Source organism: Chlamydotis macqueenii, chromosome 5 (genome assembly GCF_036417535.1).
Source record: "Chlamydotis macqueenii isolate bChlMac1 chromosome 5, bChlMac1.mat, whole genome shotgun sequence".
Classification (NCBI taxonomy): domain Eukaryota; kingdom Metazoa; phylum Chordata; class Aves; order Otidiformes; family Otididae; genus Chlamydotis; species Chlamydotis macqueenii.
The window spans coordinates 48,565,441-48,688,882 of NC_141560.1; the positions used below are offsets into that span (position 1 = coordinate 48,565,441).

Sequence of the window (123,442 nt, forward strand, 5' to 3'; positions counted from 1 at the left end):
CCGGGTTTCTTTATAGAGGAAGAACAGAATAGTAATAAAATTGTGAAATCCTTCAGGGGTCTGATGGCAAGAATGCATGCTTTAGAGGAAAGCAATCCCCGTGACATCTTTGCAGCCTAGCAAAAAGATTATTTTGTCATTAAGTGATTTTTCTCTGTTGTTTTAGTAACAGCAACCATCAATCACGTTCCAGGAGTATAACAGGCATTAAGAAAATTGTTTCCTTTTATACCTGTAATTGTGCTTCATTAATGAAAAATGAACAGCCTTTTCCATTTTCTCTATAATCTGTATGAATTTCAGTGACACAGAAAATTACATGGGGAAAAGTGTTGATTTGATTTAAAGGGGATTTTGGTTTAGTATTTACAGATTGTCATGGCTGATATAAAGCCAACCTTCCTGATGCTAAGTCAGACTCATAAAAAGGGATTTCAGGGTCTTGGTATTTAGTCCTAGGACCAAGGAAAAGCACATTATTCCAACTGTCTCAGAGTTTGACCTGTTATTTGCTCTGTTAGCCGATTTCAGATAGCTAGATTACAGATTTCTTGTAGCCTACCCTGCTTTTTGCAGGCAGACTGGCCATGTCAGTGTTTCTTCAGTGTCTTGCCAGCAGGTTTGGAAAGGCTTTCTGACTTCTGGTTTAGGGATGCAGGATTCAGTCCCATAGAGAGAAGCAGAAAGTGACACTCAAATGGCAACATTAACATTACAGATTTTGGGCAGGATGTTTTATTTAGCCATTTGTCATGAAGCAATTACGTGCCGATGTCAACATTTTCATCACTGAATGTCTAAGTTAGGCAGATTTTAAATTACAAATGAGTAATCTGCCTTTCAAAATCCATTCATTTGCAGTTACAGGGGCCACAGGCTATTTCTGTAAGTCTCTGCCCAGAAGCAGGCATCTAATTTTAGTCTGGTCGACAATATAGTTTAGGGGAGCTAGAACTGCTCAACACTCCAGGAAATCAGGCTGGAGATGATACTGGAACAGTTATGAGCCAAGTGGTCCATTAAGGTGGAATTCCAGAGAACACACATGGCTTTGGAGGGGTAGATCTATCAGTTCTTCAAAGGGGGAAAAAAGCTTAACCAATTAATCATGATATGAAATGTCCAACTATGAGAACATGGGTTTTCGTGACTCTCCTCCCAACTTTACCTAATTAGTGTTTTGTTTTCTCTTCTTCAGCATTTTGTTTTCCTTTAGGCCATTGCACTCAGTCACAGTATGTGGTATGTATTATTTTAGTTCTTGGACTGCTTTGAAAATCTGAGCTGCCTTATAATTATTGATTCTGAGCTTAAGAATTATTTTTCATCACACCATTGCCTATGAGACCAATTATTTAGAAACAGTGGCACTCCCTTGCAAACTCCGTATTTGTATGTTCATTAGAAAAATAGTGTGAGGTTGTTTTACTAACAAAAAAAAAAAAAGAAGTAAATATTTCTGAGCAATTTGTTAATATGCAGCCTATCAGTGAATAGTTGCCCAGAATGACTTCCTGCCACCCTGTGTGGTGGCCACTATGAAATGCATTTTGTGTTCCCAGCCTATCTCATGAAGGAAAATACTCAAATCGTAAAAATAATCCCAAGAGAAAGAAAAAAAAAATCGGTATTGCCTGGTAACATTTCTGACTCAGGTAGAAGACAGGACACACTGGAAATAGGCTTAGTCTTTTCTGAAGTGCGGTCAGCAGGGTGAGCTCATGACCATTAAGTGGGAAAAATTCAGACTGTTCAAGTACTCATGCCACATTTCTTTGGGCCATATCTGGACAAGTTAATTCTCTAGGATTGCTGCACAACAGCTTCTCCCAAACATATAAATTCACAAATTGGAAGGGAGGGGAAGTAATAAAAGATAGAAATTAACACAGCCGAAGCTGTGATTTCTCATGCAAATGATGTAGGAGTGCACATGAAGCTCAGCTTCCCCAAACCACCTGTTAACTTCCCACTGCCTTCAGCCTCTGTCTCTGTCCTTCCCTTCTGTGGCTTCAGCAAAGGGATGACTGCTTCCTGCTTTTGTGTAGATTTGCTTAGAGCCCTGTTTTGTAACTTTGGAGAAGATCAGTATCCTACTAGGAAAGAACACTAGAAAAGAGCTTGATTGGAAAGACGTCCAGGTATTTCTTAATAGACTTTTTTTCTTCACAGCGTGTTAATTCTGTGACTTCTCATTTGTGTGTGTACATAAGAGAGAAGGCAGAGGAAGTTAAATGCTGCAATATAAAAAAGGAGTTATCTGTTGATGTAGATTAATACCTTGTGTCTCATTAAGCTATTTCTACTATGCCGCTGCGACTACAAACCTATGTAAGTGAAGGCACAATGTCTAGTACAAAAATTTCCTCTGGCTTTTGCTTGCTTACACCCACGCCCCGTAACAGTCCACAAATTTGCAATGCTTCTTATACCACGGTCTTAGTGTTACTGAAGTGAATTCGTTAACATTGTTCATTGTCTTGTTTGTGAGATAAAGCCAATCAGCATGCTACTGTTAACCCAATTTATTTGCAAGAGGTATTTTCCAAGCAAGGGGAAATTACAGCAATTGTTCATCATTAATTTTGTTAATAGATGTGTGTTCTTTTGTACTACCTTGTAAACAAGGCACTGCATTATACAGTAGGCATACTGCTACATTTGGGATGCTCTTTAATGTCCTGATTTTATTCCGTGTAATCACAACATTTTCCAAGAAGCCATGACTAATAACCTTGAGGCAAGGCTCTTTGTGAATTTTGAAGAACCAAGAAGCTGAGCTTTGGAACCAGTCCTGAATATTATAAATCTTCACCTATATCAGAACCTGAGCAAATGTAAAGTGAATTATTGAGGCAACTAGCTTAGCAAGATTCTAAAAAAGGATTAGACACATATGAATATTGTAAAAAAAGCTGCTGCAGCTACAGTAGGCAGGATAAAATTATGAAGACTATCAGCCCCCATGCTTCAAGCCATAAGCTGATCACCAGCTTGAGTCAGGAAGAAATGTTCTCTCATTGGAATTATTTTTATCTATAATGCAATTATGTGCATTATAAAACACTTAAGTTCCTGGTGAACCAATCATTGAACCCCAGTGAAAGACAGCAAACTAACAAAGACTAATTGATCTGGTTTTGATATGGAAATTTCAAAGTACATAGACTTGAAGAGTAACCAACCAGCTTTTACTGAAAACTTTCAGACAGGAAACTGAAAGCACTTTATAAGGAAATAAATCAGTATCCTCATTTTATAGATTAGGAAACGAGAAAAAGAAGAGGGAAGTGACTTAACCAAAGTCACAAGTCATGCATGGTCAAAGCCAAGTGTATCCTGCAGTCTTCTGAGTCTTACACCAGTACTCATCTGGTTGGGCCTGGACTTATTGCTTGTTCAGTTCAGTTCCATTCAGTTTTGTCTTCACAAAATCATCTTAATGCAATTTCTTCATGAATCTGTTTAATTGGAAGCACTCTAAGTCGGTTTCATAGAACTGTCTTCATGTAATTCTTTTTAAGTCGTGTTTGTGTGGATCAAGCACCTATCAAGAACTAGTTAGAGATTGCTGCATGGGAAAGTAGACTTTCATCACTGTAGCAGAATAACTTCACCATTCATGCAATGCAGATTATTTTCCCCAGGGCAGACAACTTATTCTACTTATGTGATTTTGTTTCACAATTATTCCACTGTCCTCAAATAGGTGCAAAGAAATGGTGCTTGAGGCGGTGTGTCAAGGTAAGAGGTTTCTCTCTTTCTTGCATATGGAGTGGGAGAGGTTGGGCACAGTGGGCAGGAGGTGTGACCACTGGCCGTCTGATCATGTGCCCTGGGGTAACCTGTGCATAGGCACTGTTAAGTCTCATGTGCAGAGGCTGTTTCTCCTCTTGTTCACATCTATTTCTGGTCCCTCGGGACTGCTGTTCTGCAATACTGACTCTTACCATTGAAAAATAGACTTTCCCTGTGCGAAGAAGTGTGTGAAGAGGCGTATGATACACAAACACAGTGAGTAGCAGACAAAATAAACATTAATTCTGTTTCATTTTATATGTAATGAAAGGGAAGAGACTTGTTCCCTTTTAATATTGTGAAAAGGAGATGACTGGATATGGAGGGAGAAGAAAACAAGGAGAAAGGGTGAGAAGGAGAGTGTCCTGGTTTCAGCACGGATGGAGTTAATTTTCTTCTCAGTAGCCAGTGTGTTTTGGATTTTGTGTGGGAAGAATGTTGATAAAAACACTCTGATGATACAAGTTGTTGTTAATGAGACCAAGGACACTGTCTGGCTTTCCAAGTCTCGTTAAAGTCTCGTTAACATGCAGATGCAGGAAGCTGGGCGAAAGACAGACAGAATAATTGATCCAAACTGGCCAAAGAGAGTATTCCATGCCGTAAACGTCATGCTCAGTATATAAGTGGGGGTTGCCCATGGGAGGGGGCATTCTCTTCAGGCATTCTTTTCTGGCATCCATTCCATTTGGGTATCCGTTCGGGCACCCTTGGCATCCTTTTCTTCTCTCTTGCTTGCTGGCATCGTTCCCTCTACCTTGCTAGCTTGCTGTCCCCCCTTTGCTTGCTGCTCGGTGTCATTTCTGTGGTCGCTGCTCAGGACGGGCTGCGTCAGTCATTCGGACATCAGGTGGTGAGAAATTGTACATTGTTCATTTTGTATATTTTGTATATATTAATATCCTTATATTCTGTTATCTTTGTAGTTTTTAGTATTTTAGTAAACTGTTTTTATCTCAACCCACGAGTTTTCCTTTCTTCCCAAGTTCTTTCCCCGTCCTGTTGGGTAGGGGGACGGTGAGTGAGAAACTGTGTGGTGATCTGGGCTAAACCACCACAGAGAGCTACGGAATAAATGAAAAGAAGATGCAGGTCACTGGCACACATACCTGAACATCATGGGGTAGAAATCCAGTCAAAACTTCAGAAAGACCTAAGATTATTCAAAGGTCTTTGTTTTACTGGTGTCTGTTGCTGCTACTGTGAGCTGGAGTTTCTGGTTAGTTCCTCTCCCCAGATTTTCCACAGGATCGCAGAGTGACAGAAACAGGGAATCCACCCAAGGTGTAGTAGTCCCCAGTCCAAGGAAGCACTGTCCACCAATACTATTGTGGTTATGATAGGAGGTGTTCTTATAAAATGGTTGGACTCAAATTTGCTGTCTTCTCTGCAGTGCAGCAGGCCCAGCAATAGTTGTTTATACTTTTCTTTCCAGTTGAATCTGTTTTCCTCATGTCATCATGCATTTGTCATAGACTTTGCTGGGGACAAATCTGACATATCCAAATGCTGGTAGTCCCATGTTTAATTCTGCTCCTGTTGAAATGAGCATTAAAAATTCCATTGATGTCCGGAATGTGGGATTACAGTATATAGCATGGGTGAGACCATACTCCAGAGCTGGAATAGCATACCAAAACCATGGCTTTCCAAGTGCTTAGGTCATTCTCAGAGTGGCAGGTTACATTTTCAATGGCAGGTTCTTGGGCTTTTGCTGGTGTTACATCTAATAATGATCCAAGGGAAAAGCAGGCATATACATCTGATCTGGGCTCTGCAAAAAATCTGATAACTGCCAATACAACTTCCACTATGAGACCTGGTCTGTTAGGAGACCATCACACCATGACGGGACTCAGGTACAGAGTACCTCCTATGACAGGAGTTAAGAAAGTTGACTGGTCGTCTTATGGCTCAGCACTACAGAGCCCAGCTTGTGTATAGTGCTAGAGTGTAGGTGACCTCCTTTGTATTTTGAACACACTTATGTTCTCATTTCTCCTTGCTCTTGATACAGTCCTAACTGCTTCATGTGTCCTCCTGATCCCAAAGTCACTAAAGTGACACATTGTCATAAGATTAACTATCTTTCTTTTCAGCTATCCAGAGGAAAAAAATGATGACAGTGTTATATTTATTGGAACATGGATGTCAAATCAAATCAATTGTTTTGCCCAACGGTCACTAAATGTGTCATTTAGTCTTTAGGCATTGAGGGAGACAGGATGGGGAAAAAGATCAAACCAAGCCAAATTGAATGACGCCATATCAATATTAAAGTTCTAAATAAAATATATATATATATATATATTTGATTTTATGGGATTTGTAAATCATTGCATGTACTCTTTGGTATATAGTATAGGAATGAATGTAAGATAACCATTTATGAAAAAATAAAATAAGAATAGTGGATGAAAGTCTATCCAGGCATGCAAGGAGGGATGATTTACAATGTGAATAAATGAGACTACTTAATGATCTGATGGACCAAAACTAATGAATTTATAATTTTACAATTAATACCATCTGTCTAATGAGAAAATGATTTGTTCCTGCTCTTGCAATATCACCATTTACACAGTGTTCAAGGACTAGTATATTTCTTTGGAAAGTCACCTAATAGAGAACCTCTTTTCATTTGATTCTCATATTTATGATATTTGTTATCCCATTGGCAGTAGCTGTTTTGGTTTTAATATCTCATTTGAGCACAATGTCCAATATCCCAAGAGAAAACTAATTACACCATCAGTCAGTTGTCATTTCTGTGTGGTGTGGACGAAGCAAAAAACTTTCAGCTGTAACATGGCACACGTGAGGAAAAAGATTGCAGAGGATGAAATCTCTGTCAAATGTAAATCCTCAGCAGACTGTTTTTGCTGCTGTTTTCATATTCCAACAGTGTCAAGGAAATTCTATTAAGTACTCCTGACTATATTCCCCTCCTTTTTTCATGTTTCAGACAGTATCAACTTCTGTCAAAATATTTGTATTTAACAGAAATACTCAACAGGCTTAGATGAAACCCTATTACATAAAACCATTATAAATAATACATTTTCCTTTAAACATTTTTAATTTTATTAAGGATGTAAAACAAACAAATAATGCAAATGTTATTCAATAACTAGCTTATATTTGTCAGAAAATATGGAAATCAAAGGGTTCTACTTTAAAGCATTCTTGCATCATAGTTAATCAGCATTTTTAACTTGCAGATCACAAGCTGGTATATATGACTCGACTGCTGTGCTAGGACATCACATTAAAAATTCTTTTTGAATTCTAAAGCAACTTGTCAACATGCATGCTCTAGTAGTAAGTTCACACAGTCACTTCAATGCTTTCTCTGATGTTGCTCATTTCCTGTCAAACGCAAGGGTAAATTGCAGTCGTGAAATAAAACTGCTATGTTTGAAATCAGTCATGGAATCATTAAAAATAGTGGCCACTTATTCTGCTTTGCATTTCTATCGGCTCTTTCTCTCTTCAGATCTCAAAGGGTTATTTTTACAAACGTGCATTAGTTCAGCCTCACAGTATATGGTCTCTGTGGCATTGTCAGTACTGTGAAAGCCAAGTAAAGCACGGCACAGAGTGCCTGTGTGCTATAAGAATCAGAAGGGTTATTGGCTACAGCCAAGCATCACATGAATGTGACAAAAGGACAGGTTCATCAGGTGAGCTCATTCACTCGGGACAATGCTGTGCTGAGTAGCCTTACCTAGAAACAGCAGAGTTACTCACCTGCTGAATACACCGTAAATGCGCAGAGAAGCCGAGCTCTCACTTAGAACGACTTCATCCACGGTCAAATAAGGCACCTGGATGCGTGTAAGTCTGGGTCCAAGTGACTGCCAGACAAGCCACCGTGGGACAGGGAACAGACTCTCGAAGTCACAACTTGTGATGTCCTGTTTAAACAGTAGAACTACTCCAAGTCTCTAGCACCCACACTATTTTGACAAGGCACATAAACACAGAAACTCATATCTTCCCTTTGAGAAAAGATCAAGGGAATTTTAAATGGCATTTGACCAGATAATGAAGTCAGAAAGCACTGACCGTAGTTTACTGTCTCGTCTGCAGCACTGAAACTCTATGACTGTAACACTCCTGGCAATATAGAGTTTATGATTAATTTTTTTAACTGGATTCAGTTTTGCTAGCACACTCAACCAGGCCAGAAGTTAGGTGACCTTTATTTCTAAACCCTTCACCCTCCAGTTGTCATTGAATGGTACATGTTGTGATGAGTTGCTGCAGCGGGGGTGCAGCTGGTTTCTGTCAGCACACAGTCACTACTGTCTTGCTTCTGCCTAGAGGTGCTACATCCCAGCCCCTTTTGTGGGATTGGGAATGCCAGTATTACCAGGAATCTGTTGAATTTGGATGTTCTCAAAAGTCCTTTCTGAACATAACATCCCTTTCATACAAAAACAACAGGAAGCAAAGTATCCAGAAATGCAGAAGTCATGTTTTACAGAGTTATGATACTCTTGGTTGAAAAAAAAATGCCAAGAATCCGGCTGATGGCAAAAGCGCCACATTAAGGGATCTTTGGAAATCCTTTATGAGATGGGAAGGGCTACCTGGATCACTACAGAAGAGGCAGGTCTTGCCAGAATTTGTCAGGGATGTTTGTGATCTTTCGTTCCTTAAGGACTTTGCCTTATTACACCATTGCTGCTGTTGCTGGGAATGTTCAAGTTTGCCCATCAGTTTAGCAAAAGACTTAGCTTAAATTTTAGCAAGCATTTGACCGTTTGTACTGTTTAGATCCCTTGCTCAAAATATAGAAAGCATATTTCACTTTTGAAACAGAGTAATGACTATGATGGAGGTCCATAAAATCACCAATGGGAAAAAAAAAATCTCTGTTTATACACATGAGAGTTTGTGGTATCACATGGAAAGTAATATTTAATTGAAGTTGGTTTAGCATCGGGCAAGGCTTAAGTTACATGAAACCCTCTGGGAAATGATTGCTGTTGATAACTGGCCAGCTTCTGTTGTGGAACAATCTAGCTTTGAGAGATTTAATGAGTGTCCTAAAGCATTGGTAATGGTTCCTTTCTGGGAATTTATTTTCAGACACCTTGATCTCTGTCATATTTTTTTTAAATACATGTGAAAAGTAATACCAATGCTATAGGCAGAAAACAGCTGTCTCCTTACTGCAGATTATGTACAACCAGAATAATACTCATTAGAACTTTGCAAATATCAGCAAAGGTTGTCCAAGCTTGAGCACCGTGTCACCAGTTTAAAGAAGGGTTGGCTGAGTCAATGCAGCAAACTTGGCTAGAAGCTTTCTCTGGTCAGCCTGTATGTTATAAGCAACACAGTGAGGCAGCTCGCAGTTTAAGATAAAAAAATTATGCTCGAAATATTCTGTTAAAACATATTTTGTCTCTGAAATGCTGAGGTATCACTGTTGTGGAGCTATTGATCAAGTTCACGAAGAAGATCCTTCTACCGTTGTCTATGTGCTGACTATGTTGTAGAGAGGTGCCCTGCAAACCTTCTGAAGAATAAAAGCTTACCACTAAGAATTGCTGGTTGTAAAAGGTAGGTGTTCCCACTCTGGCACCTCTTCAAACATAGTTTACCAGTGAATTGGAGACTGAAGAGAGGCTAAAAAGCATACTGGAGTCAAAAAGGCATTATGAGTAGAGACAGGTTGTGATAAATGCATGCTAACTATTTCCTGATGACCCTCCCCGAGGGACTACGGACAAGTTTGCACTAAACTGCCATAAGACTGAGACCAAACACAAAGCAAGAGCCATCTTCATAGTATTCCCTTTCCCAGAACTCCCACAAGGAAATGGGAAGCAACAGAGAAGCTACATTGATGGTTTAAATGCTACCATCCATTTCTATTTGAACAGGAAAATATGCCTCAGTGTTCTGGACAGATTGGATTCGCAGGAGTTGTACTGTATAGTATCCTATCATATCATCTGACATGATCGATTATGATTGTTATGGTCAGGGCATTTTTTTTCAATAGTTTTAAAAGCAATAGAATAATAATTTGAAAAAAAACCCTCAAGATGTTCAGGAACAAAACAAGATCAATCCTCTCCATTTCATATTAGGCAATTGCGTAATAAAATTTAAATCTTTCTTTCATAATCATGAATTAGATACCTTCTGCCCATTATTCTATAAAAGCGCACACGAAATTGGTGTTAAGGGGATGATGGGACAGCATCACAGCTGCATCCTGTAATATGGTGCTTATAGCAACAAGATTCTGCTTAAAATGAATAAAGATAATTCAATGCATATGTCACTTCTGGATGTGGTAAGGGCTTGATTTGATATTTATTTGAAGAAGGGTCCTGGTGATTGTCTATTGTCATAGCATTAGATGAGAAGAGAGCAAGCGAGTGACTCTTTGAATGTGACTGCAGTAACAAGGAGAGCCTGCAGTCACGTCTTGTTAATTTACCGAGGAGAATGTCACATTTACATTTCAAATTATCCCACTGCACAGCTCCCAACTCACTAGGATTATCCTGAGTTTTAAACTATCCTGATTCAGGTTTCATTGTTTACCCAGACTACGCTAATCCTTTACTTCACCCTCCCTCCTTCCCTGCTACCCCGCCCACAGAAAAAAAAAATAAAGACAGACAGTGCTCTCCAGAAAATCTAACATTAAAGGCAGTTGCCAATCCTGCTCAGTAATTATGAGACGACAGCCCCAGAAGAGTAGGGTGAAATGTCATTTTTATTATTCTTCTACTTCCTCTCCCTCCCTTCCTCCTCCCCTCACCCACCTCTGTGCAGGCAGGCATCAGGAGTAAATTTCCAGTGTGATGTGTAGGGATTTAGCTGTGCAAATCCTATTACTGTTGTTAATTAGAACACATTAGCACAGCCAGCTAAAAACGTGCACCCTTTAATGTTTATCTGCTTGCTCTCACTTCTTATCCATGTCCTGGGCCTGATTCCGATTTCTCAAAGGTATTTACCTATGTAGTAGCAATAATCTATGGGAATTATTCCTGACTTACACTAAAGTAATAAGACCAGAATTTTTCTCAGCCTCCCATCTGTGATGTTTATGCAGATGCTGCATGATCTTCTCCATTATTCTGCTCACTTTCTTTTAGAACCTCTGAAGGTATTTTCTGCAGCGTTCATTCACCAGCAGGCACTATCAGTTCAAATTTTCACATCCATTTTCCACTGACTTCATTATACAATGATGTGTAAAAGAAACTTGGTCCTACGACTGCTGTTTTGTTGAATTATTTGAGGATAGAATTCCAGGACATGGTTTAAACGGCAAGGTGTTCACAGATTTTTCACAGGTTTTAACCCTGTGAAAATAAAGCATTGATTTTTTTTTTTTTTAATGAAAACACATCCAGTGACTTCCCACTAGAGTAGAAGAGCTTTCTGCTGCAGATGTCCCTCAGGAAATCTGTTAGATTCAAGGCTTTTTCTTACTGTCCAGGTGGATTCAGCACGTGCCCTAATTCTGCTTTTTTCTACCAATGTGACAGTTGGACCCAGCTGAAATGGAGCTGGGCCAGCACTGGATGCATGTGAAAAATCCTGTCCATCACAGGGCAGTTTCTCTGAGGCTTTGAGGGTGGCCTGGAACCCGAGTAGCACCAGCTGACAAAGGGCAATGCTCTCTATTGGCATCAGCCCTGAAGTGGGAGAAGGGTGAACATCAGCCACTGCTCTCCTTTAATCTCTGCTCAAAGGGCTTTGTACTAATTAAGCTTTACAGCACCCTTTAGAAGTGAGGGAAAGAGTGCTGTGGTTCAGCTGCAGATGTGGGGGAGAGGAGCCCAGTCAAATGACTTGGTCACAGCATCAGCCTACGGCAATTCAGGCAACAGGCCACAGCTTCAGCATCTGTCCTTTTTGTTGCTACTTAGAAATGCTTCAGTGAAAAGTAAAAAAAAAATTCTGGATACCTTTTTTACCACTTATTTGTAAAAACCTATCCTTTCCCAGCCGTGACCATTTATCTGTTCACCTTGCCTTTTTGCCAGGTCAGCGGCAAGAGAGCCAAGGTGATGCCAGCGTCTTGTGTCCAGAGCTGCCTTTGCAGTTCATTTTTGCCTGCTTTCCAGCACAGAAATTTCAACACTGTTAGGTAGCCGCTGCTAATTTTTTACCAGTCATAGATAAATACCATTTATGTTATTTTCCAAAGAAATGGCATTTTCCACCTGTTCTTCAGTGAATTGTTGTGCTTCAAAACTTCTGATCCAGTCCACAGGAGTCAGCAAGACTCTGGGGGAAGGTGTGAAGGTGAGAGCAAGAAGCAAATAAAATTTATGGTGATCTTCTTTAGCACTCCATAGAAGTATTCTTTCTCCTTGGGTCTGTGTAAGCACAAGTAGTTTTACAATGCTGCTTTTCAGCTGCCTGCTGAAATTTTATCATTTAATTTCTTTATTGCATACTCTTGCATTATCTTAGTGAGACAGAGAGCTAAATGGTGTTCAGATGTAACTGAAGGAGCCCAGGAAATTTGCAGCATTAATGACCCAAGAACGAAAATTCTTGAAAAATACCTCATTCATATGAGCCCATTCAAGCTGTTTAAATAGACAAGCCCAAGCCAAGCTAGTGATTCTGAGTGAAGAGCAAGTCTGGAAATGCCACAGTCAGAAAGGCTTGAGACTTTGGCCTGGAGTGGTTGGAACATTGTAAATGCAGCTCAAGTTTAGATATAACCTCCTGTTCTGTCCTGGGCACTTGCACCCATGTGTTGATCACACGGTAGTGGCGCCTGCAAGGCCTTGCTGGAGAGCCAAGAGTGGGGGACTCCAGGCTTTGACCCACCCTAGGCCTTTTTCCCTAGGGAGAGGATAACACAAGGCAGGAGGGGAACATGATGGTGGTTATGGACAAAGAGTCCTCTGTGGCACCCACCAACGAACCCTGCTAGAACAAAGTGAAGTTACCACAGCTTCCAGCCCTCCTCCGAGCTGCATTTAGGTAACACTATAAAAATGACAAAGAATGCAAGTCCAAGTTCCACTAGATCTCAACCCATCCCTTAGCCAGGAACACTTCATGGAGGTGAAGATAAGCATTATTATTATCCAAGTAATAATTAGCTAATTAATTAGTCTGTCTCCAGGCGTGCCTCAAGATCATATGTACAATACCTCACCAGGCCCACAGAGGATAGGTTTTCATTCAGATTAACTTTTTTGAATGTCTTCTGCAATGTACTAGGGACAAAAAAAAAAGTTTCCAGGGGATTTAGTGCATGCTTTTCAACTCCAGCCTTTCTTCTCTGCGTTTCAAAGGCTGTGCCATGCACTGCACTCCCCAGCATCCCTCCCCATTGCACCAGGGCCATGGCTGTGCTCGCCTGCGATGAGCGCGCATCTCTCCCCAGCCACCCTCAGGTTGTGGAGTTGAAGCCAGCAGCTGGGACAGTGGAGCTATGCTGTAACTGGAGAATCCTTTGAAATGAGGAATTACAGTGCAGGAGTAACCAAAGGGGGTTCATTTCTTGCTTTCATCAAGAATCAGAATATTTCCACAGATTTTTACTAGAAAATAGGCAGAAATAAACAGGTAGGCTTAGGTCCATTCTAACCAGACATATGCCAATAAAAGACAGATGTCCTCAAAATACATTGTATAATATATTTAATCTATTTATATATCTCACTGAAAGCAAAGAAGATAAAACTGCTTAATAGACATGATCGTATTCCATATGCAATGAAGGTCGCTGTAAATGACAAATTCTTCGTAAATATGCAGAGACTAAACAGGTATTGCAGCAATTTTCTTGTATTCACAGATGCTGGTTCCCAATTTCAGCTATGCATCACAGGAAATGAGAGATGTTCTTTTCAGAGTGCTTAATTTTTTCTGCAAGCATGTTTACCATGTAGGAGAAATTCAGTAGGAAAGTACAACTCCTGTTTTTTTTCTGTTCCATTTGGCTGCTTATGAGATAAATAATCAGGATACATTTATAGCTTAAGGGACCAATTTGCCTGAGATAGAATTGTTGATTGTATTATTCTAAAGAAATAATATGTAGTATCTCAAAATAATTCCAGCTTGTTGCTCTCAGCTCACTAATGCATAATGTTCCTTGCAGAAAAAAACAGCATTAGAGCAGCACCAATCTGACAGTCCATTTTTTAATGACACTTCTTTAATTTACTTTATAGAAGAGGCTTTTTTTTTCACTAAACATATCTATCTATCTATTTTTAATACAACATTATTTTTTCTGCAAATGAAATTCATGTAGTTTAGTTTATTTCTTCATATTAAATTTCAACAAATACATAACAGTGTTTCTGAGAATTCAATTTTCCTAGGCTAGCTAGTGCACAATTAAGTATTTTCTATGCTACAGTGAAAAAGAACTAGCCATACTTTTTGGAACTGTTAGATTTAATTATGTAGTTTTAGATTTTTATGATACCCACCATAATTTAAGTATCTAAGCATACTAACATGGCTGTAAAACATACCTTACCTGAGAGGTAAGAACATATTACCTGCTATAACTATGGAGAAACTAAGTAATTGATAAGTTTATGTTAATTATGCAACATCAGAAATCAAATATGTGGAAGAGCTTTCTGAGTCACAAATCGTAATTCTAGTCAATTCAGTGAAACTACTAAATGTAGTCAATGTAGCTGAAAAGAGAGGTTCAGTTTCACTGTATGTGAATTCCATGGGACTGCAATTATGAAAAATTACTGATATTACAAGAGTGGAAAACCTTCATTTTTTAAATGGAAGAGGATCATTCATGAAGTATTACATTTGTTGGTTCCTATAATAAAAGGGATAATTTAATAGCAAACTGTGGATATTACATTAAAAGGCACTGAGCTTACTGTTTTGTAATACTTACTTACACAGAAGGTCTGGAGCCCCAAATGCGTACAAAAATGGCCAAAGAGTATTAACTGTAATCAAACATAACAGACTTGTTATGGAGTTTGTCATGTGTTTCTTTTCTTTTCCAAAAGAACTCTGAATATTGTTTGAAAATCTGCCTAAAAGAGTTTTTAGAAATAATGAAAAATTAAAATAGAACAAATCTGTTCTAAAACTTCATTGATAATAAGCACAGGTGTGTCTCAATAAGAGGCACCTAATTTTTATAACTCTGCACAGCTCATGCCGGATGAGAATGCACTACTAACTTGTTACTTGTGTGTAAATGGTATTTTATTGCTGTAGTATCTTTAAGGCTGTTGAACTCTATTGTACTCTTAAACTTTATCCTTTGAAGGAAAAAATATATAAATAAAATTGACTCTAGTGTACACAACAGTTGTGTACAGCCTTACCTGGAGATGTCCAGCACTACTGAACTCTTTGACTTTACTGACTCAGTGCCTTCAAGGCAATATGCAGCTCTGCCTGAAGGCAGGCCTTTAAACCAAAATTAATTTCCTTAAATTATTCCTAGTAATGAAAGTGCTCACTAACTCTTCCCCACCTAACTCATCCTTGTTAAGAATTCCCCTTAGCCTTAAAAGAAAGTATCACTGAAATTCTATATGTGTTTTTCCAGTGGCTGGGACTAAAGTGAAGGGATGTAATTTTATATTATTTTTAAATTAGAAATACCTAGCATCAAATATTCTCTTCTACCAAACACCTCAATCACTCTGATGCACTTATTCAAGCCTGAGAGACAGAGCCCACAGTACTTGGCTATGTACCATCTTTTGCCTTCCAGTAGTATCTTTCCCAGAAATTAAATGTGAGAACCCTGGATCTTCAGTAAATGCATCATTGCCAAAATTGAAGGAGAATTCAGTCTGCTTCAAACAGATTTCTCTCTCTGTGTAGTGAGAGAAGGGAGCTTTCTGAATAGCTCCTACTACTCCAATACCAGCTTCACCTCAGCATGGGGTAAGAAGGCTGGGGGCTTTGTGGTGGCAGCCCACCAGCTGCTCCCTCCACTTGCCTTCCACAGAGCCAAGCCTGCCAGGCAGGGGGCCAGGATCCAGAGCAGGTCAGGTGCTGGGCACCCCTTGAATACCACACTGCCAGTGAAAGGTTGGTGGAAAGAGAGCAGCTGATGACCAATAAGCTTGGGCTGTGGTTCCCTAGGCATTGAATCAAGCTTTGGTACTGGATAAAAGTCACTGCCACCATATACAAAGCCATAAACCAGTACAAAGACATGCTACCAGTTCAAATGTGTGTTGTTGGCTTGTTTTGGGTTTCGGGTTTTTTTAATGTAGAGGAGTAAGTATATTTTATGCCATGTCAGTCTCTCTCCTTCTACACCTTGCTTGCTACTACCATGAATCAGAGTGCTAGCTTTGAATACTATACTTGAGCTTGGCTTTTGACAGAATTCTGTGTGTTTACAGCTGATTTGTACTAAAGATGATATAGTAAAACACACATCCAGCAGCAGCAAAAATGACACCATGGGCTAAATTTCATCTATACTGGTGGTCTGCAGGAACACATTATTCCAACATCCAAAATCCTAAACACCCATATATCCAAAAATAACCAGTGCAAAGTATTTCCTAAAGGTGATCACAGTGCTGGTAAAGAGGTTACAAAGGCAGGCAGCAGCTGCTGATCAGCACAGCCTGGGACACAGGTGTGATTTCAGCTGAAGTCTGGATGATGGGTTATGTGTAGGCTGCTTGTTGCTTTTGCAGTCTCTTTATAAGGTGAATATGACTTTAGATATCTGTTGCTTGTGAATAAAACACCCTTAAGATAATTTCCCAAACATATGCAGCGTTCATGTTTTCCTTGTGGACTAATCAACCCACTTCAAAATTCTCACAGCCCAACTCACATCTGGTGTTGTAGCTTAATGACTTCTAGAGAATAAAGCTAGCTTGCACATGAAAAAAAAACCTTGCCTCTACCCTGTTTCTCTCCACTCTCCCAAAACAGCCCCAAAACATCTAATCTGATTATTCAACAAGAGAATCAGCATTAATGCAATATGTACTGAAGTGGTCAATTTTGTGAGTTCTCAATAGGAAGCCTGGGTTGCTCAAGAGAGTGCAGATGATAGAAGAATAGAGAAGCATTTCTGGTCTCTTGGGCATCTTCAGTTGCAAGACCATATTTATTGTCTCAGGTCAGAACAGAATATTTGCGTTTTGCCAGACATAGGGGTACCAGGATTGCTTTCACACAGACTTTAAGTGGGCAGTGGTGGGGACATGGCACACCTAAGTGTTCAGCCACAATCCAGCCCTGCTCAGAGGCAATAACCTCAGTAATAATCTCAAAGTTTAATAACCATGCCAACTGGGACAGGCTGCTTTGCCCTGGAGCAAGATCTCCTTCCCAGCATTATAGATTGCTCTCCTTGTTGATTCAGATGGACTCAGGAAACAGAGGGACAAAGTTGTTTAAACTTTTTTATCTCACTGAAACTCTGTGATGATTTTTGTTTTTTTTTATCTTTGTCATTTTTTTTCCACTCATACTCTCTATGGGAAAGTACACACAGAGAAAAACACATACATTTGCAGTACAAACGTTTTTCCAGTGACAGAAGACAGCACTGCTTTCACTTTCCCTCTGGTGCTTTCAGTCACTCCCATTAGTCTATAATCTTCCACAGCACTTTTAAAAGAAGGGACCTGCACAGAAAGGAGCCTCCACAGTTTCACAAACAGCAATCAAATTTTCTGCTCTTTATGGATTTGAAAAATGACTTAATTGGTTGAAGATGTAGGCCACTGTTGGTCAAAAGCCACTTGTCCTTTTGTAGGTTTTTTCTAAAATGGCATAAAATTTCTGAATGAATGAGAGTTTTCATTAAATGATTAATTCTACCAGTGTTGACTCGAAGGTAGATTTGTAGTTTTATCCCTCGGATAAAATATGGCTCTGGCTGCCTTCATCTTCTGAGCTGCTCAGTTTTATTTAGAGTGTTACATTCTGTCTGATCATTTTCCAGAATACCTGAGGTTTTATTAGAAACAGTAAATGTGTAGGAAGTGTGAGGAGATTCCAGTTAAGAAGTCTTACGGTCTATTACTTGTATCTTAGCCAAGATGCTTCCACTGAATTCTGTTTCATATGTAGTTTTCTGTTATGTGTAATCTATTTAGTATTACAAAACAGTAGGGAAGATCGTAGTCATTATACAACAGGTCTTGCTTGAATTTGATTTAAGGCTTCAAAATCAGCTTTAACAGCTGGAGTAATTATTGACCCAAAGTTGTCAGTCTGCCAAGAAGAACCAGTTTGAGAGAATAGATACTTTTCACAGAAATAAAAAAAAAACTTTTGGCTTTTATGGATTGTCAGTTGAGTTCTTTCAGATGATTAATAATTCTCTTGTCCTCTTGAATATGTTGACATATTTGCAATAGCACAGTCTTGGCAAATACTTCGTTCTCCATCTCCCATGTTTAAACACAAAACTCAGAGAAAAGGCACAGAAAAAACCTAATAGACTAGGAAAACTAATTTTATTCTCTGGATTTTTTTTTTCTCTTTTTAGTTCAGAAAAAAAAAAGGAAAAAAAAAGTAAAGATCTGCCACTCTATGGCACTCGTGGCAGACACACAAAGTGTGAGATATCATAAACAAATATTAAACCAATAAGGAGATCCAACATTTGTCAGACAAAGGCTTTTGTCATTACCAGTACTATTGGATTTTGTATATTCCTCTATTATCCCTTATGTATCATTGTTAGAGAAGAACAAAGGATAAATTAATCTCAGAAACAAAAGTAGTCCATTTTATTGGAAAAAGCTCTGAAGCAAAGAAGAGCTTCACAGGATTATTAACCACAACTACTGATAACACAGGCTGGGTAAACCCAAAACCTTGTAGAACACCCTACAATCTATGCAGAAAATACCAGGCAAGAGCAGACTGAGTTAGTTCTTCTGGATTCTATGTTTTTCCTGTGAACACGTCCTTTAGTTAATCCATATGTTGTGTGTCCTTCAGTGAAAAATATCTGCAGTTCTAACATTTAATGGCCGAGTTGAGTACAAATGATGTTTGTCCATTGTTTTTGACCATCTATTTGCAGAAGCATAGGCAGAACTTGTTCTAATTACTCCAGAATAATTTAAACTTGTTGCTTATGCTGTTTACCCAGGTTCTACCAAAATAGAGTGCATTGTTACATCTAAGGTGATGTGAATCCATTAGCGAGTAGTGAAGATGATCGATTCTTGACTTTCCGTTTAGCTACATCTCTCATGCCCACTTTCACCTAGTCTACCTTGAAATGCCAACCAATCTCAGTTGATTTATTGCACTTCTCAGCACTTTTATTGACCTCATGTAAGAAAAAAAAAAAAAAGGTACTATTGCCCAGGCAGGGATAGCTTAACGGGATAGAGAGGTTCAGAGCCTGAAGTCAATGGAAACAGTCACCTGTAGCGGGCAATTTGGCATACTTCATGCTCTTTAAAGGCAAGTCCGATGCTGGCTGAGGTTTGTCCTATGCAAGTAGAGTATCTAAAAGATCTGAGACTGGCTTGATCTTGAATATTAGAGAATGGCTCTCCAACAATCATCTCACCACTATAGATGTTTGAAATGGTGGGTAGCTGCAAAATAAATGCATTTGTGTATATAACAGCAACAGCGAACAGACTTAAGAAACATTGAGGTTGGTTGGTTTACTAGTTGATGCCAAGAAAGCCTTTAAGATCCTTGAATGAAAGATGCTGAATAATTACAAAGTATGATTATATAAGATGAAGAAATGCTATTAGTACTATAAAAGAAAAATACGTTATTTTGCTATCTACCCTTCAGGGACAAGGTATAATGCAGAATATAAGCAATGTCTTGATCTTGAGCTAGGGCTTATACTGGAATCTCCTTGCACTGAATAGAAGATGCATTTTCTTGTGACTACTGTTGACTAATGACTAGACTAATCTTATTTTCTATAACGTTCAAGGATTCAGTAATGTCTTAGGATGCGCTGTCATTTGTTAATATCAAAAATGTTCATTGGCAAAGTTTCTGCCAGAAAATATGAGTATCTTCATGCATAATGAACAAAATTTGGGCTCATTTTCAGAGCCAGGTATGTAATATTCTTCATTAGTATTATACTAGAGCACTTTCACTCTGATGTGTGTTAGGGCAGAAGGCTGCTTTAGATATTCAAGAGCTCAGGATCCACCATTCATCATCTGTAATTATCCTGATTTTTGTTACCTTTGCAGCCAAGTGTAATATACAACCAAGTATTTCTGCATATATCTCGTTAGGAAAAAAAAGTTCCTAAAATATATTTGGTAATAACAACAACATCATGTTTAAATTATAGTGACAAGAATTACTTTGTAACACTTTAGGAACCTATAACCCACCAGGAGCTTAAAGGTCTATTATGGTTAATGAGGCTGGTAGATGTGGTACTGTAACAGGAACAAATGAACAGAAATATGAATCACAGGAACAGATTGCAGTCTTAATAATTTTTCTAATCTAAACTGAACCAGTACACCTGTATAGAACATCTATCTGAATAAAACTTAAAGTACTGGCTTAGGTGTTAAATTACAGGACAATAGCTGGACTCCTACCAAGTATTAAAGGGCAATTAACGGACTAAATCCTCCTCAGAGGTTGTTCCGATATGCCTTGAAAAGTGCTCAGTAAAAGTATTGATGATAGTTGCTTGTGGCTCCACTTTTACAACTGAAATTATAAAAAAGATTAAAATTCATTCCTTCTCCCTCTTTTTGTTCACTTGTTCGAAATGTTAATGCTGTGTGACTGAATATCTCTTCTCTATAGTATTTTGAGACTAAAATAACTTGAGTGCAGTTTAGCATATGAAACGAAATGTTGCACTCAGAATACCCCCAAAAAATAATCTCATCTTGCCTTCCTCAGGTAGGCTTTGTCCAATCAAATGAGGGACACTGGGCCATTCTACTGTCAAAGGCCAGTGTTGCCCTCCTTACAGACAGTTACCCCACCCTATGAGTGGTGCTATACAGCAGGGTCCAACCCTGCTGCTCACTGTGCCAAGAGAGCTGAATGTGGGTTGGTGTGGCTGCTGGTGCCGCATGGCCATGCATAGTTGGCACAGGGACAGTGAGTGGTCCTCTTGGAGCCAGCACAAGAGCTCTTGAATTTTTTGGGGGGTGGCGTCTTTTGCTTTTTTATATAAAGCTGAAGAAATATCAAAATTTCTCATCAGTGTAAACTGTCTCCTTCAGTTCAGAGCTGAGTAAAGCCACAGAAATGTATCAAGAATGCACACAATTTAGTATATTGTTACTTTAATTAGTGTTGTTCATGCTTATAAGAAGATTAGACCATATCTATTATCCTGCCTATCCAAGATTGTTAATGGATATTAATTAAAAATAACAATAATTGAGAGCCCACCTGGAGTACTGTGTCCAGTTCTGAAGCCCCCAACACAAGAAGGACATGGACCAGTTGGAGAGGGTCCAGAGGAGGGCCACAAAGACAATAAGAGGGCTGGAGCACATCTACTAAGAGCACAGGCTGAGAGAGCTGGGGCTGTTCAGCCTGGAGAAGAGGAGGCTCCGGGGAGACCTTGTAATGGTCTTCCAGTACCTCAAGGGGGCCTACAGAAAAGATGGGGAGAGACTGTTCAGTAGGGCCTCTTGTGACAGGACTAGGGATAATGGTTTCAAAACAGAGGGAGGTAGATTTAGATTAGATATTAGGAAAAAAAATTTTAACACTGAGGGTTGGAGTGCACTGGAACAGGTTGCCCAGAGAGGTGGTAGATACCCCATCCCTGGAAACATTTAAGGCCAGGTTGGACGAGGCTCTGAGCAACCTGATCTGGTTGGAGATGTCCCTGCTCCGTGTAGAGGGGTTGGACTAGATTACCTTTGAAGGTCCCTTCCAACCCAAACCATTCTATGATTCTGAGATTCCACCTTTGGTCATTTGGAATTGTAGACCTTCTGTTAAGACTGTAAAAGGACAACCAGATCTTTCTCTTGCATTTTCCTCTATGCCTATTGAATAATTTCGGGGGTTTATGCAATATGTTGTCTCCAAATGGGAGACAACAGGAAATTTGAAAGTAAGATCCTGGCCTTACATGCTCAATCAAGGAGCTAAAAGAGCAGGTGACAAGTATTCAATTACATTTTGTAAGTTATATGTAGTTTCCTTGTTCATGATTGAAAATAATATTGTAGAAGTACAGACAATGCAAAAAGGGCAAGAAAATGACACTGTGGAAGGATTATAGGCTAACATATAAGAGAGGGAGTGATTGAGGAAACAAAATTAATTCTCTCCGCAGAAAGAAGGACTCAGGGGAATATGAACATAGTCTATAAATATTTGCAAGGAGATAATACAAATGAAGAAGGGAATTATTAATGTTATCACAAGATGGCTGCCAAAGAAGCAATGTCTTAAGCGTAAAACAGGAAAAGTCTATAACAGCAAAGATAATAAATAATTAGGAATAGCCAATCTTTATGGGTTTTCAAACCTTTCTGGGTGATATCTTCAGTTCACAGGGTATTACAAAACTAGCTTAAGCATGTCAATGCCCACTACCTCCTACTGCCTTTTTAAATGCTATTTCACCAAGGAGACCTAAATTTTAAAAATCTCTTTCTATCTATAGGGTAGCCTATGGCTCTTGCGGAGATTGGAAGGGTGATGACCTGAACGAGGCTGACACAACTGCCCTGTGACAACTAAAGTTGCCTAAATACTTCTACAAGCAATGTTCTCCTGGCCCTCCAGACCGCAGCTGAAGGAGCACCTTCAGCACGCAGCAGCTTTTCCGGGAAGGAATCACTTCAGCTCAAAGCTTGGCACCAAGCCATGGGAGTTCCTGTAAATGCACATCTCCCATCTTCATCAGTGCTCTCCAAAACCTCAGCTGCTCACATGACTTTGGCTACCTCCTCATTTCCAGTTATTTTAGCAATATCTCCCTCGCCTGCCCCCCATTCCTGTCTCAATCAGCTCAAATACCTGTAAATTGTCTCACAAATGAGAGGACAGATATTCCCTTATGACTTCTTTTAAAACACTGTATTTATTTCCATTTCCTCCTAAAAAATAGGTCTCTTTTTGCAAGCTTTCCTTCAAATGTGTTTCAAGGGAGCCAGTGCTCTCTTTGTATTTAGCCTCTTAAATTCGTTTGTGACTTCCCCTCCAGACTGACCAGCAAAACTGACTATAAGCCATCAGAATTGGTGTCATGACATTCTGCTTTTATAGCAGTACTTTCGCTACCGTTAATTGAGAGCTAATCCTTTCTTGAAGTCTGTGAAAAAACTCCCACTGACTTCAGTGGGAGTTGCAGCCAATGAGTGGCCTTGACAGAGAGTGCAAGGACATTTACCCCACAGTCTTAGTAGCATCAAAATCTCATTTCATAAAAAGGAGAAAAAAGAAAAAAAAAAAAGCTGATTTGCGTACTTTGTGGATAAGAGTGTGTGTTTGTAGTACAGACATATTAAAAACTTAAATACCTTCTGTGAGTAAACAAATTTACTGTAGCAGAAAGGGGGGATTTGTCCTATCAAATTGCTGATTTTAAAGATAATCTGAAATCTTTAACTCTTGGAGAAAGCTGCATTGATGCTTTGTGTCCAGTATGAAAGATCTATTTCAAGAGCTACCTGACTTAAATTTTTCTAGCATCTTTTTAATAGCATTAACAGAGAAGTTCTCACTTCTTACATATCACTAACATCGGTTGGTATAAGCAATTAAATACCATTAGAACATTCTTTATTACTCTGTTCTATTAAAGGCTTTCTATCTCTTAGTGATGTTATACCTCGAGACTACAAAGATTTTGCCTCTTCTCTGAGACGTCTGTGTTTTAGTACTCACCTCCGGTCCCTCATCAACCAGCCTGCAAATGCCCAATCATTTCACCTAACTCGTGCCTTTTATTTCATACAGGCTTGTTTGGTTTTTGCAACTTATTTCAGTCTCTGGTGCTGCACTCATGTAAAGATGTCTGAAGGAGCCAGGAAGGGCTCAGGCAGTGCAGCCTCAGCACAGTGCTCCACTCACACTGCTTACAGGCTTGGTGCTCCTCAGGCTGAGAAGGGAAAAGGTGGAGGTCACCCCTGAGGTGGAGACAGCTCTCCCAGGAAACACTCCTGCCAAAAAATCATGTTCCTGAAAACTTAATCTCTATAAGGAGCAGGGAGCTGGTCTAAGGACCACAGCCTTGGACTTCAGGCACATCGATGCTACCTTATCTCTCTTTGGACATCCAGGCCTGGTCTGAGTGCAAAGCTCCAGGATGCTTGTGTTCCCCTCATGCTCAGTGAGGTTTAAATATTGAGAAATTTTGGAAATGACATTAAACCTCACTCTTACATACTTTGAAAACTTCCCTCTGTCAATGCAAAGCTCTTGTTTCACGTTCAAAAGGAAAAGAATATGTGGAGACTTTAAATGCTATCTTACAGTGTAAAGATATGCCCATGGTATCAAGAGAAAGTAGGATTGTGTGTACTTATGCCTCCAGCACACTGTATGCCTCCCATAATGTATGTTTTCATTGTTAATTGCTATTATTATTTGAAATATGTTTTGCTTAAGACAACAACATAATTGCAGGAATCTGGGAACTGAAGAAAAAAATCTGTGTGTGCATCAGTCAAGCTGGTGGAGCCGTGCTTCCTGTAGTAACTGGGTGTCAGTCAAGCTATTCCCTGCTACTTTTACTATCAGTCTCTTTATAATGACTTTTGAGTGCTAGAAGATCTACACTGTCCCTCTTCAGGGACTCAAACTTTTTCGTCATAATAAGAGAAATAAATAGTAGAGAGAGCAAAGATAAAACTGCTTAATGAGAATAAGTATGAATTTGAACTCCTATTTTTTCATTCTCTGGTCCCTAGATTTTTGTTGCTTTGTTTCTATTAAATGTTTCTACTGTGCTGTTGGGAATGAGAGTGCTTATAGATTTTATTTCTTTTAAATAATGCCTTTTAAAGAGTATCCTACATCCTCATCACATACACAATAATAATAATGCCTTGACTAGTAATTGTGCTGAGGGAGGAGAGCCTGCCAAAGGCAGATGTTAAAAAAGAGCAGCATAATTTAAAGACATGTTTAAAAAATGTCTCCTGGTTCCCAAGTTACTGTCTTTCTTTTTTGCCTTTTTCACCTGCATAAATGAGTCAATGTTAAATCCTTAGGAAGCACAGTGTATATGAAATAGCAACTACCAATAGTAACACTGATTTATTTGATGACTAATGTATTAAATATATTATTAAATAATAATAATGGAATCATAGAATCATAGAATGGTTTGGGTTGGAAGGGACCTTCAAAGGCCATCTAGTCCAACCCCTCTACACGGAGCAGGGACATCTCCAACCAGATCAGGTTGCTCAGAGCCTCGTCCAACCTGGCCTTGAATGTTTCCAGAGATGGGGCATCAACCACCTCTCTGGGCAACCTGTCCCAGTGTTCCACCACCCTCATTGTAATTTTTTTTTTCCTAATGTCCAGTCTGAATCTACCTCCTTCTATTTTAAAACCATTACCCCTTGTCCTATCACAACAGGTCCTGCTGAAGAGTTTCTCCCCATTTACCCAAATATAATAATATTTCTCCCCACTAATATCTTGCCCTGAAGTAGTGCTTATAATCCTGAAAGATACTAGGGTATTTCGCTAGCTTGATATATAAGAAATACATGTTGGTGAAGTATGACTCAAAGAGGTGATCAGCACTGGTTTGAAATGGTCGTAATACAAACATGCACCATTTCCTTCCATTGTTGTTTCACTACAACTGTTGGAAAAAGATTATTTCAGGAACACTTCAGATAATTTTAAGTAATTATATGAGAATTTTTCTAACTCATTAAGTAAAGCCAGACGTTTCGGTAATTTTGCTCAAGAAGCACAGGACTCAGCATGTGTCACAACATTCTTTCTCAAATACTTTTTTTTACCTGCACCAATGTCATGATCTTACATTTGTTGTTTCTACCCATTCCAGAGTTCAGAAGCAAGTACTAGCAAGTTGCAATTCTCCCCTTGCAAAAAGGACAAAAATCCTGCTTTCTGGCCCACCAAGGCAGCAAGATAATGGGCTTCAAAGTCATGTCATTTTTATGGTTAGGAAACCCATCGCTGGCCCTAGGCTCTGTCTGGATGGCTTGGGTAATTGTTCCCCTTTTAGGGAAGAAGAAAGACATATTTTCTATCAGAGAGATTTTAAAATAGATGCTGGGTCCTTGAAGCTGCTCAGGGGACTGGAATAGTTCATTCATTGGCATACTAATGTATTCTAGAAAGACAGAACTAAGTAAATGGAGAGATTACTTTGCCCAGCAACCATCCATGAGGTACCTGTAGTAACTGTGTTACAGTGCACAGACATATGATGCCCAGCAACTTAGGGCAAGAAGTGCAAAAGGATCCTACATCCAGCTGAAAGAAGAAAGAGGCAATTTAAGATTGTGATGCAGAGACATTTTTAATCAGCAGCTGTGATACACAGGCATGCATCTTTCCTTGCTTCTGCTCAGGTTTTAGTTACGTGGAAGGTAACTTGTCCCTTGTTGAACACATGGGATTAGGAGCCTGTTATGGTGTAGCCCCAGTCACCACACAGTTTCTCACTCACTCTCCCCCTACCCAGTGGGATGGGGGAGAGAATTGGGAAGAAAGGAAAACTCGTGGGTTGAGATGAAGACAGTTCACTAGAATAGCAAAGGAAAATGACAATAATAACAGAATATAAGGATACTAAAATACACAAAATGAACAATGCATGATTTCTCACCACCCGATGTCCCAGTGACTGATGCATCCCATCCCAAGCAGCAAGCACAGATACGAAACTGAGAAGCAAGCAAAGGAGCAAGAGGGAGCCAGCAAGGTAGAGACAGTGATGCCCCCCCCCCCCTTGGGCAATCCCCACTTGTATACTGAACATGACGTTTATGGCACGGAGTACTCTCTTTGGCCAGTTCGGGTCAATTACTCTGTCTGTATCCCTCTCAGCTTCCTGCACCCGCATGTTAGCAAGAAAACTGGAAAGCCAGAGAGTCCTTGGTCTCATTAGCAACAATGCATATCATCAGGGTGTTTATCAACATTCTTCACATACAAAATCCAAAACACACCAGCTACTGAGAAGAAAATTAACTCGATCCCTGCCAGAACCAGGACAGAGCCCCAACACATGATGGAGAATGCGATGACTAAAGTGACCATTAATTCTTGGGGTCTGATAGTTTCCCTAGCTCAGAAAGGAAGTTCAGTACTTTCAGCAGTACACCAGACTCCAATGACTATGCTGCCCTGACATGGCAAGTCTTGAATTAATTTCTTTCTGTAATAATATGCGTAGCCACATCAAATCCACAGTGGCTGCAGTTTTGGCAGTTAATGTCAAAGTACAACCACACAATACGAATACGTTTTCACAGGGTGTTATGTAGCCACAGTCTCTGAAGACCAGACTGAAGATTCACCCGTTTAATTTATCAAAGGATAAATTATCACAGATTATCAGCACCACACAGGTAGCAGCAATCTCTACGCCACTTACTTAACCAGCTGAATTCTGCTTAAAATCAGTATTATGTAGCAGCTTTACTATTACCTGAACACAAATGTGTTGCAAAATGATTTGCCAGTACTGCTTTGTGTGTGGCAGTAATGCCCATTAAGTGCAGTGTTGTGAAAATTTGTATTCGTTTCATTGATAGCAATGTGCTTTTTAGATGGTAAATTTCTGCAGTAGTTAATTACTACCCCTCTGAGGTGGTTAATAAAGGTAATCAGACAGGCTTTTCCAGCATGGTACCATCCCAGGAATGCAATAGCTGCTCAGAACTTGACCGCCTGCTGTGTACTGCTGCTTAATTAAGTATTCCTCAAGTGTTTAGTATTTAACAGCTTGTGATGTTTAAATTCAATCCGATCCATCTTCTAATGCTCATCATTCATTAAAAGAAAAAAAACAAACAAAAAACCCACACAAAACAAAACCAAAAATGCAGCCCCTTGGAGAATAACACTCAGCCTTGATCCAAACAGGAGTATCACACGTTGGGATCTTCCAAGTGGAAGACTTTGAAATTGCCATGACCAAAAAAGTGTCTGACAGCAACATTCTAGGGGCATAAATAAGTGTGAGTTAATGAAGGGAAGTACCTTTTCAAAGTCCAATACAAAGGTCTGTAAAGCTATTAAAACCCCATACATGTCATTATCAGTATGTGAAGCCTAGTTCCATAGGCATGTTTACACATAGTTTCTTATTGAAGGCTCCCAGTTGCGGCATTCTGTAGCTGTAAGCTGTATTTATGTGCAGTTCTGCCAATCCCTGGTCCCAGGGCTGCCTGAAGTCTGTAGAAACACTTTGTCTCTGTAGACAAGGCCTTGTAAATCTCTCCTTGTTGAAGGATTTAGTTCACTGGTTGTCAGCCATGAGATACTTCATAAAACAATGCACAGAAGAATATAGCTTTCTCCTTCTGCCTTTTACTGGCTAGGCTGTTACACGATATAACCTTTTAATGATTGTATTCCATTTTAACTTGACTCCAGAGACAGAGAAAAAAAAGAAGGAAAATCTCCTTCCTTAATTCTATGCATTTTTCACACAAGGTCTGCTGCAGCAAATTAGTCAAGATTGATCAGGGATGGTTTATTTGGCTAGTTGGTTTTTCAATTCTAAAATACTGTCTTCTGTGATAGAAACCAACATATAACTCCCAGAGGGAGCTGGGAGAGTTTGGGGATTGTCAGGATCATAGCTCTAGTACCCAACAATTTCTGGTTCCTCAAAACACTTTCACTCCTTAACCTAAGCAGGCCCACTTCAGAGAAAGAAACATATGCCAGGAAAATTAAAATCCGGGCACTAAGGCAGTAACTGAGCAGTTTCTTTAGCAGAAATTAGAGGCAGTCATTGCTAAAGAAGAGGCTGGAAGCAGTGAAGATTGGCTAATGTTGTGTGAGAAGGGCATTCAGCATTGCTACCTTGACCTAGAGTCTGTAATGGAGGCCAGCAAGGTCCAGACTTTTCCTGGCATTCCTGTGCATCAGACCGTGTTTTCAAGGTCTGAGACAACATCACACATTTAAGCATCACTCTTGATATTGCCAAACACCTGAAAACTTGAACTGCAGTGCTGGACTTCGTTACTTAGGCCCATCTCCAGTAAAACTGTGACACAAGAGCCATTAATGGGAGTGTCTACCTAATGATTTAAAACTGATTATTATGATGGATATGTAGGGAGTGTGTACCATGATTAACATTATATATTCACTTGGCTTAGGCGATCAGACCAACTGGATGGTGATCATTCCCCTGAAGGAGTGAATGATTCATTTGTTCTAATATGGATTAATTTATATGTAAATCACTTGGTAATACTGTGGCTTCTCCTTAAAAATCTGTCTGCATTCAAGAAAGAAAAGCACTTTCTGTGACTACAGGAAGCTTTATAGTATAAGACTATGTCACCTCTGTTCTAAAAACCTATCACAGAAGTCCAGAGGTTCCCTTTCTCTAATTCATAAGAGCAGTGATTTTCACAGTGTCTAATCTGCACCTTTCATCTGTCCCTCCTGTTTTCCCGTGAAGACAAGAATTGACAATCAATCAGCAATACACATTCTTTTATGACTTGTTGAGACTAAGTTGTTGTTTCGGGACACACTGTTGATTTTTAGCATGTAATTCACACTATGCAGTCAGGCGTCAAGGTGACATGGTAGCTTTTGGTTCTCAGAGTGGATAACTTAAGTATTATGATACATCTTTTTTCTACTTCCACTAATCACTAGAGATAGTTCTTTTGCATGCAAAAATATTAAATTTTTCTGTTCAAAATGTCAGACATTTTAGATTTGAACACTGGACTAATACTTGTGACGATAATAACATTAATTTTTGGTTTTAAAAAACTTGTATTAGATGATTCTGGATAGCTGATGAAAGGACTCTCAATTCCATCAAAATGTGTATTACCTAAGTGGAGTTTATTCACAGGAATATCACATTCTTTTTTTTTTTTTTTTTACTATTCACCAGCTTCTAGCTCTTGAGGGAAATAAAATCTTTGCTTCCAGCACCGGTTCTGAGAGTGAATTAGTGACAGTATTAAATATACCTTGCAACAATAGTCTATTTTCAACTGTAAGTGTTAAGTTTATAGGGAGATATCAGGTTTTTCCAGTTTATTTTTAGTGCCTTACAAAGTACAAAGAATTTTCAGACTGTTATAAATGGAAATTATTTGGCTAAGTCTAATGTGCTTTTAATGTAACAATTCTACTTTGCCAGAATGTGTTATTGATAGTGAATCATGTGAAGATATTATTTAAAGCATCGTGCTGAAATATTTCCTTAAAAATTTCTAGTTTAAATATTTATTTGAGATCACTGGACAAAATCATTGCTCAGGAGTCTCATTTACTCCCTAAACAAATTTCCAGTGACTATCAGGATCACTATGTAGGTATTATTCAGCACAATTAAAACAAAGAGGTCACCAGATGTAGTGGTCCACATTCAAAGTCCTACCAGTCACCAATGGTTGCCTTCTGCTAATCTCTACCAGCTGCTGAACCCTGAAACCTTTGCTTAGCAGTTTGATCTTCCAGTACACACACACAGAGGCACTACAGAGCAGAGCAAATAACCTACAACTTACTTTGAGGTTTAGGAAGGCTTTACTAACTAATCATAGCACCTTTCACAGCACTGGTAGACACATTTTTACCTGCTCTAACCGCAGGCACCTGACAAAGGTCCATGGATTGGAAGCATAAATGCCTTAAGCGTCCCTTTAGTCAACAAAAATAAATAATACATCCCCAGTGGTAACAGATGGACATAATTTCCCTTTTTCCTTGACTATACAAGATGCCTGTAACAGCTATATCCCTAACTTAAGGTACGTATGTTGTTTAAGCAAGGTGTGATGAATCCCAGCTGTTGTCCTTGCATCTTTCCTCAACATGATGAAAAAGGAAGAACTACTTTTAAAGAGACGGCTGAAGAGAACAGATTACATTCCTGAATCTGCCACAGGCTCCCCTGTGCCGAGGGAGAGTGTGTGTCCCCCCCCCATAGCAAAATGCTTGACCAGAGGACAGTTTCCCACTGACGTTAACATGGCCACGGTGCTGCCGGCACACCTCTGACTGCAGGGTAATGATGATTGTCATAATCAGAGTTCAAAACAGCTTTTCTTTCTGTTGGGCAGTGAAGTGGCATGAGAACTATGAGCTGGGGCTTGGCAATTATTTTGGGATCCAGCTTCTGGGGAAAGAGGGGAAAATACAATCTGCAATGCCATCTGCTCTTACCAGAGGGATTGAAGGTTTCAGCATCTCCCAGTCCTTTCTTATATCTTCCTCTCTGCTTCTCTTACCAAAAACTCTGAGGTAGTATACTGACAAGCAACGATTCACGTGTTTGCTGCAGGTGTTAGCTTTTACTAAATGCCAATTTATCCCACTCTTAAGTAATGAGGAAACGTTACCTGTGCCAAGAACACAGGTATCTCAAATCTGATTAGATGCATAAGTGTCTCTGTGGATTAATTACAAAAAATTTTTGTACTGGATTTGGCAGAAAGACACTCTCTGACTACAATAACCAAAAAAAAAAAAAAATTTTTTTCTTGCTAATAGTTTAACATCTCTGGAGTAATGTATTTCCTTCTCTCCCCCTCTACCCCCATCTCCATTTCTAAACCTTTTCAGTCTTACAGTGTCATTCCTTCAACGTTAAAAATGACTGGTCCTTCTGGCCAAGCTAGTCCTTAAAATTTAGAGAGGAAAAGAAGTCATACTCCCATATTTTTCACTGCTTCTTTTTGCCTAACTGTAAATTATTTCCTTTTATCTTAGTAACTGCGTAACTAAATCTCAGGATGTAGCAAAGATGACAGTTCTCTGCAGTACTGCCCTGCAAGGGCAACAAAATAGGAGGACCTGGCCTGTTTCTGTAGCTTCCATAGTCCATAGTCCTGGAAAGCCAAAATATCTGGTGATCTCCTGAGAGGTGGGGAGCTGGTGTGGGGAATGGGCCAGGCTGACAGCCCTGGAATTTGTTGTGCTTACAACTGTAAGCCTGAAGTGTCCCCTGGGCAGTCTTACTGCGTGATGGAGAACTGCTCACCTAAAAAGTTTGCAAGATCCACTTTATGGGCCTGTCTCTATGCAAAATTCTGCCTGTCCCTGTAAAACTTCGATCCATACACAAAATAAACAAATCTTGCATAAATTTGTCTATGCAGTATTGCCATATAGGCAGTAAGTTGCTATCCAGCCTTATTTTTTCCCTATAAGCCATTCATTTCTGCATTTAGGACTTTGAAATACAACTTCTGAATAGCTCTGCTGCAGAGCAGTTAATATTGGACTTTTCTGTCATTTAATTTAATGCTACCAAGTCCTTCCCATTTCTCCACATTCACCTCTCTCTCACATATCAAGTGCCTCTCTCTCGCTTCAGTCTTACAGCTTTTGAAATACACGCCATTAAATGCATACTGTCATGGGATTTACTCCTTGCAGTTTGTCCCTGAGGACTGTAGAAATGAAATTTTCACTTTTATAGCAATCAGAGTTTGGTGGGTTTTCTTGGTATCCTATGCTCTCCTTCATTTTTCAGGAGGAGAGGGGCACGTCAAGGCTTCATATCATTTTTTCCTTTTTGGGTTATTAGAAGTCCACAAAGAAGCTAAGCCACTCTAAACATCAAAGGGCCTTACATTAATGAATAAGACACAGCACATTAATAATGTAGGCTACATGGAGCAGAAATAAGGACCAGTGACAATACTGTAAACTATCTGCTAACAGCAGTGTAATAAAATGAGGCAGAAGCGAAAGGACTTCTGTGTTTTGTGTCTGATTAAATTGGCTTATGGAAAGAGAGATAAAAAATATAATGAAATCATAATTTTGTAATACACTATGACAACAAGGAACTATGCCTCTTGCAAGAAAGCCAAATGATGTGCATTTCTAAAGTGGCAAGGCATTTTGGAAGACTTTGTTTCTCAGTACTCAACATACATATGCAGAAGCGTGGGGCACTCTCCCTGTAAAAAAAGCCTTTTAAAGGTCTAACTAACCATGTAAATACAGATGCATGCAAAGTCACTAGATCAACATTTCTTATTATCAGCCACACGGTTGGACATTAGTTTTTAGGGAATGCATTCCTGACAACTCCTACTGCAGCTCTCATTTTCAGGCCCTTACCCTCAGTAGAATAAGTACTGAAATGTTATTTTCATAAAAAAATATGTATTTTTATTGTTAAAAATTAAAATCTACTCTTATAAGGAGTCAAAAAAGGCGGAATATGTTTCAAAATCTAGTGGTAGATGGTTTTGCTATGTATATCAATGCGTACTTTATAAGCGTATACCCAAGCATATGTTTTATGAAACAGTGTAGTAGCTTCAATGCAAATTTGTCTTTGTTTTTTTCTTACTCTTTCTCAAAGGCTAAAGTACACAGTTCAGTGCATGCTGAAAGCCAAGGCCGACAGTGTTTGCTTATTTACAACTTGGTGCATTTTGATGCTTTTTTATCTTTGACCCCAGGCCTTGTAAATTTGTAGGGCACCAGTTCACCCCTTTGATATGTGTCTTCATCTCCCTCAGCATCAAAGAGAAGTTGGCTGTGCAGGCAGGGGAGACAACAGGCTCTCTATTTTGGCAAATGCCTCTCTTGCACTCCCAGGGAAGAGTGCAATATATTCTGAGCCCTGTGTATGTCACGAGCTAAGCAACTCTGACAAATAAAACATAACAACAATCTGATGTGAATTTTATGAAGCCATCGGTAACATTCATCTTTCAGATTTGTGGAAAAAACACAGAAATAGAGAGCAGCTCCCATCTGTCTGCCAAGGAATAATTAATAAGCTTGAAAAAGATAAGAAGAGGAGGACAGGCTAGACTAAAGCTGTCTCTTTAAGATGCTCTGTGCCTGAGTGTCATTGTGAAGGTGGGAAATACTTTGTGTGCTCAAATAAAATAGTCCTGCTTGTAGGCAGCAAGTTTGACCTCTAAGAGCTTATAGAACAGCTCAGCTCAAAAAAAAAAAAACAGATAAAAGTGAACTCTGCCATGGGAAAGATCAAGCTCAACAAACTAACTGCTGTTATCTGGGGAGCAAATAATTGAAAAGGCATTATGCCTCTCTTCCCCAAAATTGCTCCAACTATCTACTACTGTGCTGTGAGCCTGAGAAGACCGCAAACCAAACCTGCACGTTACGGTGCTCGTTACCCAGATAGTCACAGCACACATGGTGAGGAAGATACTGCCTCTGCTTCCAGCTTCCAGGACTTCGGCCTGCTGGCAGCTCCCTGCTTTCTGCTACAAAAGCTCATTTAGCTATCTGGACATATTAATTCAGTGTGATGGCACAGAAAAGACCTAATGTTGATTCAAATCCACTGTTTCAAATCAGGCATAAGATCTTTGTAAGTGATGTTACCTCCAGGCCAGGCGTTCAACTGTCTCTTTCTGCTGTGTGAAATGTGTGTGCCTGGCCTCAACTCCAGTCGAAGCTGGGGTGGAGGGGGCAGCTCTGAGTTCCCTTGCTTTCAAGGAGAAGCTGAGCCCAGGAAACGCCTCTGACCACAGAGCTGTTGTCCAATTTGCTCTCTCTCTTCTCATCTCTTTTCTTGCCTCCTTTTCCCCTCTCCACACCCCCTTGACAAATACAAAAAGAAAATGTTTGTGGGAAGACAAGGAGAAAAAAAACTTATTGATTTTGGAATGATTGAAAACGGTCTTCCTATTCAAATTTACTATTAAAAATAAAGAAAGAAAGAAAGAAAGCCCACCTCTAGCTAATAAGGCTGTTCCAGAAGCTGTTTGATAAACATGCAGTTTGTCTATGCAGGATGACAAATCTCCCAGGAACTGATGTTGCTCTTCTAAGCACTGCATAAAAAGTTGCTTTATCTGCTGAATAATGTATCTAGGTTTAACCTCTCCTTTGCAACAGACAAAATTAAACAGAGTAAATCTGTCTTGAGATATGAGCCTATTATTAATATAGATCTTCTAACTGTATGTTAAAATATTATTGTGTTCCTTGACATATTCAGTTCTATTTGCATTATGGAAAGCTCATGCATTAACTTGGCAATAAAAATGCATGGTCTTCTGAAATGAATGTATTGGATGAATGAATTCTGCTGGTTCTACGCACAGTGTCACTGCATTGCTCACATGCCCTTGTTTTTTGCAAGGGTGAGTAACATAAATAGTCCCACGTTCAGGAGCTCATTTTGCAAGAGTCACAAAGAGTAATAAACCCATGGTGAATTTCTCATTTTACAGACACTTTCCTATGTAGAAATCCATTGTTTGGTGGGGCGGGGGGTTGTACGGCTTTCTTCCTTTTAAGGTGGCTTACAGGGTTCAGTCTGTTAAGATATCTTCACTGCTTTGCTATAAAAAAATGACAAATCTCAGAAACATCCTTAAATATGATTGTCTGTGCTTCACAAGCTCTGCCTTCACTCTACAGAAATGTTTAAGATATTTCAGCTGCTCTGATCCAAGCTGCGATTATCCAGGAAACTATAAATGAGACACATTTACTGTCTAATGTTCACTGCATCTCATCTTTTCAGATTCATTACTTCACTGCCTGTTGAGTTCTTATGTTTCAACATGTGCCCTTGAGAGCCTTTGAATGAATCAAAAACATTAACGCAGCAGGGCATACTGATGCGCAGCTACTGAAAGGGTGTTAATGGCCTTGCATGTACATCTCCATACAAAGTTCCAGCTGACCTAAACAACTCACTTGACTCTCTGGATGTCAGGGTAAACAGGTACTGAATAAAAGACCAAGCGTCTGATATTAGCCTGACCTGTAATGCTCAAACTGGTTTTAAAGGCTACGAAGTCTGGCTGTGTGAATATCACACAAAAAAAAATCTAGCCTGGTTTTACTGCAGTCCCCTTATCCTAAAGTAGCTGCTCAGGGCAAGCTGCACCCAGAATTTCCCCTTTCACGTGCACTCACTTCAAGAGACAGGCCCCCACCTGCAGCTCTGCAAAAGTGTAGCTGTGGTGTGTACACCACCAGAAGTCCTAACTTCTGGGGGTTTTTGCTAATACTAGGGCAGGTATGGGACAAAGTGGTGTGATATCTCTTATAATGCTTCTAACTGCATTTGCATCAACAGGTGTGTACTAACTCTGTAGTGAAACTCCCCAGTCAGGCACTCCCCAGAGAGGCACGAAAGCTCAATTATATGAGCACCATGAGCACCAGGAATAGCGTCTTTGCAGCAGCACTGTGCTTGCAGAGAGATGTCACATCCTTCATTAGTTTGCTCAAGGGTTGCCTTTTACTTTGATGGCTTATTTGAGCTTTGCCCTGCCAGTTCATAATTAGCGACTACTTTTCCTTTGTTTTCCTGATATTGCTTACCCAGGAGGTGTCTTTAATCCTTTACCATAGCTGCATTTTTCACTTGCTTTTCCTAAGAAGCCCTGTTAAATTAAAATGTATTAGCAAGCATTTGAAAAAAATACACCTATAATTAAAAATCATTCTCATCTCCTCCTCAACTCCATAGAAGGGGATTTTTTTTCTTTCCTATCTGTTAAAGAACAATTTGTTTCCTAGATTTTCATAGAATCATAGAATCATAGAATGGCTAGGGTTGGAAGGGACCTTCAAAGGTCATCTAGTCCAACCCCCCGGCAAGGAGCAGGGACATCTCCGACTAGATCAGGTTGCTCAGAGCCTCATCCAGCCTGGCCTTGAACATTTCCAGGGATGGGGCTTCCACCACCTCTCTGCGCAACCTGTTCCAGTGTTCTACAACTCGCATTGTAAGAAAAATTTTCCTAATATCCAATAGATTTTATAGGTGCTTCCAGTCACAGCCATGAACTGTTGATGGTAAGCATTAGGCCCAGGTATACCTCTTCTCTCCGTTTATTGCCTCAGCTTTTTTGCTCATAATACTCAGGTGGTTCCCCAGTACATTTAGTGATTTCAGACTATAGTATATGGAGGGAACCCAAATTATACCATGGCATCCAGCAACTGTATGTCTAAATAGACTCTACATGTCAATTCAGACTACTCACCTTAATCTCTCCAACTGTCATTTTAGGCAAAGGCAAGCTATCTCAAAAGCCAATAGGGTTTCATGCTGGCATGGCTCCTAGCTTTGGATGCCTCATCACTTGGAGGCAAACACAGAAGTGTGCCCGATGTTCTGCCTCCCCGGGTCATTAATCACTGTCACAACCAGTTGCTCATTTTGGGGAGCCATTCCTAATCCTCCCTCAGATCATCCTCAAAACAGACCTAGCTACCACCCTAGGATTGTTCCTCAATTATGTTATCTGAAGTACAGCCTGTTTTTATTATGTGTATACATTCAGGCAGTAACTGCACTGGAAAATATAAGGGGGACTCCTCTATGAAGACAAGTATTTAACAATAGGTTAGAAAGCATGAAAACTACCTGCTCTCTGAACAGATCTAACAGATCTAATGATTTTCCATCTCAAACATCCATGCATCCTTCTTTCCTCTCTCCCTAAATGCCTTCACTACAGCTATGCTTTCCTTAAATATTGCTGTGAAATATAGAATAAGCTGTTCTCCCTACCAGAAAGAGAACAGCTGTCTTCACAGAAGTAGGTCACGGCTTCTCTTACAAAATGGGTCTTCTTTGTTGATTAGCAATGTTTTTGAACATTTGGCTGTACCTCGGCACACAACACAGTATAAATATGGTGCCAGCACAAAGGCTGCCATCCTCCTAAGCTGGTTTTATTCTTGCAGAGCCAGATCACAGAGGAATGGGCAGAGGAACTTCACTGCCCATCTGCCTTTTGGCTACAGTGCAGCTTCCAAGGCACTCTCTTCAGCCCACACCAAGGCCTCACTCTTATTTTCCAAGCCTACCTGACAGTCTGCTAGGGTGGCACATTCACAGAATCATAGAATCATTTAGGCTGAAAAAGACCTTTAAGATCATCAAGTCCAACCATAAACCTAACACTGCCAAGTCCACCACTAAACTGTGTCCCTAAGCACCGCATCTATACAGCTTTTAAAAACCTCCAGGGATGGTGATTCAACCACTTCCCCGAGCAGCCTGTTTCAGTGCTTGACAATCCTTTCAGTGAAGAAATTTCTCTTAATATCCAATATAAATCTCCACTGACACAACATAAGGCCATTTCCTCTCATCCTATCACTTATTACTTGGAAGCAGAGACCAACACCCACCTCCCTACAACCTCCTTTCAGGTAGTTGTACAGAGCAATGAGGTCTCCCCTCAGCCTCTTTTACTCCAGACTAAACAATCCCAGTTCTCTCAACTGCTCCTTATAGGTTTTGTTCCCATATGGAGTCTGGGAGCTTAATGTTTCAGAGAAAAGCCTGTGGAAATGGGAAATTAGTCCCAGTCTTGTCAGGGGGCTGTGTGTGAATAGGAGAGACTATCCAGGACTTATTTTTATACATGGCATTGGCTGGACAGCAAGATGGGCAGGAGTGCAAAATATAATATATCAGCTGAAAACTGGATGACAAAACCACAAAACGCTCCATGTCTGGTTTTTATGCTCTTTGCATTTCCACACTAACCCTATGCATCAGGGCCATTTCTCAGTGATGCTTTTCACTTTAGTCCTCCATCTGCTCTACTCGTCCACCAACTCCATCACAGTCTTTGCACCCATCTGTCCTTACACCATTGTGTCTTTCATTGGAATGTAACTGTTTCCCAGTAAGGATTAGGACAGAATTTCAATCATCTCAATTATCAGCTTTGTGTCCATAACTAGTTACCAAAAGCTCTGTTTTCTTTTGTGAGTGTGACCTTCTTCTGATGTTAGAGCTGGATCTGAGATAATGACTGAAAAAAGTTGCTGACAGGTGCATTCTCTTCTCTTCTCTTCTCTTCTCTTCTCTTCTCTTCTCTTCTCTTCTCTTCTCTTCTCTTCTCTTCTCTTCTCTTCTCTTCTCTTCTCTTCTCTTCTCTCCTCTTCTCTTCCTCTTCTCTTTTCTCTTTTCTCTTTTATTATTTTATTTTCCTTTTCTTTTTTATTTTCTTTTCATATATTCCACAAAGTACAGCAAAAAAAATCTGGATTACACAACAGCGTACCTTTCCAAGTACCTATATCTTTGCTAGAAGTCTGTTACATTTGCTGAATAATTTGAGAAATGAACCATCTCTGATTAGTAAAATCCCATATAACATTTTTAATTCTGCTGTGATTAGTGCACAAGACCCTATGTTTTCTAAAAGGAAGGTTTGGGGCTTAATTGATCTGCATGGCTGTGTATGCAGCCCATACTCCAACTTCACGCTTTTGCTTTTGAAACAAGCTTTACTCCAAATAGTTTGTGGGTGACACACATGGTGTTCAACATACGCCTCCCATCACTGCATCCAAAAGAATGTGTCTGATAAAACAGTATTACATATGTCATGTTGCAGCCTAGCTACCCACAAAGAGGGATGTAACCATGCACACTTATCTACTGGTTTTTGTATACAACCCCTGGCTTCCTTATAGGTACGTAGGGCACAACGTGGAAGGTTGTATGGAGAGACTTGCTGGTGATTTCCAGCAATCAGTCAGTTTTGGAGGCTGAAGGAAATAGTAATCTGATACCATTGCAGCTTACAGCTGGCCTCAGCCACAGACAAATCACAAGGAATGAGAGAGAAATTTCTGATCTAACCAGTAGCCTTGTGAAAACATAATTTTAGTGGTTCTTATTTCTGTTCGTGATTTACACAGCAGTCTGTTCTATCAGTTAAACCATCACACATGAGAAAGGAAATGGAAAATTCAAAGGTCTTGGTCATGATTATTTAGCCAGAAGTTTTCCAGTAATTGTGATAACACCGTGGAAAATCACAGCATTCAAGAGCCATGACACAGACAGTTCCTTTGCACCCTTCCATGAAAGAACACTGTACTACAAAGTATTATAAAACATGTGAGAAACCAGCTGTCCTGACACCTTCTTGACCCAAATGCTATGTCTTTATTCACGACTGCCTGATTCCTTTTTAAGCCAGAAAGATTTTGCAGTGGTTTTCGTAACATTCTGTATAATGTGGCAGAGAGAGGAGAGAAATATAACAGTAGAGATATACATTAGTCTCTGAAATCTGTTTGTCTACCAGCAATCATACAGCTTCTACATGTTTTGAACACTTGTTGAAAATAGCAGCCCCTCCATGTTTGATTTTCGGAGTCCTTAAAAGCAGGCAGATTTTTAGCTAGTTGCAGATATGGCTTCACTCCAAAAAGAGGAAAGACTCCTGTGGCAAAAAAGGGTGGTGAACTGACATGTGCCACCACTCACTTGTGCAGGATAACCACAGAAATATCCTTCCCAGGGGATCTTCTGAGATTAAGATTTCTCCCCAGTGTTTCTAACTTTCTGCAATTTGAAGACTGTAGGAAAGGTCACCCTCCTCCCCTTCCTATCCGCCTTATGCCTCACCCATGCAGAAAATTTTTCCCTCTATTATCTCCACTGTCTTTCAGAAACATGACTCCCACCATCCCCTATAGTTTGCTCCAGTTTTTTTGTTTGAAGAGAAGGAAGATGATGAAAGAAGGAGCAGGGACATTTCACGTGCAGTCCAGCTATTTATGGATACCCCATTGGGGTATCTGTTGGCATCTTCAGCCATGTCAGCAGAACTATTGACAGACAGTCTAAGAGAGAGGGAGAAAAAACAAGAGCAATAAAACCAGTAAATGTCATTCATAAAATTTCCTTTTTATCTGGATGCTGCTTTATAGGATATTTCAACCCCTACAATATCAATCTGAGAACTATTCAAAATAGTAAAGGAATATGGCTCAATTTCTGGCTATAAGATAAATGATAGGAAAGAAAAGTTATGAAGCAAAGTGGAAGGAATACAGATAGTATTGGCACAAAGACTGATTTTAAGGTAATTGAAGGCATTCATCAAGTAATAAAATGTTTACCTGAAGCGGTTTTCCTTTTCCTTAGCAGACAAAATAGAGATAATTGAAATAAAAGTTCATGGAGTAAAGTTTCCTTCCATTATTTTTCACTCTCATTCCTCAAGAAATAGAAAGAGCTGGTGGATAACTGCATCTCAAAATTCAAATGAGCCATGAATTGTGGAATAAATACTATGCAGGTCTAGTGTGTAATGATGCTATTGTGGATGCTGATTCAGTTTATAAAGGACGTAGTTAAACATAATGAGATCAAAGGTTTCCACACCACAAAAGTAACAGAATTAATAAAGCTGTATCATTTATTGGTCAATTAAATTAGGATAAATCACAGTACATTTACTGAGTGGAAGATTAAAGAAACTGGCACTTTCGCTCATTGTTAACCTCACCTCTATGAATGACATCTAATTTCACAAAACATGTAAGAAGGAAATGGACACCAAAATCATGTGACTATATAACCAAACCTAGACGCTGTTCCAAAACCAACTGTGTAGAAATGCCTAATTGCTCTTTAAATTGCATCTGTTAAGCTCTGTTTTATTTCATGAATGCTGATCTCATACACAGTTGGGCTCATTTCTATGTCCCTGTAGTCTTGCTATGAGAGTAGCTACTTGATCTGGATGGCTCTCTGCCCCCTTAGCGTGCTGTGGAGATGATTCAGCATTGCGTGCCAACGGAGAGCGAAGGAAAGGACCCATCCCCTGAGGCTGAGCATAAGGCCTTTGGGTATTTGTAAGCTACTAGAAAAACTGAAAGTCATGCAAACCAAAACAGGATGGGGTTCATTCAGCAAACCTTGCCCTAGTGGTCTCAGGAGGGTTTGCCCTCCTCAGGAAGACCAAGTGGTTCCACCATGGTGATTTGGAGGAAGATACAGGAAGCACCATGCTGCAGAGTGAGTCCCCATTCCTCCTTCTGAGTCCTTGTCCCCATTCGACTCCCCTCCTTTCTTCTCTTTCCATCCTGCTTACAGCCCAATGTTATGCGTCTCCTCTTCAAAGGAGGGGCATTCCCCTGGGCGAGAGGGAGACCTGAGGCACACACACTCAGCACACCCTTGGCACCAGCCAAGGGCACTTGTCCTGCTGAACCCTCAAGGCAGAATGGTCGACACCCGCCTGAGGGCAAAGGCTCCAGCTGGGAGGCCTGCACCAGCTACTCCAGCAGTGGCAAATGCCTCCACGTAGACAAAGCAGCCAAAGGGAGAGGCTGCAGTGCAGTCCTTCGACTGCAGGAAGTGCCTGGACCTTTCGCCTGGGGCAGGGACAGGCAGCAGCCCTGCCTGCAAAAGGTGTCCCCAGGTGAAAGAGCTTCTGCAGCCAGTGGTTGAGTGGTGAGGAGGCTGTGTAGCATCAATGACCAGCTGGAGTGCATGGAGCTCCACCTGGAGATGGATAAGGAGCTGGGGTCAGGATTAAAGGGAGGGCAGGGACAGGTGACACTACAGTGTGGGTTTGCAACAGGCCACTTGGCCAGGAAGACAGAGCAGATGAGGCCCTCTATAGACAGACAGGAGCAGCCTCACAGTCACATGCCCTGGTCCTCATGGGGGACCAGGAGGAGGGTGCACAGTAAGCTCCCTACTCTGGACATCAGGAGAGCAGACTTTGGCCTCTTCAGGGACCTGCTGGGTAAAGTGCCATGGGATAAAGCCCTGGAGAGAAGAGGGGCCCAGGGAAGTTTGTTGATACTCAAGGCTCACCTCCTCCAAGTTCAGGAGTGCTGCATTCCAACAAAGAGGAAGTCGGGCAACAATGCCAGGAGGCCCCTGCATGGAAACCTGATCTAGTTGGAGGTGTCACTGCTCCTTGCAGGAGCGTTGGACTAGATGACCTTTAAAGGTCCCTTCCATCCCAAACCATTCTATGATTCTGTGATTCTATATATTTTTTCCCAGCATGAGTCAGGAGTAGATTCCTTGACCAGCTTTCTATATCCTAAATATAAACAATAATAACTGAAAAGAGTTTAAAGTGAGTTTAAGAATTATTCCAAGGAGAAGGATAAGAAAAGAATTAATGAGGTAAACAGGCTCCAGTTAAAGTTAAAATGTAAGTATTTTTTAAAGTTTTTCTTTAAGAACAATCAGGCAGCATGGCTATCATGAGGTTACCATAGGGAAAAGAAATGAATCAACAAATCTCTCCAGATTGTTGGAAGCAAACAATACTTAGCACTATTGTCAGTACAGTTTCTCCCTCGTGGCTTGAACAACACTTGAAAATTATGATTAGATACAATTGAAGCAACGAGTGTACACAACAAAAGGCGGGAGAGAACATATTGTTAAGAAAAAGCCAATTAATGGATTTTATAACAGTGAGGCAAAAGGTATCCTTCAGAGTGTATTTTAAAGGAATATGACCTATCTTTTTCTCCAATATACACAAAAACTTTTGAGATAGATTAGCTTAGTGGCAGTAAAGAGTGCAGGACATGTGGAATTCTTTAACTCATGTGGGGAGAAAAAAAACCCTGTAAATTACTTTCACTGAAAGGACTCCCCTGAATCTTGGTCCCAGAAATGGGCTGATTGTAAAATTCAGCCCCACGGTTTGACATTAGCCAAGGTGACCTTTGTTCCTGTCCATCTACGTGCAAGTCAGTTTACTCTCTACTGTTGTTCCTTACCAAAGTCATCTAGGTCTCTGAAGCCAAGACAGAGCAGAAGACATGGCTTCTTTCACATCTGTTTTTCTTATTTCTCACCATTTTTCAGTCATGTGTACACACACACAAAAAAAAGCTTTTTACTTTGTGGTTTCAAAATTAAATGCATTCTATAGACATATGCTTTGAAAGGATAAAAAAGGAACTACAATGTCTTATTTCTTTCACCATATTAACCAAGAAACTCCTCCCCCTCCTTCTTCACTGACCTTGGCGTCTGCAGCCGTTCCTCTCACAAGAAAAGTTCATCACAACAGGCTGGCAGACACCTCTCAGAATCTCTTCACATCATCCATCTCATCTCCTCTCCACTTCTTGCAGCCAGGCCGGGCCAAGTTGGGCCCAGTTGGCTGCCTGGCGAGAGGCCAGAGGGTGAGGCCTGCAAGGCCCACGAGGCCTGCGCCTCCCCCTCTGCACCTCTGCCCCCACTCAGCTTCTTCACATCTTCTCTTCTTTCTTTTTTTTTTTTTTCTGTTTTCCCCTTCTTAAATACGTTATCACAGAGGTGTTATCACGGAACATTCTGCTACCAATCGGCTCGGCCTTGGCCAGCAGCAGATCCGCCCTAGGCCCAGCCGAGTCCACTGAACAAAAGGGAGCAACTTCTAGCAGTTTCCTACAGAAGCTACCACCTTAGGCCACCCCTCACTAAACAAAACCACAACAATAAGCAAGTTAAAATGCAGACCATGCATATTTTTAGTGACTGAGAAATAAATAATCACAGTTAATGGTTTCCAAGGCATGTTTTGCTAAAAATGTACAATTTCCAGTCTATAATACACTTCTTCTATTCCATATATAACATCTCCTGTTCTGCTAGAGATGTGGGAAAATAGTTCCTGTTGTCAGCAGTTCTATTTATTGCTAGTTAAAATCAGGAATTAAAACAGGAAATGTCTCTGTTCCTTGTTGTCTTTTTTTTTTTAATTACACATACAAAAATTTAACATTGTATTTTCCTGAAACATGGATAATCACTGTATTAGTGATTGGTAAGATTTAATACTTCTACTTTTGCGTATTCAAGTTAACAGTGTCTTAATATTATCACAGCCATTGTGATAGTCTTCTTCATAAGGAGTTCTTGAGAACATTATCTGCCAAGAGAAACTGTATCTGAAAGGCTAAACACAAGATTTCACTCTAAATAGCAACTGTGGAAATAAAACTATAAGCAAAGACAAAATACCATGGGAGGAAATCTTGGTTTCTGATGGACATGCTCTGGTTACAGTTTTATGATTTCTGCTCCAAATTCCAAACAGAGAGAAGTCAGTCAAAAAAGATTATGTTATATTTGTCCTTGCCCCAAAAGTTAGGGTATGTTTTCAATATATCTGATTTATTTGAGATTAATATGAACTACAAAGGGTTTTGGAACAAGGTGTTGTGCGTTTCAGTGTAGCAGGCAGCATCTGTTCTCTCTCACGGAATGGCAACTACCTCTTCAGACTGCCAAGTCCCATAAATTTAATGGTGCAGACTACTGAAAACAGGATCCTAATGGTTATATATCTATAGACAGAGATTCATGATGCTAGAAAGGCCCATTCAATCATCTAGTTGGAGTTTCTATATATTGAGGGGCTCTTAAATTTCACACTGTAGCCCACAATGCAGGAGTAAATACATAGCTAGTCATCTTTATCACCTATGGCAATTTGTAATGAGCTTCAGAAACCATATTGGCAGAGCCTGCGGGGTACGCAGGGAGGGACTGCCACAGCTTGAAGGGCATCAGCCAGAATTGATGCTTCTCTCTAAACCTGTTTCTTCAAGCTCACTTTCTTTCATGTTTCTGCTGCTTTCATGTAAAAGCCTGGATGTCGTGGGCCTGCAACTGTGAAGTCACTGAAACACAGACTGGCTGCTTCTGCAGTCTAACAAGATGTAGCACTTGAGACCAGAAGTACTGGAGGGGAAACAGAGTCAGGCACTGTAAGAAGAGAGAGTAAGATGGCAGGTCTGCATTTCTAAAGGTGGTTTTGTTGAGATTCTGCTGGCAGGGTTTTTTTGAGATTCTGATAGCCTTCATTAAGCCTAAGGTTACTGGTGTCTGTAAAGGCTGAAATAGCATGTGCCAGTCATAGTAAATAGTAAGGTAAGTAGTGTCCACACAGAAGACTTCAGGGAGAATACCTGACTTGAAGGTCAAGAGCTTTACACTGTAAATTCTGGTGTTATCATAGAAAATATGCCAGGTTTAGAGTGTAACCAAGAAACCTAGAGTCTTCTGAAGCTGACTTTAGGATTGACCACAGAAACATATTCAAAAAATTTGCAGTCATGGTTTTACATGTGTGCCTGAGGGTATAAGCAGATCTTTCCCAAAGATCTCAACACACAGCAATTCATTAGAAACACACAAACTTGAAGACACTGAGTTGTCTTGCCTTGTCTACTAAACTGTATTGCAGAAATGGGACTTAGCAGAATAAGACATGGATATTTGCTTTAAAATGTTGTAGAAACACGATTTGACATGCTATACCTTGATGTGTGACACTGGAACAGAGTAAGATTTGCTAAACTCAGCCTCCAGCGCTCAGGTTTTGATTTTTAGGCATAAATGGCCCACTCTGAATTATATGACTGTCCCTACCAGAGACAAGTGTCTATGTACTTGAACTCAGGGATGAGTTATTAATTCATAGAGGTCCCTATATTAAATACTTATGCTATATACAGTTTTCTGTCACTAAAATGCCTTTTTATTCCTGTGTTGCATTCATTCCCCTCTTTCATTAGGTTTGCTTTCCAGATAGCTGGTTAAGTTAATGTATTTGCACTCGGCTCATGCATTAATCTCTGCAAACTCTATGACATTTTGCATACTGCACACCTTGTTGTGAATTATTGCTTACTTCATCATATGTATCTCTCTATATATCTAATCACTCTAAATAAAGGTAAAGGAATGCATCAGCTACTGGTGACTCACAAAATAACATTGACAAAAGGAAGCCATTAACAAATAGAGAAATAATGAAGATTTCTTTTCAATCTAATGGCCATTATGCAAAATTTTTTAAAGTTCAGCAAGTAGCTTGAATTTTAATATACAAGTTTACTAACACAACTCCTAGTGCTGGCCACGAATTCTAAGAAGGGTAAGAAAATGTCACTGCGCTATGAGATAAGGAGTCACCTAATCTTCCCTGTCTTCTTCCTTCCTTTGTTCAATTTTCTTTTAATAACACAAGAACAACAGGTTTCTGTAGGTCTTGAAGTATTCTCATTTATTGCCCTTTGCAATTTCTCGTTCCTTGCAATCGGTTGCTGCAATATGAAACAAAACAAGGAGCTCTTAATATATGCACTGAGGAAGATCAGATAGACTTCCCAACTCTTCAAATAGGAGTCACGGTACATCACTCCCTGGACACAAATTACCCCAGCATCACTGACCATCCCTCTGGAGTTGTGGGATCTCACAATTTGTCCTTATCGGGAAGAGAAATTTTCTAGCATTACACCGTGTTCCAACGGGAAAAATAAATACGTCAACAAAAGCCATTTTCCTGTCAGTCTGACTAATTTGACACCCTTTCATCATCAAGCAAATGGAAAATTGTATTCATCCTGATAGTCTCTTATCCAGGCACACAGTTGTAAAAGGCAAGAGTTTCAAGCAAAGATGTAAAGATTTCAGGACAGAAAAAAAAAGCTTTTTTTTCCTCATCGTAGTTACAATGAGATCTGAAATATTCCTAATGTTCAAATGACTGCTCTCCTGCCTGACTTCTTGTGTGTTATGCTTGCACTGCTGCCTGATGGTTGGTATTGCTGTTTCCCATTTTGCTGAATTCCCAGAAAAATGTTGTTAAATGAACATAGCTCTTGCAGAAATCTGCAGTTGTGAGCCCAAAGGTGCTCAGGGGGTGTCAGAGCAAATTATAAATCTTTGTTAGGAACGGTGCCCAATGCTTTAATTGTAGAATTTTCCTAGTAACAGTAACAAAAACCCCACTCAATGGATCAGGTAGTAATAGAATGTCATTTGAGACCTTCTGCTCTGCAATTTCAGGTGCAAGTTTGGTGATGTTTACTTCCGCTGTATATTTTCAAGTTGTTTTGGTTTTTTTTAATGACACCAGGCATACATCCAGATACAAGGCAGGTGTATTTAGACACATGTGACATGGAGTGGTACCAGTAAGCTTAATACTTGAGCAGTGAAAGTTTAGTCAAAAAAAATAAGTGTGAGGCTGCAAAGCTGGAGAGTGCTACTTGTCTGCTGTGACTTCCCTGATGTCTGTTCTGTATTTTCCTGCATTCTCTCTGATACATTGATCTGACACCCTGCCCAGGTGTGGGGTAAATTTGGCATGTCCTTGCTTCTCACTAGTATTGAGGCAGTGGCTTTTCTTGCACTTGCTTTCCTGAAGGAATGGCTGTCCTCAGGAAAGACCTATTTTCTCTTTTTTTTATTTCAACTTTGGAATAAAATTGGAACTTCATTTGATTCTGTCGATTCTCCCACACAGATTTTTTTTTCATCTCAGAAGACAATTACATCAGTTAATCATACAGAATCTGGCAATATTACGTGATGTATGTGTGGAGCAATATATAAATGTCAAATCTTGTTGCTGCAGGCTAGAAGGGAAATGCTGCTTATGAAATATGTTTTAGGGACTGAAAAAGCTAGAGTATTTCTAGGTTGGAGTTTACTAGCAACTTAAGTGCCCTTATCCCTGAAAGTCAGGCGACACATAAGCTGAAATCAGAGTTGTGACATTTGCAATTATTTTCAAGCAAATACATGCACCTTCAGGGATAACATTTAAAGAAAAGAAAAACTTAGACAATAGACTTTTCTTTCCCTCTGTCTTTCAAATGTTTGGAACAGCAAAAATCTTCTATTGCAAAGACACCAATCAGCCATCAATAAAGTAAATTAACAGATACAAGCTTTTATCATAAAATGGGGGGAAAAAAATACATTCATTCCTTTTTATTGTTCAAGACGTTATTTGCTAAGGAAGCCTAGATTTTAAAGGGTCAGGACAGAAGACTGGACTTGAAGCTGGGCTGGATTTCTGATATATTGGTAATGTCAAAGTTCCCTTCCCACTTTTTTTACTGGAAGTCTGGTGAGTTCCCAGGAGTACTGCTTATTGCCAAATCCCTCCTTATATGAATTTCCTTTCACTTTATATTTCTGAATTTCATCTAATTCACATTGCTTCTATTCTCAAGGGAAACCATTGCCCTTTGAGTCATGTCGCTTTCCTATATTGAAAGCACTTCCTAGCATTGCCACCAGTAATGTCATTAGCAGACACCTCCTTTTTGTACTGCAGATATTAATGAAAGAAGAAACGGGATCATCATGCAGTGGGCAAGGATTATGGCAGGGAGATCAAAACTGCTCTATTTATAGCCCACAAACTAAAACCCAATCTTTGTTTTCAGTAGCAACAACGATGTTGAACATGAGGGCAAAAGCATGCTTGCTAATGGACCTGAGGATCTCAAAAGAAGAATAATGTCTTCTGGGGAAGAAGGAAACCCGCAGTGATCTCAGTAAAGTGAATGAGATACACTTCATCTCAGAACTGCAAGAAATGCAATAGATTGAGTCATAAGCTGAGTAGTAAGGATTTTTAATAAATTTTCAATTTGGAAGATATTATATGACTGTGAACTATATGACTGTGAACTGATAATACCTTTATGGAAGGGGTAGAAATAAATGCATGCTACTGCTGATCCACTTCTCTGACCTCAATAAAGCAGTAGAACAGACATTTGAAGTAAGGAAAAGGGAGGAAAATGAGGTCTGCATTTTCTTTAATAAGAATTAACTTTCAAGACAATAGATTAATATGACTGGACAAAACACCTGTCACAGAATAGCACGGAAAATATTGGAATATATTCTAAGCATCTTGCAGGAGCTCTCTTCTACTACTGCAGACATGCAGACCACCCAAAGCAAGCGGCTTCCACTGAGATGTAATAAAGCATGAAAAGGTAGTGACCCAAAGACAATGCAACCTCAAATGGTGTTTGCTGCAAAACAGATTGCCCAGTTATCACAGGGTAGTGGAGAAGAATAAAGAGAAAGATAATCAGGATAGCAGATTCTCTCCACTAGCCATTTTCTAGCCTGTGTCACTTTCTATGAGGACAAACCAGTATTAGTTGCAAGGCATGCTTGGCAATTGTCTTTCCACTGTCTTGTCTGAACAACTCGTGCTTTATTCCATCCACACTTGCAGAAGTGAATGGGGAATCTCAGCTTCTGCCTCTAAAGGAGCTTATATTACATCTGAAACCCACCCAATAAATCCTTTCTCTGTACTTCATGAAAACAGGACTGTTAATTCAGCGTCTGTATGTGAAGTTCACACTTTTTACATGTGCTGTGCCCACGGAAGAGAGAAGATATGATGTACTATGGATTTTGCTGTTTGTTACCATGAAACCTTGTACAAGTAAAATACTGTCAGGCTAAGAGAGTAAAGGTACATCAGCTGTGAACTAGTGATGAGCATTAAATATCACAATCTCTGTAGATTTCTAGCCCTCAATCAGTACTCTACAACGTCTGCCTTTACTGTCTCTAGCTACTGTATTTCTCTTCAGTATCTTTCCCTTGCTGAAATACTTCTAGCTGCTCAGTGGAAATAAATCTGCACAACAAGGAGGCCTTGCTGGGCATCCTGGGAACTTAATGTCTCAACTACAAAAATTACAGTGGTACTGTCCTTTAAAAAAGATTGGCAGAAGATACTGCAGAAAACCATGGTGCCATTAATACAAAGTGCCAAAAGCATAATTTTTTATCCTAAGCAATAGTAGAGCAACTGATAAATGTTTGGGTTTTTAGGACTTGTTTGAGACTAGGGAACTAGTATTTTACTTATGTGAGGGGAGAAAACAAGCAAAAGCCAGCAGGATTTTTAATTTTTTTTTAAGATATGTAACTGTTTTGGAATGGATCTTCTTAATGTCCTTCTTTCTACATAAAAAAAAAACTGTTTAGCTTAGCTATTTCTCTGCACCTCACAGATGGTAATTTTTACAAAAGGTATTTATAATTTTCTTACTAGTAGTGTTTGAGTTTGCTTCTTGCCACTTCAAGCTCATGCTTAAACTAAAACCAGAAAGATGCAGGTAAACCAAATTGCTCAGGCATACAGAGTGGTGCATTTCTGCGCCTGGTGACTGTAGGCAGCTGAGCCAAGATTACTGACGAAACTCATCCAGGTTGTTGATTTCCAGCAGTGTGGCCTGTAAAGCAAAGAGTGCAGAAAATCACACAAAGTGGTACAATCCCAATGCACTATTGACAGAGGTGTTGGGCAAGTGAGGACTTGGCAGAGGCTGAACAGGGAGAAAGGAAAGGAAAAAAAGCACTGGCTGAAGGAGTATGGGAGCTATCATCGCATTTCGGAGGCAGGGAAGATGGCAAGTTGGAAGGAGCTTCACCAGCCACACAGAGAGGCTGCTCTTAGGGGGTATTAGGATTGAAAGATTTCTAACCGTGTAAGTCTGCCTGGGGGAGACAGTGGTATGGGAGGCACGTCTTCTGGCTCATGTACAGGGATTGAAGTGGAATCTCTACAGTTCCAGCTGAATTACTCAAGAACCACAAAATTTCAAGAAAATTCATTACCATGGCCACTTCTTCTTATTTCTTTCTCTTGTTAAAAACTACTGACAGTAGAAATAATGATCATAACATATGGGTTATGTTACACACGTAATAGTGATTGTAAACATATGGGCTATGTTATGCACCTAAAAAATAATTGTATGGCACCCATGTTTCCTCCTTCAGTACACTTCTGAAGGCTTCAGTCTTGGCTGTTGAACAAAGGGACAGAGAGGTAGGAACCAAGATACCGAACTCCTGACTAGCAGTTGTTGCCAAATCTCCATTTCAATTTTTCCCACTACCACTGGCACTTAGGCTACGCTTTCTGTGAATCAATAAAGAAGACATGGAACTGTAGGGCTCCTGATCTTCATCCTCAAAATGCACACCTAAATAGGACTTTAGGCATTCAAAAAAAACCACTTACATTTCCCCACTATTGCTGTATCAATTACTTAACAAATGGTTTCAGTGGTTTTAGCTAGCTTTTATTTACAGCAACCTTACCAGCAAAATGATCCAAACACTTCTTTGATTCCTAACATTTATTTTTTGCTGGCCTGTGTGAGTACGTGTTGCTCACAAAAATCAACCCATACCAATCAGTTTGAAATTACTGATCTCCCAAGCATAAATCTAAGCAGCTGGTTGACTGTGGCTTACTTGGACTGCACGTTTTTATGCTTTAGGATTTGGGGTTTTTTCATTTTCTTTTACATTTGCATCTAGTAGAATGGGGAGAAAGGAACAAAGACAGCATGGCATTGTTTGTTATCTGAAAAAAAACCTTCATTTTGCTTCTCGCACTGTAAGGGTATCTTGAGCCCTTCCAGCTTTGCTGTTCCCCTAGGCCTCTCCCACTCGGAGAGTAAGGCAGCGCTGTGGGGGGCAGCTGGGGGATACCTGCTGCGTGCATTGCTCCTGTCACCGAGATCTAGTTCAGTCCAGACTCTTAGATTAAGGATAACTGGAATAACTCAGCAGTGGCTGATAACACATCTAGGCCTAAGAAGCTGAAAAACAGAAGGAAAATACCTCATTAATTTTGTGTTGGTGAAATGGAAATCAGCTGAGCCATGAGAGCACAGAGAAGGGTTTGTCTTCTGGGGTGTAGAGGAAGAGGAAAAGAAGAGGAAAAACCAGAGAAGACCACAGCTTGGGAATCGAGCTGGTGGAGCTGCACCAGCACACCAAAAGCAGGACAAATACGAAAGACAACAACCCCAGAGACCTGAAATACTTGGCAGTCAGCGTTGTCTTTGTAGTGTAAGTTCTCTCCTGCTCAGCCTGCCTCTGAAGGGCCCTCCTGGCAGGCTGAACAAAGCAGCAAGCCACAGGTGTGTGATCCTTTGGCTGCTTTGCTGCTGTGATCACCTGAAGAGTTCAGCCAAACCACATCAGTTCCAACGGGTTTCGTGCTGAGGGCCATCCAAGGCCACTGAACCCCGGAACTTGCCCATATGTCTGCCCCAAACTTTTCCTGCTAAGTTCTTCTGCAATGCCACTATTTCTTTGTAGGCATTTAGGGAAGCTTATATTTAGGCTACAGATCTTTTGAAAGCTACCAGCGTGTTTGAACAGCAAAGCTTTTTTCAAGAGGGAGAAACCTTCACAGCTCTTGATTTCTATGTGTGTGTGATGTGTAGAGCTTTTTATTATCCTAAGTGTTCCTCTAAGGCAGGTGGATTTGGCTGTATGGAACGAAACTAATTAGTCATATTTTTTTCCAATACCAGCTACATTATTTCTGCTAAACTTAAACTGTATCAGTGCTTAAGATACATGCAAATAATACAAGCTTGGTTAGAAGAAAGGGGAAAAAGTATTTTTCCTATACCTTGCTCTCTATTTTAATAGAAAACACAATCAGTGCTACCATGTGCAAGTATAATATTCCCTGGGTAAAGAAGCACTCTACTGCATCTACCTATTTATTGCTCAGTAAATGAATATTGGCTGGGTAAGTGCTGCACAGCAGCCATTCAGCAGTGGTGCAACATTGCCACCATGTGTTCTGCACTGAGAACTGGTTTTACGGTGTCAATACGGTTACCCTCCTTTTTGTGTTATTTTAGAGAAATAAGAAAAACATTAAGGGTAACGAAGTAATTTCTCCCCAACAAACTATTTTTTTAATTGTGGAATTAAGTACTGGGAAACAGTGCCTGGAGCGTTTTGGAACTCTCACGTGATGCTCAGCAAGCCCCAATTGATCCCGCTTCCTAAACTGAATCACATATTTGCTCTCACCCCTTTAATCTTTCTTGTCCAAAAGAAAAAACTTTCTAGTTAGTGACCTTTCTTCTCTCCCTTTGTCCACTTTCCCTTAAACCCTGCCCATCATCTAGTAGTCTCTTAAGAGAGTCAGTCAGCTAGCAGCACACTTGGGAGTCTCTTACTTGTCTGTTGATCTCGTGGGGCACAACTTGAGTTAGGAATTAATGATCCCAGGTCTAAGTGGAAAATTCAATAACTGAAATAGATTAGGAGGGGTTTTTTTTCTAAAAATGCTCTCTTTCTTTAATATTTTTGATGAAACTGTCAAGCAGCATCTTTCCTAGAGTAACCCAATGGAAATCACGTTCCAGTTACAGTGATTAGCCATACATGACTGCCTTTATGCATCAGCGATATCTTCCACCATCTTTGATGTGCCCTTCCGACATGAAGAGGGGTTAGGTCTCGGCTAACCATGATGCTGATCCCAGGACTAACAGAGTTCCCAAACCATCTATCTTTGCCTTTCAACAAGATGAGAATGTATTTTTTTTCTCTTGATGAAGAAGACTAAACATTACAAATAAAACCTTAATACAGTAGTGTGAATGTGTATTATAGTTTTGCTGTTTTTCACTTGGAAGAACTGAAAAAGTACATAAATGTATGGCATCTGTAACGACAGGAAAGACAAATACTGAAAAAGGAAAAAGTGGGAGGGTTTTTTTGTGTAATCCTTATTGATGGGAAGTTATAGGGCTGCACTGGATCATTCATACCACAGATGCAAAAAGCAAATATGTGTTTGTACCAGCAGTGTGGAAAACAAATACATTTGTTTTCTCAGATGCATTTACTGACTGCACTCAATTAAACCTGATCATTACAGTCAAGGTCACTGAAGCTACAGTCCCCAGTTGGTCTAAAGACCGGCAAAAATCAGCTGGGAGCAGCGAGGGGCAGGTATTGGGTTAGCCCTTTCACCATATTGGATCCCTCAGTGAGCCACAGGCAGACCGGAAACCTATCCTCGAGAAAGTTAATCTGTACTGAATTAGGTGGTGCAAATTGCACCTCTCTACCTAATGCCAGGCAATGTCATGCAGCCATTCTGGTTACTGCCTCTGCCATGCTGATCAAGAATAAATATTATTACTGATAGACAAGCCTAGAGAGTGTATATGACAGTGCTCCTTGCATAGTGATGTTTCCCAACACAATTCCATCACAATACCAAAATGCTAGTTATTAAATCTAAGATTTCTAATTAAATTAAATCTCTAACCCATGTAGAATGCACTAGCTCAGAACACACCAGTCCTGTGGTACAGCACTCACAGCCACGATTCTGCACCTCTGAAACTCATTTCTAGCACAGATTTGCCTTCACACTGCTGCAAGAAAGCGTCCTCTCCCATTTTGAGTCTTTCCCTAAATATAGTTAACTAGCTTTCTTTTATAAATAAATCCCTCACCAGTTGGCTCTTCTCTATGGAATCAGAAAGAACAGAGTATGCAACGAGAGAGTATTGTTCTTCACTTGCACAGGTTTTTATTTGTCATTGTTTATGGCCTTCAGATACTAGAAAAATGTGTGACTATTTTATCTGAGTTTAGACAGCTATGAGTGAATGTGTAACAGAGGTTCTCTGGTGGTGGACTCTTTCCTTTATTATTCAGCTCTTGGATACTTGATTCTACAACTCACCAGGAAAGACTCAGCAGACCTCAGTGTAAAAAGCGCAATGCAGGCAAATAGATTCCCGACAGGCAAGATCCATCAAGGAAAGTAAAGTGACCCAGTTGTACCAGTCTAGCAAGACAAGAAAATGCACATTATCAAAACAGACAAATCAAGAAGATTCTTAATATTATCTTCTTTCAACAATATAATGTAACATCATTAATGATACAAGACCACACACTATTTGTAAAAAAAAAAAAAAAAAAAGAAATAGAATAAGTTGTTATATTTAGAACATTTGAATTAATAGTGTCACTTATTCTCAGCAAACACAACAAATGCCAATTGTTTTTGACTAAGAGCTTGGGGCAAAAATTGGCCAGTGCAGCAGCTACTGTAGATGCTACTACAAATTTGCTATTGATAGTTCACAGCTGCACAAGAGTTTGAGGATCATCTGTCAGTACATGACAGACAGAGAATCATTTCCACTCCTCATTGCAGTCCAGAACCAATAGAAAATAGCTCCTAAGCCTGAATATTCCCAAAGTAGGGGCTGTCTTATGGGGGGGGGGGGGTCTGGTTCAGTCCCCACTGTGAGTACAGAGTCTGAAGTTTAGCTCAGATTTCTCCAAATTTTTGACCAGAGGAGAGATTTCAGACTCCTCATTAAAATGGGCTTTTTGTTTATGCCATTTAGCCTCTCTTCTCTACAAAAGGCCCTAACAGCTTTTATGTCACATGCTCTGCAACGAACAGATAATTGCGTCAACCCAGCAAGAGCATGAGTCACTAAGTGAGCAATATCCATTTTCAACAGGGTGGAAATATCGGCGTAGGCCCACTTAATTGTTCCATGATACAATTTAGCACTGCTATAGCATGTATTAAATTAATTAAAAGGCTTTCCTTCCCGTCAAAGGTATAATCAAGGCAATTTGCTTCCAAACACAATCAAGAAACTATGCAAGGAAAGCTTAGCAATATGAGCTATTTCCTCATGTGGAAAGTTAATTGATTTTCTATCATTTTTCCCCTCTGGTATTCAAATGAAGCTTTACAAAAGTTGTTGTTCTTTTATGTGTAATTGGTCCACTTGAACTTTTACAGGTTACCTGAAACTAGGCCAGCAAAGTACTTTTTTTCTCCACTTCTTCTGAGAGATTGTATCAACCATCATTAAAAAAAAAAATGACCTAGAGGTCACAGAAAACTCCAGAGTGCTTAAAACAATTAACATTTAAAACAGAGAAACTTTACTTTGAGGTAGCAATCAGTTTCCTCTCCTACTGAATACATCAGCAAACATCTTTCTAAATGTTAATAAGATGGGGGCAGTTTGAAGAAACACACATTTTTGTTTCCTTAGTGCTTGTCACCAGAAGTAAAATTCCATCTGGAAAAGAAAGGTTAGGGAAGGTGAACCAAAAAGCAAAATTGAACACTGAGTTAAACCAACAAGTGGTAATCAGTCAAGGCATTGGTATTCTCCTTCTAGCCATTCCTTTGGGAAGGACAGGGTGAGGCAGAGTTACATGGAGGGCTGTTTTGAAACAAAAATAAATAAAAAATACATTCTCCTTTGGGGAGCCTCTCGGTAAGCTGCACCTCCTTGGAAGCATCCCAGAGAACTGGCAGCATTATACAAGAGTTCAGCTAAAAGAGAGGGCACTGAGAGTCCGCACGTTTGCTATGTTGATTCTCATAGAGCTACAGAGGAATTTATAGTCACCAAAAGACAGACTATTTGAAGTTGATTGAACTAAGTTTAGTTCCAAATTATATGAACCAGCAGCACCTCCCTGATTTGGGTAACACAAATGCTTCATAAAAATAATGGCTTAACTCAACACGCATCTATTCTAACTGACAAGTGGCCAAGCAAAGGGTTTCAACGGCCTCTTCAGCTCTCAGCAAAGAGGAGGCTCCCTTTTGCTGCTGAAAAATGTAGCAATGCCCATACCTTGGTCTTTGTATATGACATTGTATTATGTTGACTGTTGCACAGTGTGGCAGTTAAGATCAACAAAGGCAAGGAGCAAAACCAGTAAAAGCAGCATGTCCTGCAAATATAAATTTGACAGTGGTTTTGGATTCTGGGAAAAAAAAAAATAACTTCACATATTCCAAAATAAGATAAAATGTGATGTCATTTACTTAGGCAAAGAGATAAAGGCTGAGTCGTGTAGTCATGAGCCACAGATCTACATGCAGATACAGGTTTTCTTAAAGCCCTAATATGGTTCTGACCCAATATTCCACTTCAAAATTCTCAGATCTAAATTAAGCTGCTTTTTTAAAAGGAGAAAAAAAAAGTGCCATCTTCCCTATCTTACTGCATAATTGTAGTGCAACAAGACTGTTCAGAAAAGCAGAATATTTAAATAATACATAATTTCTCATTTTTGCAAATGCTGGCAGTGATGCTTTATATACGGGTCACCAGCCTGTGTACAAATCAAGAGTTTGTAGGAATGCTCTGGAACTAAAACAGTCAGACCGAGCCTGCATCACTAAACTGAACCATCCTTTTCTCCATTATCAGAATAGGAATCCCAAGATGATAACAGTCTTAACAAGTCAAATTCTTCAGACTTCAACCATTCATTCTCACATACCTTAATCTTAGAGGGAAAATATTAATGAAATCCAACTCCTGACTGATACACTATTTTGTTCCTATAGTATAATCACCAATATTTTTTTCAGGTTTCTTTTAATTCACCTTAGCAAATCAGCTCCACCAACTTCCCTTGTGGTACTTGCAGAGTCTAGTATATCTGAATTTCAGCAAGTTGTTTTTCCTAAATTTGACATCACTTAATTTTATTTCATTCTTAATTTCATCACTTCTGTTCAGAACACTCCAAGTCATGTTTTTCCAGTATCAACTTTGAAAGATGACTTTGATCTGTTGGTGCTGGAGCAGCAACTGCAAAGTATCAAAAGAATATACATTTCAAAAATTAAATTCTGGGAAGATTACAAGCAGTACCAGATAAACACTCATTTGAACATTTGTGATCAGTCTAATCCTGTCAATTAGTAAATGCTTTCAGTTCCAAGCACCTTGTGAAACACATCCCGTAACGAAAAATATTACCCTTGGAATAGCAGCCAAGTGAATTTGGATAGCTTGTTTGCCAGCACATTTATACGTGTGGGTTTGGGGAGGGGTGTTATTCAGCTAGCTCTTTTGACAACCCAGATTCTTGTACAAATATTGCAAAAGAATCAAAAGCAAGACATCAAACATCATATTCAGAGCACAGACAATATTTGGCTGCTCAGCCAACCTCTCTTCCCACTAGCTCCTTTCTTCCTGCTCTCAGCAGAAAGATATCTGCTGGGTCATTATTTTTTGTACAGTTTACTTTATTAATGTTCATGAATGTCAAATAAAACTGTGGAATTCAGGAAGTGTTTCACAACCCGAAACAAAGAGCCTTCAATGGATCAAAATTTTGTTGCAGGAAACACTATTCAGCTAGTGCAAGCTGTCAGGATTTTTGACAGCCTAGATTTTGAAATATGTTAGGTAACAGAATCCTTGATGGGCAGAGAAGCCAAAGTGCAAGCAGCTGACTTAAACAAAGGCAATTTGGAACTAAACTTTTGACCATTATTTGTATTTTCCTGATTGTTTGTTTTTGAAAGCTTTGCAAATGCTAAGCTTGTGCATGAAATGCCAAGCTTATGTATAAAATGCTAGCGGTGCTTTGATGTTTCCTGGCCCAGACATCAGCCTTCCATCTTTTTTACTTTAAAATTTTATCCAGCAGGGAAGTAGCACATCAGATTAATGTAGTGTCTTGTCAAGTTTAGGAAAGCTAGTTGCGAATCTGACATAGGAAAGACAAAAACAAAAATAAGAGGAAAAAATGCATTTCAACATTTTTCTCTCAAAGAAAAATTTGCAATCTGCAGGAAATCTAAATGGCACAGTCAACACTTCCAAGTAATTGGTAGAATTTGTCCTCTAGCTAAGTTATTCTGAGGAGCACAAGCAACAGAATAAATGACATGCCTCTTTCTAAGAATTATGCATACCATATTGCATATTACAAGGTTTTATGCGTATGGACAGAAAAAGAGATGGATTCAAGAAAACTTATTAAACTTAAGGCTTATTTGCTACAAGTACACACCTGCACTCCAGAAACTGTGCCACCAGAGTCCTCAGCCACAACAGCCACAACAGAGCAAACTCTGCTGCAACATACGATAGAAGGCGGCTACAGCTTTAATTTATGGTGTTAGCACTGCCACAAAATACACTGAAGAATCCCACACCATTTTTAATCTCATTTTAGTGGCTCAAGAGATAACTGCGCTGTGAATCCACATGAATTACAAAATGATTACACTAATTTTTCAGTTGGGCATTCAAAGGTTCTCAAGAATTGTATCAAGTCAACAGAATATTTTAGTATGCTTCACTCTCTAGAAAAAAAATATAATTTTTCATTTAATTCAACTATCTTTAGAGTCCTTTTATAAAATACAACTACCTTCCTATAAAGTGCAGTTATTCCAATGGTTACATTCCATAGGTTCTTTCTATATAGGCAGGTCCCTGACTGCTTTGCATTTTGTAATCCAGACAGGTACTAAGTTGTTGCTTGAGAAATGTTTGGTTAGAGATTTTTAAAGTAGAGTATCTACTTCCCCAAAGTTTGGGAATATTCAGGTCAAAGAGGGCTTTGGATATATGTAGGGAGTTTCTACAACTTGAAATTCAGGGTGAAGTTAGATGTAGGGATTTTGTTCAGATCTAACTTTGCTTATTATTTTGAAACGTTTATGTGGATAGACGTACTGAACAAGACACTACAGAGAACATAAAATTACAGACCTTTAATCCAGGGAATTTTATTATCTGTTCTTTTTGGAAGTGCCATAAATGAGACAAATATTTCTGCATTTTCATAAGGCATTAAAATTGATTTCCATTTTAACTGTGGGGCACTGCAATTGCAGATAAAGTAGCCTGTCTATAAAAGTGACAGTACCCTTTAATGCTTCTTTTTCTTCTTGCAAACTTGTCATAAACAAGCACTAAAACTTCTCCAGCCTAAGTCCATGGCATTTCACAGCTCTTACACCTGCAATGTTGGCTTACAGTACCTCGCCCGCAAAACACAAGGTGACACCTCCAACAGCCAGCAATCATAAATTTACCAAACTCATCATTTTTTGAGATGTTCTACACCGTAATACCATTTCAGAGAAAACTGTCTGTCTTGTTTTCCCAAGGGATGGGCAGACATTTAGCACCTGGGAGAACTGCATGTGCCCAAGATGGGCAAAGACAGCCGCTCTTCAGTGAGACAGCGCATCCCTCCACAGGGAGCACAGGACACGTGGTACCTCACACCCACCTGTGCTAACTGACGCCTCGCCACAAGAAAGCACACCGCGGTGGGAATGCCCCTCGCTATCACAAGCGCTCGGCTCTGCGCTGGCTCCTGAGGCCAGTGACAATCCTTATCACAGGTTTCTTCACTTTACTGGGTGGCTTGAACACACTGAGGCTGAACTGCAGCCTGTGAAGGAGGGTAGTAAGCCTCAGCACAGCCCTAGTGAGTGAACAGGACCTAATGAAACTCTGCCCCGACCCTTGTCGGTCATCACTTTTCCATTGCATGTCTTCAGGAGTATCACGTTCATGATGGTTCTAACACAAATCTCTACTGAACAGAGGTGAATAGCTACACTCAGCTAAATTATTCAGCAAGTTGGAGTATACATGGAGCCCCAGCACAAGACTGCTGGTTCAGTTTCTTTGGTCAGCGTAACTGAACTGTCTTGCAGTCTCTTTGCATGGCTGTGGTAGGACCAAGCTACTGCTTAGACTCCTTATACCGTAAACTGAAGGTATAGGACAATGGGATACAGATCAGCCTGCTATCCAAGCAGACACTTTGATACCAAGTGGCTGTTTAGCCACACCATGATGTACATGAAGTTACTGAATAACTAGGAATTTGGTCCTATTTTTATTTCTGCATTTAGTGTTGCATCATTAACTGAGTCTGCCTTTATAAGAAAGTATATTCTTTTAAAAGGGTGCCAGATTTTTAAAAACCATTCCAAGATAAAGCAAAATCCATTTTCAATCCTTGTCAAGATGTAGAGGGAAAAAGAAAAACTTTAAAGGTAGGAATCTTTAGTAGTCATGTAGGTAATAAAGTTTCATGATTTGAACAGGATTTGAAAATCTATGTGCTATTTTTGTTAATGCAAAAAGCAATGCTCTAAGCACACATCAATACAGAAATTCCATAATGACCTGTGTAAAATTAGTAATTGAACAGTTAAAGATATGTTTTTCACATTTCATTTGCATTGGCTCTGTATCTAAATATTTTCCTGTAATTATAATGGGTCATATACATAGCTTTATATTCAGTAAAGTTGAATCAGGAATTGATTTGGCTCTGTATTCTTTCAGCTAAGACTGTAAATACCAGGGTCCTGTCTGCTCTGCATGAATATAAATGGCCTCAGTGGAGTTCTGCCAGTTTATAGCAGCAGAAAATCAAGGCGAGAGGATCAAAGGGTCTCTTCCATAAGAGCAGGGATTTGTTTCCATGCCATCTTCTTCAAAAGGTTCTGAATTATCTGGTGAGTACTCTCCATACTAAAATTATTTTCTTTCAGTGGCACTGCATGTATACAAGCGTATATAATGATACCTTTGTGCATTAATAGAAATATATTTAGAACCATAATAATGTCTGAGTCAGACAAATTTGTCTTCGTGTCTTTTCATTTCTTCAGTTTTTGTCTTACTCTTTCACAACCATTATCTCAGCAAATAATTACTCTTCCTTTTACACCCACAAGGAGTAACTCTGAGCATTAAAAATATCCGAGCTTGCACCACAGCCAGCCAAGGAAATAACCCTTCAGATTCCTGCTTCAGTGGAAGGACTATTACAGTTCCCATGAAACTCAAGGAGTTCCTCCTCGTAAGTCAGGATCCATCAAGACTGTGGAAAGAAACAGTTAGTATCCTTCTGGTAACACCCAAGTAAGCAAGAAGTTTAATACAGACAAGCTCTCTGACTGATATGGATGTATATCTACATTGCACTCTAGATGTCAATGAAGTCATGAATACAAGAGACGCATCACAAAGCCTTCACTTCCAAGTGGTTCACCCAATGTCAGAGATTTTGCAGTTCAAAATCTTTGCCAGTGTGGTAGGGAGAAAATCCTGTTCTCTACTGCAGCAGCCCTTAACTCGATTCCAAGTAGCACTTGAACTTTCCTGTTCCATGCGTGAGTTTTGCCTCCAATTCTCTTGAAAAACAGGAAAAATGTATAGAAAAGACCCTAAATAGAAAGCGAGAATGCCCTTCACAAACCCCTGCTGAAAATATTAAATATTAAAGAGAACACAAGCTACAAGAGGAAAAGATATATATTCTTCAGACTCCAAACCACCTCACAAACACTGAAACAATTCCAGGTAACTAACTCCATGTACATGTATAAAATTTAACATGCACATAAAGTATGTTCTTAAAAATGACAACCTGGTAACGGAGAAGAGGAAAATATGCTTCCTCTGTGAAGGATAATGAAATGAAAGGTACAAGCCAAAAACAACCACAGGTGCAGGCCAAGGAAATGTCATGTTCAGAAAATGTAGCCTACATTGCCTTATCTCCACTGTGAGATTCATCTCTGTTAACACAGAGAAAAAATCTAACTCATGAGTGGTGTAAATGTAAGTGAATTATCCGCATTTCTCTGCCTAAGATGGATGTCACTAAAGAGTTCCAATTTTGTTGGGTATTCTGCAGCAAAGCATTTCTTTATATCAAATGGAACCATGTAATGCCTGTACTGAATGACACTTACGGAGCATAATAGGTACTCTGAACATTTGGTAAGAGAATCATCTGCCTGTGAGAGAAGGAACTGAATGGCTGGATGTATCCCTAATGTACAAGGAAAAACTGATAATGAAATGAATAGAAAATGCATGTAAGAGATTCCAGAGCTGATTTGGTCTGAAGATCATTATGAATCCCCAGACCAGTTTTCTCATTGGCTTTACTCGCAATACCATTCCAACAGGACTGGTCTAGTTTCTATGTCTCATACCTTTCTAAAAAAAACACACCAAAAAAGTGCCGAATTCATCATTCCACAAACTCACAATAGTCCACCTTTATTTATGGTTGATTCTTTGTCTGCAGGATAGCAAACTCTGCACACAGAGGTCTCTGAGACTAAAGTCCTTACTTTATCTTTGGTATACAGAGGTTAATGAGGGTGTCTCCCTGTCATGGTTTAGCTACAGTCAGCAATCGAGAACCACACAGCTGCTCAATCACCACCCCCCCCCCCCCGTCCCCAGGGGATGGGGGAGAGAATAGGGAAGAACAGAAAAGTCGTGGGTTGAGACAAAGACAGTTTACTAGGATAGCAAAGGAAAAGACAACTTTTTATATATATAACAATAATAATAGAAAACCAATAATACTAATTTTAAAATAAAGAAACAAAACATAAAAAAACCTCCAAATGATACACAATTTTTCACCACCCCATGACCCAATGACCAATACAGCTGGTGCCAAGCAGCAATCACAGAACAAAGAAAACAAAGGAATCCCAGAACAATTAAAAAAAAAAAAAGGAGAGAAAGAGATAGCTCACTGGCCCAGCCCCCACTTAAGTACTGAGCATGTTGTTTATGGCACGGAACACTCTCTTTGGCCAGTTCGGGTCAACTGTTCTGGCTGTATCCCTCCCAGGTTCCTGCACCTGCACATTAGCAAAACCTGGGAAGCCAGACAGAGTCCTTGGTCTCTTTAGCATCAACTCATAACATCACTGTGTTTATCAACATTCTTCACATACAAAATACAAAACACATCAGCTACTGAGAGGAAAATTAACTCCATCCCAGCTGAAACCAGGACACTCCCTTATTTTTCTGCTGAAGCTTTTAAAGGCTGACCTTGTGTCATAGTTCAGCCCCGATCAGAACCAGACTACGCAGTCTCTCTCCCCGGGAGAACAGGGGGAGATAATATAGAATCATGGAATCATAGAATCATAGAATGGTTAGAGTTGGAAGAGACCTTCAAAGGTCATCTAGTCCAACCCCCCTGCAAGAAGCAGGGACATCCCCCACTAGATCAGGTTGCACAGAGCCTCATCCAACCTGACCTTGAATGTTTCCAGGGATGGGGCTTCCACCACCTCTCTGGGCAACCTGCTCCAGTGTTCTACAACTCGCATTGTAAAAATTTTTTTCCCAATATCCAATCTAAATCTACCTCCGTCTACCTTAAAACCATTACCCCTCGTCCTATCGCAACAGGCCCTACTGAACAGCCTCTCCCTATCTTTTTTATAAGTCCCCTTGAGGTACTGGAAGACCGCTATAAGGTCTCCCTGGAGCCTCCTCTTCTCCAGGCTGAACAGCCCCAACTCTCTCAGCCTGTCCTCATAGGAAAGGTGCTCCAGCCCTCTTATCATCTTCGTGGGCCTCCTCTGGACCTTCTCCAACTGGTCCATGTCCTTCTTGTGCTGGGGGCTCCAGAACTGGACACAGTACTCCAGGTGGGGTCTCACCAGGGCAGAGTAGAGGGGGAGAATCACCTCCCTCGACCTGCTGGCCACGCTTCTCTTGATGCAGCCCAGGATGCGGTTGGCCTTCTGGGCCGCAAGGGCGCATTGCCTGCTCATGTTAAGCTTCTCGTCCACCAGCACTCCCAAGTCCTTCTCCTCAGGGCTGCTCTCAATCCATTCCCCGCCCAGCCTGTATTTGTGCCTGGGATTGCCATGATCCAGGTGCAGGACCTTGCACTTGGCCTGGTTGAACTTCATGAGGTTGGCACAGGCCCACCTCTCCAGCCTGTCAAGGTCCCTCTGGATGGCATCCCTCCCTTCCAGCGTGTCGACGGCACCACACAACTTGGTGTCGTCGGCGAACTTGCTGAGGGTGCACTCTATCCCACTGTCCATGTTGCCGACAAAGATGTTGAACAGGGCCGGGCCCAGCACAGACCCCTGAGGGACGCCACTCGTGACCGGTCTCCACCTGGACATCGAGCCGTTGACCACCACCCTCTGAGTGCGGCTATCCAGCCAACTCCTTATCCACCGAGTGGTCCGTCCATCAAACCCATGTCTCTCTAGTTTACAGAGAAGGATGTCGTGCTGGACAGTGTCAAAAGCTTTGCACAAGTCCAGGTAGATGATGTCAGTTGCTCGTCCCTTGTCCACCGATGCCGTCACCCCGTCATAAAAGGCCACCAAATTGGTCAGGCACAATCTGCCCTTGGTGAAGCCATGTTGGCTGTCACCAACCACCTCCTTGCTCTCCATGTGCCTTAGCATGGTTTCCAGGAGAATCTGCTCCATGACCTTGCCAGGCACAGAGGTGAGACTGACCGGCCTGTAGTTACCCTCTTCACTTTCAGCTGGTCCAGGAGCTCCTTGCTCATCCACGCAGGCCTCCTGGCCTTTTTGCCCGACTTGTTCTTCATCAGGATGCACCTCTGCTGAGCTTGGAGGAGGTGCTCCTTGAATATAGACCAACTTTCCTGGGCTCCTCTTCCCTCCAGGGCCGCCTCCCATGGCACTTGGCCCATCAGGTCCCTGAAGAGGCCAAAGTCTGCCCTCTTGAAATCTAGGGCGGAGAGCTTGCCATGTAGTTTCCTCAGTGCCCCGTGGATCTTGAACTCCACCGTGTCGTGGTCGCTGCAGCCAAGGCTGTCCTTTAGTTTCACACCCCCCACCAGTCCCTCCCTGTTGGTGAGCACAAGGTCGAGCACGGCACCCCTCCTTGTCAGCTCCTCTATCGCCTGCAGGAGGAAGTTGTCATCCACGCATTTGAGGAACGTCCTGGACTGCCTGTCCCCTGCCATGTTGTCTCTCCAACAGATGTCAGGGTGGTTGAAGTCCCCCATGAGGACCAGGGCTTGTGACCGTGAGGCTGCTCCTATCTGCCTATAGAACGCTTCGTCTGCTCTGTCTTCCTGGCCAGGCGACCTGTAACAGACCCCCACCATAACATCCCCTGTCCGTCCCCATCCTCTAATCTTGACCCATAAGCTCTCTGTCAGCTCCTCCTCCATCCCCAGGCGGAGCTCCACACACTCCAGCCAGTTGCTGATGTAGAGAGCGACACTCCCTCCTCATCTCCCTTTCCTGTCCTTTCTAAAAAGCCTATACCCCTCCGTGTTGACGCTCCAGTCGTATGTGTCATCCCACCACGTCTCCATGATGCCAACAAGGTCGTACCCCTGCTTGTGTGCACACATATAAAGAATAATATAAGGAAAAAGGCTCGAGTTTTGAGATAAGGACAGGGAGAAAATCCTTAAAGTTACCATTACGGGCAAAACAGACTCAACTTGGGGAAAATTATTCATTTATTACTAAAAACAGCAGGATAATGAGACAGAGAACAAGATAACCTCCCTCCACCCCTCCCTCTTCCCAAGCTTAACATTATCTCTACTACCTTACCCCCTCCCCACTGAGCGGCACAGGGAGGAAGAGGGAATGGGGATCACCGTCAGTTCATCACACTTTGTTTTACGCCACTGCTTCATCGTTAGGGAAAGAACTCCTTGCATTCCTCCCCTGCTCTGTCGTGGGGTCCCACCCATACGCCACAGTCCTTCATGAAACTCCTCCATCGTGGGTCATCTCTTCCACGGGGTGCAGTCCCTACAGAACGGCTGTCCCAGCAGGCCCTCCATGGGCCACAGCCACCTTCAGGCATCTGCCTGCCCCAGTGCGGGGTCCTTCACAGGCTCCAGGTGGATCTCTGCTCCTCCATGGACCTCCATGGGCTGCAGGGGGACAACCTGCTCCACCATGGTCATCACCACAGGCTGCAGAGGAATCTTGGCCAGGAGCTGCATTACTCCTCCCCCTCCTTCTCCACTGACCTTGGCATCTGCAGCTGTTCCTCTCACAAGAAAAATTCTTCACAACAGGCTGGCAGGCACCTCTCAGAATCTCTTCACATCATCCATCTCATCTCCTCTCCACTTCTTGCAGCCAGGCCGGGCCAAGTTGGGCCCAGTTGGCTGCCTGGCAAGAGGCCAGAGGGTGAGGCCTGCAAGGCCCACGAGGCCTGTGCGTCCCCTTCTCTGGCCCCGCTCAGCTGCTTCACATCTTCTCTTCTCCTTTTTTTTCTGCTTTCCCCTTCAGGTTGCAGGGGGACAACCTGCTCCACCATGGAGGTCCACGGAGGAGCAGAGATTGTTATCTTTGTACAGCAGTCCTCAATTTCTTCCTCCCAGATTTTCCTGTGGAGCTCTTGTAGAACTTCTTATCCCTCCCATTTATACACATTATCTGTGTCTTCCAGAAGCAGATGAATTAATAAATATATCTGCTCACGAATTTTACCTGAATGTTTCACTGGAAAATTCTAGTTGGATCTGAAGCACTTAACTCAAAATATCGGGTTCAACAAAACACTTCATTGAACTCAAATGAATTCACATTTAGATAAAAAAATGTTTCCCAAACAACCGTAGAATCTGCTATATAGCTAACTGCATCAAAACTGTTTTAACTACAGCATAGGTATCGAGTGCCGATGTTAAAAATAAATTTCTCATTACCTTCTGCCAGCAAGGTCCTGTACAGACCAGTTTTTCTATACAACATACTTGTAATTTTATATCACCCTCTTTAAACATCTTGTGAGTGACCACTTCCTTTTCTGGTTTTTGTTAATCTCATTCTTAAATTATATCCCCCTAATTGAGGTAAACACTACCCACATTTCAGTGGTCTGTGATTATGGTCTGAAAAATGACTGATCCAGAAAATTTCCTTTGGAGCATCAAAGCACCTTTTTTTTTGCTTTTATAAGTTGCTGACAATGGAGCAGCCAACGAGCCAGAGGGATTTCATCCAGAGGCTTTAGACAACTTGTAGTTTGGTCTCTCGTCCTTCTGCTCAGGCATTCTTCCCATATTCATCACGTTAATCATCCACTTCAGAAATAATGGATGTAAGCCAAGGACAAAATGTTGGTCATTAAACTTTAGCTAATGCATTTATACCAGAAAAAGACCAATAACACAATTCAAGTGTTGTGACGTTAAACCACGCGTCAATAGTAAAGCTTCTACAGTAAGCCGGAAACAAATTAATTCTAAACACCTCATAGCAAGAGGTGTTGGGCACCGTGTGTCAGAGATGCACATCTTTTCTCCCACCCATACTACCTGACCTTTAGTCAACTCCAGAGTTTGCTGTATTTCAGTGATGCTGAGCAGAACCCATAAGCTGCTATTTGGAATCATCGCCCATAAAAAAATGTAAAATTTGACAGCCTTTCAATGTCAACTCGTTTAATGAATGAGATCACTATTTTAAACTCTGTACAGAAGACTTTTTGTAGCAGTTCATATTTTAATTGTTAGGAGTTGCACCATGTCAATTTTGATCAACTCAAAAAGTCTATTGGAAACAGGAATACGTATTTTTCTGCAGAACTGATGTAACACAAAACACAGAGAAAGAAAACCAGCAGACCCAGATTTATTCACTCATATAACTCTGTATATTTAATAAGTCTTACAAGAATAGGGAAAGAGTTTATAGACTAATTTGTCAGCTGCAATTCTTATTTGCACTACTGAAAGAACGAGGTAAAAGAGAGCTTTAGGACTAGCTTTGCGCTAGTCAGAAACAGAGTCAGTACCAAATATAAGCCGGCGTAGCCGTAGTGCTATTCTGAATTCCACCAGCTTGTTTTGGTCCTATGGAGCAATTACTCCAGCATACCTAGCCTGAGTCAATACAGGATTCACTCCACCTAAGGATTTTTCCCACTCAGGGGAATTTATGGCTGTCATTTGAGACATCCTTCCAACTGCCTTGTACCACCTTGAAAACAACAAAGTAGTTGAGCACTGGGGTCTAAAAATATTAAAGGATCTACACAAAAATTCCATTTGGTTTAGGGTCAAATACAGACCTCCTTAGCCAACCTGAATGTCTAAGCAAATCAGTGTACAGGCATATAAAAAGGATGGAAATACTTCCTCTCTGGCTGAAGGGCTGCTACACAAGCAACTCTGGGCAAGCATCATCTTCCTATTCTGTGTTTTCACTAAGACTAGGAGGAGATACAGAGAAATGCAACCTCAGGCTCCAAGGCACCTTGGCAGAACAAACAAAAAAATCTCAAGGATGTAATTTACTGGCCATATAGATAAAAATACAAAATAAGGGTACAATGAAGAGCTAGATTTACCCCCTAAAAATGTTATTTCAACAGCACTGCACAGAATGCCTTTGACTCAGTCTTCAGCTCATGCTGACTTAACATCTGTCCCCGTTTTCTTCTCTTCAGATAACTCTACCATGGCCTTCAGCTCAGCTTCAGAGAACTTAGGGGTCAGTGCCACATTGTCATAATCAAATTCTTCATCAAGTGAGAATGGCTGAACATCATCCCCCAGTAGCTGTAATGAGGAAAAAAAGATACATAAATAATATTGCTGCAAGTGATGATAAAAAAGCTCAAAATATAAACTTCTAATTAATATTTAATTAAACTATTTTTTCTCACTCTAGCCCTCTCAGCTGATTAAGCTCTTTTTAAGTAAAAGAATAAATTCAATTATTCAATTTGACCTAATTTAAGCCATTTAATGTGCCCCATTTGTACTGTACCGTATCTGAATGAATATCATTAGCTAATTTCGCTCAAGGCAAGGAATCTATAAACCTCCCTTGCACACATCTATTACATTCCTGTCACTTGTAGTGGCAGGGCCGTGGGGATATGGACAAGTTATGTACAGCTATGTTATATTTCAAGGACAGATTCCATACCTTAAAATTTGGACTAGTATCACAGAAAGCTTCAGTGTACATGCACCTGATACTAATGTAACATACTTCCCAGAACACAGTTTCAGCAAAGAAAATGCATAGAACGAGCAAAATGACACATAATCTATTTTCAGACTCTAATAATTTCTTTTCACCATCTCAGAGGTATGCAACTGGTTGGAGTTATTGCATGATGAACATAAAGTCTTCCTGCATTTGGCAATATTTGCTTTGTTGACATACTGTATAGCATTTCTGTATTGCTTCTCATTGAAATATCTTAGAATAAACACTCTTCCTATAAAATGAAATAATGAAAACAAATAACTATGGCAGGCTGCATGCTGGTAAGGAACTGCAGGGGGTCATGACACAAAAGGTTTATGATAAGCAGTTATATGCAATTAATTCCACTGCTACACAGGAGACACGTCCTTACTGCCCAAACTGTTCAGAAATGCTCCACAGCCTTTGAGAAGTTAATATAAAATGTCTAGAAATATCAACCATGACAAACAGTACAACTCCTCCAGGACTCTGTATTTCAAAGGTTTAAGTAATTCCGTACCAAATCAGCAAAATATTTAAACACATGCTTATTTTTTCAAACTTCTGATGAATCCTCAATTAAGCTGACAACTACTGATGTATTTGAAGTTAAGAATACACTTAGTTCTTTTGCTAAAAGGGAGGAAGAACACTCAGCATCTTATGGTCACTGCTCAGTTTATAAGACATAGTATCCCACACAATTTCTGGCAACATTTTTTAAGAAGCTGTACTGAAGTAGTTAATGCCATGTAATAAGTCAGAAAAGCAGTAGCTGGATTCCTCTCTGGTGGCCAGGCACTTGACAGACATGGCAGCAAGCACCTTGCAAGTACCTACATCCTTTATTAATAAACTGTAATATTGCCTGATTGATCAGGAAATATTTTTTCTGGTTTTGTATAATTTTATTAATCATCTGTACTGCTTAATGTTCTAAGGACCTGGATTACATTGGCTTCAACAGATGCTGGAGCATATAAATCATCCTAGATGCGCAGATCTGTAGACCACAGGCATTTATAAATGAGAAAAACAACCTTTGTAGATAGAGTTGGTCTAGAAAACATTCTGCATGCAAAGATTATCCTGCTTACGTCCAAAGGCTATCTCAGGTAAACCATTATTAACTTTTATAAATAGCACATTCAAGAAATGTTTACATGAGATAAAGCCTGCACACAAGCTCTCTTTCCCATTAAGGCTAAGGTCAACTAAGGTCAGCCTGGAGAAGAGAAGGCTCCGGGGAGACCTGATAGCGGTCTTCCAGTACCTCAAGGGGGCCTACAAGAAAGATGGGGAGAGGCTGTTCAGCAGGGCCTGTTGCAATAGGACAAGGAGTAATGGTTTTAAAATAGAGGGAGGTAGATTTAGATTGGATATTGGGAAAAAATTTTTTACAATGCGAGTTGTAGAGCACTGGAACAGGTTGCCCAGAGAGGTGGTGGAAGCCCCATCCCTGGAAACGTTCAAGGCCAGGCTGGATGAGGCTCTGAGCAACCTGATCTGGTTGGAGATGTCCCTGCTCCTTGCAGGGGGGTTGGACTAGATGACCTTTGAAGGTCCCTTCCAACCCTAACTATTCTGTGATTCTAACTCCTTGACCTCCTCAGCGTATTCATGTCCAGTTTCATCTTTTCCACAGGCAAAGCCTCCTGAAATTCCATGCCGGTAAGGGTACCAGCAACTGGGTAACAATTGGAACCACAAATGGGGGTTCATTACTACCTGCCTTTCCTCTGCAGAAATACAACACACTCTTGTAAAAGACGATTAACACTGCAAATATTTTTCAGTTATTTTGGTTGTAACAATATTCGTTACTACATCTATAGGTAACTAAGCTAAGGAAGAGCTTAAATTACAGTAAGCCTTCAAAAGGATTCTACAAAAACACATCTATTCTTCCTCTGGCAATATAGTTATGGAAAGTATACACACATCCACTATGTCCTTGTGTTGACCTTCATGTACTTCCAGAAACTTTTTAAGAATACACAGAGAAATCCTGGAAAAACTTTTGTTTAAAAAACTCGACCCCAAAACACTAACTGAAATTAGATGCCAAAGTAGAACATATCCAACTTCACTGTTAACAATTTTTCTGTTACCCACTCATTGTGCATTTGAAAAGTTTATTCACATTGCATATTTATCAGTGTGCTTCACCTTTCAAATGAGTATTCAAAGCGCTAGGGATTTTTCTTTTGCTTCTTCTCCCAAAAAACCATTCACTTCAATCTTCCATGCAGACAAGCAATCTAAAATTTTTATACTGCAAACTGCAATTTTGATCTATTTCAAAAGGAGGACATTTTGCAATAGAACACTGAATCCTCTGAGCTGATCAAGTTAATATCTTGTTATTTTTGCCTAAGGAGCTGAAAGAAATATGCGAATTTCAGGTGTCTAATTTAACATCTAATTGAAATTTTTTTGAGAGCTCTCTGGGAGTAGAATTTTGCTCTATCAGAAAACTGCCAGTTTGCTTAAGATTGCTCCTGTGATTTATTCTCTGAAGAAAAAAATCATTTTCATTTACAGTTCCTGCATATCCAAATTAAAGGGGAAACAAATGTAATGTTCATATTAATAACTGAAGTATTTTGCTAGAGGCTGTTTTACAAAGTAATGTTGTAAATAAAATACTTTAAAGTTGACACTTTCAGAAGTCTATTAATAATCGGCAACTCAGTTCTTTTTACTAATCTGTGTGGAGTTACAGTTAACTGAACAGCTTGTCTCTGTCCTAAAACTTTTATTTCTATGTAATTATAGCACTCTGTGATTCACTTCTTCAAATTATGTAAAGGATGCACATACACTCACAAATTATTTCATTGTATTCTCAAGGGAAAACTTACTAGTTCAATAACAATAAGTAAAACAAAAAAAGAGAGGGGAAGGCATGTATGCTATTATCTCATATAAGCTTAATATATACCAGGGTACTTGGAAGGAAAATAAAAGTTTGTCTTGAGCTTGGGGCACTGGACTGGGAGTCAATAAATCTTGACCCATTTTCCACTTCTGCTTCATCATTCTGGACAAGTCACTCAATACTGGCCTCCGAGAAGATGTAACTCTTCCATCTTCTTCCACTTAGTCAATCCTGTCTTTAAGTTCCTCCTTGCTGTTGCATTTATGCATAGCACTTAGCAGAAACAAAGCTCAGCTGAGGCCTATCAGTAAAACCTTAAACCAAAGGAGCTCAGTGGAAGCTGTATTTTAAGTTATTTTAGTCACCAGTTAGATTCTGCCATTCCACAGATAAAGATAAAATGATAGGCATGGTAAATACTTTTTTGAGTGCTCAAACTAAAGAAAAACAATGGAGAAGAGAAGGATAGAATTCATCTTTCCTATTCCTAGCCATGTAAAAATTAGGCTTCTAGATTAAGGTAGTCAATTAGCCAAAAAAGACCTAGCCTAAGAGTCAGCCTGTGGATGAAGATATCTTAGGACAAATGCCTACAGCAAGTGGGATGAATTACTTTCTAGAGGTGTTTATCTCCCCATCTTGATGACAGAAGGAGTAAATTAGACTAAATTTAAAGCTGAAGTTAGATGAGACGAGCTGAAAGACAAGCCTGCAGGGAAGACTAGCCTGGCTGAGCAGAGAGCTTTGGCTGGAACTCAGGAAAAAAAAAAAAGAGTTTATGACCTTTGGAAGAAGGGGCAGGCAACTCAAGAGGACCAAAGGTACTGAGGGAGCTGGCAGAAGTGCTCACCAAGCCACTTTCAATCATTTATCAGCAGTCCTGGCTAACTGGGGAGGTCCCAGTTGACTGGAGGATAGTAAATATGACGGCCATTTACAAGAATAGCCAGAAGGAGGATCTGGGGAACTACAGGCCTGTCAGTCTGACCTTGCTGCCAGAGAATATTATGGAGCAGATCATCTTGAGTGCCATCACGTGGCACAGGACAACCAGGTGATTCAGGTGCAGTCAGCATAGGTTTATGAAAGGCAGGTCCTTCTTGACTAACCTGATCTCCTTCTATAACAAGGTGACCGACCCACTTAGTGGATAAGGGAAAGCCTGGGAATGTTGTCTACCTAGACTTTAGTGAAGCCTTTGACACCATTTCCCACGGCATTCTCCTGGAGAAACTGGCTGCTCATGGCTTGGACAGGCATACTTTTCGCTGGGTAAAAAACTGACTGGATGGCCAGGCCCAAAGAGTTGTGGTGAATGGAGTTAAATCCAGTTTGCGGCTAGTGACAAGTGGTGTTCCCCAGAGCTCAGTATGGGAGCCAGTTTTGTTTCATATCTTTATCAATGATCTGGATGAGGGGATCAAGTGCACCCTCAGTACGCTTGCAGATGACACCAAGTTGGGCAGGAGTGTTGATCTGTGGAAGGGCAGCAAGGCTCCACAGGGGAATCTGGACAGGCTGGATCAACAGGCCAAGACCAATTGTATGAGATACAAGAAGGCTAAGTGCCAGGTCCTGCACTTGGGTCACAACAACCCCATACAACACTACAGGCTTGGGGAAGAGTGCCTGGAAAGCTGCCCAGCAGAAAAAGACCTGGGGGTGTTGGTCCACAGACAGCTGAACGTGAGCCAGCAGTGTGCCCAGGTGGCCAAGAAGGCCAATAGCTTCGTGGCTTGTATCAGGAACAGTGTGGCCAGCAGGAGTAGGGAAGTGACTGTCCCACTGTACTCTGCACTGGTGAGGCCACACCTCAAATACTGTTTTCACTTATGGCCCCCTCACTACAAGAAAGACATTGAGGTGCTGGAGTGCATCCAAAGAAGAGCAACAAAGCTGCTGAAGGGTCTAGAGCACAAGTCTTATGAGGAGAGGCTGAGGGAACTGGGGTTGTTTTGTCTGGAGAAAAGGAGACTGAGGGGAAACCTGAAAGGAGGCTGTAATGAGGTGGATGTTGGTCTCTTTTCCCAAGTAACAAGTTACAGGACAAGAAGAAATGGCCTTAAGTTATCCCAGTGGAGGTTTGTATTGGATATTAGGAAAAATTTCTTCACTGAAAGGGTCATCAGGCATTGGAACAGGCTGCCCAGGGAAGTGGTTGAGTCACCATCCCTGGAGGTATTTAAAAGCCATGTAGATGTGGTGCTTAGGGACATGGTTTAGTGGTGGACTTGGCAGTGTTAAGTTTATGGTTTCACTTAATGATCTTACAGGTCTTCTCCAACCTAAATGATTCTATGACTCTGTTCCAGGGAAAATATTTTTCTCTTTCTAAACAAGTCCTGCCATAAGCAATGCAAGACTTAATTTTCAAGGCAACAATTTGAAGCACTGAGGGATTTTAAAGTAGACCTGTTCAGTCCTGACAGTTCTAAAAATCAGGCCACAGTTATATTATCTAAGTGAAGGCACAAATATGTGTATAATTCAGGGGAAAGGCTGCCTTCATCTTGAGTAGCTTGGCACCAATCAAATGGTTGTGACAATCCTAAGTCTTTTTTCTTGAAAAATGCAGCAACCCTTAACCAACGTAATAATACCCAGTTTCTCTTTCATAACCTAACTTTTCTTCAAATGGAAATGAATTTTGCATGCAGTGGGATCTTTATCTATTTTTCATGAATTATAGTTTAAAGACTCATACGCAATCCTTTATGAACACTGCAGGCTGCTACAATCTTCCTTCTTCTTGGTTTTATACAGAAGCTATTAAATGAGAAAACTATAAAACCTCATTCTAGGTGGTTTTTTGTCTGCCAATGGATATTTCTCAAGGCAAAAACTTTGAACTATGTCAATCCTTAGGGAAAAGAGTGAGTATTTTTATTCACAGAACGGTGGGTATTAAAGCCTGAAAGGTCATTTCAGAGCATTTACTTTTCCCAAAGCAGACTTGTTCCTTATAGTAGAGAGTTTATTGCAAAGAACTAAACACAATTGAGCTCAGGGAAGGAGGTACCATATGCATTGCTATAACACCAACACCAATCCTTCACCAGTCACGCGTCATTTATAAACTTGATTTTAGCCTCATGGGACATCAATAAGCATATGAACTATCAAAATTGGCCCATTTTAGCCAGAAGCTAACTTCAGCTTCTATTACAGCAAGGGAAAAGAGTGGTGAAGAATTCTCTGCAATAGAAACATCCTCAAAAATTAATGCTCACACTGACTATTTGGATAGGAAGCTTAATGTCTTAAAATAAGCCTGTGAGCAATGCACACCTTCTGTTCCAGTTTGAAAAGAACTGAAATTCTGGGGGAAAATTACAATTCTCAATTAAAGCTTGTATTGATTACGTCTGACTAAAAGACTCAGACTCCATAATGCAAACCTCTCCACACTAGACCTAAACAACATAGATCCTCAGCAGCATCTTGCTACTACTCATTTCCAAGAGGACAAACCCCAATTCTGATCACAATATATTCTAAAATATTTGTTGTTCTTTTAAATGTCACATTAAAGGGATCATCCACTACCTCCTTGCTGCAGAAGATAGTTCCCATATTCAGCCCAATGAGAACTGCAGGATGCTGTAAGATCATGAGATCACTGCAAAATTAAATGGCCCATCATTCTATGTAAGTAATGATTTGGTAAAAGGTCAGGAAGTGCAAGAGTTTACTTGAATATTCTGTGAGTCACACCAATTAAATATTTAAAAGCCCAGATACAGTTTGAAGTACTGAAGTACACATTTTGAAAATGCAGCATTACACAGTAGCAGTGTGCAAGATAAAACAGTACCCTTCTATTACAGTGTTTATCTCTCTTCTTAATGTATTTAGGAATACATTAATAATTTCAAAGTAACTTAAAAATTACGTGAATTGTTAACTCACAGCAGTTCCACACACTCCATCTATATCTCGCTGTTCTTTTGGAAATAACATTGGAAGTCAATAGGTAAAAAACCCCACCCCAAGCCTGCAATGTTTCAGTAAATAAATTTGATCTCATACCTCTTGGGCTTTGCTGTCCGATGGCTGTGGAACTGGCAAAGTTCTGAAGTTCAGCTGAATAGGTTTATCAAAACAGGGTGTACAGCAAGTCACTGTCTGCTCCACCTCTCCTGGGAGAACTAATGACCCTGTTGAATAAAAAACGGTCAACTTTACCCTTCCATTCAAAGTATAAATTAGCAAAAGCCTGTGTAAAATCCTGTAGTGCTCAGACACAGGCAGAAGCTTGTTAGTCAAAGTGTGCTGTACTTATCGTTGCACAATATATCATATAGGTAGCTACCTTTAAAACAGATCCATGCAGTCCTGAGCTAAAATCTAAATAAAATATAGGATACTAAGGAAAAATCAAACTTGGTTGAAAATAGACAAGTAGCTCTTCTTTCTTGAGGACACTGAAATAAAAATATGGATGTAGACGCTCCTGAACTCAGAGAACGCCTGGGATTAAATTCATCTCTTTCATAACAAAGAAAGAAGGTCCAGAGCAGAGATGTCTGCAGTAAGAGTTACAAAATACCAGACTGAACCCTGGTCTTGCCATTGATTGGGGGGGGCAGTCTCATTCAATTCTCTTTTGCTAGAGTTTCACCACCAGTACATTAGGCATAAAGAACCTTTGCAAAGCATCTTAACATCACTCTCCCAAAACACTAAGTAAAAACACCTGTTAGAAGTACTAATATTCCCCACTACAGTGCCAGATTACTCTCTTGTCCAAGGATATTTCATGGATGTTTGTTCCTCCCTGCGCTTTCCAAAAAGAGGTACCTGAGAGAACTTCTCTGTATCTGGGACACAGGGACACGTAACCTTTCCACACAAGTAGGATTTGGTTCACAGCTCACAAATGCACAGACTTTCAGAATCACTTTTCCTCTACATACTTAAGCAAAATGTTCATACTAGGAACAGTGGGTTTGCTTTCTGTGACAGCACAGAAGAATACGCCTTAGGTTTAGAAATACCTTTTAACGTGAATCAATCTCAGCTCTGCTACAGCACAGATGTGTCCATCTTGTCTCAGTAACGTTTTCATAAATGACCTTCAGGGAACTGTATGTCTTGCAACTTAGTTAAAGCATTATGTAAATCTACGTACTGTTTTTTTCTGACTGATACACAAGTTTCTTTACAGCTTTACACTACATTTTAGTAGATTGATTTCATCTTGGAATCTCAGAATAAATTTTCAAAGTGTTGCTTAAATGTTAGTTTATGGAACCAACACGAGAGTAGACAGATCCACAGCGAAAAGAAAGATGTGGCAATGTATCTCTACTGCATGCTTTACCACAACAGTGGAGTTACAGACTTCTTATTCTCCTGTAAATCTGCATTTGAAAATAATTACTTCCTACCTAGGCCTGTGTTAAAAAAAAAAAAAAAAAAAAACCATTACAGAATTCTTCATTTAGTTTTCTTCTGGGAATTGTGTAATATTTCAAAGGCAGCAGGGCTTTGGACTTGTAAAGTAGAACGTTCTTTAAAAAAGAGCTGAATTAATTCCCTTGGCTATCTCATTCCTGGATTTTTGCCTTTTAGTTCATGATTCATGTATAAATGGTTTCCACTTTTCATCCCTATTCTCTTGGTTGCTTATATCTATCTCTAGTCATCTATGTGCTTTCAGTAATTCTTCTCAGCATAGCATCTGATCTTATTCTGCATTAGTTATATGAGAAAGTTTTCTGAAAAGAACAGTGCAGTCCACAGATATATGTGCTATGTCTTCACATGCTTGGCAACTCCTTTTTTCAGTCTTTCATAACTTGGGTCAAAACTATTTGTAAGACAGAAAGAAGATGTGAATGCTCATTTAAAGGCAACAGCATTTTCCCCTATGGTTTCAAACTTGCACCCTAAATATACACCCTCTCTGAAGGAAGGAAAGCCTGGACATCAGGAGGGTTGTATCACCTCCCGATATAAACACTGATTACTTCCATACTAAGAGCTTACCCCCCTGCCCCCAACAGACCAATCTGCCAAGAGGAGGAGAAAGCACTGTTACGCAACAGTCTGGCAATGGCTTGGAAAGACAACTCATAAGAATTAGGACAACAGAAGGAAATATATTTTTGCTTTCAGCAAGAAGTGCTTGTCGTACTCAGAATGTCAATTCCACTATTTTAAGGCTCATTAGTCATGCAAACAATGTTTCAAATTCCCTTCAATCACCCCATAAGAATGTGGTAATCAACTTTTGTTTGCCAGTAGACATGCCAGAAATGAGCTCTCTATCCTGGCTGCATGACAGCATATGAAAGTCTACTCGGTAAATGCTGTTTTGCCTGATAATGTTTAATCAAGAAACTCCTTCAGAGAGAAAAATTAGGGAGTTTTGACAGTTGTCCTCAGTGGGAGCTCCCAAAGGAACCGTGGTCTATTGTAAGTTCTAGTCAGTACCTCACAGCTGGTTTAGCCTGATGCTACAGCACTAGTGGATGATGATCCTAATTAAGCCGCTAATTACGTTCTCTGTGGAGGTGATTAATTAGCAACAGGAAAGCTGTGGGTACTGCCAACAGCACCATACACAGAAATAACTGAGTAGGCAGTGATATCAAATATCTGAGAAGATATTTTGAAATGCACCTCTCCTTATACCATGAAGAATTAACTTCCTGCATGATATGGTAGTGAGCTCTGATGGTTTTACTCAAGTCCAGCATACTTCTAAGAGGGCACATTTGGAAACTGATCAATTCTCTTCTCTTTAGTCCCTTTTTTCCCCCCTACACATGACAGAACCACAGAAAGGGATTACTAAATCTGAGAACACTGCCAAATTGGGGAATTTTGACCATTGTGTACTATTGACATTAATTATAACATAGAAAAAAATTAATCTGCTTGCACAAGCCTGATTTGAACTTTCAAGAGTGAAGAAGTTCAAAGCCTTGTCTAAATCTTTAGCTTTACTGTAGCCAAATGATGCCCAGCTATAGATACACTAACATAGGTTTTACCACGTTCAGACACTACAGTTCACAAAAATGCTGTTGATGGGGAACTAAGGAGGGAGGTAGTGATAACAAAAAAAGCTTAAAAGCTAAATTTTGCTGTCTCCTCTGATTCTCAGGCTTCAGGCTGTCAGTCCCGAAGAGCTGCCTAGTGTGAAAACATCTCAAGGTCGCGTTAAATGGATTGCAGAGACTGGAGAAGAAAAAAAGAAAGAGATTCACCAGCTGGGGGGAGTCCCATACTTGAAAAAAATCCACAATATTTAACTCTGAGTCCTCCTTCTCCACTTTATTTTTCCGTATGTAAATATAGGCTCAAAATATAAATGGAAATGCATAGATTGTGGAAAATAACAGAAATTGATATAAATTTGCCTAAAGTATTATTTAAATAATCAAATAGTTATGCTTGGCCTCAGCTTCAAAGTAATTGAGTCACTCGAGTTCTCCTGAACCTCTGTGAGGTTACACAGAACTGAGACTTCGAAAAAAAATAAGTTCATAGTATCTCAGCGTTCCAAGCAGGATTAGGATGAGACTCTGATATCCATGCTTATGCAGATTCATCCATACATTAAATTAGTCCTATTTTAATTTTCACTTGTATTTAAAAAATAGCACATTCAAGGTCTCTAGACATGCTTTTACATATTTTGTACTTTATACAAATACTACTTATTATTACCTAACTATCCTTCAAGCCCTGCAGCAAGTGATTTGTCATCAGTCCTGGAAAACTTCTGTTGCCAAAGCATAGGTACTAGGCATTCTCTGCTTGTCCCTGGAGAAAGCATGATCATCTCTATTGTTGCCTTAAGCTACTTACAGTTACAGATTAAATTGAGTGAGAAAGCAATTAAATAGTCCACCATACACATGCTGCCTCTACACCAAGCATTAAAGCTATGGTTTAGGGCAGCAATTTTATTTTGCCAGTCATGGTTTACTGTGCCACAGTCCCACACTGCAAAACATTGCCTTGGTTTCTGGCTTTCAGTCCAGTGCTATCTAATGAAAACAGCTACACTGAATTTGCATAGTGGCCAAACCTATGGGGTGCTTTTTTTTTGTAAGTAGCAGCTGTATTCATTCACATCTTAAAAGACATTGGACTTCAGAAAATAAGTAGCTTAAAAAAAAAAAAAAAAAAAGAAAAACCTCACTAGAATGATTCTTCCACAACATCTCCCAAAAAAAAACATTAGTTTAGATGGGATGTTTTAACACCTATTTTCTACCATGCTTTTCACACTGCCAACTTCAAGCCACTTCCCCTTAAGTGTGACTATTTATTGTAGTAAAGTACAGTTGCTAACTCAGCTAACTGATCTGCCCTTTAAAACAAAACGAAGTATGGAGATACTGAACTGTTGCCAATAACAAGCAGAGATAAAAGCTTGCTGTAATTATACTAGCAAGGTATGACATTTTTCACTGGGTGTCCTAGCTTGTTTTGCCAATATGAAGTCTTAAATCTATCATTTGTTCTGACATACAGGTGTCAGCATTTAAAAAGGCCAGCAACAGAATGTCTTTCAAATCTGTGTCACACTTCCTCGCTTATAAACTGTAATTCTTCAGAATTAATCCTCTGGTCAATAGGGATTTTATATTACTTTATTAGTACAAACAATAGAAGCAACAACATTTTATATATTAATTTGCATTTTGTTATATGGCTTCTACAGGAGTAAGACTATACCTCTCTTATTATGAAGCCTATCAAGTGGATTTTGACATGTAAGACAATTATCAAACTTTAAGTCCTATTTCTTGCACTCAGGAGTCAAGGGGAAATTTTTCATCTTGACTCAACAACTACGTCCACCAAAGAAACCCTGGGCAAGACCCAGGCTATGGGTTTCCCAGATATAAGTTTGTATGCTGTTCACCTTTCTTACAGAGTTTATAAGGAATAATTAGCTTCTGGCTATGCAGTGTTTTGACGTTATAAAATAAAATCTAAAGGCTTAATGTTGTTAGTGAGCACTGTTGATTGCATAGGGGCTGATGTGACTTCTTTCTGCACTGAGGCAGTCTGTGCAGGGAGTTTCTGCAGGGAATGCTGCCTCATGAGAAGAGCTGCGGAGAGCAGAGACTGAAAGCCAAATCAAATGTCACGCAAAAAGCGAGCAGTTAGCTTACTGATAATCCGCAGTAGTGGTGGTATAATGTTATGTTTATTGTTTTTACAATCACCAATAAAAGCACTAACTGAAAGGCTTTCCCAATGTGGCTTGCATAAAATGCTACTCAGACAGTACAAGCAGATGATAATTTTTGCAATTCTCATCTTATTCAAATGCAGTCTGTTTTACTAGGAGTTTCTAAACGTATGTGATTAACACTTACTCTTGCACACACACAAATACAGAGAAATGACTGAAAAGCCTGGAGAGAGGCAAGGTCTGGCATGGACCAAGAAGTGGTAAGCTATCCCCAAGCTCTGGCAGAGCTCTTCTTTCCTCATTGCCCTGCTTGGCATTTTAGTGTTGGGCTTATTTCTCATCATCCACTTTGTGGCCTGTTTTGAACTAGAGATATTTAACAACAATTCCATGAAGTGCATATAGATAATTCTAATTTCATTATGATGCAAGTGAAATGTGGGTTTAGGCTTCCACCGGTGAGCCCCAAGTCTTTTTAATAAATATTATCAGAATTTAAGACAAACACAGAACAATGTCCAACAAATGGAAAAAAAATTGGCACATATGAACACCGCAATCAAAAGAAATCTTTGATGTCTGTATTGATCCAGGACTGCTATCTTACTCTCTCCTTCCCGAAATGCCAGGTTGGAGAAAGAATATTTGTGGTAAACCTGACTTATGTTGGTTTATTATTTTCTTGTGACTTACTGTCAAGCTCCAAATATTCATCAACTGCAAGTCTCTAAGCCCTCTGACTTCATAGGAATTCTGCACATACAGAAAGGAAAGACTAGTCAATCTTTAAGAGATTAGACAGACTAATGAAATGGCAATAACTAAGGACTGAAGTCCTGCTCTGTAACAGCTTCTTTCAGTGACCTTAAGCAAATCCCTTTATCTGTGTGGCCTGGTTTCTTTATACAGTCACAGGTATAGATGAAGAACATATATTTATTCACTAAAAGGTCGTCAGTTCTGGTGGTAATAAAGACCACACAGGCACCTATGATAGACAAATAACTACAGACACTAGGTTTCTATTTACTTTTAGAGGTGGGAGAGTTAAAATTATTGCAGATATATGGAACAGCTCAACACAACTCAAAATGCTTGTAATTTGAATTCTTAAAGAAGTTCTCTGTGAATTCAAAATTGGTCTCATCTACTTTAAATGCAGGATTAAATTATTTTAATAGGTACAGACAACATTTTAATTAAATATTTCCACTTTATAGAACTCCCTGTTAGCACCCACATTACTTTGTGGAGAAACTTTTGTAATCAAAATACTTTCAATACAAAATAGAAGTGCAGAAAAATGTAGAAACATTGCTAACAAAAAGCTTCCTGTAAATTTGAAAAATCATGAAAAAAAAATCAACTGCTCACCAGGAAACTGTATAATAAATATTTCTTGTAATTTATTATCTCATTACCTCCTAGAGTGAGGAAAGGAGTACTTTAATTTGGGGAATTTGAGGAATTTTTTAGCAACAGAAGAACTCAGGAAAAACATCTTTTTAGGGGAGAAATGGTGCTTTAAACAAGGTCCATACACTTGCATCCAAAGACAGGCAATGATAGTGAATATGAAGCCAGGAGAAACCTACCTCTGCACATCTCTTCATCTGTGTCTATATCTTCCAAATCTAAGTGCTCGTCCACCTGTCACAAAAACCCCAAATTGGAAAATAGATTAAAATGTATTAATTCCATTCCATATAGTACAATCTAGAGCAAAGCAAAAAAGCATTACATTGTCTCCTTCATCTTCTCCATTCTCCCCCGGATTTTTCCAAGGAAGTACATACATTTTCTCCGATATGTGTAACCCAAAGGAAATATTTATAAGTATAAACAAAGAATTGCTGCCAGAATCGCTGCATATCAACTACAGTGATGGGAAAGAAGCTCAAGCTGTACAGTAACTTTTTCAGGAACTTCGTAGGAAGATGGAGAAGTAAAATATTTTCAAAGGAACAAATACATGACATTACCCTTCAGTTTTGCAAGCTCACTGCATATAGCACAGAGACAATACATGCTATAGGCAAAGCAGAGCTTGATCCTTCTGTTTTGATACTAATCGTGAACTGAATGGGAAATTAAAAAAAGCTAAGAATTATTAAATTTTTAGTATTTCATCTAGGATGCCACATTACTGTTTTTTTTCAGGCTGATGTCCCTTCAAAATAGTCTAACCTATCTAAAACATAGCTGAAATAAGAAACATCTTTTCTCGTGGTAGTATTCTGAATAGATGCACAGGGTGAGAGTGAAAGGCCTTTCCCAGCCTACGTGCAAATAGTGTTACCGTGGGGGATTTACTATATGCACTGTCTTCCGTGCTAAATAACTTTTTCCAACTTTATTTGACACCATTCTCATCAACACTTACATAACTTCTACACTTTAAAAGTACACACTCATTAACATTTGAAAAAAAAATTTGCTTGGTGATGCTCTTATCCTTTTTTCTCCACAGATGAGAAAGATATATATCAACAAATTGCAAGTACTTTGTAAAGAAATAAAGCAAAAACCAGTCATGTTCTACTCATAATCCCCACTTTGAAGAAAACCAAAGAAAACCTCATCTTCAGTCTTTCAGACAGACTGAGATCATTTCTATCAGAGCCACCAGCTCTCATTCATCACTGTCTGTAAATAGAGAGTCAGAAATAGTTATATGTATGAAACAGAACCAAAATCACAGTCAAAGCTTCTACTCATTTGCACATACAGATCCTTTACAGTGAATTTAAAATTTTTAAACAACTGAAGCAATGCTCCTGAAAATAAAGAGCATATAAGTAGTATTCTGAAATCCTACACAGGGCCAAACCGAACCAACTGGAACAACAGAGCAAGTAATCACAGCATGCCTATAAAGCAGCATTTAGTACAGAAGCACTGTTTTCAATAGCAGGATTTTTTCCCTCTTTTCTCAGGGCAGGCTTAAAGGTTACAGTGGCCAACTTACCACATTACAGCCTCCTCCTGTCACGATGCTAGCTATTTTTCTGATGCATTCTACTATTACTGTATTTGTTTCTTAAACTGTTAATGTGACAAAAATGTGCAGCCATGCCTGAAACTCTTTTTCTGTAGCAACAAAGACAAGTATTAAGATGTTCCCGTAAATAAAGGATAATGGAAGTGTTGCTTTACGGGAGCAGAAAGCTAATCCAAGGTGGCTAAAGTAAGACACCCAAAGGCAGTCTATTCCAATGAGGCAATCATATTCTTCACAAGAATATGGCAGGGGGAAAATGGCAAAAAGATTCTTGTCATTACTATTACACAATCAACTGACAGAATGTGATTGTTTCAAAAGCCTTGCTCGATTTTGCCTCAAAAGGCATGTGCTAGTAGGGACGAAAATGACAACATGTGCTCTTTGACTGAGGCCTGGTAGGCCCATCATTTGAAGGCACTGCATATTGCACAAAACAATCTGAACTTTTTATTAAAAAAGAAGTAGCAATGAAAGAACAGGCTAGATCACAGCATAGTTATTTGTTATTCAGGTAGGAGAGCAGTTCTTAGCAAGTGGACTCAGATTTCCATCTCGCTCTCTCCAGTTGATGTCTGTCGTTTTCCTGTTCCTACACATTAAATCCCTGATCTCATATGTTTCAGAAGATTAAAAATGCCTCTGGCCTGCCTACTGTTTACTTTAGGTAGCTGAAGCAATCTAGCTTCAGTAACATAGAATTCAGTACTTGCTAAAATCCCCAAGAAACAAAATTAATCTGTGCATGCTGGCATCCATACTCCCAAGACTTTTTACTTTTTGCCAACCTCTACTGTTAACTGCAGTCTTCAGTGAAAGCATTACAAAGGTCCTTGCAGGATGCCTTATTTATTAGTCAGATTATGGCAGCTCTTCAGCAGAGCAAATGCCACTGCCAAACGTGATCCCTGCAGGTGCCTCTGTAAGCATTACACACTTAGCTAGTATTTTAAATATTTGCCTCAGATGGGATAAATACCACTACCCTCTAACATTTAGAAAGTGTATCTCCCCATGTTTTCTCCTGTTTGAATGTGGTGCTTGTCCACACAGACAAATGTTAACTCATTACCTCATTCTCATTTGGCATCTGCAGTGGAAGAGACACCCACATTTCTTTCCTTCTTCCAGGCACGCCATCCTGTTTATTTCTGTTTGATAATTCAGAAGCAGAAAACGTTTTCCTTAGAGAGTCTACTTTACTTCCTTGAATTGTCGTCCCCTCTTCCTCTGCAAGGAGAATCACACCAGATCAGATAACGTAATGCACTATCCAAGAAAAAGAAAAACATTAATGTCATTAGATCCAGTATTGACTTATTTTACACATTCACTTTTCCTCTCAAGCTCAGAGCTTCCATGTGCTTCATATACATTTATTTTGCAATTTTTATCATAAAATCGGATATGCAGTTTGAACTTCACGTGCAAAGAGTACCACTCATTCCTCAATACTGAAGAATTCATTGCCTCAAAAACTTATGCAATATACAGCAAAACTTGATAAAATAACCCAAGAGTTGAAAACACCCAAAAAAGCAGGATGGAAAGTAAGGTTACACCTTAGATTTTATTTTAAAACTTCATTTAAATGCTCTCTGAACGCTGCACAAAATGGCATGCAACGTTTGTGCCTTCATCTGGCACTGCAAACACAGCACATATGAAGAGAGTCTCTTCTTTGTGACACCACTATAAACCCCATAGCAAAAGCAAACGATCAGTAGAGTTATTTTAGATGTACATTTTCAGAAGTAAACCCAGAAACCACCCTCTCATTCCCCAATACCAACACACACTCCCAACACTCATATGTCTAATTTTAAAAGCCCAGCAAAACTGTGCTTACGTGAGATCTGTACTCACAAAATCACTTTCTCTCTTAAGCAGTTCAAGCGCACATATTCCTTCACGTACCTAACCGATGGTGTACCTTCCTATCAGGCACAAGAAACGACTGATATTGATCATAGTATAGTGATGATCTGGTCCAAAAATACCTCAATATCTTGGTATCACCCAGGTTGTACTGACTATTGGTGTCCACAGGTACCACTGCCAGAATCTCCACCAGTCCAGGACCATGTGATGAGATGCACTGATAGGTCCTATAACCAAGCCCCTGTATCTTTAGTTAGTAAAACACCTCATTTGAGCTGATTTCCTTAAACACTGAAAGCTGCAATGCCTAACAACTATAACATGCTCTTGACTTAGCTCATAACCGACTTGATTTCCTCCCGATATCAGCATTCTGAATGGGTTGGAAAATTTTGTGAGTAAGTATTTTTTATTGGGATCAGACTAATAAACACCAGTGATATTCAACTGCCAGAAGTTTACATCCTGAAATTAAAGATTAAATACAGATGTTCAAACAGGATTTGGTCCCTTAGGGAATTCCTTTGGTCTTGAAAGATATCCTGGAAAAATGTTTTGCCAGTGCACTGACTGAAGATTGGAATAACTTTTCTCATGTTTATTTTATAGGTTGTCACAGGCTAGCTCCGCTCAGTACTAAGCTATGCGGTCTCTCACTCAGTCCCTCCACCCGGACAGGGAAGAGAATTGGTAAAGAAAAGAAGGCAAAGCTCATGAGTTGAGATTTAAAATAAAAGTTTAAGAGAACAGCAGAAGAAAAGAAAACAGAAATGGAAAACAAACAAACAAAAAAAACAATAACAGAAAATACTGAAACACATAACTTACAGTGGATCCTGCTGCCCAGCTTCCTCCCAAGTAGCAGGAACCTCCCCTCAGCACCGTCCTCACTGATAAGCTGAGCATGTCAAAGAGTATGGAATAGACTTTGGGCCTATTTGGGTAAAATATCCCAAGTGTTGGCTAATTATTAAACTGTCCCAGCTGTGTCCCCCAGCACAGGTGCCACCAGCTCCAGTTCCTCTCCCAGCTCAGGTGAAAACTAACTCTATCCCAGTCAGAACCAGGACATACATCAAGTGGCTCATTGGGCCCTCAATGAAAATAGGGAAGTATTCAGAAACAGAACTGAGTCTTTAAATGATAGCTTGTGACATCTTTCAGACCTTTAACAACTCCTTGGACAAGAGCAAAGTTAAGACCACTATTACTGCTTCTGAATGTCCTACCAGCCAGGTGCATGGGGCACGGAGCAGCCAGCAGAATTAGGATACAGCTAGGTGATCATTAAATGAAATCTCAACAGAACAGACTGGATCTAAGAGCTGATTACAGATCAGGACAAGTATGTGCATGGAAGCATGGATTTCTGAACTCATGCTGAATAGTTTTTTTTCTTATAATGTGGCAAAAAAATACACCAATCATGGCCAAAATAAAAATACAGGACTTCTTATTTTAAAAGTCTCATTATTGAATATGGAGCAGCTACAGGACAATCAATTCAAATGAACTTCACACCACATGTTCTTAATGAAAAATAAACGCTTTTTTAATAGGGTTTCTTGGATTTAGTTTGAAAAATATACTTTGTAACAATAAGAAAAACTGCAGTGCATTTCTATAAGCATAATTATATGTTACAGGCATTGAAGTAATTCTTGTGGAGAGTTTTAATGACGCCCTTGGGGTTACTACATTGAGCCATCCACCGAAGAGTTATTAATCCCTAGGGACATCTCTGCTGCAGTTACTATGACACATAGAAAAGGCTGCAGTTTGGGCATAACCTGAAGTCCACACTCATAAGAGTCAAGGTCCACAGAAAGTAAATTGCACCTGACCAGAGCAATCTAGCAAACAGATTTTAACGCTCAGACCACGGATGGATCCTTTGAGTAATTTCTAAATCCCAGGTCTCTTGATATGACATCTGGCTTCATCTTGCTTTTTTAGCAAGCACTTTCCTAAAACAGTATTTGGAAACAGCAGTATATATGGGCAATCTTTTCTTCCTAAACACTCTCTTTTTCAAGCCATGGAGATGAAGCAGTATTATACAGGAAATCCTCTTTTAAATTCTTGACCGGTAAAATTGTCACCTACTATTTGAAGATATTTTTACTGTCACCCTACTTTATAGGAAGAACTACATGACTAGCTCAAAAAGCTAGTCTATCCAAAAAGTTGGTCTATCCAAAAACAGGATAGACTTCCTGTTTTACACTAAGAACTGACAAGTTTGATACTAAAGACTGACAAGCCACAAAAGGATATTAATGTATCTTAGGGTATGTGTGTATTAGTAAATTATTCAGCCAAATATGTGGGGACCTATACAGTAACAACAGGGACTGAGGACCCAGTATCCTCCCTGTGCACATCAGGAGCTTTGATGTATGAGAAGTGAGAAAAAGCTGCTGGAAACCATACACTTTTCCCAGCCAGATCAACAGAGAGGCAAAAGGTATCATCAGCTGGAACGAACAGCAACATAATTCATACAGCTCTGAATAAATTCTGAATAAACACAATATTCCTGCACAAGCCCAGGCTTATCTCTGGTATGACTGTAGTCATTCTTCTGGGATATAAATCAGACCATCCTTCTCCAAAATAGAGGTTCCAAATAAAATAATATCACTTTTAGTGATACTATAAAATAATATCACTTTTAATATCACATAAGACCTATGGCACATAGTTGGGCAGTTATAATTAGAAAGTACACATGAGCTGACAAACTTATTTTATTAGGTTACATATTTTCTGGACAGCTGAGCTATTGTCACAGTTTAAAAGCTAGATAGATTAAATGAGCTAATAAGAAATCAAGTGCATTCATAGTATTTATGTGCCATTTACCAGCCCCATCCTACAGCTAGAAGCACTGTCTCTCACAAGAGGTCTGTCACAAACTGCTGTCAGAAATTTTTTTCTGGCTAAAACCATTGCAGAGCTACTGGGTTATAGAATATTAAACATTACTTTTGATGGAACATTCACAACTGCAATGTCATACTAGATTCATGACTGCAAGGGAAGAAAAATTCAGAAGGAAAAGAAAGAAGTCTAAGCAATCCAAAGCAGTTGTGAAATGTATTCTGTGGACAAAGTATCAGCTATGCAACCATGTGCATAATGAGCCTATGCCCCATAAATTGGAGGGGAGGGGAGTGAATCAAACATGACGTTGCTAGCCTCCTGCACAGTCCCTCAGGGCCAGTAAGATCCATGTTCAGATGTCCAAAGTAACTACTGATACCTACAGTTTCTCAGTGCATGCATGACATAACTGCCTCTCTTGAAGCAGTAAGAGTCATGATCTTAAAAAATATTATTAAAAACAACACACATAAATTGTTCTAAATTTAAAGAATCTACAATCTGCAGAGAAATATCATAGCTGTATTCCTTTGACAGTGTTCTTAATTTCAACAGTTTCTGTCCTTACTTTCAAAGAGAAGGGGAAGGAGGAGAGATTACATTCAAGCCAGCACGAGGATCACTTTGCCTTCCTCCTGACTAAGTGATAATTGACTCATTATTCACATTCACAGTTCTCAACATGCCAAGACCCAGATATACAACACTGGCCTTTAAAACATGTGACAAATATCCAAAATAAGGACACAAACACCACAGAAAGTAGCAGAAGGCTGAAATGATGGAAAGATTCACACACTGACTCTGCAGACAGATAGTTTTTCAGTCTTCCTTTTTAGAAATTCTACTGGCAGTATCTTAACAATTAAATAACAAGCCAGCTTAGGTCTCTAGAAAAGTAAATCTGAGTCTCTCAAAAGCAGTACCCATCATAATTGCGTGTCACTGAAAAGTATGTTGTAGACTTTAGAAACATATTTCTATCAGAAAGTATATCTAGCTTGATAATTTTTTTTTCTCTCCCGCTCTTTATCCTCTGTATTGTCTAAAATTATCTTTGTCTTCCAATTTGGAAGGGTATCTCTTAAAAACGTCCACTGATCACTCACGTATTTCAAAGAATAATGGAGCTGCTTACCACAAAGCCAGAGAAGAGAGCTACCAGGATTATCAGGAAAAGCTTCCTATCAGTGAAATCTGTTAGATGAAACAGTAGCCCCAGAAGAAAGATAAAAATCTCATGGTTTGAAACATTTCAAAGCCAGACCAGACACAGCAATCAATAACATATTGTAGAAAACGTGGCTAGGGATAAAACACTGGACAAAACAATACAAACTATCAGGTATTTGCCACCCTTTTTCCATTCAATTCATTCATTCCAAAAACAAAATTTGGGTGAGAATGAGAAGCAGGCTCTTTTAACCATAAAAAAAAAAATACAGCAAAGCTACTATCGTAAGCTCCAATTTACTTCTTTGTCTTCAAAATGCTGGACTGGGGGGCACCAGAAGGCCTGTGAATCCCTTAAATCCCTTCCAAGTTATGCTTTGATGGAAAACCTGGGATTCAAATAATACAGTGACTTTGTGCAGGAGTCGTGAACAAAAACTAATTTTACTCACAGTAGCATGATAACTGTCTTGCACAGAGGTTACAAGCACAAATTTCATGTCCATTCACTATTCTTATTCTTCAAACACATCATCAGCAAACAGCCACATTTTAGGACAAGAATAAACCCTGTGAGTGAAATGTTTCCAGAAAAGATCATTTTGAGATGTTCAAAAGACTGTAACATAGTGTAGGAGAAATACCTGTATCTATCTGTTTGCAACTATGTGTATGGCACTGAGTGTATTTACCCTAAATGCCAAGCTGTAAGAGGAGAAAACAAATTTCAAGACCAAAAATACAATTTGTTGGGAAGATAATTTTTAAAACCTTCTATTTATTTTTGATCAATCAAACCAGCTCCCATTCTGCAGTTACCCAAGGAAAACTTGCAGCTGCCTTCTGCTTGTATACTGCCCAGCTGAGAACAGAATGTAGTGTTTTATTTTACAGTTACTGAGCCCAGAAAACCTGCTCTGATTTACACTATCAAGCTATCTTTCTGTTTCCATGTATTTAAACGCAAAAATCTCTGTAAATCAATGCAATTGGTCCAACTTTTCCTGACAAAAACCTCAAGTATCCCATACAGAAGTACCTGGAGGATTTCAGTATGAGGGTCCTATATGCCTGTCCACAAGTAAGAGCAACCCAGGTGCAACTCAGGCACCTGAACTTTGTTATCTAATGCTGTTTTAAGAGTCTTAGTACATCCTGCCTAACCTCCTGCTGCCATCTGAAAAGGCAGTGGACGTTCCACAGATACCACACCATATTTGCCAACCCTCAGCATCTGCCTGTCTGTCCACAGCAATCTGAATTCCTCAAGTTCCATTCCAATCTTAATCAACCAAAACCCTCACTAATTTCAATGACAATGATCCTGCAGTAGCACTGAGTAAGCAGAACTCTTCTGTCAAAGTACTTGATCCATACAGCAGAGAAAATAACAACTTACTTGCCTAAGTGTGCAAATTAATATTTGTAACACATCTTGAAAGTCCAGTATGTCAAACATTGTGGTCTTCTGTTTCTACACTCCACCTCCAATTTATAAGAACATTTTTGCTGCTGAATCCCCTTTCCTTCAGCACAGTGCCTCCCCAGTGCAACTCACTCATGCCTATGCAATTCTTTCCTCTTTACACCGGAACAGAAATTCAGCTAATGCAGCCTTTTCCCCTAATGTCTTTGATCTTACCCTGATGATGACAAATAATCAGCAAGAAGTATTGTTTACCTTTCTTTTTCCTTCAAAAAAAGTCAACTTTTACTATAATCAGTAATATGGGCTTGATTCATTTCTCAGTAATGCCCATTTCCTAAGGGAATTTCACTACACTATGTCCTCAGCTAGGATAAACATATATTCCATGGACTGGGACAAGTAACTTCAGTGGGACTATTTCTGACTTTAAAGGGTAAACTCTTAAGTCCCAATTATTACTTTTGACTGCCATTTTTGGACACTTCCCTTACTGCAGTATGTTTAAAAACCAGACAGGAAAAGCCTTATTTTTGTTCGTGTTCATTCAGAGGAAAGACAAACAACTGTTACTCTCAAATATATTTCAGCCACTCTCCCACACCTGCTGCAGCATAATGTACAGCAATACTTGTTCAAAACTAACTCAGCTCTGAATTTTGAAAAGTTGAACTGTTCTCTTACTGTATTACTACGTCTCCCTTTTTCCTTAATGGAACCTATATGTTGTGGTTTTATGTACTGTTTATCTGTATCGATATCTATGTCTCTATTGTGTTCTACTGTGTGATAGTGTCAGTGGTAGAAAAGGGGCAATATTCCTGTTTATACCACATTCACTCCATCTGATCATTTAAAAATATGTATTATTCTTCCACGGTTCAACAGTGCTGTTGGTGGATACCTCTCCATTTGAATATTATAATGCAGTCAGCTAAATAACAAGGCAAATGTGCACTTGACCATTTCAGCAGTTTGTCAAGAGCAAAACCCTGCTTCTTCCAACAGATAATGACAAAAAAATAATCTTTAAAAAGTTCAGAAAACAGTGGCAGAAAGCTTATAGCAGATCCTCAGCTGATACTAACCAGCAGAGTTCTAGTAAGGGAGCAATGCCTCTTAATACCTACCAGGGATCGAGCGGTACCTATCACTACCAAGCAATGCTAACATACTGGATCAGATTTCTAGTTCTAACAATAAAGAGCGGTTATGTAGTGGGGGGAAAAAAACCAGCTTCGTAAAGGCATAGGCTGTACAATTGATACTATTTTGCAATTATTATTTGACAGTGCATCAGTATGTAAAAGCTGGAAGATTTTTTCCAGAAGTTGATAAAGGCAGGCCTGCTTCTGATGGCTTCAGAAAATCCACACCATCCTTTGCAGAACACAAATAGTGTTACATTTCAGAAACTGTGTTTGAGGTATACTTTAGGTAGAGCATTAAATGAGATAGATAGTAACTAATGGGAGAACACTAGTTCAGTGTGCAGGAACTCCACACTTCTTTCTGAGTCTTGGCTACACTGAACCATACTTTGAACCTTACCTAAAAGAAACAGAATGTATTTGAGTTTACTACTTAAATAAGCATTGTGCTTGTTACACTTGCTTTTTTTTTTTTCTTTTTTACAGTCAAACCAATACAAATGTGCTTAAATCCTCAGCATAAGGCAACTATATTAAATATGTATGTCAGGAGCACTTTAAAAGAGGTGATATAATAATAAACCAGGACAGAATTGATTTTGAAAATCTTCTATATACTTGCATTCTAGAAGAATTCAGCACTAGCAGGCAAGTAAATAAGCACTGTAAGAAACAAGTGAATTGTATATAATTAAAAGCATCTGACATCTCCATACAAAGTATTCCTTTCTTAACAAATAAGATCATAAAAGGATTGCAGCAGATGGGAACAAATTAATAAAATGTCAGAGAGCCCAAGAGTTTCAAAAATGCTCAATTGCAGACATTATAATTGGAGATTAAGGCGTCTTCAAAAAGGTCTGATTTTTTTTTTTTAAAGGCAAATACTTACTTTCTTGAAATTACACATTTCTGCGTGATTTTATACCGGACACAGAAAAGCACACAATTCTATAGAGAGTTCAGCACTAAATTGGAAGTGAGGTCACTTGATTTCTGTTTCTGACTGCCCTGTTGAGCCACTATATGGCTCTGATCTCTGACAATATTTGCTTTGTGTCATTTCCACATCTGGAAAAGAGGGCTAACAGTGCTTCCTCATCTCACTGCAATGACACGAAACTTAGCCCACAGCTGTGTTTAGCACATTTCGATGCCTTTCAAGGCAAGGTGATGAGCTACAGCAGGAGTTTATTCTGTGTTACTGCTTTTTATAGTACTACAGAATTCAACCATAGCCAATATGCCACTATAGAACGGAATCTGTATCAAAGTATCAACAGCAAAATTACCAAATATTTCCCTTTTTTACATTCTAGAAAATCTAAGTTATGCAACAGAATGAATTTTTTTTCCATCTGAAAGTCGTTAGAAATTGTTCAGTAGTAAAGGCATCACAAAACAGAACAAGGACTTGCTATAGGGAAGCACTATTGTTCAAGGGCTGTCAAAGTTTCCGGGAGTCCAACTGCCCCTTGGCACCTTACCTGGTGCTGCCAGCGAGCTACTGTGCAAACGAACACTAGTCATTTCCCTTCTTTATGCCTTATTTTATTCTGTCTATACAATGGAGACGTACTTTGCACAGCAAATACCACTGAGATCTAAGAACAAACATCCATAAAACAGATCAGCTATTATTATTTCAAAAATAATCTATTATGTTTGCATCCCTGTGTCTGAGGTTTTTTTCTACATTTAGGGGCTCTGTATGATATTTGATTTTATATTATCTTGAATAAAGGTTACGTAGAGATAGCTACTGAATTTATGATCAATAGAAAATTGCAAATTTTTTCTCCCAACCAATTCTTTCCAATGATCCAGCACAACACATCAATAAAAAGCTCTGAATTGACGCTGTTTCCCCATTTCATGCCCTGTTTAAGTTCCCTCGGGATGACAGATTAATTTAATTAGTTTTATTGAACTGCCTAGTCGCTTTTATTGGCAAATCCACTCATAGGAAGAAGGCTGCAAATTTCTCATGGGGTTAGCATTGTCCTACTGGTCCATTTTAAATTTAAAGAGTATTTACTGTCATTTCTCATATGGTTTTCTGCTATGCTTTCCGCTGTTAAGACTCACATTTGTAAAGTGCCTCCACTGACATTTATGTAGGAAGTTTAAAGCTGTTTTTCCTAAACGTGGTTAACGAAAAAAGGAAGTAGACAGCTACTGTCAAATGGACTGTGAACTAAACACATCGCTCAGCCTTCATTGGGGAATTAAATTAATCTGATCGTAACACAGAATATGGCTCTGGCATGCCACCTGGAAGGAGAGCGGTCAGCCACTTTCCAACTTCCTCCACTTGACAGCTTGCTCAGCACAGAAGCATCAGAACACCACCACTGAGGCTACAAAGTATAGATCCAAGGTTCAGTTCGCTTAGAGATGAGTCAGATCAAAGTCCTCAGACTTCAATGCACTGCCAGGCAGTGTGAGGTGTATGAAACAGAGCAAAACTTACAGCAGGAATGGACTGAATTTAGTCCCAGTGGTCAAATGCACAGGACCACTGAAAAAATATGAATCTGAAGTTGGATTTGGATAAGAATTTTATTCATGGCAACATTTTTCTATGCAGTTGACTGATTCAGGGTCCCACATTTTTAGAAATGAGAGAGGAGTAATTTAAAATCTACACGAAAAAAATTGAGGTTTGGACCATTTTTTTTCTTCTGTATTTTTTGTAGAAGGTCAAAGGAGATATTTTATGCTCCAGTGAATTTCCCAACCTTACTCTGAGTTTAGAAAAATGAGCAGATGCTGCCTTCTAATTTTGGACATCATAGTTCTCTCTACCAGATTTCAAACACTATTCCTAAGATTCGAAAGAGCCTCTTGCCCTGTGTGGTACTTTTTTTTAAAAATGTGGGGACTGAGACTATTTCCATGAGATTTCGTCCAAAGCTGTTCCAGGAAGTGTTTAGTTCTGAACTGACCACTCATTGACCATATCTACAGAAATCTGTATCAGTGATTCCTTTGTAAATCCAACTCTTCTGAGGCTTCTTCAACTGTGCAGCCAAGAAACCACTCTTACAATTTTTCTTTGGTCTTAAAAAACATAGCGGAGTTGTACAACCTCAAAGCAAATGCCAGTTAGCTGTTTTATTATCAAATTGTTTTTGTACTCAAAACTAACAAAACTAAATTATTTTGCATAAGCTTAAGGTGGTTCAGTGATTCTAAGAGCAGCACAAATGAAAGTATTAAAATAAATTACTAACAAATTGATTCCTCTTACCAATATCTTTGCTTTAGATTTGCACAAGAGGTGGTCATTTTTTCCAGATGCTGAAAACTTCTGCAAAGCTTTAGAGTGAGCATGAAAAAACTCATCTTTCTGAACCTGTGCTCTAATTACTAACTTACACTCCCATGGGTACACCAGCCCTTTCACCTATCTATTCATTTTGTTAATATTATCCCTTTGACAAAAAAAACCACACTTTGGATGCTGTACGTAGGAAGGAAAACTAAGAGACTTACTCGAATCTTAACCTAGCCCTCAAATGTCCATCCATTACAGAATCATAAAAAATTACACAGAAGTTAGAAAGACCTCATTTTGACTCCAAATCTTGTTCTACTTGAGCTAAAAGAATATCTTCTCAAATAACACAAGGAATAGGATTAGCACAGTAAAACGAGACTAGGATCTCTATTTTTACTCTGCAGAGTAGCCAAAGGTAATTAATATCACACTTTCAGATATAAAAAGAGAACATCCTAAAAATGTGAGTTTCTCAATTAGAATATTAGCAATCCTTAAAAAGCCAACGGAAGTCAGGAATGCATAAATTCATTAATACTGTTTCCTATATTTACAAGAATGTAACTATTCTGTCAGCAGAAGACCCTAATGTGCTCAGAGAAGGTTACTCCAGGCTTACATAGCTTCAAAGGGTTCTTTTTAGGTAGGCCAGAGCAGTCAAGGATGCTTGGGTTTTTATATTCAAGGTATATTCTTTTCAATTTCACTGTGTGTAAACTTAACAAATGAAGAAAAATTAAATGTTAGTTAGGAAATCAGATTCTTATAAAATGCTTTCAAGAACAATGTAGAAACTTCAGGTGAAAATATCCTTGCGATCCCAACTACAGAGCTAGTACAAATTCATGCATAAGTGAAAATCACCTAATATAAATATGGTACTCTGTGAAATGAGTGGGATTCAGTTTGTTTTATGTGTGTCTTCTGTTTCCAATGTTATGACAGTCAAAAATTTATCAAATGGTGATGTTGTCCAAGGAATTCTTTTAAACAGCACCTATATATTTATACACACAACTGAATGGGCTTGGTTATTTGTGTATTTCAATAGCTATCTCCATATCTAATGAAGCAGGACTGCAAACTCTGACACTAATGCTCATTGTACGAAGATTTAGTGTGTGGATCAACACCATTATCAGGCCAAATTCAGAAAAGTAATCTGAAAATGGTCAGATTTTACTTGACAGTAACCACAAATACACCCCCACAGTAAATACATGAACTCATACATAAAAGTGAAAATTTACGGACTATATAGCAAATAGTCTTCTTAAGCTATCACAAATGCTTAAAAAAAAACACTTAAAGCCAAATGACTATTTTACAAATGCAAAACTAAGAAACTAAGAATGTGATATTTTACAAAATATTTTGCACTGTTTTGATGCTAAAATGCCTTGTGCTTTAAGTGGAATTTTTGCAGGTCATTAGCTCAGAATGAAAACCAGCACATTTGGGTATTTTTAAATGAAAATGAAAGTGGGAGGAAAACAAGCTGAGCTGTTTTGTTTAGATCAGCATAGGAAACCACATTTCTAAGCATTTGATTCAGCTAATGCTCTACCTTTTATACTGTTTTACTGGCAGATCCTACAGTGACAATTAAAGTGACTGAAATACACGCTGAGGCTTTTTGCAAGTAGCATCGTGATATGCAGCATGCTTCTAAGATAGGAGCTATCCCCAGTGTATCAATCATACATAAAGAAGACCAGAACCTAATTTTCAATCCTCTTATCTCATCCCCCAGTGTCTCCTTTCTCTTCTATTTTTTATTGGGAGGAGACAGAAGGTTGCCACAAGATTATTTCTACGGCAGCTTTGACTCCCCCTGCTTTTTCTGCTCAGTGCCTGTGACTGACACTTAGTTCTGCCTGAAGGACAAGGACAGGACGGACTTCTGAGTGCCAATCAATGGAGCATGCCACATGCTGTCACTGAAAAATACAGTGCTTCTGCAATAAGATGAGGACATCATTTTTAGTGCAAAGCTCTGGCAGAGAATTCTAAGTGAGCAATATGTAGCTCACATTTATTTTTATGGCACCTGACTTAACATGGCCAAAAGCAATGAAGCTGAAATACAGAATCTGGATCCAGATCTGAACTGTCTGTAATTCAGCAATGCTCAGATCAAGGTTAAGCCCCACCTTTTAATTCACCTGCAGAGCATGAGACCTTTTCATCCTAATCATCCTAATCTGTTAGCTTGGCACACATGACAGCATAGCACAGCAAGCCGATGCTAGGAATCTGTGAAAGTATCCAAATTGCACACACCTAATCTTAAGCCATCTTGTACTGTTATGTACTTTCCTTAGGCTCTTCTTTTATGCAAACTTCTCTAGCAAAACAATGCAGGACATACTTAGGAAAAGCCAAAGCCTGTCCTTCCAAGTAGTGCATGCTCCCTGACCTCTCTAAAGCGAGCAAAACATGGTTAAACACCTGTAGAGACCTACCTCAGCAGTCTCTGAACCAAGCTAAGGAAAGTTGTCCTTAGGGATCCCACAGCTGACAGAAGCAACAAAAGCATCACAAGGATATGCCTAAGGTCATAGAGCAAGAAAGTAACAGAACAACACTAAACACTACTGCTTCTCTTTTTACCTTCCCTTCTGGCTGTGATTTCTAATGGGAGATTTGTTACATACCTTTCAAAAGATAAGTGAATGTATTTAGAAACTCTTCATATGACTGCTCATGGCTATTAATAAATTGATCAAGGATGCTGTTGTTTAACAGCTGTTCTCCCATCATCCACACCTTGACAGTTGAACAGGTGTATCTGGTTTCGTAGGCTGCTTCTGAAATAGAAAGAAAAGAGCCATATGTATTTGTAGGCAGAAAACAGATTAACAAAGAGTCTCTCATTTGCATAGATGAGTGCTAGAATGTCAAATTTTTCTTCTCTCTTTGTGAAGTTCTGATCTTGTCAGTGGGACTTTACACAACATTTCCCCCAAAATTCAAGTGGACACAGTAATTTTAAGTGCAAAGGGAGAGACTGTGAGAGACTTTCATCTATGCCTGAAATTTATGTCCTCAGCTAATACGGGCCACAAAAATGCCAGTCTCTCTCAGTGGTGTTCATTCCCCCTCATTTTAAGTTGTTTGGTTTCATAGTCCCTGCCTTCTTTGCAGAAACAGTGACACCACTCACCAGCATGTTGGATTTAACAACAGGGACACCTGTACATTCAAAACTTGGACAGAATCCATCATTCTGCAGGTGCACTGCTCACTGTACCATCAAAGTCACTAAACCCAGATTTTGGAGGGCATGTTAAATCACGATGAGATGTGTGTGTATGCTGAGACAGCACACAGGACAGGGAGGGTACGATGGAACCGGGCAGCCATGTAGGAAGGTGAGGACCACTCTCAAGAGGGGAACAAACGGTGAGAGATGAAGGAACCCCATAGAGGCTTCCTGGACTTGAAAGCTCCACTCTTCAGTCACACAGTCACAGCTTTCCAGCCCACCTTCATCACTTTACCAGACTCTAAGGGAAGTAATGGCCCTGAAACAGCTCTCGGTGAAGTATGGTGAAGTTAATCTTGCCCCTCACTTATAAAAGCTGTGTAAATGCATTTTAACAGCTGTGTCATGCTAAATAGTTAATAATATTACCAATTTTTATACATACAGGACCAGACTTCTAGAAGCAAAAAAACACAGGTGAGGATGTGGACACGCATAACTGCTACAGTATCTCACACGGCGGCAACTTAACTAAAAAATGTAAATGATCGGTTTGCAAACATAAATGTGATAAAGATGCAAGAATGCATTATACACTAAGTGTTTGATTTTCATGTGTTCCCGTGTTTCTTCTCTTGATTTACCACAGTATTAAGAAGTGTCTTTTGGGAATAAAAGCTTAATTCTTCAGAAAAACTCCAAATCTACTACACTAAGGAAAGGGTGCCAACCTGATTTTAAAGTTAAATAAGATGGAACAAGAACTGTTCAGAGCCCAGCAGGAAAACAAAGTGTGACTTCTAATGTCAAATTCTAATTTTGCTGGATTGCCAGCTTGTAAAGACAACTAATGTTCTGAAGATATAAAAACACATGCACACTCACATGACCTTAAGTTTAAGTTTTCTAATGTTTTACAAAAAAACAAACCAGGATTAATCTCTCTGCAAACTGGCCAAGCAGAATATAATTTACCAGACTCTCAGAGTGGTTTATGCAAATTACAGGGGTTTCAGAGGGAAGCAATGCCTTCTACTCCTCATTATAGTTCAGTTATTACAGTCATTATTTGAGGTAAATTTCATTATATGAAAGACTGCAGTGATTTGTAATGCTAGTGTCAAAGAAAAAGAAATATACATATATTTAATCAAGCAAACGGTAACAAAAACCTTTTGTTTTTCTTTCACATCTGGCATCTAGGATCTCCAAGTCCTTTATAAACACTAATGAAATACACTTCACAATAGTCCCATGAGGAAGAGCAAACAAATACTATTCCACATAACAGATGAAAAAAAATGAATCACCAAGAGTTTAAATGACTTATAAACAAATCAGAGGAGGCCTGGCAATAAAGCTTAGATGCCTTTACTCTAAAATGCTCTAGGAAGACAGAAAATTGATAAGCAATTTGGGGGAACAGTTGTATCCTTAACCAAGCTGAATGGCAGCTTTCTCAGTAAATTCCATGGTCTACAGCCATCAGCCTGAGATTAAGCATCCAGAGAAGGTGTCAGTAAAAAGCTATAGCTCTGCTGCGCAGCCTCTACTTCCTACAGAATCTGAGAAACTTCATTTCAGACTTTTAACATCCTCTACTGGTTAAGCTGTAGAGGAGCAGCAGCGCAACAAGATTTTGGATAAACACCAGATTACAGTTAGCTAGGAAACACAGTCCTGAATTTAACTTGACAAAGTTTTAGACAAACTACCAAACCTTGAACATCAGCCTCATGCAAAAGCAAGACCCGGATGCTGTTAGATTTTAATCTAACATTTAATACTCAAAATCTCCTGACATATGGACATTAGGAAGTTCTTCCTAAAGATTTTAAACATATATTTCACTGAGCCTATATATTTTCATCTAGCGTGCACTTCAATATGTATGCATTGGGACAAGCATCATCAAAACAGTATTACGTAAAAAAAAATAGCAGAGAAAATTCCCTGGATATTCCAAGCATGGGAAAAGATTACTTTCTCAAGACTAACAGCTTTTTTTTTTTACCAGAAAATGGTCCAAATTTTTAGCCAAGTCAAAGCAGTAAATCCCCAGTAGTTCTCCTATAGCCCATAGAGTTATTACAGGCATTAGTATATGAGATCCACTATCAACTATGTCAAAGGTATTCATCTTGGGTTAAGGTCACATTTCCCTATTTTTTCCTCTGAAAAAAAAAAAAAACAAAGAATATATTTTGGAACATGAGTTCACTAAATTATTCATATTTTAATAAATCCTAAATTGGAAAAGAGGGGAGAAAACTCTATTTGTTATTTTGGCATCCATCCTCCGTTGCTTTTTATGAGAACTTCACAGTTTTGATTCAAAAACCTAAAGTAAGAAATAAAACACAAAATGGACTACAGAGGTGATAGTGCAAAACAGACCTAATCTTCCCTTGTACAGCTATTATTTATGTCTAGCGAATCATCTCCTCGTGAAGAAGAAAAAACAGCTAGGTCCTAATAAAAGTCTAGGTTTTGTCAGAAGAACAGCCATTTACTCAAACAGTAGCGAGGAGAGACTGGCAGCTAGAACTACCTGTCCTCTACCTGTTTTCAATTATTTTGAATAACTGCAGGGTGCTACTGCATCACCCTAAATGAAAGCAAGCACAGATGATGAAATTCGGAGAACATCCACCATCTCTGAAACTGAACATACAGTTAGGATGGATGGTACAACAGAGGTGTTAAGAAACATATCTCAAGTTATCAAGGTTTTTAGATTTCTCTTTTTCACTCCACTTTGGTTTTCTGCTGCTTCCCACCTCCTTTATTCCTACGTCTCTCTTAAATGAAACACCATACCACGTCAGCTGCAGAGAAGTTTTCCGATGTGAACAGCTGAAACCAGACTGACCAGAAGTCTCCCACCTTTGCTAATGAGCTAACTGGCAGATTCTACATCAGTAAAAGGCTTCAGCAATCATCAAATTCACAGCCTCAAGGTAATGACTTCTTTGAACTGTCATGAAAAAAAAGAAAAAAAAATGGATTGGAATAACTCACAATTTATGAACTGGATACAATCACACCTCTACAAATTGAGTGACTGCATTGTTCTGCCAGAGAGTAACTACTACTGAAATCAAAAACTTATCTTATTTTTCCCAAAAGGTATCAAAGTAACTTGAAGGTCTCACGGAAAGCAAGGTAAGGATATCTGCTCCTTTCCCCGTACTGCCTCTGGATAGTTTGAGAGTCAAATATCAGTAAGTGATGCATTCAAGCAGCAACTATACTTTCTTCTTTTTGCATTTCACTCCTGCTTATCCAACTAAATTACCGTAATGAGGTTTCTTGAGGCAATCATTCATTAAGCCTTGCTGATCATCAGTAGATTGTGCAAAATCAATTTTATTTCTCAAAATACAGTCTTCTTCCCAGCGCTTTAAGCCAAACCAGACATCTCTGCATTGAATCACAGAGGCAGGTCAGGTCACTATTAGCATGATCTCAATTACACAGTCATTAGTTCTATTAAACAATAAAAAATGTGGTGGAATACAGGCTTCCTGTTTTATGTTGCATTTTTGAGTGCTTTAGTATGTTTCTTTTAAATATAATATAGGCAATGAAAGAAAAATCAAGGTTCTTAATTTTTTAATGGAAAGAGCAATAAGATAATCCTCTCCACAAACTCACTAAAACCTTACATAATTTTATTTTTCTGGGGAAAAAAAAAAACTTCCCTAGTGTTTCCGGCATAGGTTAGAGTCAGTTTTCCACTATGAATTTGCACTCCCAGAAGTCATTCTCAGTAAAAACAGGGATATTCAGAAATGTTTATTTATAGATCACTCACAGATTCACTGAAAACATCACTAGATACACCTGTTCTCAAGATTGTATAACCTCCGTCTGCACAAATCATATTGAACACAAATAGATTAATTTTACATCTTATACTCCATTACCACTGGACAGTGCCTGATCTTTTTCCCTATAGAGCTAGCACAGTAACTACACCTCTCACAACCAACTTTTTTCAAAGGGGTCTTTAATACTTCAGATCAAACCTCTCATAAAAGCAATCTTACTCTCTTACAACCCACAACGTAGAACTAGGCAACAAGCGTTACTATAACACCTCTAATGCATAAAGGTTTTACACATCAGTCTGCACTAAAGACCTTGGTTCTGGGGACTCTCTTGGCCTGGCTGGTTCAGCAACATACAAGCAATCACTAGTGACAGGCAGGCCGGTAAAGGCAATGCAGAAATGATCCCTGCCGCTGACCGCTCATGTAGTTAGGCAATACTGCAGGCGTAAGGGACCAAGCACAGAACCAGTACCGGTTACTGCCTCCCAAGGATGATGAGAAAGTACATTGTGATTCAGGACACTAGAATCTCCTCTCCAACCTTTTCTAGGAGCTACGTAACAGCATGCTGTCTCTTACAAAAAACTGTTAACATCCCAACCTGCCCTCTAGAGAGCAGCACGGTAGAAGTCACCCCATACAATATGCACCTATACATTTAAGTAAAGCTTGCTCAAGGAAGCTGGTTTAATTAGAGACAAAATGAGTGATCTAGGTCCTATATTGTTAGCAACTAAAGTAAACTCAATTTGAAGAGCAGGGACTAGTACTTTCGAGGAAAAGTATCTGATTCCCACACCTTGCTATCTTACTACCATTTACCACAGTAGCAAGTAAAGGAGACTCTAGAGGAGTATGGATTTGCTACAATATGTTTACAGCACAAAGAACGAGATAGCATCTTTGCAAAAGGAATGAGCCTGTATCAGATGACTGCAGTCAGAAACAATTTAAGCCTATCTAAGTGCTGGCTGCTCACAAAAAGGCCACCACCACCCTCCTTCCCTCTTCACCCCTTGTTTTTTCATTCCAGCCCATCTCTCGGCCAGACAAAATAAATCACTGATATAAAACCTGAAACTAAACTGAGGCAATATGTATGTCCTGTCTCAAATACACATTTTCTGATCCGCCTTACATGATCATGAGTGCCTGCACAACGAGACAGTGAGAACATGCAGTGGAAGCAAGGGAAGGATGCAGGATTGCGCCTTTTGGCAGCCTGTCATGGCTGTTTAGGCAACCGTGAAAGCACTGCCTCATGAGAAACACCACTCACAAATGGCCCAGAAAGCCATGCTGCCTCCACACTAGCAAACGTAGATGTTACCAGGGTACCCATACCTGGTACTGCTAGAGCTGGAGGCTGGAGCGCAGATCATCAGCCCCCACAGCGCAGAGAGGTATGCAAAACTGGAACTGAAGCCTGTCCTTAATAAATGTTTGTTGTTAGCTATGGACTGTGGTCACTACCTTAACAAAAATCCCAGGATGGCACTTTGAGAGGGGGCAAAGTGAAAGGAGTGATTCTGGGAATTCCTGCCCCAAGAAAGACATAAAACACTTTCAGTGGGGCAGCACAAGAAGGTTACCCACTTTCCAGAAGGCAGTCAACTGTTTCCTTCTTGTCTAGACATCTGCAAAGCTACAGTTGCAAAAGAAAGCCCTCCCTGCTCTGCTGTCTTGCCCTACTTTTCTCCCTCCTCCTCCCCGCAACCCAGCACCTGCGGGCCGGTAGAGCTCTGGGAGCAAACCCCACGGCAGCCAGCTCTGGCCACAAGCAGGTGCAGGTCAACCGAACTATGGGAACAAACTAAAAGAAAAAGTTTCAATTACAAAGCACAAAAATTTTCAGATGAGGTTCCCTGCAGCATCTCTGAATTCAATGGGATCTGCAACAGCTAATCCTGTTTAAATCAACTGGATGTTTGTCACTGCCTTCAGCGGGAGCCCTTAAGGGCACACACTTAATGCATCAGCAATTTGCGTGGATGGGAGCTGCATTTGCTTGCGTAAGTGCAACACTGACCCTCACAGCCGACCTTTGCGATGGTCAAAAACATGTGCCTCTCATGCCCAGCTCATATGAGCTTTCAAGGGATATATCTATGGGCTTTAACTGCAAGCAAGCACATTGATCCTGTTTGGTTTCAGTGCTATTATGTCAGTCCTGTACATGATCAGAAGGGTTTTTTAATGAATTTCCAACAGCTGCAAGAGCACTGCTCCCTTTAAAGACTACCTGGAGACCTATGGCAAGGGTAACATTTCCTGTGCACCAAGCACTCCTCCAAAACCCGCAACCACTGTCCTCTGGAGCGTGATCATTCTGGATTTGACAGCCAAAGCACAGCTGGACTCAATCAGCTACTTCAGATGAGGCCTCCGAATAAATCCCTGCCTTTCACATGTTAAATACGGTTTACTGATGTTTTTAGATGAGACAGAAAACTGAAGACTGTAGGACACTGTGCCATTTTCTCGCAGGTTTCAGCCTGTGGGTCCTCGCTAAATATTCAGAATATTTACATTCTGGCTGGCTAACCCTACACAAATGAGTGAGGCGGCCTTCCCTTTCCCTGCTGAGCTGCAGCACATTACTGCAACCCACAGGGAGCCAACAACATTCCAGCTCAGAGATGACGGTGTTTTACTGGCAGAAAATATGCTGAAAAGCCTGGAAATATCTCAGTGCAATTTGGAATTATTTGGGATGAAGAAGATGTAAACCACACATTATTTTAAGTTATTAACTGTAGGAGAAGAAAATCAAGTGAAAAAAAAAAAACATTTCCCATAACACTGAGCAATCTGCTGGAAACATACTACCTATGTCAATGTTATTAAAACAGAAATCATTAAGGAAAAGTCTATTTATTCATTTTCACATGGGTTCTCTGCCAAATAAATTCAGGATGCAAATCCTAGATGTTCTTGCTATGACCTGGACAGTTTCGAATATGATTTTCCTGCCTTGTAGATACATTATTCCAAAGCTACTTGCTGCCACTCCTCCAAAGCAGTTTGTCACTGACAGTTACAAAAGACCAGCTTGGACAGACCATGTTCTCATCCAAAACTCACATGCTGTTGCCAACGAACTTTGATTTCTCCATCTTCTCAGCCACAGTAACTGGAAAAAGAATTTCTAAAGATAAAGCATGTCAACTGGCAGAAGAAGAATAAAATGAATGTAAAATATTAAATGAGACACAATTGGGGGTTGGATGTTTTACTTCAACATTTGTATCCCTTTTACTAGTAGACCTCTGTTCACAGACCTAAAGAAGGGTCAGACTATGTCAAGCACTTGGATAAGAAGATGTTAAATATAATCTAGACGCTACTGAAAATAGATATAAATGTGATCTGAACACCCTGAAGTTTGGGGGAAGTTAAGTTCTTCAGCATTCAACTCTGCACCACAGTCTACTTTTATCTTCGTTTCAGAAGCAACAGGCCCATATGGATGCTATAGGGCACAGTGCTTTAGAGCTACTGTATTTCAGACGAGAAACATCATCACATCCTATCTGCATTACAGTTACTCAACATCTCAAGACAATTTTCACAAACATTCAATATGCTTGCTTTGCTGTACTAATCAAATTCCATTTCAAGCTCTTTCTACTTCTGTCCTGACAGCAATTTCAAATGGGAGATGACGTATTTCTAAAATACTGTGCAGCAGATGTTGTAACTCAGGAGCAGGTGAAGTAGGGCCAGGAAAACAAAAGCAGGGAGCTATGAAGAGTGAATTGTCTTCCAGGTTTTTCTGTTTATTCGCTGTGCTATGTTATGTGAATGGCTTATCCTTTGTGCCCCAGCACCGCTAGCTGTTGAAAGGATATGTTCCCAAAGGACTTCCCAGAGTCTAATTACTTTGTTGGAGAAAAGCACTGTGAAACTGATGAAAAATGCCACAGAAGGCTGCAAAGTTTTATTAGTCTCTTAAGGTCTGATCAGGTGGCCACTGAAGTAGAAAAAAGACATTCCTAGTTACTTCAGTGGAGTTTGAATTGGACTTTTAGTCAGGCCTCACTCACTGGGTTGGATGTGTTTGTCATTTCCTTTCCTCTGTTTCAATGTCACTGCCTACTTGCAGCAGAGCATTCCCGGGGAAAGCAGTTAGTACTGCTAGACAATCAGCAGGAGTTGTTTTCTTTTACTAGCTATTGAAAATATTTTTTCTTTGAACTAAAAAAATACTTTCAATTACATTTTTATATTCCAATAGCACTGAAAAAGTCCCAAAATAAGACTAGTTTGACAGGTTTAGCAGTGTAAAAAATCAAATTACAAAGGAGCATATGCTGTAGACATTTACAGTCTAACTAACAGACATCTACTGTCATTCTGGTCTGGTTCTACTGCAAAGAGTTAAAGCTACTGGAGGCTTGTGGATTTCTTGTTGTGCCATCTGAAGACAAGGGAGGAAAGAAAAAAAAAAAAACCACGGTCACAGCCAGTTAGCCACAGTAGACCAAGTTCTCAGGAGCACATCTGCAAATGAAGCAGATAGATTCCCCTCTATCAGGCTGTCTCTCCCTGCTGCAAGTCCCCTGTGCTGTCAGAGAAGATTCCTCTAAGTGCTCACGTTTGAATCCCAATTACATAGAAAGATTTTGGAGGACGCAAAAAACCCATATCAGACAGGTATGTATAACTTATTGTTTTGCCCAATGCAAATTTGGTTGACACACTTAACAATGTTTTGAGAAATACTATAAAGATGTCCTTCCTTAAGCCTGTTTATGGAGGAGTTCAAAGCTCTGTGGGTGTCTGGATGTGATTTTGACTGTGAAGAATTTGGGAACAACACTTGATTTTCAGGGTTATGCTTTTTCATTTTGCAAAGGGAGAGCCTGCAGATCAGAGAAAAAAAATATACAATATTGCAAAATAAATTTAATTCTACTGTAGATATCTGTGTTCATGCCAAGTTAAAAATAACTGCAAACTAATGACAGAATTTAATGGTCAGCAATGAGTGTTTACTAACTAAGACTCCATGCTATCCTGTAATCCATTCTCTTGGTGTTGAATCAGTGTGGTTTGAATATCTTATCTTTCTGTATATGACAGGTACTTTGAGTTTGGTAAGTTCATAAGATCAAATCATTCATTACTTGGTAGTGTACAAATTACAGTGAAATTATTATGAATACAGTATGTTTTAATGGTGACAAAGATTAATATGAAACATCTCACTAAACAACAGTACTTATTATTCATTGTTCTCCTGTTTAAAATGGTTTTGTTGCCTAATGAGATAACAGACACAGCACATACACGAACAAACAATTACTACATAGGGTCAAAGAGAACAATAAGTAGTAAACACAGTTTGGGAGTAACTCAGTGCCTAAACATAGTAACCTAGGGACATTTTATAAACCCTACATTTACTAGGATCTAGGACACGGGACCTATGGGAGACTTGCCACCTTCCACAGCGGAAGCTAGAAGACAAGAATAATATCCAAAGGCATATGAAATGTCACTTGATGTTTAGGCACCTGAATCCTACCCCTTGTTTCTAAAACACATTCAACCTATACTCCTCAGTGAACACTTAATACAGTTTCTGAAATGATACCCCACATAGAAAATTGTAACTATGTCTGTCAGTTTCTATACTAAGCACATTTCAAATTACATTAGCTAGTGCTTTTCAAAAGCACCTTCTCTCTTCATTTGATCCCTCTGTAAATAAATCTCCCAGTGAATCTATCTAAATCTGAATTCCTTGTAGTCTCTTCTTGCCATACAAACAACTATTAACTGAAAAAAAACCAGCCCAAAATTGTAAGTTTGATTTTAAAATAAAATAGGAGAGGATATTAGTTTTCTTCTTTCTCTTAGCTTAGCTTCTAGCTCAGATCTCTACAGTTCACTTCTCAAATACAGGGGTTTTAAACGTAATGCTGAGATTCTCACTTATTTATATAATCCTTGGAGCTTGACCTTTTATAAAAATACCAAATATGACTCAAGTCACCATAACTGGTAATTGTTTATGTAACTCCACCCTCTCTATTTATCTGTCTTTACTTTTCATAGTGTCTTTTCCCTTCTATCTCTTGCTGTACCACAACAAAGGCATTTGTCTGTTTCCCTTCACACTGGCATTAATACTAATACAACTCCACCGTGACAGGGTTTTGAGCATAAAGCCACAAAAAGAATTTAAACTTTTCGATTATAAGGTTAGATTTCTACTTTTTGGGCTCCCTGAAGCTGTTCAGGGTCAGATGCGCATTGGCCCAAAGGAATCAGTGGTGTTGGAAGGTTAGAGGTGCAGGTCAGCATAGCCAAAGATCAACCACACTGTATTAACACACCATAATTAGCATGAAACAACCTGGAAACCCAGAGCAATTCCAGAAAGTGCCTAAGCAGCTACTTCCGTCAGAGAATCTAGGATGAATATTCTCTCCATCACTTACTGAACTGCTTGCTTATGTAAAGTTCAAAAAATATTACGGGATGATAAGGAAGAAGCGTGTTTAAGTGTGTTATTTAACCAGTAAGTTCTGTGTGTCTATCAGTCTCACTTTTTATCATTTTCATTTGTCTTTTCTCCACTCTATATCTGCAACAGTCTCTTCAGATAGTATACTCTCCAGAACTGAGTACTGCTCAATATTTGGGAAAGTCTGTGACATTGTGGACGCTAATAATTGTCATATTTGGAGATTCTTGAAGTATATGTAAGACTATAGGACAAATGCCAACATTTCAATTAAATTGTTTGCCATTTTTAATACTCTTGTTAGACTTCAAATACAAACCAGCAGTCAGATGTAGAACACTAGTGTTACAAATATAGAACACTAACTTAAAAATGTGCTCACGGCATCTTCTGTATGTAACACATATTACTTTTCTAAAGATCCTGTATAAACAAAGAAGCTAAGTAACCACACAATATGAAAGAAGAGACAAAGGAAATCTAACCCAGCAAACCCAACTCAGTGCAAGCTCCTCTAACAATACCTTTTTTGAATGGCTATAAGAAACAAGCAGCAGAGATTCCTGTTTAGCCTATCACCTGAAGGTAAATAACTTGGCAAATCTTTTTGCGTGCAAACAATAACAACAAAACCTGCTGTGTATACTGACATGCTCAAAACAGGGTTCACTAATTTAATTAACTCATAACTGAACTTCACCTACAGTGCAGTACTTCTGAAAAGGAAACTAAATGTAGAAAAAACTACCACCTTCAGGGCAGAGGCATTAGGACAGGCTACACAGTGAAAATAATTTGACCATGATCTGTGGATGATTCCATAACATGCAAAAAGATAAGGCAGTTATTGCATGGAATTTTTTTTAAATAGACTCAGTAGTGGCTATGCCTACTCTGTCCACGTGCTCTGGCCTAAGCACATCTCACCAGGCTCGCCTACCTTTGAAAGCTTTTAATGGCAGCTCCATATTTTAGCACAGCAGTTTGTGTACCAGGAAGTGGAGCGGGCAGGCAGTGGTACAACAGTTCCTACTGTGCATAACAGCATGTGCTGATGGCAATTTGATGTAGTCAGTGTCATCAGTTCCCATGATTTTACAGTAACTCTTCACTGTACACTATGTTGTTCCAGAGTCCCTAGATTTTGATGTCACATAAGTAGAAGACATCGATCTTTCCTTAAAACAGAAACCCTATGTGTCTTGGTTTTGTTGTTACACCAAGATAAAAAGCAGGAGCAAGGAAAATATGAATCCTGAAGATTTCAAAACAATGAATTATATTTTAACATGTAGAGGTGTTTTGTTTTGGTTTTTTTCCAAACATTGTATTTGAAAGCTTGTTCATACCTTTACATTCTGGGGATTTGGCAAAGGCTGGGACAGAGAACTTCGACATTTACTAAAAGGCACAACTGCTGTCAACAAAGAACAGTGCCAATGAACTGGGTAGTTGTTTGCCTGTGCTCTCCAAAGCTCTTTCAGTGTTATTATCCAGACTGACTACATAAACTCTTTCAGATTTTTGAACAAACAGCTAAAAAATGTAAAAGATACCCCTTGAAACTTACTTACAAAAGCATGAGCATCAAAGATGAAGAATTTGAACACACTACGAAAACACCTACCAGCGAGGTTCCCAAGCCACCGTTACCTCGAGCAGGCTGTTGAGCACAAGCAAGATTCACCCCGGCACTAACAGCTTCTACCTCTGCGGCCTCAGCCATACCTACTTGGTTAGAAATACAGCTGGCATCGACTGCTGCTAAATGTCTTCAACAAATCTCGATGTTTTGCTTGTAAACCTGCAAAATGTTCAACTGAGGTTTGCACTCAGCGACGTACTCCCTTAATTTCAGCTCACGAATACGGACGGAGCGCGGCGGCTCCTCAGGGGCCTGGCTGGGAGGGCAGCTCCCCACCCGTCCCACAGGCGGGGAGCCGGTCCCGGGGAGCAGACGAGCCCCTCAGGCCGGCAGCCCCAGGGACCAAGCGAGGCGCAGGCGGGCGGCCGCTCCCCGCAGGCTCCCAGGGACCGGGGCCGTGGGACCCCCGCCCCTTCTCTGCAGATCCCGCGCTGCCTGCTGCACCCGGGCGGCTCCAGCGAACCTGCCTGGCACCGCCGGCCGCGCCGGGGGGAGAATCGGGCAGGAAGCAGCCCGCTTCTGTCGTGCCTGGCGCTGGTCCCTCCGTCCCCCGGCGCCTCTGAGCCAAATCCCATCGCCAGCAGACCCGCCCGCAGGTGGCCCCGGCCCCGTGCCCCCACTCACCCGCCGCCTGCCCGCAAGCCCCTCCAGTCCCGCTTCCTCCCGCCCGGGGACGAGCCGAGCGGCGGCCTAGCAGCCCCCCGCCGCGCCGGGCCAGGCCAGGCCGGGCCGAGGCGCCAAGCGAGAACTACCGGCCCCAGCAGGCCGCGGGGCCGCCGTTTCCATGGGAGCGGCCGGGCCCGGAGCGGGGCGCTCGCCCCAGCGCAGAGGTGCGGGCGGCGGCGTGGCGGCCACGGACGGGGATGTTCGGGTTTTACGTGCTAACAGGCCATGGGTTGTACAAAATCCAGCGGAACTGGTACACAGCTCTTGCTTGATTCATATCTTGAGCTGCAGAAAAGGGTGTCTTTTTGAGTCTCAAAGTGTAAATCATAGTATCATAGAATGGTTTGAGTTGGAAGGAACCTTTAAAGGTCATCCAGTCCAACCCCCCTGCAAGAAGCAGGGACATCTCCAACTAGATCAGGTTGCTCAGAGCCCCATCCAACCTGGCCTTGAGTGTTTCCAGGGATGGGGCATCAGCCACCTCTCTTGGCAACCTGTGCCAGTGTTCCACCACTCTCACTGTAAAAAAAAAAATTTCCTTATATCCAATCTAAATCTACCTTCTTCTAGTTTAAAGCCATTACCCCTTGTCCTATTGCAACAGGCCCTGCTAAAAAGTTTCTCCCTGTCTTTCTTGCAGGCCCCCTTTAGGTACTGGAAGGCCACTATAAGGTCCCCCTGGAGCCTTCTCTTCTCCAGGCTGAACAGCTCCAACTCTCTCAGCCTGTCCTGGTGCTCCAGCCCTCTGATCATCTTCGTGGCCCTCCTCTGGACCCACTCCAACAGGTCCACATCCTTCTTATATTGAGGGCTCCAGCGCTGGACACAGTACTCTAGGTGGGGTCTCCCAAAAGCAGAGTAGAGGGGGAGAATCAGCTCCTTCAACCTGCTGGCCACACTCCTCTTGATGCAGCCCAGGATGCGGTTGGCTTTCTGGGCTGTGAGTGTACATTATTCAAGCACTTTTAAACAATTCTCATAGGGTCTAAAGCATGTTTCATCTGTTTCTCTTGTATTCTTTTCTCAGATATTGACCAGAGTATGGCCCAGTCCACAGATGAAATGTCGCTGCATGTGGTATCAGCAGTCAGTAATTCATCCTTGCTTCAGCCAGGCTTCTCTCTCCTGAATTTTGATGGGCATGTTTTCTTTTTTGGGCAGAAAGGGTGGCCAAAGAGATCCTGTCCCACTGGCATTTTCTTCCTCGATATAAAGCAGAATGAGCTCAAAATGAAACCTGCCACCTTCTCTAAGGACTCCTGTTACCTCCCCCCTCTCCGCTACCCTGCTCTTTGCACACTCAGAGGCAATGCGGAGTCTGATGAGTACCAGTATATCATCCATGGTGGGAAAACGCCTAACAATGACCTTTCTGATAAGATTTATGTTATGAGTCTGCTAAACAAAAATAGCAAGAAAACCACATTCCAATGCATTGAGAAAGACCTGGGTGGAGATGTCCCTGAAGCTAGATATGGGCATACAATTAACATAGTTCATAGCCGAGGAAAGAGCATGAGTGTTATATTTGGAGGACGATCATATATACCTCTTGCACAAAGAACCACTGAAAAATGGAACAGTGTCATTGACTGTTTACCATCTGTGTTTCTGGTTGATTTTGAGTTTGGATGCTGCACGTCATATGTACTTCCAGAGCTTCAAGATGGACTTTCTTTTCACGTTTCAGTTGCCAGAAATGATACAATATACATTTTGGGAGGCCATTCACTTCAAAATAACTTGAGGTCCCCCAGTTTGTACAAAATAAAAGTTGATCTCCCACTGGGCAGCCCAGCTGTGACCTGCACCGTCTTGCCAGGGGGAATATCTGTGTCAAGTGCTATAGTGACTCAAACCAGTGATACCGAATTTGTCCTTGTCGGAGGCTACCAGTCCGACAACCAGAAACGGTTGGTGTGTAACACCATAGTTCTGGAAGATAATAAGATAGAGATTGTTGAAAGGGCGAGCCCGGACTGGACACCAGATATTAAACACTGCAGGATGTGGTTTGGCTGTGATATGGGCAAAGGGTCTGTATTGCTGGGCATTCCAGGGCCCAATAAACAGTTAATCTCAGATGCAAACTACTTCTACATTTTGAGATGCAAAGGAGCAGAAGAGGACAAGGAGGAAGAACAGACAGCGCAAATTTGCAGTCAGACCTTGACCGAAGACCCTGGAGACTCCACTCCATTTGAAGATTCGGAGGAGTTTTGTTTTAGTGCTGAAGCCAATAGCTTTGATCTTGATGATACTGACACTTACAATGAAGATGATGAAGAAGATGAATCAGAAACTGGCTACTGGATCACCTGTTCTGCCAGTTGCAATATTGACATTAACACCTGGGTCCCTTTCTATTCAACAGAACTCAACAAGCCTGCAATGATCCTGTGTTCCAGTGGGGCTGGCCACTGGGTCCATGCACAATGTATGGATCTCTCAGAGACCATGCTCCTACGTCTCTCAGAAGCAAATGTCAAGTACTTCTGCAATGAGCATGTTGACCTTAATAAAGGGCTACAAACTCCCCAAAAGGTGGGGCACCTGAAAAAGCAACCCATGAAACCATTGCGCAAAAAGACAACCATGAAGTTAACAACACCCACTAAGAAGTCCTTTCTTCGGAGATTGTTTGAATAGGTTTACACTGCTGGTTTATGTTCACCTGGGAGGAAGTGAAATCACAGTCAAAGACAGCTAGTAATGAATGGTTGGAGCAGAATGGGTTATTGGAGCTTGAAGAGGTCTTTTTATGTAATTGATTTAAATTGTCTCGAAACTTCAGTTACATGTCAAAGCTCATTAATTTATTTTTCCTCTTATGTGTATTTTTGTACTATCCAGATAGGAACCCCATCATAGAGGGCATTGTGCAAACACACAGCCAGATACAGGTAACTTTGTGCTGTATTTTATGCTATAACTTACACCCTGGTTACCCCCAGTGAGTTTAATAGAACTGCTGGTAGTGTAAGACTTCCTCCCATGTACTCAGTGGTGTTAGCATCTGTCCATAAAGAACATTTTATTACCCATTTTAATTTTTTATCTTAGTGAGTAGTTCTAGAAATATTTAGCCTAATTTATGACTTCATTACTCCAATTTTATGTTGGTGTAATGAAAGAAAATTAGACTAATTACTCTGGTTTTAAACTAAAGCAGTGGCTTAAGTCCCTTGTGTCAGAAATAATAAAATAGTTAGACACCGAAGGTCCATTTTCTTCAGAGACTTCCATTATGGAAAGCCTACATATGGAGCATTTAATTTGGGATAATTAGTTTTTTATTTTGAGAGATACTGAATGATTCTGTGTCAGTTTTGGCTACAGTTGTGGAATATCATCTCGTAGTAAAAATCAAATTGCTTTTTTAAACTACTGTGCTCAACAACCGCTTTGTGTTTGTATTTTTAAAACTCTAGTAAGCTAATAAAGTTTATAATAAAAATGACTGCATTTTTTTCACCTACTCATGGGATAAATCAAACGCTATAAATCCCAAACTCTACGAAAGGACAGTATGTGTGCTTGGGAGGTCCATCTGAAGTCTGATAAGGGGTCTAGCTTCACAGCCGCCCCATGCTGTGAGCTCCCATTGACTTCAGAAGAAGTTCCTTCTGATGAACAGGACTTTTATCATGTACTGCAGGTCCTCCACTGCACATTTCTTTCTCTGCTCTCCCAGGGTGACTGTGTAGAGTATGAAAGCTTAAAAGTGCAAGCTGTAGCTCAGAGTGACTCATTGAGCCAGTGGAGCATTGTGAGGGTGGAAACAAATGCAGCTGGCTGCTAAAAGCATGAGGAGAAGATTGGATTCAGATTGAAAAGGACATTGTCAAGGTTGAATAGCCCAAGAGTTTACTAACTTTTTTTGTGGATTCTTTTATTGGCTATTTGTAAAGCCTCATCATTCTTGACTTTATTTTTTATTTTGATTACTGCTCCAAACATCTTTTCAAAAAATCAATACCATCAGCTCAGCATTTGTGAGCCAACAATAACAGCTCAGTACTCACAGTCCAGCTCTCATGCTGGACCCCTGAATAAAGAAGAAAAACAGGAGCAGCTGTCAGCCATTCGATCACTATGTGCAGACCCTGAGCAGCCACTCCTTCACAAAGCAGCATGTCTAGCACAGTGTTCCTCTCAACACAGACATATATGCACAGTACTCCCCTAAAAACCTTCACAACTCAAGTCAATGGCAGAGGAAAGTAAAGGCCAACCATACAAAGTTTCTGTTTCCAACCTTTTCATGTGCTGAGGGAGGTTGTAGTATGGGTAACTTGTAAATGGGAAGTATATCCCCCCAATTCCCTTCTCACCAGTTTGATATTGGTATAAATTCATAGATTTCAATGCCAGCTTCCCATTTCCTTTGTCATGCTACTTTACCTAAGCTCAGAGTATATAGTGCTATATGTTTTTCCAAGGTATAAATGACTATCATGCCCTTGTAAAGTCCCTTCAAGCTGATGAAATTCAATAGTCAACATCCCATTTTGTAGGTTAGTCATAGGTCTTAGCTGAATTGTCATTAAAATATGCATTCATCACTCACTCTTCATAGACTTCATTTACATCAACTGAAAAAAAAAACCCACGCCAAAATTAAAGCCATTTATCACAACACCCACAAAGGAGGACAATATACTCATACCAGAAAACTCCACCCCTTGTCCCTTCACCATTTTACAACAACAAAATACTCCCCACAATGATTGAAATCCCTGGCAATGTCCAGTCCAAGTTTTTGCCGGTTACCTCTCCCAGTTACTGCCATTATCTCAAATTCCTCAGGCCCTACATTGTGTGACAAATTAGTCTGCTAGTGCACACAAATAAAAGAATTGAAACATTTTTTGAAGGGGAAAGCTCAACACTGGCTTAGCAAAAGTCATGTTCAGCCTGAGATAAAGCCTGGTGGCTCAGGCACTGGTGGTGTGGTTGCAGTATGTTGGGAGCATCTCTTGAGTTTCCAGAACTGACTTCTGCAGCTTCCCTGAGCCCCCAGGAGCCGAGAGTAGGTACATTCAGCACATGGCAAGCACAAGCACACAATGAGGCCCCTTCCAATTCGACCCTGAATTGTTGTTCTTTACTTTAAGGCTGTAGCTATGAGAAAAAAGCAATACACAGTCAGACTTCATTATATTCCTCATCAGGCCCATAATGTTAGTGTATTGTATGTTTGAACTGTGCTTTTTTAAAAATATATGGTTTATTTGAATAGGAGGGAGAAATTGCTTGGTCAAACCATGTCTCAGCCTGACAATGAAGGGCAGTATAAGCAGCGTTAAATCACAGCTCAGAGGCTGTAGTCACTGCAGGAAGAGGCAAAGTGAAATATAATATTCCAAAGGACTCAAACATAAAGAGATCTATGAACATCAGCCTGAAAAGAAGACACTTGACATAGCATTCAAGATTGCAGAAAGTACTTAATTCCCTGATAATTCTGAGGACACTTCTGAGTCATGTACTTGTTAGACCATTGATTGTCTTCAAAATCAGATAACGAATACAAGATGTTTCTTCCTCAGGCAGGTTAGAATTAGAAGATAAAATGAAGTAGATTTGGCGCAGAAGTAAAACTCTATTGTGTCTGCATCCAACTGACCTATGTGTTTTGTAACCACAACAAGCAGCATCAGGGTTCCCAACCACATTTTAGTAACACTATGTTGTTTTTATCAGCTTTTACGAGAATAATGTATGGATTTTACTGCTATTGAAAGGTGCTTGGACCCTGAAGTATCTGATTAATCTACAGGAAAGGCACAGCACAAACTTTAGTGGTAGCAGTAAACCATGTGTCATAGTTCAGAGTGACTCATTGCACCAACAGGCTATTGAAAGGAGTGGAAATAATACAACTGGGAGCCCAAAGCAAAAGGAAAAGATTGAATTCAGATTGAAAAGGAATCTGTAACGTTATTTACTGCTAGACTCAATGTATTAAAGACAGAAGGACTGCCTTACATCATTTGTTTCATGACTGGTGGCTATAGTTCCCTCCATATTTGATTTTCTACCCTATCCCATTTCAAATAAGACTAACTTCTGGGAAGGCCTTGAGCAACAGCCTGTGAAAATCAAACTCCAATTCGGTGTCTGTACTTGACCTTTGAAAATTATGACACCAAAGCCCATTTTTTCTTTTTTTTTAAAAAAAAAAAAGCAAGATGATAACCTTATAAACCTTCCAAATTCTCAATACATACACATATACAAGGAAGAAAAGGGCACTGGCCACTACCACAGGTGTGCAGGACCTCCTTTAAGTGCTAGTTATTGTGTATTCCCTTGTCCACTGGCTCAGAACACCCATCTTCAGAGGAAGAGCTGGGCAGTGAAAATACACCTTTTGACCTCTCTCCTGATGCTGCTAGAAAAGGTGCTAATTAAATCCCTTCTAATGTGTATTTTTGTATTATGGACAATGTTAAGCTTGATGCAGAAGGTAAAAAAAAAGCTCCCGTATTTAGGAGTTGCAGCTAGTCAGGTGTTTGAAAATTCTGCCATATTCAGTCACCTAAAACAGTACGCTGAAGAAGAGAGGTGACCAGCCTCATTATTCTTCATCTGATCCCAATTCTAATAGGAATACATGGAAAGTAAAATTCAGTCAGTTATTACAGATTTAGGAATGAAGGAGTTAAATCATGCTAATTTTCCAGGAAACTCTCTAAAGCTTGTTTTTTGTTTTATATGGGTTCTGTTGTTTCCATTCAACATTTTTCATTCAAGGTCAGCTGAAAGAACTAAGTTTATGATATAAAGTCCAGCGATTAGATGTCTAATTACCTGACTGCACAAGGAAATCGGGTAGCTTAATTTGCTCATCGTTAATTCCACCCAAACCAGTTGGTGTACATAAGTCTTTAGACCCTGAGATATCATTGCAGGGAAGAAAGAAAGATTTTCTGAAGTGGAATAAAGGGAAGCTACAAATCATGAACTGAAAAGCAGATTGGAACTAATCTTTGCAGTTCAGTCTATGACGGGGAGACAAAATTTGATGCAAAGGATGCACAGAAGCCAGTAAAGAGGCTTAACATATTAGCATAGACATAACAGTGCAAGGCTGATTTTAAACAAACACTGGGATGGTATTTGTAAATGAAGCAAAAGCCATTTACACACTAAATAAAACTGGTTTTAAATTAGTTTAAGTTTCTGCCAAACAGTTGCCTATGAGGAAGGGGGCTGAAAGGACTGCTGAGACTCACAGAGTAATCTTCATTTGTGTTAATTTAGTGACTTCCAGAACAGGGCTGGAATCACAGCTGTCTCTGGGTATTAGAACAGCCTAAATATGAAAAGTGTCCACAATTTGAATGAAAAGTAAGATTGTTACCATGAAATTATGTGCATAGCTGAAAAACTGGTAAGAAATACAAAATCAGAACCTTAAATATTTATAAGGCCTTTATTTTAAACAAGTTTCATGAATTAAGAAACATACAGGAAGAAAAAGTAAAATTATGAAGCCATGTGGTAAGAAAAAGTACAGAACTCAATGTAGTCAGAAATTAGGATGCTGCAAATATCTAGAATTTGTTTCTGAACTACCTGACTAAAAGTCAAAGCTGATTTGTTTAAAGTCAATAGAAATATCCCTGTGAGGAAAAAAATATGTGAGACCAGAATCATGGCTTCTAACAGTTCACATCAATTAATAACATGGCAAATCACAATATGTAGCCCTTGAACAAAACCAAACAAAACAAGATACATAATGTGATTGTATAAAAACTACAGTCAATACAATTTCACAAGAAGACTATTTACCACTAATTACTGAAGGATTCATACCAAGTATTCACATAAAAAAGGAAGTGTGAAGGTTTGAAAGAGTACCATGAGTAAAGGTGTCCCCATTTTTCTAAAGCCTCTTCAAAATCAAAAAGCTTAACAATGGACTGCATGACTAAATGATGCATCTGCCTGCAGCCAGAATTTGTTTGCCTTCTGATGCATGGCTGTGTGCATGCAGCATTGTTAGCCCTGTTAACAAAAGCTTCACTTACAGGTACCTACCCTTCCAGTGCTGTTTGTTCTAATGAGTTCAAAACTCACCAAGAGAGTCTCTTGATTTACAGAAGATGTCAACAATGGGGAAGAAGACGATTAAACTAGATTCATGTCTAAAGAAAATAAAAGAAAAAAAAAAATTGAAGTAGTTCTCTGTGTCAGCTATCCTGCCCAGAGCTGGTAGAACATGAAATGTGTCTTGATGGTTTAATAATATTTCACAAAAGAATAATTTCATGTGCCACTACATTCCTCTTTTCTCATCCAGGTTCTGTTCAGTCTGATGAGTTACCCCAGGATATAAGCCTTTTCTTGAGAAATCATACATATATGGATAAAACTTACTGATGCCTTTTGAAGGCAGTGAGATGAATCACTTGCTGTTATCAGCGAGTCCGCTGTCATCAGCAGCTTGTTAAAGTGAATTTGGAATTTGAAAATGTCAGTGGAGTCACTGAAATTACATGTGCAAAATGAATGAAGTCTGGTCTGTCACTCCAGTGGCACATATGGATTGCAATGAACCGGTCCGGGGTGAAATTCACTCCTGTGCAAAAGGCAGCAAAACCTGTATATAGTAGTTAAAAAGAGTGAAAATTGCCATGAGGTGAGTCAAGATTGTTAAACTGAGCCCTAGATTATTCAAGCAGAGTCAAGGATAAAACATAAGGTAATACAGTTGTCCCAAATATACATACAGAGAAAAAAAAGAAAAGTGTGCAACTATTTGCATAATGAAATATATACCAACCAAAAATGCAAACTCTATCTGCATTTGCTGCTAAAGGATGCTCTTTACACCTGATACTTATGCTCCTTGAAAACTTGCTGTCTGCATTTATTGGTAAAGATTTATATTTATGTAAACCTGGTATTTATGCTCTATGGGAAATACTTGTTTTATTCCAAGAATTGAAAAAAATAAATAAATCTATAAATGAACACTCAGTAAGTGTAGGTGTACATGGTACACCATACAAAAGATGCTGTAGTCCTTATGACTGCTTAGAAAAGTAATTGCTTTAAGTGAAAAGCATTATTTCCAACTGCAACTTTTGACATCATATTAAATTATGTTTAAAGAAACCATATTAAAACAAAATCCTAAATTACAGAATACTTTAAAAATAGTATTTTAATTAATAAAATCAAAATAAAGGCATAATCAGAATAACACTAATATTTGTACTAATTGCTAACACTTAACTCTATTTTTTCATTGTCCATAAATGGTAAATACTTGACCCCCAAAGATATACTAAATAACATGAACAAAATACTACTAAACAAACTTCAGACCATTGATCTTCTAAGTTTGTTGTTCACTTACTTACACTCACAGACCCACTTCTGCCACATCAAAATAAAAACAAAAAGCATAATCTTTTAGATTCATGCTTTGATTGTTTCTGCATGTAAACTTGTTTCAGAAATATTACTCCAAACACAGTAATGCCCTAGCTACAGGTGCAAATCTGAGAGGCTAAATTATTTTGGGGCATCTCAAGTACTTTTGAGTATATTTCATGAATATATCATTGAGTGAAATTCATATAATTTTAGTATATGAATATACTAAGTACCACTTCAGAAAGGCAAATACCACCAACAAAACAGTTCTTCTAATATAGTACGGAGGAATGCCAACTACACATTGCTGTAATAATGTGAAGTACAGTATGCAATAATTTCAAGACAGATCATTGCTTTTTAACTAATCTTGCATGCCAACTATCTTTGAGGTTAATAAATAACATTCCTCTTTTACAGATTTGGAAAATGAGACTGTGAGTGTGGTGTATCCCAGGTGTGAAAAAGCTCTGATGTGCCCCAGATACAGTTGGGGCACATCAGCCGCGGTCAGTGACATACCCTAATAGAGAAGATCAGAATACTGGCATGTATCTGATCAAGGTAATACCCATCTCCTGAGAAACGGGTCTGCTGTGACTCAAGTCACTTGGTGAAACTGGACCTGCTGGTATTAATGACTGGTGACTTCAGTGAGGCCAGGAATTCACGCAATAAAACTCTACTGATACAAATTATACTTTATATTGAAGTTACCATAGAAATCTAAAATGCTCACGAAGCAGCAAGCTGCACAGCAGAGCTTGAACATACTTTGTATAGTGAGATAACCACAAGGCATTGTAAATCCTGATTTAAGAGCACAAGTACAAGTTTGCATTTTAGAGTAAACAGACTCCAATAAAAATATCTTTAAAAAATTCCAGCTACCTTTCCTGTATCTTCATATTGTAAATTAGCATGATGATACAACCATCTGCTCCTAAGCAGTACTACAATATAAATGTTAAATAGTAGTATTTTTTAAAGTTTGTGAGATCAAAGTTTGCATCGTTAGTCAGTATTTTATAAAAAAATAACTGAACTTTATCCCAAAACAATTACCGAAGTGTCTCACTGACAGATCTTCACTTATAAAAGCCAAAGGACCATCAGTAAAATAATCAAACTCTCTTAAAAAGTAAACAGTAAAATAGTTTTTAAAATGCAAACAGAACAAATAGCCATGCTCCTTTTTTTCAGCAACTGTCATAACTCTCCAGAATCATATTCATTCCAAAATACTACTTTATATAAAACCTTGTTTTCTTTGGCTTTCTCACTTATAAACAACAATCTAAGACCAAAATAAACTGAAGACTCTACAGTTTCTTTCTGCTTTCATCGCACGTTACAACTGGTAAATGCACCATGCATTGCCTCTTGGAAACTCCAAACAGACATGGTGTTTATTAAACTCCACTCAGCACCTTTAACAGGGAGCGTAAAAACGATTGTTTCAGACTTCCCTGTACCTCTACAGGCCTGAAAAAGAAGCTGCCTCCTTGCGGAAA

At 39.8% G+C, this 123,442-nt stretch overlaps 2 protein-coding genes and 1 long non-coding RNA gene across 5 annotated transcripts; 1 reads left to right on the forward strand and 2 right to left on the reverse strand.

The window, feature by feature from the left end:
- Positions 1-54,808: 54,808 nt before the first annotated feature.
- On the reverse strand, positions 54,809-102,889 carry IFTAP (intraflagellar transport associated protein). Of its 2 annotated transcripts, none has more exons than XM_086750090.1 (6): positions 102,797-102,889; positions 99,360-99,512; positions 85,975-86,132; positions 83,497-83,551; positions 76,768-76,895; positions 54,809-55,094 (listed from the first exon to the last, which is right to left on the reverse strand). In XM_086750090.1, the coding sequence occupies exons 2-6, from the start codon at positions 99,463-99,465 to the stop codon at positions 55,062-55,064; spliced, it is 480 nt and encodes a 159-aa protein (XP_086606216.1). In that variant the 5' UTR covers positions 99,466-99,512; positions 102,797-102,889; the 3' UTR covers positions 54,809-55,061. The 2 variants fall into 2 exon arrangements, with proteins under 2 accessions (XP_086606216.1, XP_086606214.1); XM_086750088.1 differs by lacking the exon at positions 54,809-55,094 and adding an exon at positions 68,403-69,436.
- Positions 102,890-103,021: 132 nt separating this feature from the next.
- On the reverse strand, positions 103,022-112,652 carry LOC147600569 (uncharacterized). 2 transcript variants are annotated; one of them, XR_015258819.1, is made up of 3 exons: positions 112,491-112,652; positions 111,792-112,025; positions 103,022-103,108 (listed from the first exon to the last, which is right to left on the reverse strand). It is a non-coding gene; the product is annotated as an uncharacterized LOC147600569 (long non-coding RNA). The 2 variants fall into 2 exon arrangements; XR_015258818.1 differs by lacking the exon at positions 103,022-103,108 and adding an exon at positions 108,514-108,611.
- An 864-nt stretch (positions 112,653-113,516) lies between these two features.
- RAG2 (recombination activating 2) lies at positions 113,517-115,181 on the forward strand. The gene has a single exon (XM_010117485.2). The coding sequence runs from the start codon at positions 113,574-113,576 to the stop codon at positions 115,179-115,181; it is 1,608 nt and encodes a 535-aa protein (XP_010115787.2). The 5' UTR covers positions 113,517-113,573.
- The last annotated feature ends 8,261 nt before the right edge of the window (positions 115,182-123,442 follow it).

Excerpts from the sequence above, each read along its gene's own strand:
- IFTAP (XM_086750088.1), bottom strand. The coding sequence starts at position 99,465 with ATGATGGGAGAACAGCTGTTAAACAACAGCATCCTTGATCAATTTATT. Across the intron at positions 76,896-83,496 it reads AGATGAAGAGATGTGCAGAG|GGTCATTAGTTCTCCCAGGA; the intron begins GTAGGTTTCTCC and ends TTTATTCAACAG. Across the intron at positions 69,437-76,767 it reads CGGACAGCAAAGCCCAAGAG|CTACTGGGGGATGATGTTCA; the intron begins GTATGAGATCAA and ends TCCTCATTACAG.
- RAG2 (XM_010117485.2), top strand. The coding sequence starts at position 113,574 with ATGGCCCAGTCCACAGATGAAATGTCGCTGCATGTGGTATCAGCAGTC.